General features: G+C 32.1%; 11 protein-coding genes and 3 long non-coding RNA genes across 31 annotated transcripts; 6 read left to right on the top strand and 8 right to left on the bottom strand.

The window, feature by feature from the left end:
* Window positions 1-11,422: 11,422 nt before the first annotated feature.
* On the bottom strand, window positions 11,423-20,860 carry LOC122519543 (collagen alpha-1(I) chain-like). The gene is made up of 4 exons (XM_043639057.1): window positions 20,600-20,860; window positions 19,923-19,979; window positions 16,847-16,875; window positions 11,423-16,301 (listed from the first exon to the last, which is right to left on the bottom strand). The coding sequence occupies exons 2-4, from the start codon at window positions 19,945-19,947 to the stop codon at window positions 12,387-12,389; spliced, it is 3,969 nt and encodes a 1,322-aa protein (XP_043494992.1). The 5' UTR covers window positions 19,948-19,979; window positions 20,600-20,860; the 3' UTR covers window positions 11,423-12,386.
* A 12,104-nt stretch (window positions 20,861-32,964) lies between these two features.
* On the bottom strand, window positions 32,965-33,228 carry LOC122519541. The gene is made up of 2 exons (XR_006304313.1): window positions 33,164-33,228; window positions 32,965-33,078 (listed from the first exon to the last, which is right to left on the bottom strand). It is a non-coding gene; the product is annotated as an uncharacterized LOC122519541 (long non-coding RNA).
* Window positions 33,229-36,241: 3,013 nt separating this feature from the next.
* LOC122519540 lies at window positions 36,242-46,099 on the bottom strand. The gene is made up of 4 exons (XR_006304312.1): window positions 45,976-46,099; window positions 42,060-42,211; window positions 41,469-41,793; window positions 36,242-36,490 (listed from the first exon to the last, which is right to left on the bottom strand). It is a non-coding gene; the product is annotated as an uncharacterized LOC122519540 (long non-coding RNA).
* A 631-nt stretch (window positions 46,100-46,730) lies between these two features.
* LOC122519539 (actin-interacting protein 1) lies at window positions 46,731-51,094 on the top strand. The gene is made up of 14 exons (XM_043639056.1): window positions 46,731-47,266; window positions 47,422-47,522; window positions 47,829-47,950; window positions 48,067-48,157; window positions 48,404-48,551; window positions 48,632-48,799; window positions 48,897-49,065; window positions 49,197-49,325; window positions 49,410-49,514; window positions 49,648-49,965; window positions 50,054-50,173; window positions 50,314-50,472; window positions 50,553-50,703; window positions 50,811-51,094. The coding sequence occupies exons 2-14, from the start codon at window positions 47,507-47,509 to the stop codon at window positions 50,918-50,920; spliced, it is 1,806 nt and encodes a 601-aa protein (XP_043494991.1). The 5' UTR covers window positions 46,731-47,266; window positions 47,422-47,506; the 3' UTR covers window positions 50,921-51,094.
* A 794-nt stretch (window positions 51,095-51,888) lies between these two features.
* Window positions 51,889-55,382, bottom strand: LOC122519538 (modifier of mdg4-like). Of its 3 annotated transcripts, none has more exons than XM_043639053.1 (4): window positions 55,282-55,382; window positions 54,560-55,146; window positions 54,274-54,450; window positions 51,889-52,694 (listed from the first exon to the last, which is right to left on the bottom strand). In XM_043639053.1, the coding sequence occupies exons 2-4, from the start codon at window positions 54,740-54,742 to the stop codon at window positions 52,023-52,025; spliced, it is 1,032 nt and encodes a 343-aa protein (XP_043494988.1). In that variant the 5' UTR covers window positions 54,743-55,146; window positions 55,282-55,382; the 3' UTR covers window positions 51,889-52,022. The 3 variants fall into 3 exon arrangements, with proteins under 3 accessions (XP_043494988.1, XP_043494989.1, XP_043494990.1); XM_043639054.1 differs by having other exon boundaries at window positions 54,560-54,751; window positions 55,282-55,377; XM_043639055.1 differs by lacking the exon at window positions 55,282-55,382 and having other exon boundaries at window positions 54,560-54,751; window positions 55,027-55,256.
* A 178-nt stretch (window positions 55,383-55,560) lies between these two features.
* LOC122519537 (putative Dol-P-Glc:Glc(2)Man(9)GlcNAc(2)-PP-Dol alpha-1,2-glucosyltransferase) lies at window positions 55,561-58,069 on the top strand. Its single transcript, XM_043639052.1, has 4 exons — window positions 55,561-56,261; window positions 56,353-56,683; window positions 56,788-56,927; window positions 57,024-58,069. The coding sequence occupies exons 1-4, from the start codon at window positions 56,073-56,075 to the stop codon at window positions 57,759-57,761; spliced, it is 1,398 nt and encodes a 465-aa protein (XP_043494987.1). The 5' UTR covers window positions 55,561-56,072; the 3' UTR covers window positions 57,762-58,069.
* A 3,050-nt stretch (window positions 58,070-61,119) lies between these two features.
* Window positions 61,120-74,402, bottom strand: LOC122519535 (galactosylgalactosylxylosylprotein 3-beta-glucuronosyltransferase P-like). 7 transcript variants are annotated; one of them, XM_043639046.1, is made up of 8 exons: window positions 74,174-74,402; window positions 72,038-72,187; window positions 71,391-71,489; window positions 63,291-63,372; window positions 63,010-63,200; window positions 62,480-62,906; window positions 61,957-62,114; window positions 61,120-61,679 (listed from the first exon to the last, which is right to left on the bottom strand). In XM_043639046.1, exons 5-8 carry the CDS (start codon window positions 63,187-63,189, stop codon window positions 61,281-61,283), a joined length of 1,164 nt encoding a protein of 387 aa, XP_043494981.1. In that variant the 5' UTR covers window positions 63,190-63,200; window positions 63,291-63,372; window positions 71,391-71,489; window positions 72,038-72,187; window positions 74,174-74,402; the 3' UTR covers window positions 61,120-61,280. The 7 variants fall into 7 exon arrangements, with proteins under 7 accessions (XP_043494981.1, XP_043494980.1, XP_043494979.1 ...); XM_043639045.1 differs by lacking the exon at window positions 71,391-71,489 and having other exon boundaries at window positions 72,038-72,190; XM_043639044.1 differs by lacking the exon at window positions 71,391-71,489.
* A 474-nt stretch (window positions 74,403-74,876) lies between these two features.
* LOC122519534 (methionine--tRNA ligase, mitochondrial) lies at window positions 74,877-77,155 on the top strand. 2 transcript variants are annotated; one of them, XM_043639042.1, is made up of 6 exons: window positions 74,877-75,194; window positions 75,266-75,540; window positions 75,653-75,884; window positions 75,958-76,193; window positions 76,262-76,496; window positions 76,580-77,155. In XM_043639042.1, exons 1-6 carry the CDS (start codon window positions 75,065-75,067, stop codon window positions 77,143-77,145), a joined length of 1,674 nt encoding a protein of 557 aa, XP_043494977.1. In that variant the 5' UTR covers window positions 74,877-75,064; the 3' UTR covers window positions 77,146-77,155. The 2 variants fall into 2 exon arrangements, with proteins under 2 accessions (XP_043494977.1, XP_043494978.1); XM_043639043.1 differs by lacking the exon at window positions 74,877-75,194 and having other exon boundaries at window positions 75,269-75,358; window positions 75,436-75,540.
* Window positions 77,156-77,753: 598 nt separating this feature from the next.
* On the top strand, window positions 77,754-88,465 carry LOC122520119 (titin homolog). 6 transcript variants are annotated; one of them, XM_043640107.1, is made up of 13 exons: window positions 77,754-77,896; window positions 78,245-78,290; window positions 78,467-78,603; window positions 78,934-79,200; window positions 79,291-79,517; window positions 79,575-79,692; window positions 79,923-80,219; window positions 80,381-80,965; window positions 81,112-81,558; window positions 81,694-81,768; window positions 82,584-82,708; window positions 82,778-86,608; window positions 87,033-88,465. In XM_043640107.1, exons 1-13 carry the CDS (start codon window positions 77,812-77,814, stop codon window positions 87,900-87,902), a joined length of 7,110 nt encoding a protein of 2,369 aa, XP_043496042.1. In that variant the 5' UTR covers window positions 77,754-77,811; the 3' UTR covers window positions 87,903-88,465. The 6 variants fall into 6 exon arrangements, with proteins under 6 accessions (XP_043496042.1, XP_043496041.1, XP_043496043.1 ...); XM_043640106.1 differs by having other exon boundaries at window positions 80,381-81,004; XM_043640109.1 differs by having other exon boundaries at window positions 77,804-77,961; window positions 80,381-81,004.
* A 1,645-nt stretch (window positions 88,466-90,110) lies between these two features.
* On the top strand, window positions 90,111-95,246 carry LOC122520117 (putative tyrosine-protein kinase Wsck). 2 transcript variants are annotated; one of them, XM_043640104.1, is made up of 5 exons: window positions 90,111-91,811; window positions 91,900-92,054; window positions 92,120-93,867; window positions 93,960-94,019; window positions 94,083-95,246. In XM_043640104.1, the coding sequence occupies exons 1-5, from the start codon at window positions 91,648-91,650 to the stop codon at window positions 94,086-94,088; spliced, it is 2,133 nt and encodes a 710-aa protein (XP_043496039.1). In that variant the 5' UTR covers window positions 90,111-91,647; the 3' UTR covers window positions 94,089-95,246. The 2 variants fall into 2 exon arrangements, with proteins under 2 accessions (XP_043496039.1, XP_043496038.1); XM_043640103.1 differs by having other exon boundaries at window positions 90,112-91,811; window positions 93,960-95,246.
* LOC122520118 (protein trapped in endoderm-1) lies at window positions 94,900-96,930 on the bottom strand. The gene is made up of 3 exons (XM_043640105.1): window positions 96,417-96,930; window positions 95,856-96,102; window positions 94,900-95,608 (listed from the first exon to the last, which is right to left on the bottom strand). Exons 1-3 carry the CDS (start codon window positions 96,547-96,549, stop codon window positions 94,957-94,959), a joined length of 1,032 nt encoding a protein of 343 aa, XP_043496040.1. The 5' UTR covers window positions 96,550-96,930; the 3' UTR covers window positions 94,900-94,956.
* A 4,653-nt stretch (window positions 96,931-101,583) lies between these two features.
* Window positions 101,584-111,439, bottom strand: LOC122520116 (laminin subunit beta-1). Of its 2 annotated transcripts, XM_043640101.1 has the most exons (15): window positions 110,850-111,439; window positions 110,117-110,264; window positions 109,373-109,423; window positions 109,051-109,137; window positions 108,551-108,776; window positions 108,140-108,448; window positions 107,486-108,048; window positions 107,214-107,393; window positions 106,783-107,108; window positions 106,119-106,529; window positions 105,856-106,045; window positions 105,317-105,763; window positions 104,707-105,214; window positions 103,540-104,623; window positions 101,584-103,448 (listed from the first exon to the last, which is right to left on the bottom strand). In XM_043640101.1, exons 2-15 carry the CDS (start codon window positions 110,214-110,216, stop codon window positions 102,477-102,479), a joined length of 5,454 nt encoding a protein of 1,817 aa, XP_043496036.1. In that variant the 5' UTR covers window positions 110,217-110,264; window positions 110,850-111,439; the 3' UTR covers window positions 101,584-102,476. The 2 variants fall into 2 exon arrangements, with proteins under 2 accessions (XP_043496036.1, XP_043496037.1); XM_043640102.1 differs by lacking the exon at window positions 109,051-109,137.
* A 2,668-nt stretch (window positions 111,440-114,107) lies between these two features.
* LOC122519632 (glycine receptor subunit alpha-3) lies at window positions 114,108-118,619 on the bottom strand. Of its 2 annotated transcripts, none has more exons than XM_043639219.1 (9): window positions 118,339-118,619; window positions 117,627-117,771; window positions 117,405-117,487; window positions 117,170-117,313; window positions 116,980-117,062; window positions 116,534-116,668; window positions 115,666-115,766; window positions 115,074-115,391; window positions 114,108-114,449 (listed from the first exon to the last, which is right to left on the bottom strand). In XM_043639219.1, exons 1-9 carry the CDS (start codon window positions 118,437-118,439, stop codon window positions 114,264-114,266), a joined length of 1,296 nt encoding a protein of 431 aa, XP_043495154.1. In that variant the 5' UTR covers window positions 118,440-118,619; the 3' UTR covers window positions 114,108-114,263. The 2 variants fall into 2 exon arrangements, with proteins under 2 accessions (XP_043495154.1, XP_043495155.1); XM_043639220.1 differs by having other exon boundaries at window positions 114,108-114,416.
* A 4,401-nt stretch (window positions 118,620-123,020) lies between these two features.
* Window positions 123,021-123,658, top strand: LOC122519332. Its single transcript, XR_006304284.1, has 2 exons — window positions 123,021-123,057; window positions 123,412-123,658. It is a non-coding gene; the product is annotated as an uncharacterized LOC122519332 (long non-coding RNA).
* Window positions 123,659-129,752: the final 6,094 nt, after the last annotated feature.

Below are 129,752 nucleotides of genomic sequence, written 5' to 3'. Positions count from 1 at the left end.
CGACTAATCCATGATACACGATGATACAAATAGTTGATGCAAACATACTAATTAAAAAGTTGAGAGGTAGGAAAAAGCTTGTTGACATTGTTATTAAATAATCTCGTTGCGATGCATCATCCTTCCTATCGTTCACGAGAAATGTTTGGCACACTTTCCATTAAAGTATAAAGGTACAATACACGCATGTATAGATATATGCATATATACTGTTATAATAATCATGAAGATGATGATGATGATGATGATGATGATAATGATGATGATCATTATCGTCATAATTTAACATCCCAGGCTGGGCAACATCATGAAAATCAGCTATCTATTTTACTGCCGTCGCGTCAAACCTAACAAGCGCGATTTATACAAGAATCCCAAAGAATCGTGGAGAAAGTCGAAGATTCTTCTTCTTGTTCTTCTTAGTCTTCATCTTCTTCTTCTTCTTCTTTGGCCATAATAGGCCAGAGCAAACATGCACTCGAATGCACATTGCTCGAGTATGCAACCTCGATCCGATCTTTATTTGTATTCTCCGTGGATCTTTGAATCTCGATCGAAACAGTTGATCTATGAATAGATCTACGAAAGAAATCGATTGGGAGACGAGTACATTATTAGTGAGGTCTCATCTTTCAATTATTCTCTAATGACTTGGTTTACGTGGTTAATTTTCATTCAAATATAATAGTAGTATGATAGATATAATGTAATATAATATTTTATATAATTTATTAATTATTATGATTTGATGTATTGGTGATTTTTTGATAAAAATATTAATAACAATTGACAAATTATGATATTTAATTTTAATTCTTCATTATTTCGATATTTAGATATCATTTATTTGTAATTACAAAATATTGCATGTAAATGCTATTCAATGTTTATCAAAATTAGGATATTATTTTCTAATCTCATTGTCAGTCTGCATCTATTCACAATTCGAGAATAATTAAATTAGTTTCTTTCTTAAAATAAAGTGATTATATCTTAAAGAATATTAAGAAAATGTCTTAAAGGAGGATACTTTTTGTTTAAATAAAAATTACACACACACACACACACACATACATAAAAATAATGCATACGCGTGATTCTTTATCACGTACTCTTGATTTTCTTTTTCGCGTTCTTTTTGTTCCTTCTTTGTTCTCTTAGGATTCTATGGAAAAACTTCGTAATTGCTATAGTTCTCCTTTCAACTTAACGACGGTAAAACATCAAATCACGTTTTATATTTAAAATAATATTCTTGAAATAATAGAGAGACAATTTACATGTGTTTTTTTTTTCTCTTTCAGTTTATTCGCACGCTCGATTACAAATAGAAGAATAAAAAGAGAGAGAAAGAGAGAGAGAGAGTAGTTGGATCTTGATAGCAAAGTGCAATCGGCTTTCCATCGTATTATGAATTAGTTATGAAGAAGAATAAGGAGATGAAGATGAGAGAGCTCAGATTTAGACGATGATATATAATAGATACTCTCGTGGCACTCCCCTTTTCCTTGATTCTTCCTTATACAACCGCAAAATTTGCTTTATCTTCTTATTTTTAAATCGAGACAAATAAATACAATAAAACAAAATAATCAATGAAAAACGATAAAAATATTTCAAGTATTCCTTTATAATATTTTTATACATAACGAAAAATATTATTTTTCATTGACATTTGAATTATAAGAAAAATACAAATCGAATGAAGAAAACTAATTGAAAAAAGGAAGAAACAAAATTTGGAATATTATTTTAGGATAAATATAATTTAATACTTACACTTTCACTTTTTATATATATTATATTATATTTTGAATAAAAGGAAAATAATTGAAGATAAATAAAATTAGTCAAACGGATGCAACATAACGAATCCTACCAGTGATTATTACGAATGATTCGATGCGTTTAATCTTCTAATAATTACACCTACGTGTCCTACGAAGGTAATGAACATGATTTTCTGCATAAAATCACGTACACACACACAGAGGACGAAACTAATTATCTTAGCCGAGAGTTCTTTCCCTCTTACACTTAATAATAGTCATTTATTATGCACGCCCAAGAATGCGTTTATAAATCGACGACTCTAATGGGCTCACCTTCTACTTGTTTATCGTGATAAATTGCGATGATCGCCAGATGTTAGGAAACAAAACTTTCAATAGTTTTATCATTTCTTCTTAAAAACGAACAAATATACCACGTATACCTGTGTACACATGGGTATGTGTTAATAATTTATTACACAAATCATTCTACAAATTTTTAAAGACAACAATATTATGTCATAATAATTATTTAATTAATATTACACATATTTTTGGGGGGAAAAATATTCAATGAAAAATAATTTGCAATTTAATAGAGAACTGTTTGAAATTATTGCACATAAAAATTACGTAAATTATATTAAATCGTATTAATATGTTGTAATTCAGTAAAAATTACCTTTTCTAATTTTGACATTTGCTCGAATATAGTCCACAGAGATCAAGAGATCAAGATAAAGTAAGAAGAAAAAAAAAGAAAAAAGAAATATAATCTTAAAAAGTCTCTTAAAATCTGTTCCTTTAAGTTCGCCATCTTTGCGCGATCTGCTATAAATATTTATGAAGTTATGATACCATGCAAACTTGATAGGTTTAAAAGCATCACGTAAGCAAAGTTCAATGATAAAGACTCGTGCTACCTCATTGCTATTTAAAACCTTTCCACGATAGATAATTCCTATGGGTTCTAATGGATAAAACTAATCTTCACTCATGTCCAATATCCACGAATTCTATCAGTCTGATTAGATTTACAATTAATAAATAAAAAATAGATGAATAAGAGATGAGAAAAAAAAATTGTAAAACCAATGTATTTATATTATAAATTAATTGAACAAATTGTTTTCTGTTAAACATTAGGACCTTATTTCTATATGAAAATGATCGTTAAAGGTTGTAAAAATTATTCAAAATCGAATAGTATATTATCCTGAAAGAATGCGATTTACTTAATCGATAACTATGAAGTATAACCTTTACATAGATGTAACATTTCTCTCAAAGTAGAATGAGCCGAACCAACTAAAACATATGCCACGATCTCGTTTAATCGAATCGACAACGACTAGTTCGCACGAAATTCGTGAGAGAGAAGAAATTCTCTCATTTTTATTAAACTGGATTGCACCTATTGCCAAAGGAATTTCTCGCGCGTAAGATTTCCTCGAGAATTTTATCCGATCTCCATTGTGCCATCGCGTTTTTCTCTAATTAATATCAAAAGAAGAAGAAATGAAACAAATAAAGAAATAAAGTGAAAAGGATAACGCGAAGATGAGTTTTATGTGTATCGTTTGAAAGAAACAGCAGCAATGCTTTCAGAGATCAATTCTCGCCTCTTCAAATTCTTTTCATTCTATAACATTACAAGAAATGCGAACAGAAAGAAAATGAGAGTTAAAAGAAAATGAATTCTATGGTATTTCATCGATTTGTTAACGCTCAAGCAAAGAAATAGAATTAAGTTTTATTGGAGTATAGATCAACCTGCTTTTATCAACTAATTCTACTACTTCTACTAACAAGCTAAAAAAAAACTCATTGTAAAAGATGCAATTGAATAAACTTAAATGCAAATGTCACTGCCACGATAAACCATTAATTTCTCCGATTCGTGTTATTATTTTTTAAAACATCTCTTTTTTCACATAGCTTTCGCAAAAATATGAATTGGTCGTAAAAAAATATTCTTTTACGTTCTTTCTTTAATATCAAAATTTTGTGAACACTTATACATTTTTTTTATATGTATATATTCCACGTACGCGATTCATACAAAATTTTATATACATTTTTAAAACATCCTTTTTTACGTCAATTTCACAGAAACTTATGAATTATTTAGGAGAAAACATTTTTTTAATGTTCTTTTATTAATAACAAATTTGTTTGAACACATATATTATTTATATATATATATATATATATATATATATATATATATATATATATATATTTCACATACATAATTCATAAAAAATTTTTTAATAATTTCTTAAAACATTCTTTTTTATATAAATATCACAGAAACTTATGAATTAATCATAGAAAAATATTTGTTAACATTTTATCGTTAATAGGACATTCTTTTAGGCACTTTCTACACGTCAGTCTCTTTTAAGTTGAAATGTATCAACATTATTTACGATAAAATAATCTTTCTTTGAACTTACTTGACATACTAATATAATTTATTGTTATTATCGTTGCGCATAAGATTTCGTAAGAAAAATTTATATAGATAATTAAAAAAAGTTTATCAATTAATTACAAACATTTCAGTCATTCGTATAAGTTTGACAATTTGTTTTAAAACAACGTCGTTATATTTATATATTAACACGATTGAAAATAAATTTATCATTACGATACTTATTATCGCAAAAACTTATGAATGATTCACAAGAAAACATTTTTTTAACGTTCTTTTATTAATAACAAATTTGTTTGAACACATATATTAATTTTATATATTCTTTTTGTATATATACGAAATATTTCTTTGTTCTTATGTGTGAAATTTCTCAAAAATATTTCCAAGGCTTGACAATTTCTTAATTAAAACGGACACCTAGTCGGCTATTAAAATATGTTCTCGTATCACGGAGAGTATGATCTCATTCATATTCATATCATTCACCGAGGCGACGTGCAAGTTTGAAATACTCAAGGTAGAATAAAACGGAAGGACCAAAAATTACTCGAATCAAGAGAGAGAAAGAGTAAAAATGTCAGAACAGAAAAATGGCTCGTTTTATAAAATTTTCTAAACTTATAAAGTTTAGTAAGACACAAATAGCGATAATTCGTATAACTGTATTAAAGTTTTCAAAGACATATCGACACTTCACCATCCTTTTGCTTCTTATCATCTTACTTTCACTCTTATATTCTCGGTCTAGATTCATAATACGTATATAAAGCAAGCCTCCTTCGAAAGGATTCGTGACTTCCTCGAGTAAATCGCTTCTTTCTTTCCTTTGAATGTTTTATTTTTACCCATTGACTTCGTCGTGGTTTTATAGACATTGAGTTTCCGGCGACGTTAATGCGCTCGCGGCTTTTAAAAATTCAAGAAAGAGATAGAAACAACGATATTTCTCTTGCTTCGCAACGTAAAACAAATGGAAAAGAAAAAAAAATTAAAATTAGATCATTTGTTTGTTCGATAGTTCTTTTCCTTCTAACATTAGATCAAATTATTTCGTAATCTAATTTAGATTCGTTTCTAATGTTAATTTTAATGTATGCCAATGTAAAACAAATGTCTTGTAATGATAAAGTGCAGCAATGCTTTCTGTGCTTTGTGTTGACAGTCTTTTAAATTTAACTTTGGAATGAGGAACGATGACAACTTGATGATCTTCTTGATTAACGTATTCTTTTTCTTTATCTCCTTTTCTTTTTTTCAATTCAAACGAAGACGTTGATTTTATATCTATTTGATTTTCTCTTACTTCACTCTTTTGTCTAATCTCATTTTCTTTCTAATTCGTAATTACAAATACTATAGTCTTTCCTCGATAGATTGCTCAATAGAGATTTTGATTTATTTTTCAAATAAATCTCGTCGATTATATGCATTGATGTAATCTATGATTATCACATTAATGAACTTCATCTTATCTTATTTTTTTTATATTTACATAAAAAGTTCATTAAGATCTATTAACGCTCGAGACCTGCTTTGAACCTGCTTTGAAAGGGATAATATGCACATTTAAAAATGAATAATTATTTTAATAATTTCAATTCTTTATCACATGATAGCGTAAAATTATTGAATACAAATATTATGTTATTTGTTAGAATTCATATTTATACGAAATTCACTATACACTATAAGAATAAGAAAAATATCCAACAATTTATGCGACTCTTTGATTGTTAATTTAAACATTTTTCTTTTTTTTCTATTGATCAAATCTGAAGTTTAAATGTGAGATAAGTATTATTAAAGACAATAAACGTTGCATAAAATAAAAGAAAGACAAAAAAATGGAAAAGAAGAAGGACACGAACAAAAGATAATAAGGACAATTAAATAAATGAAAGATGTAAGAATTTTTTCTATGATAAAAATAACCGTTAAAAATATTTTACAAGGAGCCTTTTTCTTTTTCCTCTTCTTCACGTTCGACTCTACGAAATAGTAAAGGTCGTATGAAGCTATCTATCTATCTATCCATCCATCCATCCCTCTAGCTAACCATCTCTCTCATTGCTATCGAACCGTTTACATCTGTAGCCCAGGTAAAAGATGTGATCACCTTAGTCGGCACGACCGAAGCACGCGCCTTCTTCGTTTTTCATTCTCTCTCTCTCTCTCTCTCTCGCTTTCGTTCTGTTATTTTCTTAGTCTCTATTATTCCCACTCTCACTTTATCTAGAAAATTTACGATCTTGATTAACGGTATCGCTGTGCTTGCGGACTGCAACAATCGCGAATGAGAAACAAGTCTTACGTTTTCATTAAGCTCAACGCGATTCTTCTTTACACGTATTTGTATGTTTACACGTATACGTGAAATATATATTTACGTGTAGAAAATTTCAATGAAGAGTAGAAGGTAAGTTGTTGGTTTTAAACCTCATTGGTAGATTTAAAATGGTAGTTCGAGTTGTGTGGAGTTTAGATGAAAATCGAAAGCAAGTCAATCGTAAATGAGATTCCAGTCGTATCCTTATCCAGTATTCGCAACTGACTCAAATATTACCTTATTTGTTAATATAGTAAATCGACTATATTACTACTTGCTGTGTATGTGTGTTTTTTTTTTAATAATAGTAGAAGTATCACAAATGTTTCAGATTTTTAGAGCGAGAAGATAAATATAATATAATATATCATTTATGTATTTATAATTATGGTATATATAATATTAACAATATTAATTATTTATATATATTATATTATTATATTACACATACTCATAAACATACATTTTATATGTGATAAATGTTTTTGCAGCGCGCGAATTCTTTGGATACTTAACTTGAATTTCTTAATTAAAAAAGAAACAAGATGTCAATATGGCGCGAGTAATCAGTCATAATTAGTTGAGATATCGATCTGAAATCTCTGCTAAGAATGACGTATATATTTATACGTTGTTATGTGTACTTGATTGACCTTGAGAATGGAGAGCGTTTGCGATAGACGCATGCAATATAGTGAGTTACGACGCAGCAAATAACCGGTTGGAGGGGTCACTAGCCGTCATTGTCAGGGACGTTAGGCTAGCAAGGACACAAGATCGTAGCACGGACGCGTCATTCGCCTTCTCCGATCGTCCCAGACAACTCGTCTACGTCCTGTCTTTTCTCGATCTTTCGATAACATCTTTTCTTTTTTTCTTCCTTCCTTTTTTTTTATCTTCTCGTACCAACAATTTATCCTTTAGCATAAACACTGGCGTTTCTTTACATTCATATTAGTTTTCGCTTTCCCGATAAAAAAATTCATGTATAAGAATTTTATTAATCGATATTAATAATAATTGATTACAAAAGGGAAGGGTCAAGTTGACAGGATCATACACTGGGCAAGCAGTAATAAACCCATTATTTAATTGTTTCGAAGAAACCAAAGGGAAAAGTTTCCACATTCATTCCTATATATGAATTCGCGTGTCAGATGAAAAAATCAATTTTTTAGTTTGAAATTTTATTTTTTAAAGCTTTTATAATTGCCCGCCCCGTGTTAGACTCAAAACTTTTCATCCTATCGTTATTTATTAAGCTGTGAACTTTACACCATGCCCATGTATATTTTTATAATAATTTCTATTTTTTTTATTTAAATTGTAAAAAATTTATTTTTCCATTTAACTCTGCTTTCCATGCAACACTGTGTCTGATCCTGATAGACCCTTACAACTGTGTAGAATTTGAAAGCAATCGATATCTTGATTCTTCCCTCATTAATATGATACCAATTACTGTACAATTTTCTTAGAGATTCTTCTCCTAATATTTTAATTATTATAATTTAAATAAATTTTGTCATTTTTAATTTCAGAATAGAAAAGAAAAAAAATAATAAATTATGAATAATATTACGGTTAATCAAATAGTCATTTATATAAATGATTGGAATTATTTTTTTGTAAAATAGAATGTATAGAATAATATTGACATGACATGGGTTTTTGAAATAGTCGTAAGAAAAGTTCAAAGGATTTTAAAGATAATCTGAATGCTGGTTGGTAAAGCATATTGCAACCTATTAAACGTATTATTTGCGAAATAGTACTTTCGTTCGAGTACTGCTAACGAAGAGGCATTAACGATCACTTACGCGTAATTTTCAAGCTCTCTAATTATGAAGACTGCCGTCCAATGTGAAATACATTTACGACCAGTTCTATCTTCTCTTACATTTGCTTGACGTCTTCCTTTCTTTAAGGTGCTGACCGATTAAGCAACGTGATTAAATTACGAATGTGTCTTTATCCTCCTCTATCTCACCATCTCAACAAATTGGCATACATAAATCTTTTTATATTACCGGATCGAAGTCCGATACAATATGTTTCCCTTTGTTTGTTAAATTATATTACGAAAACCAAACCTTTTCGATGAGATCACTGAAATTGTTACTTACTATAAACAAAAAATATTACAAAGATAGCTAAAAGTTATATACAAGATAATAAAATTAATGGTTACGATGGAAAAAGATAAGCAATAAAAATACATTCTTAAAAATTCGATCTATCTTATCTATCCATTTATCTATTTATCTTCGTTATTTGTTATTTCATCTCAGGGAAAAACGAAGTAGCAGTAGCAGCAGCAATCGAATAAAGCAACATTGATGTTTCTAATCACTTGAAATTCGCTTTTTAATAGATCTGTATTCTTTATTTATCTGATTTTTACTGTACCAATCGATTTAGTATTATCGCGATCCTTTTACACGGATGCTCAATGACAAAGTAACAAATTGAACAATATATCAAGTACACTGACAGTCGTGTCCTTCTTTTTAAACCATTAGGTGGCTCTTTTTACGCACCTGTTTCTTGATCTTTTTCATGATCTATAAGGACGATCTATATTTGGCGCAAAGTTTATTGGATTAGATCGTACATCAGGGATCTTAATTACATTGACATTTATAACTCGCAACACGTTCTAACGAAAGGATTCAATATCAAATTTTTATTGTCCAAGTTGAAATATGGAGTTTAAATTATTGTAATCAAAGAATAAATGTATCCAACGATAAGTGTAAGTAATGCAACATGATTGATTGAAAATTAATTATCTCTTCTGTTCTTCATTTTAAAATAGTTACAGTCAATGTTGCTACATTCTTAATTAAAATTAATTATTATTACATTAATATATCGAGGGTGAGGCTAGTAACCTACCCTCGGTGTAAAAACAATAAAGTGCTCCCGGAAATAGCAATAAAAAAGCTATTATAACAAGAGACAAGGTCCTCATAAAAAGAAGAAGAAAAAGAAGACATTAATATATATATATATATATTTATATTGAATTGATATTACGTTAATTAATGTTGCAAATAAATATCTCCATTTAAACAATTAAATTGATAGCAATAAGAATATAACTGCATTATTTAAATCAAAAAGCATTGCAATAATCTATGAATGAAACCTATTTCATTCGCGTAAGGGAAAAAGGAAAAAAACGAAATGGAGGAAAGAAAAATATTTGTTATTTCATAGCGCAGACAGTTGGATAAAAATAAAAATAAATAGAAAAAATAAAAAAAACTTTGCTCGAAGGATTCCCCAGTGGCCACGAAGATGCATCACGAACCAACCTTCTGCCTCGAGTTCTCTTTTCCGATATATCGACGATCCTTTCGTTATTCCACGCGTACAGCAAGCCCCAACCAAGTTCTTTCTCCCTCTTTCTCTCTCACTCTCGTATTTTTCTCGAAATCGTAAATTGTATGTACGTATCTATACGTGTATAGACGTATACAGATGCACACGCGTATAAATGTACTCGTATTGGTACCTAAGCATTCTCATCGAAGCGCATCGCTTTGGAACGAGCGAGCATTGAGCAATAAGTGCGAGAATGGTCACCGAGATAAATCGAGATTCGCAAGGATGCTACTGCTTCTGCTGCTTCTGCTGCTTCTGCTGCTGCTACTGCTGCTCCGTTTCACACGTTTCACCCCGATTGAAATCGAAGACAATTTCTGCATTTACGGAATTAACGTGACACTTTGTGAATACTCTGACCGCATTCTAATAGTTGACTCTTTAAACGAAACTTTATAGCTAGTCCTACTATTTACTTCGTTACAAAAATAGAACTTTAAATATTTCTTTCCTAATTAATCTTAAAAGGTCATTAATTTTCTCACAACTAATCGATTTTTACCTTGAAAGTGACTCATATACTTTGCGAATAAAAAACATCATCGATTGTTTGATATTAACAAATTTAGAAATTATCTTTAGGGTATCGTCGATGGTTAATGGCGTTCATATTTCATTTGTATTTTTTTATTAATATCGCAAGTCAATAAAATCACAATTAAATAAAAAGTCAAATAGAATTGTTTGTTGGCGTTTTTATGATTTGAAATGACGTTATTGATGATTTTAATGATTTATTTTGTATTTATTTGCTTTTTACTAAATTATCATTTGTTTCGTATAGGATTAACAATGAAACGTAGGTAGAAATATATTTTTAGGAGAGAACAAAAACTGGAAGAAGAGAAAAAGAAATAAAGAAAAACGTTGGAATAATACCAGAGTTTATGTACTGGGGTCTCCATGTGGTTCCCAAGAGAGACCGCGAAATTGTAGTAGCAGTGTTATACCGGACGATGAAGGGTCACAAGAGAATTCTCGTTTGTAAAATTTACGTGACCACGTATGGACGTGTCATCATGGCATTCGTAGGTGCTCGTACAGTATCCCTGAATTTATGTAACTCCCTCTCATTTGCATTAGCGACTTTCTGTTACTACGTATATTTATAATAGAATGAAAATGAGAAATATCAAATGTAGAAAATGGAAAAAGATAGATGCAAATGGACTTGCAAACAAAAATGTAATCTTTCAAATAATTTGATATAATATCTTCTTCTTCTTCTTTTTATTAGGACTTCGTCCTGTTATAGCTTTTATTGCTATTTCCAGAAGCGCTTTATTGTTTTCACCGAGGGTAGGTTGCTAGCTATTATAATATTATATTAACCCTTTTGTTCCTAATGAATATATATACTGATAGTCCATTTAAAAGGTCAGTAAGCGAACTACTGACCCATATAGGAGTCGTTAAAATTTATATTCTATCATATATTATATTATTTTCTATAAACCAAAATAATATTACAATTAAGGAAAAAGAAATAAATAATTCTTGCAAAGGCGTTTCCTTTATTTCACATATTAAACTATACATAATGGCATCCCACGTAGGAGTCTCGAACCATCTTTATAAAATTACGCATATGGATGTGTATAATATAAAAAGTATAAAATTATATATATACTATAATTATGTTAAATCTCATTCCTTGCAACAGATAAGGATGATACTGTTCGGAGAATATTATTCGGATCTTTGTTTAACGTGTATGTCCTTCATATTATCAAAAACATGAAAGAATTAGATATTAAAGATCCGAATAATTGTCTCTATTGATTTTGTTTCTTAATAATATGGTAGTCGATTTAATAATATATCGATATTACATGTTAATATCGAAATAAATAAATATATATCGTGTGATAATACCTTGCGAGATACGTTCCAACGATCTTTTCGTTACTGTTCTCTCTAATCGCACTTAATTTTGTCTAATTCTACGAGTTATTCTGCTACTAACTTTCTGTTACGAGTAGGTGAATTTAAAAATACCTATAATAAAACTATCATTGTTTTCTTTATACAAAATATTTTTTAAATATAAAATACGTCCATTTTTTAGTTGCTTTATATAACATAATAATCACTTTTAATCTAGTTCTTTGCATTATGAAACAAAACGAAAAATTAAATCTGCGATCTATTAAAACTAATTTGTAGAATAAAAGAACGAAGATGTAAAGTAATTCGAGAAAAAAATGTATAAAACTCGTAACAGAAAGAAAAAAAATAGACTTACTTAATGGTAACATTAAAAGTTACTTTAAAGAAACCTGCACGACGAAACAAATATCGTAAAAGAAATGATTAAATTATCCATCGGAATGAATAGCATATTACTTAACTTAGCTAAAAGGTAAGAAGGTTTGTATTTACAATATGGTTCAAGTATCACCAACGGCGATTGTTACGCGTGAAATTTTAAATTAACGCAGTTAAATAATTAATAAGATTAACCGACTCGGGGTGGCAAGTATTCGCGTTCTGGTTTCGAAGGCCCTTGAGGCGGAAATGGCGTTTCTCCTGGAGATGGTTTAACATCAGGAAAACCACCAGGTCTCGACGGACCTGACGGTCCACTGGGAAATGATGACCCACCTGGTCTATATCCTGGTCCTCCCGGACCTCCATGACCGCCTGGACCACCAGGACCACTCGGTCCTAGAGGTCCAGTAGGTGCTAAATATGCAGGTCCCCCTGGATATCCACTGGGTTTTCCATTTTGTCCCACAGGACCTCCTGGGCTACCCGGACCACTACCAGGATAACCTCCTGGTCCCCCTGGCCCTCCTGGTCCTCCTGGTCCACCTGGGCTACCAGAACCATGTTCTCCTCCACCGGGATATCCTCCATGACTTCCAGGTCCTCCAGGTCCACCGCCAGGGAAACCGCCCGGACCGCTCGGGCCTCCTGGTCCTCCTGGTTTACCACCTGGATAACCACCAGGACCGCTTGGGCCTCCTGGCCCTCCTGGTTTACCGCCTGGATAGCCTCCTGGACCACCTGAACCTCCTGGACCTCCTGGACCTCCAGGTCCACCGCCTGGGTATCCACCGGGACCGCTTGGGCCTCCTGGTCCTCCAGGTCCTCCAGGTCCACCGCCCGGGTATCCACCGGGACCGCTTGGGCCTCCTGGTCCTCCTGGTCCTCCTGGTTTACCGCCTGGATAGCCTCCTGGACCACCTGAACCTCCAGGTCCTCCAGGTCCTCCAGGTCCACCGCCCGGGTATCCACCAGGACCGCTTGGGCCTCCTGGTCCTCCTGGTCCTCCTGGTTTACCGCCTGGATAACCACCTGGACCTCCTGGACCTCCAGGTCCACCGCCTGGGTATCCACCGGGACCGCTTGGGCCTCCTGGTCCTCCAGGTCCTCCTGGTCCTCCTGGTTTACCGCCTGGATAACCACCTGGACCTCCTGGTCCTCCTGGTCCTCCAGGTCCACCGCCAGGGTAACCTCCCGGACCACTTGGGCCTCCTGGTCCTCCTGGTCCTCCTGGTTTACCACCTGGGTATCCACCGGGACCGCTTGGCCCTCCTGGTCCTCCTGGTTTACCGCCTGGATAACCACCTGGACCTCCTGGTCCTCCAGGTCCACCGCCAGGGTAGCCACCGGGACCGCTTGGGCCACCTGGTCCTCCTGGTCCTCCTGGTTTACCACCTGGATAACCTCCTGGACCTCCTGGACCCCCCGGTCCACCGCCAGGATATCCACCTGGTCCTCCTGGGCCCCCTGGTCCACCTGGTCCGCCTCCAGGAAAACCTCCAGGTCCTCCAGGTCCACCGCCGGGATATCCTCCAGGTCCACCAGGACCTCCTGGCCCTCCTGGTTTACCGCCAGGATAACCTCCTGGACCTCCTGGACCCCCCGGTCCACCGCCAGGATATCCACCTGGTCCTCCTGGGCCCCCTGGTCCACCTGGTCCGCCTCCAGGAAAACCTCCAGGTCCACCTGTCCCGCCGGGAAACCCTCCAGGGCCTCCTGGGCCTCCAGGGAACATTTCAGGCCCTCCCATTATAGTGTAGTCATAAATATTTTCATTCAAATAGTAGAAATTTGGAGCAGTGCTACAGTCGAATTGGTTCCACCACACACAGACAAAATATTGTTGATGAAAGATTGTTCCATTCGGGCAAAGGAAATCGTAAGTTTTATTATTGGCACAAATATGGAAGACTTGGCACTGAGCTTCAACATCTGCATAATATCCAGGAAATTGCTGATCTTCACAACGGAAACTTGTTTCTGGTATGTCAGAATATATGGGATAATCACGACCAGGCTCGCCAGGTATCGCAGAATAATCACCCTCGTCGTAAGGCTCTTCATTTCCATTTGAGCCTGGAAAACCGCCAGGGAAACCACCAGGTCCCCCAGGGCCACCAGGACCTCCTGGTCCTCCTGGGCTTTGTGGTCCTCCACCGGGAAAGCCTCCAGGACTTCCTGGACCGCCAGGTCTACCGCCTGGATACCCTCCAGGTCCTCCTGGGCCTCCTGGGCTTCCTGGTCCACCAGGGCCTTGCGGGCCCCCGCTAGGATAGCCTCCAGGACTTCCTGGTCCGCCAGGTCTTCCGCCCGGATACCCTCCCGGTCCTCCTGGGCCTCCTGGGCCTCCTGGTCCACCAGGGCCTTGTGGGCCCCCGCTAGGATAGCCTCCAGGACTTCCTGGTCCGCCAGGTCTTCCGCCCGGATACCCTCCCGGTCCTCCTGGGCCTCCTGGGCCTCCAGGTCCACCAGGGCCTTGTGGGCCCCCGGTAGGATAACCTCCAGGACTTCCTGGTCCGCCAGGTCTTCCGCCCGGATACCCTCCTGGGCCTCCTGGGCCTCCTGGTCCTCCTGGGCCTTGTGACCCTCCACTTGGATAACCTCCTGGACTTCCTGGTCCACCAGGTCTTCCACCCGGATATCCTCCCGGACCTCCTGGGCCTCCTGGTCCTCCTGGCCCACTCGGGCCTTGTGGTCCTCCACCGGGATAGCCTCCAGGACTTCCTGGACTTCCAGGTCTACCGCCAGGATATCCTCCTGGTCCTCCTGGGCCTCCTGGGCCTCCTGGTCCACCAGGGCCTTGTGGGCCCCCGCTAGGATAACCTCCTGGACTTCCTGGTCCACCAGGTCTTCCGCCTGGATATCCTCCCGGACCTCCTGGGCCTCCTGGTCCTCCTGGTCCTCCTGGGCCTTGTGGTCCTCCACTTGGATAGCCTCCTGGACTTCCTGGACTTCCAGGTCTACCGCCAGGATATCCTCCTGGTCCTCCTGGGCCTCCTGGGCCTCCTGGTCCACCAGGGCCTTGTGGGCCCCCGCTAGGATAACCTCCAGGACTTCCTGGTCCGCCAGGTCTTCCGCCAGGATATCCTCCCGGTCCTCCTGGGCCTCCTGGTCCTCCTGGCCCACTCGGGCCTTGTGGTCCTCCACCGGGATAGCCTCCAGGACTTCCTGGACTTCCAGGTCTGCCGCCAGGATATCCTCCCGGTCCTCCTGGGCCTCCTGGTCCTCCTGGGCCTTGTGGTCCTCCACTTGGATAACCTCCTGGACTTCCTGGTGCACCAGGTCTTCCGCCCGGATATCCTCCCGGTCCCCCTGGTCCTCCTGGGCCTTGTGGTCCTCCACTTGGATAGCCTCCAGGACTTCCTGGTCCACTAGGTCTTCCGCCCGGATATCCTCCCGGACCTCCTGGGCCCCCTGGTCCTCCTGGTCCACCTGGGCCTTGTGGTCCTCCACTTGGATAGCCTCCAGGACTTCCTGGTCCACCAGGTCTTCCGCCCGGATATCCTCCTGGACCTCCTGTACCTCCTGGTCCTCCTGGGCCTCCTGGTCGTCCACTAGGGTATCCTCCGGGTGTTCCTGGTCTTCCACTTGGATATCCTCCTGGCCCACTTGGTCCTCCCTGTCCTGGTCCTTGTTGTCCATCACCAGGATAACCTCCTGGACCTTCCGTAAAACCAGGTCCCCCTGGTCTTCCGCTAGGATAGCCTCCATGTCCTCCAGGTCCTTGTGGTCCGCCCCCAGGAAAACTACCAGGACCTCCTGATCCACCGGGTCCGTTGCTCGGAAAACCTGGTCCACTTGGTTTTCCGCCAGGATAACCTCCAGGTCCTCCCGAGCCTCCTGGTCCTCCCGGTCCTCCAGGTCCACCACCAGGATATCCACCAGGGCTTCCTGGACCACTTGGTTTCCCACTAGGATATCCTCCAGGTCCTCCGTTTCCACCTGATCCTCCAGGAGCACTTGGCGATGGATATCCTCCAGGAGCACCTGGCGATGGATATCCACCTGGAGTTCCAGGAAAACCTGGTCCTCCTGGCTTGCCACCGTGATCACCGCCTGGTGTTAGCGGATTGTTAGGCCTAGGATAACTATAACCCTGTTCTGCCTGAAATCCAAATAATTAAATATTCTAATATTTTTAAAAGGAGAATGTTTTTAAGGAAGATTTTATCGACGATGAAAACAATTCTGTTTGAATTCATCATTTACTTGACATTTAAAGGGAAATTGCTATAGCTCGATGAATCATTAAGGTCCTAACACTTTAGTTTTCCGACTCAACCCACAACCTACGTGAATCACTTAACCACTTTAGAATATTACGTACGTTGACATTAGGCACTTATATATTCTTCGCGCTTTATGCATTTCTGTCTCGTGACAAGTATAGCCAGGAGAGTTGGCTACAACACACGGTGGTTTCTATATTCTATACTTGGTGTAATCTATCGATATTACATCATCGTGAAAAGAGGAAGAAAACCGATCGAACTGTTGACGACTTTGTGTTACGAGAATGGCGCAATGGTTAATAAGAATTTCATGCTGGAAGATTAATTTTCATTTGGGTTACACGCTTGTCAAAAAGTAATAACAGCTTCATTTAGCAAATGCATTTATAACGATATATTAAAACGATCAAATACTCACCGTGCAAGCGTGGAAGATAGCTAGCGAAGCTGAAACATGTAAACACAGGTATCATTACAACACATATACAGACTGTAACTCGATTCATTAATATTAAAGGAAACACATCGTTCTTATTCACATGACAAATTATTTGTTGTTCCCGAAATTAATAAATCATTTTGTACATTCTATGTACATATAAGTAATTTAAATGCAAACAATCGTAAATTATTTTAGAACACTTTCTTCCTCGTTCGTCTAAAATAACAATTCTAGTGCTTCTTCAAAGACAAACGTTAAATAAAATTGATTACGAAAATAGGCGAAGAAAACTCGGTAAAACTTATGCGTATAGAGCCACGCGTACGCATTACACCGATTGAATGTAAATAAAAATGCATAAGTGTTTCTCTGTCTCTTTTCTCATCCTTTGTTTGGTTGATCCTCTCTAGAAATCATGCTACTAACATGCCTAACATCTTTTATCCTCTTCTTCCTAACTCGTAAAATATTTTCTCTCTCTCTCTCTCTCCTTCTTTTTCTTTACATTCAACGTTGAACGAATGCATGAGAAAGCACGGATTCCTTGTCACGTCTTACCTTCTCTTTCTCCCTATTTCTTTCCCTCTCTATCTTTCTCTTCTTTCTGTCGGTGATAGTCGACAATGCTTCTTAATTAATTAGGCGGGAAGTTATGTCAGAGAGATATTTCAGGCCATTTCTCTCATGTGAGATTCGCACGCAACCCGGGCACCGTCACCGCGACGAATTGCGTACGCTTGCTTTTATTACGCGACAATGATGAAAAATAAGATGTGATGGAAGAAAAAGAGAAGAAGAAAAAAAAAGAGAACTCACTAATATTTGTTTCGTCATATTGTTACGCTCGTCGACACTTTAAGGTTATTGTTCTAAATAATGAAAGAAATCTAGGGTCCTCCATCTTGACAGAAAATCGCACGATCGTCTTAATCATTTCTAATCGATTTTTTCAATACTTAATATCCTTTCTTATTAAAAAAAGAACAAAAAAACAAACAAACAGATCGTATATGATTAGATAATCTTAATGATCGAGATGATTTCATGTATAGATTACATAAGATAGATTTGATTTAATTAATTTAAACAGTTCGTTAAGATTAAAAAAGAAAAAAAAAGAAAAGGAAGGAATAAACGTAGTAGTTGTACAATATTAAGCGAATTGTTCGATAAGCCTCTTCGTGTATTTCTTGGTCAACGTAAAAAGAGTCAATCTTTAACGGGGAGGAGAAACAATGGACGATGGAGATCGAGAAACGGTCGAGCTTCGCGTGATCTAAGAAGATCATCTGAACGCGATACGCCGAGGAAGTCTCGCTTGTGTTTCACGTTCGAGAGAATCTTCGAACTATTCGTCGTTACACTTGTATTGCGCGACTAGGTGTTCCGAGCAATGGCGTAATCTGACAACTACAACACAACAAATAAAGAAATAGTTAACACTATTGTGGTACAACTTTCTCCAAAAATATATTTTCTTTTGTCTATTTTATCTAGCAAAATGTAGGACGTCGTAAAATTTGCTTTCAAGATTTGCAATCATTTTTATATTTTACTAATTTCGTTTAATTATATCATCAAAAAATTTATTTCTAACGTTTCGGCTAAAACGCGACAACGTCAGTTTTGCGTTGAATTTATTTCTTTATTTCTAATTTTCAATTTTTATAATTATATTAATTTTTGAATACTTTTGATGAACTTTTGATAATTATCTTTCTATACCATATTTTTCTAAATATAAATTAGAATTAATATAAATTAATATAAAAAGCACTATGACTTTCACGTTGGATAATATTTTTGTAGATGCGAAAAAAATTGGGGGCATAGAAAAACAAAAAGTAGAAAAAGAAATGTCTAAATCATTCGTAATATTTAAAAAGAAATTAGCTTTTTTTTCTATGAAAACGCTGTAAAGCTTAATGATCTTTCAGTATAGAAGAAATGTGGAGCATCCGTTTTCTATCCCACTTCATGTTCATTAGCATAAAGACGTGCATGTAGTTTGTACATAAAACTCAAGGATTAATATCATTCGTCCCTTTTCATTCTCTTTCTTTCATTCTCTTTTCCTTTTTAAAGTTGGCGAAAAAAAATGAAAAAAGGAAAAGAGAAGGATGTCTGAAATTGCACCAACAGGCCGCATACACTTGACCTTTATTTTAAGTACGGATGATCTTAAGCGTAAAGAATGGCCCCATAAAAATGTAAAAGTCTGCTGGTGGAACAATACCAGCTGTTAGGCACGAGGACCATCTTATCTTTAATGTATTATAATTAGAGGAAGTTACGAAAAAGTGGACCTTGTTGTTTGTTGTTAGAAGGTTCGAATGAAATTTCGAATTCTCTTTGATTAATTGCTCTCTCTTTTTCTCTTTCTTTCTATTTTTCTTTCTCTCTGTCTATCTTTTTAATCGTCCTTGAACATACACATGAATTTCTACGTATTGCAAAAAGTCTGACATTAAAATTATTTGTAAAAATTCTTGATTAATGTGTACACATGTGCATAAAAATTATTTGTCTATCCTTCACCGACTTTTCTTCGAATAAAGTGAATTAATAAAAAATTATGAAGATAAAAATGATAATAACAAAATAATTTATCTACGATATCATTGTCTGCATTCGCATATGTTTCTCCTTTCAAATAAAATGTACGTTTTAAGAAGTGCATGTAAAGATTCACCAAGGATGGATATGAATCAAGGACTACGACGCTACGACATTGTCGAAGAATGTTAATCTAATTGCAATTGAAGTACTAACGAGCGAGAAGATGGTAAGAAAATAAAAAAAAAAAAGAGAGAAAAATGGATAACAATAATGTTCTTCGTCGAAAGACATACATGATGTCCATAATCATTATAGAATTTCTTTGCTGTGCACATTACAATGATTATACGCTTAGGATTGTTTTATTCTATGCTTTCTCCGACGTCAAAAATAACTTATGAAATGTGGATAGAAATTAAAAGAACATGAATTTTTTGTCGAAATTAGCATGGAATAATTTGAGAAAAAAGAATTAAAATAATTTGGTAATTACCTATCAATAATAATCGCAGCCCCATGATTGGTGACGCTGCTCTTCTTAATTGTTAGCCTGTAAAAGAGAATAAATAAAAAAAAAACAAGGACAAAGTCCTTCGTTAGTTTGTTCTTCTTCATTTCACTTCCGCGAATAAGAGGAAATTCTACGAGTTTTCCAATTAATGGAAAAAAATAGATGAAAATGAAAATGCGAAAGATAGTCGGGATTCTTTGAGATCACTTTTCTTAGAAATAAATCATAAAGAAATGCGGTCAGGGTGATAATTAAGAAAAAAAGAAAGAAAAAAAAAAGAACGGACCACTGTATATCGAACTTAATCTTGTGGAGAACCTTGACGCGTTAACACTGAAGCTACTAGTTCCGTTCACATGGGCACTTGAAATTGGACAAATTTGGTGATGTCAGTGTCATTACAAAACAATAAGGGAGAACAAAGTTACAAGGAACTCTCGACTTAATGAGACAAATCTAACATTTATAGTTGTACTCGAGATTTATTTGAAACTTTTCAAGTATCCGCACTAAAACGCAATTTTATTATCGATCGATCAAAAAGCAAAGATGAGAAGAAAGAAAAGAAGATGAAGAAAAAAAACCAAAATAAATTGTATAGGAAGAAGACGCGAGGAACAGGTAAAAGAAGAAAATGGATGAGGAAGGTGAGGACTCACCTAACCGATCCGTCGAGTAAAAGACACCGGGATGTAAGTCAGTAAGAATGACTGATGGTGGAGGTGTTTGAGCGATCATATATACTCTTACCGAACGCAACCCCCAACCAAGTAGCTCTGGGTAAACTCCCCACCAACGATTATCCAGGGATGCTTCGTTTATCCTTCGTTGATGTACATACGTACCTACAACAGTCCATGTTAAGTTTACCTCCTTCTCTTCTTCTAGTTGTCCTTCTTTCTTTCTTTCTCTACTAACTAAGTAAATCCCTCTTCTGCTTTTTTTAGCAGCGCTTGGCCAACGAGGCTATAGGGACGCGATCTCGTTGGCGATGGAGGTGGAGGCGGTTGTTATAGTGGAAGGTGATGGTGGTAGTGGTAGTAGTGGTGGTGGTTGTGGTGGTGGAGGAGGTACCTGTGTTATCCGTAGAAACGAAGAGGAACGACAAGGAACGACCTCACGACGACAACGACAAAGTAAGTGACCCACCAACGGTGCCCCAAAGCAAAGCAAGCTAACTAAGGCCTTCTCTGTTGGTACTTCAACCATCCACACAACCTTCTATGTATATATCTTCTACTACTCTACTACTACAAATGCAATCTACTACCTATCTTTACTCATCTACCTCCTTCTTCCCCCTTCACCGCAATCCAGGGATCTAGCGGAGATGAGCAGCCTCGTGGGAGGCTGCGGGGTTAGTGAAAGTGAAATACTGCAATTGGAGTAACGTCTCATCCGATGCCTCCTCATCCTCCTGGTATTCCGTGTTCTTCCATCACGACGCGCGGATCGTTCCCTGCTACGGGGCTCGCGATACTTACAAACGATACGTTCCTTTTTTTTATTTTGTTTTTTTTTTTTAAAGATTCCATCGATTCGAATCATTTTGTATGATTTTCATCGCTTCTTCTTCTAGTCTTTTCTTTCCCTTTAAATATGAGTTTTGCATTCTTTTCATATTTATATATTATTCAATTCTAATAATTATATTTATTATTTAGTGCTGTTTATATATATGAATTTTTCCAAATTACCTACGTGCTCTTATCTCAATCATTTGCTTATTCCATAAATAGTTTTCTATTATTATTGCTGTATTTCTTATTTAGAATAATTTTTCCTTTTTTTAATAAGATCTACATACGAACACAATTGCACTCGTAGTTAATCTCCAGTTAATTTAATTCTAGTAAATTCATTGACTCATCCAAGGTCGTCCAGTAATCAACAAAGAAGATTAAATTATATATTTATATTCTAATCAGTCCATTTCTCTATTTGTTCGATCACTCTATCACGTAAATTATTTTAAATATTACAATATAATCGTCCAATTGTGTAAGAATGACGACTATGATCGTAATACGTTTAGTAATTAAAATGAACGAAGTAACAAAACAGTAGATGATCGAACAAAATCATGGAATGCAAGTACTTCGATCGAGAACGATCTCTCGATGACCCAATCGATGATCCCGGAACTCTCGTGCATGGAATAAAAACCGGATACGCGCGTTCCTTTTAACATTAGACGCAGAGAGAATCTTTAAAAGAAAATATTACCTTATTCTATGTTTATAAACAATAGAGATCTAATCGAAAGGACCATCGAACGACCTAAGAATCACGTGCACGAGTCACGGTTAAATTTACATCTATCTATTATACTTGCATTTACTCGTGTATTTACGTATGTTCCTTCGTATTTACATGCATGGATTTTATGAATCATTCTTCTTTCGGTTTCGATACAAGAAATAACGTTCGCTTCAAATCTTAACACAATTTTTCGTATTGATCGTATAATCGTAATAGCGTATCGTTAAAAATATATATCTTTGATATATCATAATTTTAATTGCAAAGGAAATTATTATAATTATTTGTTCTAATTTTTATAAGTGTTAAAAAAGATATTAGGTTTTATTATGAGTTTAATTAGAAAAATAAATTATTTCAATTATTTATTCTAATTGTAATAAATGTTAATAATAAAAATATATTAAGTGTTTCTATATTATATTTGATATATACAATAAATATGCATACATGGGATGAGTCAAGAGTTGTTAGATAATTTTGAAAATTAATAACTCTTTTCCAAGATTTTGTACGCTGCTAATTAGGCTCGTAGTTTGACTAAAGAGATTCGAAAATGAATAAATAATTATTAAATTAATATCTCGATACTTATATATGTTCCGTCATTTTCAATTTATATTTCCAACATAGATAAGACATTGATTGAAAATATAAATTTTTATTGTCACTTTGACAATAATAAGGATAATAATAATTCAATTAAAAATACATGTTCACCGTGTTTCGAAGTTATTTACAGCAGGAAATTATTAATAGATGAGATATTTCATACAGAAAATGCGTGATGCACATTAAAGAAGTATATTATTTATGTATACGCATTAAAACTTCTTTATTCCCATATTTTTTACTCTCTCGCACGCTATTTCGGATAATCAACATTCCACTACATTTTACACATAATCACCAACATTCCTCTTGTGTTGCTCCTCGATTCGATCTATCTAGGGATTTCGTTTCAACGAAATTAACCGATGGGAATGGAGAAAATAATCGAATCGTGGAAAATTGTTACGTGACATAAAATGGTAATATAAAGAAAAAGAGATGAAAAATATACTACTAGAACGCATAAGCACGTGTAGGAGAATCGTACGTCAGTAACGAAGTTTCCAGTCGATTGAAATAAAAAAAAAAGGAAAAGAAAGAATATTTGTAACGAGTCAGTCGTACATCATAATCGTTCCAATTCAAACACACACGCGCGCGCACACAATATAACAGTAATAACAGTGAATTTGTAACGGTTTGACGATCATTAGAAATATTCACTTATCTAGTATGTGACATACCCACACAAGCACACACACACACAGACATTCAGGCGCGCGCGCACACATATGTATGTATATGCAATCAAAAGTTAAACGTTTAGTTCAATGCGTGGGCGTAGTTGAGGTTAAAAGAAAAGCGAACGGCAAGGATTCTAATTCTTTCTTTAGGAAAAACGAGGGCCTACGGCAAAGTCGATTTAAGTTATTAGATTCCAGGAGAAGAAAGGCAAGAGATCTTTCGCCCGAAGCTATCTCCTAATGAAAAAAACCAAACGGGGATTCTTAAATGGGATGATGATGAATCGTTTTAAAACATGCCAAGAGAAGAAGAAGCCTGCAAATAGGTTTTTCTATTCAAAAAAAAAAAAGAAAAAGAAAAAGAAAAGAACGGCAAGGGAGAGAGAAAATGAATAAAGAAGAAATACAAAAATAAAAATAAATATCGAAGAATCCTCTACCATTCGTCTTTAACCGACGTTTTAGCAATGTGGAGATGACTGCTTGAAAAATTCTTAATTTTCTCTCTCTCTCTCTCTCTCTCTCTCTCTTTCTCTCTCTCTCTTTCTTTCTCTTCCTCTCTCATCTGTCTAGCTGTTTGCATCTTAATTACTACAGGAGTCTGATGCAAAGATCTCGTAAATTAATCGACGATCGTTAGAAGCTACCACGACTGCGAAATACCCTAATCGCTTTAGAGAACGCCTACGAATAAGGTACCGGTTAAGAAGATAATTAAACATAAACATTTAATCGATTATATCTATTAGAAATTATATCGATCAATGTTCTTAAAGGTTTATTGAATTAAACTTTTAAAATCATTTCATGAAAAAAGTTATATAATTGTATATGTGATTGATTTAATATCCCATATAATATCATAAATGTGTATATATTCCAATGTTTTATATACAACATGGAGCAATACAGCATGATTTTTCTATCGCCAACCAAAGAAAGGTAAACATAGATCACCCTTTGAATTATTTATAAGAAACTGAAGATACATGCTGTGTGTGTGTGTGTGTGGTTCAACTCGGTGAACTCGTATAATTATCAAAACTGCTATGGAAAATGACATAATGTCTGATCATGTTTTATTTTTAGAAATGAAAGAAGAATAAAAATTAAGATAAAAAAATGTCGGAGAGAAGAAGATTCGAGCAAACGCATCGCGATTACTCAAATGTTCCTTTCACTTATGGCGAAGAAAAAGAAAGAAAAAGAAAAAAAGTAAAAAATAAAGAAAAGAGAGAGAGAGAGAGAGAGAGAAAGAAAGAAAAAGAAAAAGCACGGCTACTGGAGTAAGGCCAAATCCTAAAAAGGCTTTAGTATTTCATTGCAGCAGCAGCTTTTAACGACGCGATAGACCTTAAGAACGACGACTGAACGCATTGTGAATGCCACTAATGTAAGACTCCCCGTGGATGACCTTGGCACTAGATTTGTCAGAAAGTTAAAGCTGATTCTCTCTGATGCGTGTCGCGCTTGATCCCGATTAAAACGGGAACAAGTACTTCATGTATGCAACCTATCATTGCTTGGGGAAAGAGAAGATGCACCTATGTTTCGTGATTCGTCGTCGTGAAAACGTGGGAAAAAAAGATTGGTACACGCGATAGTGAAAAGATGCACTTAACCGGGATTCGAATATTTCTATTTTTGAAATATTTTTTCTATTTATAATAATTATTTTTGTTTGTTGATAAATAGGTATCGTGACTGTTTTCATTATATAATATTTCAAATACTAATTTTATGTATTTTATTTGTTTTTATTTGTTAATTCTACGTTTGTATAATCTTATGTTAATACAAATTTTATTCTTTGGGGATACTTTTAATTTACACATGTGTAAAATTCAAAACCAAAAGAATTTCTTAATTTGATTTTATGCGCGATATTTGTTAACGTCCAGTATGAAATAATTGATTTTAAATGGGAGGAATAATCAAGCGTCACGTTCGTCATCAACATTGGAATGAAATTTGGAACGATAAAGGAACATCATTGAAGCATCTTTTCACCTTTTAATGATTATTTCTATAAACCGCTAGAAAGAACGTGAGCGATAGCAAAACCGTGGAGTTTCACCGTCGAAAGTTTTGTCAGGTCGGTACAATGTGCAATGCAATTCGGCTCTTCCCACGTTCTTCCTAATACTTCTTGCGCGATCGCGTAATCCTCTGCATAATTCTCCCTCGTAATTATTTCCTCCTCTTTAACCCTCCCCTCTTATGTATAATATATTCTATACACGCCCATGGTAGCGGGGGCACGGTTACAACCGAACACTAATAAAGGATCGGGCTTTTTGCCAGTTTTTTCAAACTTTCTGTTACATTCCAAGATATATGTTCGACAGTTTATAAAAACTTTATAAATTTTGTGATATCTAAAACTTTTTTTTCCATTATTTTTATATAAAATGCATATATGTATTATTGTGTGTGTGTGTGTGTGTGTGAGTGTATTTGCATAGAAGCATTTAATTTTATTAATATTTTTATTTAAAAATAATTTATTAGTATCGAAAATTAATAAAATTAAAAAAATTCTTCTCAATGAAAGAATATCTTATTAATTAGTTAATTAAATGAAATATGACAAAATATTTATGAACATAAATAAACAAATATGCTCTTGAACATCAATTTAATTAGTTACACAATAAATGTGTTTGTATGTTTTAAACATTTTTATATATTTTTTGTGAGGCCCACAATGAAATATGAATTTGATTATTGTCATATATAATGATAATTATTGATATATTATTATGTACCATTTAAAAGAAAGCACTGTATTTTCTTGAAAAACGATTATTAATTATCGATTTTAAAGATTTTCTTTTTAAACATTCATAGTTTAAAGGAATAAGAAAACTAGTGAAAAGAGAAAAAGAGAGAAAGAGAGAAAAATAGAGAAGTCAAACTTTGGTAGGTTGCTTTCAGTTTTCATGTTAAACAGGATATCGACTTAACGTTCAATTAGCGAGCATCTCGATTGGAAGCCCCGTTGATTAGTAATTCGATCATCTTCTCGGTAAAATTAAGTTTCGACTTCCAGGGAAGACCTTTTTTCTTTCTTTTTTCCAAACAATTAAATGACGATATTAAAGAGAATCAACTTATCGAAGCCCTTTCCTTTCTTATCGGTCTGCTTGCTACTCTCCATTACGAAATTTCCAGTTCAAGTTTCTTCGCTTCGGGAAAGTCAATTTGTATTTTCCGCGAGAAAAACTTTTCTCGCTCCATTTTCCTAAAGTTTTGTATACATACATACATACATATATACAGATAAAAGAACAGTTAACTTACTCCCTTCGCTTAACTTTTAAATTTTATTTCGAATGAACAATTATTGTGCATCTAATTGTAAGTTATATTGTGAAAAAAAAAAGGAAAGATTATTTTAAATCTCTTTCATTTATTTTAAAAATATTTTTTGAGATCTTTCTACTGATTTTCTTTTTTTTCTTTTTTTTGTAGAGTTCACAAGGTATTTCGATAATTTCAACATAAATCAATAAGATATAAATATCTTATATGATTTGTAAAAATCATAGAAAATTTATACAAAATGAACATGTTTTATATTTCATCCTATGCATATTACATACTCATCGATATTCTACTTTTACGAGCAATCTTTCCGCATAGCTTGGATGCAAGACTTGAGAAAAGAAAAGAAAAAAATATACATAAAAACGTTAAGATACGTTCTATACACATATAAACGTACATTCACACGTACATGCACGTACATACACAGCTATATTTACACACTGAGTTATGCCATATCGAAGAAAGTAGTACTTTAGATAATTCTATATTATATGCAGACTTCGGAACACCAATGGGCATCATCCATCGAAAGTATATTTCGAGAATCGTACTTTACACGGCAACCCATAAAATCGGCAGATTTATATCATCCAACGATACGTAACTAACATCCTTTATATTTCCTTAACCAATCAACGATGTCACCTCTACTTCTGACATCAACAAAATTCTAAACTTCTCGCTTTTTCGTTTCATTTGAGAAAGTTCTTTTGATCTCTGCGCCTACGATCACCTGTTTCCTCATAGCGCACTGAACGTCATCTCCGTTGTTTATTTTATGCAATAATTATTACAGTAATTAATATTAGAACTATCGACCTAATTATTAAGTTGCCCAATAAGGTAATGCAATTTTTTTCTAAAAAAAAATATAAACGGCAAAAACCCTAATGGACTTATTGATCAACTTAATATATCAAATGCGCTGATTAAAAATCGTCTAATAATTATGATTTCAAATTTTTCGCAAAGAATAAATCTAAAATCTGTTATTGGAATTAATTCGATAGTTGTAATATTACAAATGTTCAATATTTATAAAAACGTTTTTTTTTTCAAATATTTGATAATAATATTGCCGTATAAATTACTTTCGTAGTAAAAATGAAATAAAAACTTCGACAAGAAATTTGAATAATTGAAAAATAGAAGGAAAGAGAAAAAAGTAAAGAACATAACAAATATTATACTTCTTCCTTCTGGCATACTGTTTTCCTTTTAATAGCTCCTGTATATTATATTTTCATGTCGATAACCAAATGGATGAACATCGAATAAGCTCAGTCTGGCGATTGGACACTCGGAGACTGAAGCTCTCACAAATTTTGCAGAAACTAACGGAGAGAAAGAATGAAGAGATAGACAGCGGGAGAGACAGAAAGAGAAAGAGAGAGACGGGAGAAATTTAACAAAGGAGAATGGAGAGGCCAGCAATGCACTTCTGTAGGAGGATCGAATATCGACAGCAGTGCCTTCCTGTACCCTCGCGTGATCAATAAACGTTCATTTACTGCTCACTTTGAACAATGCGTTTAAGTGTCTACGGTATTTGCAAGCAATACAGTATTAAATGACATAATATATTTACTGCAGGAAACTTGCTTTTAAATCAAGCGATAATAAACAAAAAAATATTTTCCGAAATTTTTTATTTACTTGAAGAAATTAGACTGCTAACAAGAATTTTTTATTATACTTCATATCTTAACAAATGATCGATCGTAAAGTTTGATCGTACGTTCGTTACAATTTTATATTATCTATAAATCAATTTTATATCTTATACATCAATAATTTTATAAATAATAAAAAAAAAAAAATATATATATATATATAAAAAGAATACCATAGGGTAGGTTCAAATTGGAAAGTATATGTATAGTTATAAATTACAAATTATATATATTTTTCTTTTAATTATTAACCCTTCCATTACTAAAGATTCGTATACAGATCGTCTATGCAAAAGGACCCGTATGAACGACGTATATAAGGATCATACCATTTGATGATACGTAAAGGGTTGAATTAACCCACATATGTAGAATAAAATAGGTTTATTCAGCTTCACATCTAAGGATAGAACTTCTTAAAATTCAAACATGGGATTGCACAAGCGAAGACTATGTTTGGATGCAAAAGACTTAAGATGATCTCGCATAAGTTCGCAAGAATATGCACATATACACGTAAAGTTGTGCTAGAAGTTTACGTAATCGTCCTGACCGAGCGCGACGAACAAAGATAATCAATTTGAACGTCACGAAAAAAGCAAAGCATCTCGCGCACGTAGATTACAAGACGTACACACGATTTCCTCATTAGTAAGACTTAAAGGGGGTACGTATAAGTATTTACGTACTGTATTTTACCTTAGCGTATACTGTCGAGAGATGAGTCATGCGAGGAGAAGCGCATAACCGCAAAAACGGACTTGGCGTTTATTAATTAACATAACTCCTCTCTTCGTTCCATTTGTGAGAACGTAAATACGTAAAACCTGTGCATTCATACAAGTATACACGCACGAACGCGCGTGCAAGCGAGCAAAAAAACACAACAAACAAACAAAGCATGTAGAAATTAACACAGAAGAGAACCTTGACTTTCGCGACGCATTGTTCGCGATCAAACATATAGATGACAGTTTGAGAAAGGAATAGCTCGTAAAGTGGAGCGATGATTTATCGACTATTTCGTCACAACTATCTAAGATATCTATTTGTACGTGTATATATAAATATACATAGATATATATCGATGATGTCGCGCCTCGGTTCTTTCTCTATCCGATGAAACGTATCTGGAACGTTAAACAAAGAAAAGCTTCTACTTTCAGTGATGATTCAATCCTCGCATATAATACAAATGATAGTAAATTTGAGCTTATATTTCAATCAATAGTAATCAATAATTACTATTACTACTCTACGACGAGATATGTTATTTCAAATGATTAATATTTATTATTCATTCATGTGCATGTATTATTAGAAATAATGAGAGGGGTGCCAATAATAGACTTGATGAGAATCATTTTTAACCGTTCTATCAATTATGTTTGTACGTGATCGATAAGAATGATTTTATTATTTTTGTATATTAATAATAATCTTGGTAACTTTTATATTCTTGCGAATAGCAAAACGTCGTTGGAATAACAACAATCGTTTAATTAGCGAACACGCATGAAATACTTTAATTAGTATGGCTTTGTCAAAGTCTGAACAGACGTTATTACTTGTGAAAGAGTCAATAAACTCTCGTTGCTATTTTATCTCATTTATTTCTCCTTGTGTAATAGCTGTAAAGGTTTTGTAATAGCGTTTAGAAAATTAACATTTTTATTATTATTAATATTATTATTATTATTATTATTATTATTATTATTATTATTATTATTATTATTATTTGTATTATTTTTATGATTAATTTCTACGCGAAAAAAATTGCAAATATCAATCGTCTATTTTATAGATCTAAATTAGCAATCAACGGATGATTGTTTTTAAAGGACCTTTTCCTTTCCTTAAAGGAAGATTTGTGACAAGCGCATATATTAAAAAATTTATTCCATCACGATCGATTTAAAGTTCTCATGATTATGTCGTAATGACGATCATTCTCCTTCAGGGCTAACGCGATTGATTTCTTACAACCAAATCGTTCATAGATTTTGCAAGGTATAATACGATCTTGAATTATTATCCATAAAGAAATCATTAGATAATGGTCGTGAGATCAAATTTTGTTTTATTCGTTAGAAAAAAAAAAAAAAGAATAAACTAAATAAATTTGTTATCTCTCGTTTTACTAAACGAAAATTTTTGTTCTAAATTTTTCCAGAGAAAAAGTAATGAAATATTTCATGCGTATAAAACGTGTACGAGACGTGAATTCGTTCGTAGGAGACTGCTGGAGGAAACGCTCCAAAACTTTCTCACAAATGACAAGAGAAAAGTATTTAGCGGTACGAATTTAGTATAATTAGATTGTACAATGATGGTAATAAGTGTTACATAAACGGCACCTCTTTCTCCGTAAGCGAGTACTACCTACTCGATAAGAAGAAACTAGAAGGTATGAAGCAATGGAAATAAACGGAATGGAACTTCTTCGTGAGCCTTCACGAAGTATAGAATCGTACGACATGTCAATCACGATCAATGCGCCTTCGATTATTTCCTTTGTGAAACGCTTTTATATTCCCTTACGCTTTGATTGGAATCAAACTTAATTACTTTAGACTTTCGACAAAAAAAAAAATCTTCTACCTATTTCCCAAGTTCCCCACGCGTGTTTTATCTTATTTTTTCTTATTTATTAAATATTTCTGTCAGATGAAGGATTACTGAAAAATTATGATCAATTAAATGTAAGAAACTTTCTTTGATGTTTTATAGATACTCGTATATTTGTAATATTTGTATAAAATAAATAATATTGATTTATTTTTTTTTTAATTATATTTACATAGAATTATTAAGAATAACAAATCCGTCCAAACTTTTGCACATTTTTTTTCAGATTGTATCAAATTCTTTATGTTCGTAGTATAAAAAAAAATTAATTGTCCGAAAGTTGCTCGATTTTTATGTTGACGTAACAAGAAAGAGAGATTTTTAATTTATGCAAAAAAAAAATTAAAAAAGATAAAACATCAGAGAAATCTAGTAAACGAAAAATATAAATCTCGAGAAGAGAGAAAGATGATCAAGAGATGGTACATAATTTAACATCACATGCTACACCTGTCATGTCCTCTCTCTCTCTCTCTCTCTCTATCTGTTTCTTTATACTTATCTTTAAAAGCATAACTATGTATATATATACATAGTATAAATAAAGGTATGCAGTAGTATCCATTCGAAAGTTGCACAATTTCACGCGACTTGCTTTGTCTTCGGTTACGATATTAGCCCGTCGTCAAAAGCATACGATCTTATTCCTTGAGATGAACACCTCTATTGTGTATCTCAAGAAAAATGAATAAAAAAGAAGAAAAAAAAAAAAGAAGGAGATGAAATTTATATAATATACTTATTTATTTGAATTTTTCTCCAAAACGAATGGTAAGATATCCTTGCTACTTCAAGTATACGTTTCTTTATCTTTTAATTTTTTTGTTGATCAACCTTTTTTTGTCGCATCTTCACGCATTTTCAAGATAATGGACTGGTTCATCCTCTTAAGTGCCGCATTATTTACGTATACTGTTAAGTGATGAAATATCGTCGCTGAAGGAAGCGAAATTTCACGCTGCGATCTTGCGAAATAGATCGAAAGCGAGTCGCTTATAAAGCAATTAACGAGGACGATCGAAGATCTTTTTCTTTTTCTTTTTATTTCTTTATTTTTTTTTTAATATAAAAATACTTGGACAATCATTGTATTAGGAAAAAACAAGGAGGAAAAAACAAATCGGCGTTGCAACGATCGATGCAATATAATACTTTAATCAATTACTGAATGCATATATAAAATGTGACTGGATTTAATAATAAATGTCCTAGGTGAATCAACAAATCCTGGACTTGTAATTTTACAATTTGAAAAAAATTTAATTAGCCTCGAAATGGTCTGGAGAATCACCGTAATGGATTTTTAAAATCACTTAAACATTATTCGACTCGAGTTCTATAGAAATCAAAAGAATTACTTTATAAAAGAAAATTGCTAGGAAGTTATTTAGAATTTATTTTTTTGGGAGACTATTATAAACTATTAATTATTTTCTAATTAATCACATAAATTTTGTATTGTTCTTTGTTCGCGTTGTTTATTGTAGAAAAGATATTGTAAGTTCGATAAAGAGTAAGGCCTTTGAGCAAGAACTTTGTTCCTTCCTATTTGACGAATGCTGGTGTATCAATGTCAATCACTTTCCAATGTAGCTCTTAGAGATATTATTTCATTTGAAAATACTCAATCATGTTTTATCACACCGCATTAATTCTTAACCCTTAGTCGAATGCCAGGTCAGGCCAGTCAAAGTCTTTGAATTTTCGTCTTGTTCGCATGAATTCATCGAATCCTTGAGATCACGAGGCATCATCGAGGCCATATCACCCCTGTGACATATTGACAGGCAGCCCTTTCTTTCTTTCTCTCTTTCTTTCTTTATTTGTTTCTTTTTGTATATCTATCTTTCTTTCTTTTTTTCCTGTCTATTCGTTCATCAAAGAAATCATCGAGCCTTAACACGATACCAACTTCCAACTTAGGAAACACGGCGTCTTCGTTGTAATATTCTATTATACAATGACAAAGCGGCAACGTCAAAGGTCAGGAAGATGAATAAATTCAATGGGAAAAATAGGAGAAAACGAATCTTACGTTATTTCGACATTTTTCCCATTTCGGTGGGAGACACTTAGAGTTGACGTCAAGATTCGTACGATTATAAACGAATCTTTTTTGTTTTATTGTTCCAAAATCAATTCTACGAAAGAAAAATAAATTACAAATATTAACTACTTTCCTTCTTTTAATAAAAGTCGAGTTCAAAAAAAGACAAGAAATTTGTTATCTCTAAACGTATAGTTCAAAAATTAATTATGCCAATTATTTTCTATCATAAAAGATAAAAATAAGATTATCCGACACATGGCATTAGAAAGATTGTTAGCTCACAATCAGCAAACTAAAGGATAGTCGAGTGAAATGGGATCGGTCTGATTTTTCTACGATCGAGATCACCGTCGGAGAAAGATAAAAAGAAATCAATACAAAGAGAGAAACCAACGAGAAGGATGATAATAAAAGGTCCACAAAAGGCGTGCTATGAGGAGAGAGTAATTCGTCGTGTTTCAAAGGAGACAGGGGTACTGAGGAGGAGAGGAGAGAATGCAACTAATTACCTATCAGCCGCGAGAACATTGACGAACGAGAACACGAAGTAACGGAACGAGGACGTGCTGAGAATCGTCTAACTAATGTCAACCACAGCAATCTAAACGAATGAAAAGAAGAAGAAGAAGATTACTTAGAAAGGTAAAGGTCTCATTCTATTTCTCTCTCTCTCTCTCTCTCTCTCTCTTGTCGATCGTCTTTGTCGATCTCGAAAGAAATAAATTTTGAAATCGATCAAACTTGACATCCCCCTTCTTACACAAATGATTACAATTGCATTTGATATATTTTATGTACAGTAATATCTATCGATTAAATATTGCATGAAGAAACATAAAAAATGAGTCAAACATTTTTAAGAAGGACAATAAATAATTATTTTCTGTATTATTATTAAAATTATTAAAAATTAATCAATAATTTTATAAACTATTCATGCAGTTTTACTATCCACAGAAATATTGGCTTGAAAAAAAGAGTAATTAATTTTTAAAAATCATTGTATAAATTCATTTTATATTAATTAAATCGACAAAAGCATTATTAGATAATACTCCGTATAAATATTAATCGTATGGATTTCCATAGTTAAATTTAATCCCATCGAAATTCCTTTAATCACAACAAGGGATATCGATTTCCATAATAATTAAGATATTAAAGTTTCGATATTAATTTCGATAAAGTTAATCTGCTTTGTTTGTAGATAGATAATAGTAAACTAGTGGACGGCTTGTCGACTCCTCGTTACACTTAAACTACTTTTCTATTTGAAGACTTTTCCTTGGGACGTTAAAAGTAACCACCTGGAGTCGAGGAAGTAGCTGTTTTACGAGCTCGTAAAACGAGTAAGTGACTAAACAGATACGTTAGATTTATCGGCCTCTCTAATTTTTATATCATCAATTTGATTTGATTTCTTCTGATTATTGGAGTGCAAAAGAGGAAATAAAAATAAAATATAAATTTATTCGATATAATACAGTAGAACGTGCATCAGAAAAGAAACTTCTTTGTTTTTCAAAATGAAAATAGAAAAAAGAACAAAAGTTAGAATTACAGATTTTATTCTATTAATTAAAAGTATACCGTGAAAAAGGACAACATCTGCAGTAGTACATAATATTTTATATTATCAACTTCCATAATTTTGTTAAGGTAGTGAACTAAATTTGTACAATCGATACTCTCTAGAGATGTGGTTCATACGATGCAACGAGTGTCACACATCGACAAAATATTACGTAAATAAGAACATCGAACCATAAACATTAGTCCAGTTTTTTTTTCTCTCTCTCTCTCTTGTTCTTTCCCTATCGTGTTGCATCCTCCCACTCATTTTTCTCGTCGTGTCCTTGCATTGTCATCGTTCCTATATTTTTATATGTTTCATACGAATGACAAGAAAATAAATCTATACAGATACAAACACATAGAGAGACATATATTTGTGTATAAAATCTTTTTTTTTCTTGTCTGTGGTTCGCCAACTAATTGCGAAATGATAATGAAATTGCAATTTACAGGCGGCGAACATGAGACGAGGTGTACCGTGAGAATACGAGGTGCAGGATGCACCGGGCACTTTCTTGCAATATTCGACCTTCGATCGATTCAATCGATCGATTGGTTGGTTGGTCGATCGTGACGATGGAAACGTAAGTCCACTCGCTGTCGACTATGGGCCCGATATTTCAAAAAATCGGGACCGTTCTCTTCACCTTCTTCTTCTTCTACTTCTTTTTTCTCCTTCATCATCGTCATTCATCGTTTATATGCGGCGTTTATATTGATGATCATCATCACCGATCATCCTCCTCTTCGTCGTCGTTGTTGGTGTGATCGTGGTCGTGTTGAAAGATCAAGGAAATAAATATCACTCGAGCCAATGAAATTGAGGCGTAGTCGCATTGAAAATGTCAATCTTACTTTACATGCACTAATCTTGGCATAGATATCTATTAATAATAATTATTGTTACGACGAGATCTTTGTTATTCTCAGAATTTCTCATTTTTTTATCCGCTAAATTTACCTTGATTTTTCTTGATGAAAAAATGATCATCTTGATGAAAAAAAAAAAAACCATTTCATTTCATTTCATTCAATAACATCCATGCTAAGAAAAGCTATAGAAAGTTCGAGAATAGAATAGCTCGTATTACGAAGTTCACAACGTAACTGTGTAAAAGAAAAAAAGTAATTTATATTTTACATGATTGTTTAAATCCTCAAATAAATGTTTCCAAATTGAAACTTAAAAATACTTGTCTCTATTTCCAATATAAAATGAACAAACATATAAATGTTCAATAATTATTTAAATATTTTTGTTCAATATAATTAATAAACCTAACACACACATATATTTCATTTTCTAGATTAAACACTAAAATACTGATTAATTATAATGTCAATCAAAAAACAAAATTTCACTTGAAATAATTTAGGCGAACGATCATCGATGAGTTCAAATCATCTTCGAAAATCATTAAGTGAATATTTCGAAACTCGGATAAAGGACCATATATCCTTACAAAGATGCAAATATTTTTTTTCCTCTTTGTTTTTTTTTCTTTCTTATTTTTTTCTTTCAACCACTTAGAATTACGATTAGTATCGTAACACGTCAGTCAACATTATTGCTCAACTAAAATCCGTTCTCGATGATTTAGGAAGGAATCTAGTGGATTCGATCGTTCGGACTGAAGCTCCAACTAATGGGCATTTATTCGATCGATCAATTATACTTAGTCGCGGAGTTCAACATCGCAACTTCTTCTTCTTCTTCTTCTTCGTCGTGCACATCCCCTGGAATTAAATTCTCGTTAGAGAGATCGTAGAAGATGCGTCAAAGGTGAGATAAACGTATATACTTATATACCAATACTTAGACTTACGTTAATATGAGGATGTGTATGTGTGTGTGTGCATTTAGTATATTCGTAGATATGTATGTATGTATATGTGTGTATTTCTATCCATGAAACATATAAGAAGGACGAAGTAAATGTTCGTTAAGATTCATATTATTTTTTGACGTTCAAGGAAAGATCATAACGATCTATTGACTGGATCATTAATTATCCTCCTCCTCCCCCTATAAAGATCAACTATGAAACCGTCATGGTCATTCGATCCTACACATTCATTTTCTTTTCTATCTTCCTATCTCTTAACATTGATCCAATTACCAAGACCCTTATTATCGATCCTATAAAAGGGTGCCATTGCCAATTACTTAATGATCCTTATTTTATATAGAAATTAAAAAATAATCAAATTCTGAATTCATTTAAATTTATAAATAATAATTATTGCAAAGTAATAGAACTATATATATATTTTTTTTAATAATTTAATTCATTATAATCATTTGCGTCTCAACAATTATAAAAGAAACCTCGATGAAAATGTTGTTCCTTTGATCTACATTTTTTAAATTAACCAACATAAAAATAATATTACATTTAGCAACAAAAAATTGTATTCGGTTCACTTTCATAATTATTTTTCTTTTTAAAAAAGAAAAAAGAACCTCGAAAAAATTTCGTAAGTATCGATAAAACGAAGTATGTAATTTTTTTGTCGAAGGAATACCAATGATCGAGAACTCGTTGAACGTTCGTAAGAATCTTTAATTCGTGTAAAACTATCTAATCGTTGTCATCTAAATCGGTAGCTATTTAGAAAGCACAATGTATTAACCTGCAAGAATGATTCACCTTGAGGTATGCGATTCAACCGATCGAACGATCCATCGATAGTCGATCGATGGATCCTCAACGTGCGTTGTATGCAGTTAAACTTTCACGCCTTATGACCAATTTCTAAGTTTATCGTTTACCCATTCCATTTCTACATCTCTCTCTCTCTCTCTTTCTCTTAAAACACCTACACTTTCTCAGAACTTCGAACGTCTGATTGCCAAATTCCAAAGATAGATAAATGTATGGAAGGATATAATTCGAGAATGGAATCATTCAAGATCGACGATATGCAAATTAGATTGAATTAGGTTAATGTTAAAGTCACGATCTTTCTTATAGATCCTCTTCTTATTTTATTTTGTATTTTTTTTTTTTATTTTGAACATTGTCTATCTTCTTTCGATCGTATAAAAATATTTGTTAAAACGTTCAATGCCACGTGTACCACGATGAATTGAATTTTGGAAACGAATCCTTAATATTCGATCAAATTATTAAACCCCAAAATACGTCCAATCGTATTCACTAGCAAATTAAATAAAAAAAATCCGATTACAAGCCCAAAAAAAGAAGAAGAAATAAATGATAATACGTTCGTAGAAGTTTTATTAAATAAAAATACGAAAATAAAAATAATGATAGTGAATAATGATAGTAAATAGTAAAAGATCTTCTTTATTTGCTTTTCTCTCGATTGAAACATTACTCTTTCCTCGTTTCATTATTTAATTCGCTCTTAAAATAAAAAAAAAAATTAAGAAGAAAATAAAAGAAAAGAGAAAACCCTATAAAAAGGGCGTTAATGGTGAAATGATCTAGATTGCAAAAAGAACTGGTAAATAACGAACTTTACTTCGTTTCTATTTTCACTCGCTCACTCTTTCTCTCTCTCTCTGCTTTATTGCATTATCTGTCTCTTTATTTTCTTTGTATTTTCTTATTTACGAACTAGAATATGAGAAAGTAGTAGATATGCGAGAGAAAATAAGTACTTGTATATTTATAACAAAAGGATAAAAAGGTAAGACGGAAGATCGTCCTGCATAAACGTTAAAAAGCACGTGCGAGCACTCGACTATGCTCGAGGATGATGCGAGAACGATATACCAGAAGAAATACAAAGAGATGGATGGAGGATCATGGTGTTTAAAAAGAAAAAGAAAGGAATGATTTCAATGAGAAAAAGAAAAAGAAGAAGAAGAAACAATTCTGAAAGAGGAGTAATCGATACTAACGTTGATATAATCGGTTCGATGACTCAGTCAGTCAGAGATGAGCATTAGCGGTTAGTATGTTCGATGTTGCATAAAAAGCTATGCACATATGTATATTTGTATTTGTGTGTGGTGTGTGGTGTGTGTGTATTACGTAGTTATGCAAGAAGAAATAAAACACGAATGGGGGCTTTTGTTACCTCTACGCGTTTTAATTCTTTATCCAGGATCGTATAAAAGATGATAGCATAAAATAGAAATCCTCGAAATTATATGAAAAATGATTAACAATAAATAGAAGTTTTAAGTAGCAAATCGAATTCAAAATAATTATATTGAAAATGGGATACGCTTGTAGCGTGCGTTTCGATTTTTAAATCGAAGATTAATTTATCACTCGTTTGTTTTCTTTTTTTACTTCCATATTTCAATTAAGCTAATTTTAAATTACATTTTGAACTAATGCGGAGAGAAAGGATACGTCACTTCGATTTCGAAATCGAAGATTAATCGACGCGTTTGTTTATTTTTTATTTTTTTTTTTTTTATTACGATGAAAAATAACGCGATGCGTTTCGATGTTGAAATCGAAGATTGATACGTATTCGTTTGTTTTTTGATTTTCAATTAATATCATTTTAAATGAAAATTTTAATCGTCATTTTTACAAAAACATATGTCTCCCTCTCTCTCTCTTTCTCTATTTATCAAAACTGTGAATCAATTAACAAAATTTCAAACAACACATTAATTGTAAACGATGCAATCTAATATTACAAGAGGAAGGTCGAATTTATTATCTAAATATAGATCTAATAAAATGTGGAAATCGACGAAAAGCTACTTGGCCATTAAGTAAAGAACATAAGTACAATAAACATAGAAGGTAGAGAAGAAAAGAAAATAAAAGAGGAAAGAAAATAGAAGAGAAACATATAATTAATCCGATAGGATAAAAGCGAATCGCGACGGTGGCAATTAAATAAAAGCAGATTACAATCGTTACAGAGCATCTTCTGATCCATGCTCGTGCTTCTCTTGATCGTTAAGAAAGCGACGGAACCGTTAGATTGCCATTAGATTATCGCGATCTTTTCTTAGACGGAGTCTTTCAAGATGGCTCGATCGCATCAGGGCGATCCAACCAACTAACCAACCAAGTAAGCAAGCAAGTAACAAACCATCCAACCACCACTACCACCATCATCAACACACAATTATAAAAACGATGTATGTACCTATACACATGCATACTCGCGCACACATGTGCTCATAGATCTCTCATTCGCTGTTGCGTGCATGATTATTCTCTCATAACTATTAGCAACTGCTATTATTACGGTTGCGCATCCCCCGACTCTTCTTCTTCTTCTTCTTCTCTTCTTCTTCTTCATCTTCATCTTCTTCTTCCTAGGAGCCTCATTACAATGACGCAATATTGCGTTTACGCAAACTCGCAGATGCGTCCATGTCCGTTCGTAAAATAAAGAGAGAGAGAGAGAGAAAAGTTTGAGCGTGTGTCAACGTGACCGACACTATCGTTTTCATGGGAAATGCTTCGTCAGAGTTACATCCCTCTCTCTTACTCTTTCACCGAAAGCTAGAACATTAGGACATGGATTCATTGTTTCCTTTTTCTAATTCTTTTTCTCTTTCTTTCTTCTTTTTTTCTTTCTCTGATACGACAGAGAGGAAAAGAGAGAAAGTAAGGGAAAACGTAATCAAGTACTACTTACACAAACTTACGAAAATCTTTTTCCCAGTTTCGGGTAAACCCGAAAGCTAAAAGTTTTTCTCTGCCTCGTGGGAGATACTTCAGTCGAACTTCCTAAACTTACGAAAAGGAGCATGTTCCGATTTTGTCGAGAATTTTGTGGCTATTTATTAAATGCTTCAAGACGTGTCTCGAATCTGATGAGTTAAAACAATTTTGACAAGGATTCTATCAAAGTATGAGAAATATTTGAAAAAGTAACAAGTAAGAGAGAGAGAGAGAATGTCATATAAAATTAATTAATTACTTAATTTATTTTTGTTTAATAAATTCGTATAATTGTAAGAAATTTTCATCAAATTATCTGAAATATTTCAATAAAAATAAATTCGTATATTAACAAATCGTAATTTTTTGTTTAATAAATTATCAAATTTATTTTCTTACAACAAACTCGCATTAATTGATAAAAGTTTGCGTCGACGTATCCGAATATTACTGTAAAGTTTAATTCGCGGATTAACGAATTATAATCACGATAAAATAGAAATTATGTCAATTTTGTAAATCAAATTAAGTAGCTTATATGAATATAAATTTTAAAGAAGATTTGCCACGAGGTATTAGAAATTGCGTTAGTTGAGAAATGTCAAAAAAAGAAAATAAAAAATGATTAGAATCGTTCCATCACATAAGGTCGTGTTTCATCGACGAACGATAACCCCAATCGCCTAGGAATAGAAAAATCGATATTGCACTAAGCAAAAGTAAGAAAGAAAGAAAGAGAAGGAAGAATATTTCTTCTCGATATACCATCAAGTTTATTTACCAACTAGGATCGGCTTAACGCGCGTAATTTTCCCTCAACGACATTTCACCCTCTCTCATTCGCAGGATAGTTTTCATTTTCCATTCTTTTGTTGTTAGGTTAGGCGAATTTGCGACTGACGAAATGATTTTATTCGCGTTAGCTTTCACGAAAATCGATTTGCCGCCAAACTGGGCGATAAAAATCGTCGAACGTTGAGTAGAAATTTCGTCATTCCTATATCGATAATAATGAAAATTTGTCGATGAGGACACGTCGATCGATCAATCGATCAATCTATGATGACACCATCTCATCATATACTACCAATCTATTTACTTACCAGGAAAATCGTCTTTGAAAAGAACGTAATCCTCTTCTCCTCCTACTACCTCTCCTTCACTCTCTCTCTTTCTCTCTCTTCAATTATCTCTTCTTCTTTCTTCCTTTTCTCCTCTTCGACACTTCCCTTATATTTTTGTCGAAGACACGATACTTTCTCGCGTAGCAACACGAGAGAAAAAATTGGAAGACGGAATTATCTTTAGAATTGTTTACCATTACGTTGTCTTCGCACTAGGAGCAGCATACTTAGGGTTTCGAATAAAATCTTCGGAAATTACCGATCTATACGCGATACGTCGGCGTTTAGCTTCGTACGAGGTGATCTAAAAGTAACAAATATTTTTCATTTATAATAACTTACTAGTTTAAAAAAAAAGATATAACGATTACATATATTTCTTAAAATATTTAATTTGCGTAAAAATGATCAAGTTGAATTTTGCCTGTAATATTTATTTATTAATTATGAATAATCGTAGAATATTATCGATAAAATAATTGTACGTCATAATTCATCTTAATTTTGATAATATTATTGACTTAAATATTTCAATTCTTTGACTATATTTATCGAATACTCTGTATGTACCTTTTAACTGTTGTGTACTACGGTGACACGGAGCAACGATTAAGAACTTTCTTCGTCGATCGCCAGACGGTCCGTCGTAATTTCAACTTCGTATGCAACGAACGTCCACATTACAAATACAAGAAACTTGTATTTGCTTGTATCTTAAATAACTGGAAAAATAACGAAATTATTTATATATCTAATATTTTCCTTAATGAAGTAATCATTTTGTAGAAAATTAAAAACTACGAGAGAAAGTTAATTCAAGGTAATTCTCTTCTTCATTCTAAAATATAATTTAAATATTAAATTCATTTTCATTAGTGTAAATTTAATTCATCAAATTTTAATGAACAGACGTCCTTTAAAATTCATTAAGAGAAAAATAGAGGAAATAATTTAAACGTATGAAATAAATGAAATAATTTAAGTACCATAAAATAAATTAGAGTACACGAATATATGAAATAAACGTATTCCAACATGAGGAAGTTTCGAAAATTTTAAAAATAATAGAACCTAACAGTCGTAAGAGATCGTAAAGTTTAAAGAGAATTCAAATTCCGCGTAGTACAAAATAACGAGATATACTTAGAAAAAAACTCTCCTTAATTAAATAAGCGAATGAAGAGAAGATTGGATTAGTTACATAACTCTCCGTGGTAATGTTTGGTGCATTATGACATTGGCTCGCGAATTTTCAACGACCTTTTTCGCCCGGTAACGATCACTTTCCTTTCCTGATAATGCAAACTTTTCCTGTACCGAGCGAAATCATTATAATCCGTGTAATTACGCGACGCGTTCTCGAGAATCCAAGTAGACAGATAAGTGCATACATACGTTCGGTTTATATACAGGGTGAACAAAAATTTCAAGGTAAACCAAAAATTAACAAACAATTTTTCAAAAATCGATTAATTCTTTTTCAACAAATTTTACCTTCCAAATGTAAACAGGTTCTTAAACGTAAGGTCTTGCAATACGACAAATACAAAATTAGCTTACAAATAAATCTGAACAATTAACTGGAAAAAAGAGTCATTGATTTATGTAATCATCTGAAAATTTGTAACCCACCCTGTATATATCTCTACTTATATACATACTTGGACTAGGAACATGGTAAAGAAAGAGAGAAAGAGAGAAAAGATTGTCTTTTCTCGTATCGTGTGGGCGTAAGTGATGCGCATAAAGGAAGAAACCACGTACTCGTTGGACCATCTGTTACCAACAACGTACATAGTCTTCGTCTATCATCTACACGATCGAAACTCGAAAGAGCGTGGATGAACGCGTAGCGAAACGAACGTGTTCTCTTCCTCCCCTCATTCGAACCCCCTTTCCAGCCACCTTTGCAACCTCCCCCCTTCGAGTTTTTAGAGAATTCTTCTGATATTACGAGAGAATACTTTCGAACAAAGGATGCTAGACGCGTTTCTCGATAAATCGTAACTTTCAAGATCGCTTTTTTATCGTCATTCATCGAAAGACGTTCCAGGAAGAGCATTGATCACGTTTTTCTATCTTTTTCTTTCTCTTTTTTCTCATTTTCTTTCTCGTTCAAGTATCTTCTCTAATGAGTCGTTGCGAATTATTCCTTTTTCTCTTAGAATATATTTGTCGGAAGATTAACTTCGCAAGTATTAACGTTTCTATTTACATCGAAATTAATTAAAGGAAAGAGAGAGAGAGAAAAATAAATCAACTGCGTAACTCTTTGAAATATCTATCTTACATTAATTATATTATAATTAATATTATTATCGCGACAAAAATAATAATCGAGAAATACGAGGACGGTTCGAAAAGTTTTGAGTCTACTTTGAAAAATAAATATTTGTCCGAGAAAGAAAGAGACACCAAAAATTGTTTCTTTTAGGCTGAAGTCTTTTCAATATCATCAACCCATGTCCATGATTGAGAATAAAATGAAGAAAGTAATACAATAAACGTTAATTATATATGGCAAAGTTATAAATTCAACACGACGATGCAATAATCCCAAGTTTTATGGGGAAAAAAAAATATTCTATATAGAATAAAAAAGGGAAGAGACCAAAATTTACATCGGTTACTTTCACTGGTACCATTATGCCAGATCGCGTAGAAGACATCGCGAGAAGGTTGATGCACGATCCTTCTTCTTCTACTTCCTTTGCGCCATTGCTCCGAGGCTTTCTTCTGCACTATAGTCTCAAGCGAATGCTTTTTTTCAATCAATTTTATGAGATCGAAAGGAGACGCTTGGATTCAGCTGCATCACCGTTCTGTGCGCGCCCAGCTTTATCTTCATCGTTCGAACGAGCTCGGTCACGAGTAATTCGAGTATACGACTGCCACACAAATTTCTTACCCCAATATATCAACTACCGCTTTCTCTCGAAGCTTTTCAAAGAGAAGGAGAGAGAGAGAGAGAGTGAGAGAACGAGAAATACGATTTCATCCTTATCTTATTGTTTATATTTATTTATGTAAGGCAGGATTTATAGAATCATAAAAAAGAAGAATTGATTTTTGAAATCTTCCTACCATTTTATTCTAACTTCCAGATGATATAAGCAACCCTATTGTTTGATGTAATATAATATATAGTTTTCCTATTATCGTTTACTTTTTATTTAGATTCATTTTAGACATATTCTAACAATATTCTTTATAAACAAATTTTCTGTACCACGATTTAACAAACATTCACAATCTTTAAATACTATCTGATTCGTATTAGAGAGAAATTTTATTTTCGATAATAAAACACGGTACAAATGAACCGTGTTATAAGATAGAGAAACTATATAATGTTAAGAAATCATTTTGTTAGCAGGGATCGAGAATAGATAGAATATTGAACAGTTCAAGTGGAAATACGTGAAAGATGAAATTTGTTTTTTCTGTTTCTTTTCTTTTTTTTTCTTTTTTTGTATCAACGGTTTAAAGTGCGCAGGTTGGCCTTAAAACGTGCCAGCGGCAACTCGACATCCATACACATATACACTTATGCATGCACTTATGCATAGACACATATTTAGTAGAACCTTTTTGAAAGGATCTTTATCAGCGAGCGAATCTTTGTGGGATTTCGCGAAAGGATCTAAAACGTTTAGGCGATCCTTTTCGCTGGCGCTGAATGACCCTGCTATTATTTCACCGCCTCTCTTTCTCTTTTGCCCTATTGTGCAAACACACTGAGAGAGAGAGAGAGAGAGAGAAGAGGCAAAGAGACGAGCCGCCACTGCTCCGTTAAAACAGCCACGTGGAGAAGGAACGGGTCACGTAATAATGTGGCTCGCAACTTAGCAATGAAAACTATAAATTGATTTATTTTCAACGACCTGTCAACCGTCCTAGAAAACTAAGCTTGCTCGTTTCTTCGTGCCTACGAGGCTCTTTGTCGGTTCGTTTGTTATCCTTTCCAACGTAATTGTACGCTCGATGGTAACATCTCTCTTTCTCTCACCTTTTTACCCTTTTTTCTTCTCTACGAACTATTATAATTTTATTACTCCAATCTTAGAGCATAATTATAGGGATTTAAGAATTGTAGCCTGTAAACCAGAAAAAAATTTGCGTTCGGTTAAATTTATTTTTTAATCGAAATAATGTGGTTTGGATGAAGATGAGATACTTTGGATTAATTAATGAATCGTAAAACGTAGAAATAAATTTTTATGTAAAATAAAATGGTTTTGAAAGAAGGCAAGAAACTTTGGATAATTTAAATGAATCGTAAAATAAAAAAAAAACTAGGACATATAATATTGACTTTAATTACAGTGAGAAACGTATGATTTATTTATTCTTTTGTCAGGTGAGAAATGAAATCTTCGTGAGAATTTAACTCGTCTTCCCCGGTTAACAGGTTAAGTGCGTAATAATAGAAAATAATCTTTCATTATCGTTATCAGATAAACGTCAGATTAATATGATACATTACCATGATTCATCAATGATTATATCACCAGTCGTGTCAATAATCGAACAGAAATATTATACTAACTGCTTAGAACTTCCACCATTTAATTTTTAAAAAGAAAACTGTCGGATTTTTACTTGCAAATCTCTGGTTAATCCTATAAAAAATGTAATCGTTGGTTAGGTATAGCGTTTCTTCAAATACTATCTTCTTCTTTTTCTTATGGATCAAATAATAAATTAAAGATAATATTAAATATATACCTTAGAGTTGATTAAAAGTATAATCAATAAATATATTTTATAGATCTTGATCTATAAATAAAAATGCGTAAATAATGTGCATTTCTGTTTAAATTTTTGAAATTGCATAGGTCTAAACACGAGGCGCCATCTGTACAATTTTCCCTGGAATATAACAAATAGAAATAGAGCATTGCACAATGGATAAAGTAGGGGTAAAATAAAAAACTATTAATAAAATAAACTTTTTTATAATTCCTCAAAAAAAATATTTACCAAAATAAACTTATATATTTTTCTGTTATCATATCAAAATTACTGAACGATACAAAATAAAATCAAATAAATGACGCAAATATCGATAACATATTCTTATCAAGAATAAATTTCCAGTGAAGATAAATCACCATTGGTCAAAACCGGTATTTCGGATTATTGATAAAGCCGATGTAGGAGTTTGATAATTGGCGTAAATGAATAAGATTGAAGTTGCATGAAAATGTGGCTTTAAGCGAATGATGAGGAGAACCGGTAGCGTTGACGCTTCGTCCAAATAAGGCGAAGGGCGGGAACAATTGTATATGTGAGAGGGAGTTATGGGTATGTGTTAGTGTTGATGCGATGGAAAGCTGGTTGGGAGTTGGAGGTGGTCGACGAGTTCGCTGGAATCTGTCGCCAAGTGTGGTGCCGAGTGCACGTGCTCGTTTGTTCTCGAGATATATATGCGTTTGGTTTGTCATATTCGAGGAACTCTAGCAGCCACTGTGCTATTTAAATAAAACTTTCTCACTGACTTAATACAAGCAGAGAATTTAATATACACCGGGTGAATATTACATCGAAGAAAGGCTTGGTATTTAATTTAGTTTGAAAAAAATATACATATATATATCTCTAGCAAAAGTACCATTACCCAAGGTACATACACGTACACACATATTTGTGCGGTGTTGTGAGAGACATCTGCGTGGAAAAGATATCTTTGTATACCACCATATCTTTTGATACACCAAAAGCTTTCAAGTACCGAAACGAAAAGAATAAGTGTTTGTGGAAAACACGCACAACAGGTACTACTACTCTGTTACCAATAACACTTTTCTATCTTTAGAATGTAGCCTTTTTTTTTCTTTTAAATCCGTGTACGTGCGAATGTACACGTAGTGTAGAAATATAAAAATACAACAAGTGGTAAGAGTCATTGAACATGATTCGTTATTAATAGGAAACGACAGATCCGAATTTAGTCGATGTCTAAGACTATTTAAAGGTCAAAACACCAGGAAGGAAAAGATTGAAGTGATATAGAAATGTCATATGAAACAAGTAAGATTCATTCATTTTTTTTAACTATGCATACACATATGTATTATTAATAATAAAATTAAATAAAATTTCTTTTTAAATATTAAATATTTATATGTATGTGTGTGTATGTGTGTGTGTATGCACTTTCAGTTGAATTAAATTTTTAAAAAAATATCATACGAATGTAGTGTTATGTTACCCAAATCATTTTGATAAGATAAATATTAAATCATACTTCCTTTTATTCCATTTACTTTACACTATTCTTTTACGTTTAATTAGATTTTTTAAATATTTAATTAATATTTTGTATTTAAATTATAGAATATATATTGGCCGCATTGCCTAAGACACAAAGAGGACATCCTCTTGTATTAGGTGGAGATCCAAAAGGAAAAAATTTCTTATATACTAATGGTAATAGCGTCATTATTAGAAATATTGATGTAAGTTAAATTTATTCTATTAATTTTTCTACCGTCCTTTTCTATGTTTAAAAAATATTAATATATTTTTTATTTTTTTCATGATCCTGCGCATGTGTGTTTATCTGTATTATTAGAATCCAGCAATCGCTGATATTTATACAGAACATTCTTGTCCCGTTAACCTTGCCAAATATTCTCCAAGTGGTTTTTATATAGCATCGGGTGGTAAATATTTATTTAAGACTTATATATTCTTGACATTAAAAAAAAAGATTATTAACTGTTTAAGTCCTTGGGTCTTTAGAAAAATCATGCTAACAAATGCCAAGATGAGAATATGTCAATTTCACAATTTCTATAACATGATACTTTTCAACAAGAAATCTGAACAATACAATCATACTGCTTGGGTCTTAAATGGTTAATGTTTAACAAATATTAATGAAAATATTACACAATTAATATTTATAGATCAATCTGGGAAAGTACGTATTTGGGACACAGTGAATAAAGAACATATTTTAAAAAATGAATTTCATCCAATCGGCGGACCAATCAAAGATATCGCTTGGTCACCTGATAGTCAACGCATGGTTGTGGTCGGTGAAGGAAGAGAGAGGCAAGTACACGGACTCTATATCTTAATATATTATTAAATTAGTATAATAATTTTAAATCTGTGTATACAACGTTACACAGATTTGGACACGTATTTATGGCAGACACTGGTACATCCGTGGGCGAAATATCCGGTCAAAGTAAATCAATAAACTCGTGTGACTTCAGACCAACGAGACCATTTAGATTGATTACAGGTAGCGAAGATAATACCATTGCTATTTTTGAAGGCCCACCATTTAAATTCAAGTATGTGAAATTTATACAAATTATTTATAAATATATTTTATATATGAAAGATATGTAGCACTTCCTTATTTATATTAATATTTTTTTATTTATTTAGAATGACAAAACAAGATCACTCTAGTTTTGTGCAAGCCGTACGTTATTCCCCAAATGGAAATTTATTTGCATCCGCTGGCTTTAATGGAAAAGTATTTATTTATGATGGAACGACATCTAATCTTGTTGGTGAAGTTGGCTCTCCTGCACATCAAGGTGGTGTTTACGGGGTACAGAACATATATATATATATATATATATACATACATATATTATTTTCTTTCTCATTCATTCATACAAATATATGAATACAACACAATAAATTAAATTAGCAATAATTAATACAGTTACATATTTTCAGGTCGGCTGGAAACCAGATGGTACTCAATTACTAACTGCGTCGGGAGATAAAACGTGTAGATTGTGGGATGTAGAAACTCGATCATTAATTAGTGAATTCAATATGGGAACTACGGTCGATGATCAACAAGTTTGTACATGCTAATAACGATGTCGAGACGAAAAATTAATAAAAAATAAGATGAAGATTTTTTTATAAAATCTGTTTTTACAGGTTAGTTGTTTATGGCAAGGCGATTACTTATTAACTGTTTCTCTCAGTGGATTTATCAATTACTTGGACGTCAATAATCCTTCGAAGCCTATAAGAATAATAAAGGTATTTATACACTACTTCATTAAATTAATACTATGTACATATTACACATACACATCTTCTATCTTTTTATAAATTATTTTCAAGTTATATATACATATACGTGTATATATAGCGAATTAATGTTTTCTTTTAGGGTCACAACAAGCCAATTACCGTTTTAACGCTAAGTCCTGACAGATCGAACATTTACACGGGGTCTCACGATGGTTATATAACTAGTTGGAACGCAGAAACCGGAGAAAATGATCGTGTACGAGGAAATGGTCATGGAAATCAAATAAATGGAATGAAAGCTACGAAAAATATTTTATACACTGCTGGCATCGATGATACTTTAAGGTCTGTAGACATAGAAAACTGTGCGTATTCGGATAACTCTATCAAATTAGATTCTCAACCACGAGGCTTGGACGTTTTCGAAGATAAAGTTATTGTCGCTTCTGTAAAACAGGTAATTAAAACAAATATTATGTAATATTTATTTTTAATTATATTTCTAATCCTTAAATATTTGAAAAATATGAATATTTTATTTTAAGATAATAGTTACGCAAGAAGGCCGAAAAGTATCAAGCATACCAACCGAATATGAACCATCGTGTGTGTCAATTAATCAAGATAATGCGAATGTAGCTGTAGGATCGGCAACAGACAATAAAGTTAGTTCTAAACATACATACATATATACATATGTATGTATTTAAATATAAAAATAGTTACTTAACAATGCATGACCAAATCTTTGATAATATAGATATACGCGGATAAGTTATATAATTTATTATGAATCGATTTACAGGTTTATATTTATGAATTAGTAGGAACAACGTTAACACAAAAGACTGAAGTAGTACATTTAGGCCCAGTTACCGATGTTGCATACAGTCCTGACAATAAGTATTTAGTAGCCTGTGACGCTAATCGAAAAGTTGTTCTTTATGCTGTTCCAGAATATAAGGTGCATTATACACACATTTCGTTAGAGATATATTTATGTCACGAAATATTTGTTTATTTGCCATCGTATTATTTTTATAGCCCGCTCACAACAGAGAATGGGGTTTTCACAATGCAAGAGTTAATTGTGTTGCTTGGTCGCGCGATTCGGAAATGGTTGCTAGTGGAAGTTTAGATACTACGATTATTATTTGGAGCGTATCCAATCCAGCCAAGCATACAATTATTAAAAGTAAATCTTTTTTTATATAATTAAGATCGTCCAACGATTGTATGCCATTTAGATGCCATCTGCTTTTAAATTGAAGAAAAGTAATTAACAAACTTATTACGTTTCAGATGCTCATCCGCAAAGTCAAATAACGCGTTTAGTTTGGTTAGACGAAGAGACCTTGGTATCAGTCGGTCAAGACTGTAATACTAAAATATGGCGTATAGAGAAAATTTAAATATCTTTTAAAGAGGAAAAAACAAAATAAAACAAAAAAATATTATACAACTCTTTTTTGAGAAAGTTGAGCTTTGGATGTATTTTATTTATTTAATTTAGTCGCTTTGAACATATTGTATATTATTTTTAAATACGATTCTTGGTATACAATACAACGCGGGAAATGAATATATATTATACGATTTATTTTTATTTAGCGAAATAATTAATCTTCATTTATATATTCTTGAAAAAATCCTTATACAAGTATTATATTATGAAAAAAATTTTCTTCTTTTCTTACAACTATCATTGATAATATATACCTAAAAATATTATATATTATTATCTCTCAATGATTTTCTATTATGTGCCTGAATGTAAACGTTTTGTTATAATAAGCTTTGTACAATTTCTATACAAGTTTGAATTTCATAAAGAAGAAAAAGAAGCATTGAAATGAATTCGATAATTTTCTCCTTTATTAAAATGGTAATGGTAACAAGGCAACAATAACAATTTAAAAACGGGAGATAAATCTGTATAAACCTATACACGTTTAAACTTTTATCTGTAGAATTATACAGATATATAACGAGAGGAAAACTAGATTATTTATATATATTTATACATTTAATGTCTTTCATTAACTCAAAGCAGTGATTAACTACGAAATGATAACAATGGATCATTTTATTTCCAAAATATTACTAATAAAATGTTCTCAAATTGGCCTATACTTACAAATACATCCGTCGTCCCTCCATTTACACGATCCGAATTTACGTGGCAAGAAAATATATTTTTCTTGAATTTTTTAAAAGTAATAATAAAATAAAAAAAAAAAAAATTAGTATTTTTCAATAAACGAGAATAATGAGTTAGTGGTCTAATTAAGAAGAAAAGATTAATTATTATTTTTTTTTGTTAACTTACGTAAAAAATAAATATGTATTTCTAATACCAACTTTTCTTTCTAATATTTTCTTTTCTTATGTACACCAACAAAGTCGTTTTCTTTTCCAAGTATAACGGAAAAACTCCGCATAAATGGAAGGACGAATTGTAATTCATACATGACAATGTATGTTGTTTGGTGTCTCTAATTAATAGATAACGATCTATTGTTTAGAAGTATTATACCGTGGACGTTTTTGGGGTGTAGCCACTGGATGTCTATACGAAATGTGTTTCCTTAAAGCATCCCGTGACCGTGATACATGTGAACATGCTGTGCAACTATACGAGCTGTTACTGTGAGTTTCCATATGCACTCGTAAATTGTATTGATTACTTAATTGTTTACCACAAACGTGACATGTAACACTAGACTTATTGTAAATGTGTGAAGTTTTATTAGATACGGATGAGCCAAGGTACTTAAAGTTAGAATCCCAAATAGGAGGTTTTACATCTGTTTGCGTAGTATTCGCATCTTCCGAAACTGAAGCAGTTTCATCCATCGTATTTTCTGGATATACTTTCTCGATATACTTGTTGGATGACGTATTAATAAGACTAGGTACCTTTTCTCTTTGATTTAATTTTGCATTTATCGAATAATATGGTGTAGTCTTAACATAATATGGTATACTTTCTTGTTCATTGTAAGATTCTTCTTCTAAATTAGGTGCGACTTCGGGTATCGATAACGTTTCTATTGATTCTGTTCCTCCAATGCTGCACTCTTTAGTTTCTTTCTTTAATGTTTCTTCTGCCACAGCGTTTACTTGAGATTGAGGAGTCGTTATAGGAGATTGAACGCGTAAGCCGTTATCGTGTCTTGAATTTTTCTGCAATAAAATTAACATTTTCTAATTATGAAGATCCAACAATAATTATATCTAATATTAATGGCAATGAAAGCTTTGCAAATTATGGGTTCATTAAATGCTGTTTATACCTATCATTTAATTTGATTATTTTATTTTACAATCGTTAATAGTTCTTATTTTGTTTATTTTTGTACCCAACAACCAAGAATTCCCAATATTACTAACAATAAGTTAAAATCATCCATGCAATATATCTCTCAATATCACACAATAAGAAAGGATACTTTTTTAGATAATAAATGTTATGGACATCACAAATATAAAAGCATTATTCTGCAAAATGAGCAAACATATAATATAGACCACAGCTATAAATTTTCCATAAAAATTTTTTTTAGTAACATCATGATTTTATGGAGAAAGCTATTTTAGATATACCTGTAAATTCATTCTATGGGGTAAGGTTCCATGGGATGCATCCACTTGCATTTAGTTGCAACACACACAACGATCTTGATCTCGTGGATATCGTTTGTATTCATTATCGTTCCTTTGAGGCACGTATGAATATTATATGCAGCAGATAATTCCACCGTGAGTGGTACTTCTTGAGGAACGACATTGAATGTTTAAGTGACCTGAACAAAACAACACGATCCTAGGGTAATATAAAGAGATTAAAAGGAAAAAGCGACAATGCTATTTTTTTTAAATTATCATACAATTATAGTATTTGATAAAAATAAATGTTCGAAAGTTGATTCCTCCATTAAAAAGTTTATTTAATATTAATATTTATTTTCTTTTTTCTTTTTTTTTGTAAAATACATCTCTATTGGATAATATATCTACGCATATATTATCTTTTTCTTCTGTTTCCACTAATAATCTACTTTATGTATAACTAATAACAAAAATGGATGAGAAAGACATAAAAGATAATGAAACACACAGAGACAGGGGTTTAAACATTAACCCAGGTTCAACTAAAAGAGTTAGCCAATTGGTTGTCACAAATTGAAATTTAGGCTTTTTAAGTCAAGATGGAGGAAGCAATCTTGCAGGACAAATAAAGGGCAATTTTTTGATTATTAGGACTCTTGCAAGAACATATAAAATATTCTTTCTGTAACTATTAATTTCACAATAATAATAATACAAATATTCTAACATTCTGACATGCAACCTACAGAGACACAGGACTTGTATAATTCATTTTATCATTTATAACTTTTAGCAATTTTTATAATATAAGAAATATACCATAAAATCAATGTATAAAAATCATTTAATCGTTTATCAATTAAAAAAATTCGTCAAAATAATTTTCAATCAAATAATTAGAAATAAGACTTAATTCTTTTTCTTTTTTCTCTTTATATATGCAAATATAAAAATATAATCTATCACAAATTACCCTACATAAAAAAGCTTCAAGGTATCACACAAATTTGTCATATAACTGTAGATATATTATATAACAAAATATCAAATGAAGCAGCAATAATTTGCACACCTTGTCGTATGTGTTTTGAAAGAAAAGAAAGAAAAAAAAAATAAAAGAAAAAGAAAAAAAAATGAAGGAATATTGTCTTACCCCACCAATATCAGCTAAGCCGCGAATATGTAAGGTATTAGCCATAGCTAAAAGTGCAGGTAATTGTTCTTGATAAATATTAACTTCTCCACTGTACATAAATGTAACTAACGCACACAAATTTCCATATTCCATGCCTGGTAATACGATGACTGGATGCTGTAAAGAGCTTAAATCCTACAAACAATTAATTTGCAAATAAAAGAAAAGTTGTATAACATGCATCTTCTTATATGATATAATCTAATAATAGTTTAAACGTTCCATTTAGATTTCTTCTACGTACCTTAAACAATTCTTTAAAATAATAACTACATGCTGAAAGTATTATTTTGTGAGCATGAATGTGTCTTCCTCCTGCGCTTAAAGTAACATCTGTTAAGTATCCGCCATCCAACAATTTTGGTAAAGAACTTAACAGGGTATTTTGAAAATTATGCCACCGTAAACAGAATTGTTGGCCTTCCATGCTTCTTCGCTAGGTAAAAAATATATAATTCGTGCAATGACAGATAAAAAAATATATACATGTGCTCATGTATACTTATACATAGATATTTTTTTATTGCAACAAGTTCTTTCAATTAATCACATTCTTGGAATATTATTACAATTATCATAATTTCTATCACGTAATAATTATTTACATAAACGTGATAATAATGTAAATAATAAGGTTAGGAGTCTTGGATAGGGTTGATCATTAAAATTAAAAAAAAAAATAAGTATCACTTGTAATAACAAAGGCGATACCTTGGGACGAATTAAGATATAATTGGCTGCCACTTAGACGGTGCACTCAGAGATAGACAATACTATTTATTTAATCAGGTTGTAGGTTCCAGCCAAATCTATTATTGTACTCAGGTATGGCTGGAGGAAACGGCGAATATTGGCACAATATTTTTTTTTCATTATTGATTTCTCAATCGAATATACACGAATATTATTGAACGATAAATAATATACTAATAAATATTAAATTAATAATTCATTTCTCTAGCTTACCTTTAAAAAAAGATCTATCTTTTTCCAAGATTAACTCATCCACACTCAGATGCACAACACTTGCTTGAACTTCGCTTTCATATGGCAATCGGCATTAGGCCGAACTCATACCAACTCAAAAAATTAACTAAATAGGATTTTAATAGTTATGTTCTCATAACCAATAGATTAGCTAGAAACGATACTATTTGTTCTCCCTTGTTAATAAACAGCTGCACGAAATTTAAAAATCATTCGAACGTTTCGATTATTACTTTCTTGTAATGTCCACAATTTTTAAGTTAGATAACGAGTTTCGAAAAGAAATAGACAAACTATAACACTATAAAATACACAAGATATATTTATAAATAAAATATTTGTCAACAAAACAATGTAATATGATAAAAATACTTGTACTCCCTTTATAAAATTTACCGCTCAAACGAAAATGACAAACACAACGAAAGCGAAAAGTCGACCAATCAGAAATTACTATTAACGGGACTAGTTAAAATTTTTGCACAATTTTGTCTAGCGCGAAATTTTAATTAAGAAAATTCAAAGTGATATTAACCTTTACGATCGTAGTAGGATAAACTCGTGTATACATTTATGCAGTTAATAATATTTTGATACTTATATAACCACTTTATTTTTTACATAATATAACATACCATTATTTAGACGTGTCTATAACTTGTTGACGAATATTATAGGTTAGTTGCTCTTATACGCGTTTGATTTCCTGAAGTTAGATAATATTTATCTGTTAACAATAATCAAATTGTTTAATTATATAAGCAATAATAATGATATTGTTAAAATTCAAGTCTGAATCAACATATTACTCAATGTACAAATATGCTTTATTTATCATATTTATTACAAGTACTTCATCACTTTTTATTTATTTAAATAAAATCCAACCGCATTATTATATCGATGAAATGTTTCACATACCACAAACTTTACATTATTGCGATGGAAATTTTACTGTGGTAAATAGAGAGTTTATTTTATTTTTTACTAATATTATAAACATCAAATATTTAATATAATGTATTTTATATTGCATTGCTTTTGTTTCAGTGGGACTCAAAAATTACAACTTTACCTGGCTTGTATTTTCTCACAGCTGCAATATTATCTCCATTAAATCTTTGTAGTATATTTTATATAAGATGTATAAATTTATTTGGTACATTTGCTAACTTTTATCTTACGTATTCTTTAATGAAACAAATACATGCGAATAATTGGGAAGATTGGATGCAGTTAGAAATAGCATACGATATTACAATGTTTCCTCCATTATTTTTTTGGTTTTTCCTATATTATACAGATGTTGTATCTGTTAATATTGTATTATTGATGTTATTACTACACTTTCAATCGTATTATAAAATTTCAGCTTTCGCTGGTACGTACAATAACTTATAATACTTACTTTTATTTAACAAATGCATATATTCTTTGAAAGCATAAAAATATATATTGTTACATTGTACTTATTATGTTGTATAGGATTATTAAGCATTTTGATCAGACAAACCAATGTTATTTGGGTTATATTTCTCACCTTGGAACGTCTTGTGGATTTAATACATCAACATACACAGAAACCTACAACGTCTATGGCCATTAATACACCGATTCATTTAAAGGTAAGACAATATATTGTATTAAAATTAAGAGAAATATATGACATAATTTTATATACTCGTTGTGAGCAGAATATGACAAGATTATGTACTTTTTAGTTATTATGGAAGAGTATAGTGGATGAAGCAAATAATGGTAAAATCTCATTTATTAAATTTCTTATTAAAATAAGTATTAATCTTTTTCCCTACATAATGGTAGGCATAATATTTTTAATTTTTCTTATTTGGAACGGTGGTATTGTTGTTGGTGATCGTACTGCGCATGTACCAATTATTCATATACCACAATTATTTTATTTCTCTGTTTTTCTATTTTCTTTCTTATGGCCTTACATGATACCACATTGTTCCAAATTTTTTCAAAGTATTCAGGATCATTGGATCTTGTCGAGTTTCATTTTTGCATTTATAACAATTATAGTTCATTGCAATACCCTTGTTCATCCATATGTATTAGCCGATAATAGACATTACACATTTTACATATGGAATAAATTTATGGGGAAATATTTTCTATTCAGATATATGTTAGTACCTGTATATTGTTTTACCATTTATAGCGCGCTGTATGGAATAAGTCATATAAGATTCGCAACACAAATTAATTTTATTTTCTGCACAGCTATAGCTCTTGTACTACAGTTATTATTAGAACCACGATATTTTATTATCCCCTATATTTTTTATCGTTTGAGTATGAGAAAACCGCAAAATTGGCAAATTGTTATGGAATCGTTCACGAATTTAATAGTCAATCTTTTACAATTTTTTATATTTATTAACAAAGTATTTTATTGGGAAGATCAAGTTCATCCCCAGAGAATATCTTGGTAAGATAATTCCGATCAATTGTTAATAAAATGCAGAAGCTAGGAATCTATTCTAACTAGATTCACTTATAGAAAAGCATACATCATTGATAAAATTATAAAATAAAATAATTTATAATTTTGTTCTAGACAGTAAAAAGTTATCTGAGACGACAATACTTTGTCTAAAAGATATAATTAGATTTACATTTCATTTCTGGATGATTTCGTTTCAGTATCTTAAAATAGAATAGTACAGACTTCAGTATAAACGCATAGTCAAGCTTGGCTATTTTCTTCCCATTGTACTAATTTTAAATTAGGATTTGTTCATTCTGGTTATTTTATTATCCCCACAATAACATATAATATATTTATAAGATATCAAAAATCGATTGAAAATGATTGAAATGAAATAAAAATTTTATTTGCAAATAAGAATCAATAACAACTTATTTTTTAATTTTTTTATTTAGTATTTGTTCATTATATACAGTCTCTGTAGTTCCAATATTAGCAGTCGCACGAAAATTAAAATATTGATTAAATGAATAGATTTCAGTATTCTTCTTACGTCTATGAAAACAAATGTTTTATTTTTAATTTACATGATATTTGTGATCAGTCCTCGCATGTAATAATTTTATAATTTTGTATTCGTCGCTAATGTTTCACGCGTACATACGCGTTAGTAAAATCCAGATTACACATATATAATGGAAATTTGACGATTCGTATAATAAAAATCATTCCGACGCTTAACATTTATTTTATTTTGTCAGTAATATATTTTTAATAATTATCGTCAAAATATTTATCATATACAATTTGAAAAGCATATGTACATTTGATTGTTGGAATCCTATATGAGAAAAATGATTCCAAATTTATAAATAGAAGTTGAATTTCATTTTATAATATTTATCGAGAGAGTGATACTCTTGTTTTATTGTTGATCTCTCATTATATTTTAATATAATATAATATAATATAATAGAACATATTCTTTGAATTTCATTATTGTATTTATCATATTATTGCTCGATACTCTTTACATCAATATAATGCATCTACAATATACTATACAACGCATTATAAATAATAATAATAATAATAACAACTGATCTTCGTATTAAGCCTAAAGCCTAAACAAACTTAATTTATTATATAGGAAATGACAGGCATTTAATAATAATAAACTTAATTATGTCTATTACTTTTTTGTTTCTCGTTTCTATCTTAAAAAGGGAATTGTATTTAAGTAGATACTTTGATACAAAAATCATAACAAAGAATATGGATATACTCGAAAAAATAAAAACTATATAAAGACTTTTCTTTTTCTTTTGTACATTGCAAAATGATTTGCAGCAAAAATATATATATATATATATATATGTATACGTAAATACATATTTGTGTCTTTTACTGACTTCTGTGTCAACACGATTAATGGAATAATCTGTTCATTGCATTTCTTTCACATTTTATCTCTCATTTTTACAACGTCATTTGTATATATTATATAATATATATATATACCTAAAAAGAAATAAAAAATAAAATCGAAACGCTATCATAAGTTTAAAAACTCATTGTAATATCCGTTACTTTGTATATAAACCTTTGAGAAAAAATGCCCTATTTTTAAATATGTAATAATTTTCCTCTAGACTATATATATTTATTTGTGTGTGAGTGTAGTACATTTATTTTTATTATAGAATTTTTATTTATAAGTGATTCGATTACTAATTCGTGATTGTATTCTTTTTAATAGGAAAGAGATATCTTCTTTTTTTTATATTTTTTCTTTTTTTTTCGTTTTTTGTTATCGGAAAGGCTACATTCTTCGACTTTACACAAATCAGTGCAGAATATAACTAACGCTTTTACAATTTTAAAATTATTCAAAACGTTGACAGCCATAATACGATATGCAAAACTTTTTTGATACAACTCTCTCTCTCTCTCTTTTTCTCTAGTTTATTTCTTTATCAAAATAATTATTAATATTATGCTAAATATTAAAAATAAAACAGTAATTATCGACAAATTAATTATGCGAAAAAAAATAAAATCGATGTGTACGTCGCTTAAAAATTTATACACTTTAACAAGCTACCTAGTAATTTAATTAATCAAATCAACACTGACTATCGAACCGAAAATAAAAATAAAGAAAATCTTGACCTTTTTTCCCTCGGTATTTTATATGCGATATTTATAACTTTCTGCCTAGGAAGCACAGCATGCTCTCTATGTACAAATAAGTCAATTTACAATAGTGCAATATCAAGACCACATTATCGAATTCATAGAATTTACTTGACCACAATACATTTCTTTTCTTAAATGGAAATGATCTTTCACGTTAAAATTAAAGAACAATCATGATAAGAAGAGGACCACATATCAACGAAGAGTGATGATCCGTGAAAATGTATGTATATTTAATAAAAATTATTAATAAACGAACTAGTAATTATAAAAGTGATCTAAATCACTTAAGATCTTAAACGCGACACATTTTTATTATTTTTATTAATCTAAATGTCAAAATATCTTCAAACAAAAATTAATCTAATTACAATTAGATCACTTTTATAATAATCAGTTCTAATAAACTCATATTTGATATTTTTTCTACAGTAAAAGGTCTTTTTCAAGATATTGATTAAATGGTAGATCATTTTTTCAGAAACAGTTCTTCCGACTTAATGACATACTATATTGGCAATATTTTTTATGGTACAAAGCTTTAGCATGCAACGATGTCCAATGTCCGATCAAAAATCGTAAGTTGAAATTATTATTTCAAATATGACTGCATAGACTGTCCCAAATACGATAGAAAAAAAATCTCTGATTATTAATAATATTTTATTTTAATACAATGAAGTGCATATTTGGTGGCTTAGGCTGATTCAATTCGTGTACCGAGCTGTCAAACTCGCGCTATATTTTTACTGGTCCAGAGATAGTTACTCGCTTTTTCTTGTTTCTTTTTTTTGTTTTCTTTTTACATTGCTCCCCTCACCCTTCTTTCTCACAAAAAATCTTTCACTATCACTATGCTCACTAGAATCGATTAAACTCCCCCCGATTGGTCATTGGTCTGTACTGTTCGCAGGAGAGTGTTCATGTATTTATATATTTATATATTTATATTTCATAATTAAAAATGCACTATATCGAGACACTATGCTACAGTAAACAATACTACTGCAATGTAGGAGATTTATTTTCGATCCCACGGCTATGAGGTAAACGTTTGCCTTTAAATTCAAAGTTTAATCAAAGGCTTCGCCGTCATTTTGATGGTTCAGCTTAAGAACATCTTATTATTCTTCTTTCTTTCCCTCTTCAACTTCTTCCTTTTCTTTTTGTTTAGATTACAAATAGGAGAAATACTTTAGGCACTAAATCACATAGCTTTTTTTTCTTGCACCTATCATCGTAGAAACAGGTCCGAGAAATAAAACGGACGAGTACTTGGGACTCTTTCTTAACTTCGGTAAATGATGTTAAATTTTACCAGACATCATACTATTTGTTCCTTCAATTTGACGAGATTTGTCGAGCCATAAAGTTTCATATTTAATGGTGCACTCGGTTCATTTTTTTTTGTTTGCGTATGCCACGCAAGTATTTTCGTACAATTGTCTGCTAATAATTGGACGTCTCGTGGTTCCAATGGTGCAAGACTTTTCAAGAAACCATCTTCCTCGTAACCAGCTCTAAACGGCATCGTCGCGTTTGGCCTTTGAAGTAAAAATTTAACGTTCACAGCAAAACCTGCCATGTCGACAGGAAATTTACGACCTGCGACCCATCCATCGTAAAAACCAGCAAACGTTCCATTCTTTATGATCGGCGAGCTTAAACCAAATTTGGTGCAAAGACCAACCGGAAACATTGACACCGTTTTTGTTTTGCGGATCTGAAATGTTCGTATGTTTGACAATTCTCGAATATAGTGTTTTAATAATAAACTTGTTATTATAATATTATCACGTTATTATAATATCAACTCGTTTATTATCTATTACATATAGAGATAAATTGTGTATGAAAAATATTGATCATACATTAATTGATATTAGTAAATTTAAATTTTGCTAAATATTAACAATCGAAGATCAATATCTTTGTAATTTGAAAAATAAAATATTCTGTTAGAAACAAGCAAATTTGACTACGGAAAATGAGCGTGTTACCTCATCGAACAAAGCTATGTCGTAGGTGTTATCGTCATCAGCGAAATAAAGTACCCCTTTCGTTGCGTTCGCTCTTATCCATTGCAAGCCGCGATTTCTGTTGGAAACACCACGTGGTTTTGCACCATTTTTAAATTTATATTTCTCTGGCATCGGCGCTGAAACGAATAACGATCGTTACTTTATTAGGAATTATTTTTTATCATTATTAATAAGTATTTTCATCAAATTGAAATTATACGTAATAATATTTAAAAATAAAAATAAATAAAAAAATGTGAATATACTGATCAATAAAGTACACTCTTTCGGTATTAATATTTTACTTTTAAAATGATCTTCAACGGATGTACTTAACTTAATTAATTTTCAACGACTTCTCTTTTTAATCAGAGAGCAAAATATCCGTATATTTTCTTACGGAGGAGAGTCGTTAAAAGTAGATAGTTTTTAGCATAATAGAAGAGAAAAAGCTTTCAGACGATAACGAAGTATTGAAAAACAAAACAGAAGACATACTCACCTGTCAAATGATCGAATTTTAATTTAGTACGTTCAAGTAATCTAGTAACTTGTTTCGTGGCAACGTATGCATCTTCTATTACGAGCCAGTGAACATTTTTGACTAGCATAAGCGTGTGAGACATCCTAGTGAGCTCTGGAATTTGTTCTGGTCTACGATAAGTCGGGGTGATGATGTAGAGAGGATCTAAAGACGATATTTCATTCTTCATAGACGACGATGATGATAAAGTGGAAGGCGGCGGCGGCGTACATGCGACGTTCGAGCTGACAATTTTTGGACAGGGTTGTAAAATTCGCGACTCGTTTTCCGTTGTTTCAAGAACATTTTTGTTGTTCAATTGTAACCAAATTTCTTTGAATAACAGTGTACCAACTTCCGGACTGAGACCGTTCAAGTCTTGTACTCGACGTACCGCATTCATTATCTGTGAATTCATTTTTATTTTGAAGAAAAATTATGCAATTACAAATGACATATGTAGATATTTTTATGTTCTTTTTTAATTTTAATCACAAAAAAATTATTACCATTTCCGAGGTAAACCTTGGGAATCTAATATGACGTGATTCAACCTCGTCATCGATAGATCCACCGGCACTAAAATCAATCGCCTGATCGAATCTAACCCCGGTGGATAAATGGTATTGATAAAATACCACGCAAACACCTACTAAGGCTATCATTCCCATTTTCATGGACGGTTTCATCTTACAAATGCCTGCAATCCAAATATTTTCAAGTATTTATTTGTGCTTAAACAATTATTTAAAAAATAAAAATTAGGATTTTTAATAAACTCTTTTGATACCTGACTGATAATGTTGTACACATTGAATACCTTGCCTATGTCGTCGTTGTTACTTCTTCTTACGACTCTAAAGTTTTCTAACCTGTCAAAAATCAATAGGTTTACCGATATTTCATACATTTTTGATAAGAAAAAACATTATCATCTTTGATTAAGATAAGATCTAACCAATGTACTAAAATTATTAGTTTGATACGTCTCATTAAATACAACTGATAATTAAGTTAATATCTAAATGATAGCAAAGAAAACTTTAATAAATATCATGAATAAAAAACTTAAAATAAATAGATAAGCTACGATAAACGTTATAAATTATTATCTTCTATCATTTTAATATAGAAATAATTTGTGATTAAATATTAACGAAGAGATGATTTTTCATTTTTAAACGATCAATTTAATTAATAATTAAACACAAATTTGAATATCATTTTTGAATGAATTTTATTTGAACGATATTTCGTTACAAATATATCAAAGAAATAATCGTAATAAATAATACACTATTTATATATTGAAATAAAAGGATAGATAATTAACTTTTATTATTGTAATTGCGACAAAAATATATAATTTTTAATACGAATTCAACCTTGAATCATTTATCTTTATTACTAAAATACTTTAAACAAAAGATAAAGTTCAATACAATTGGACGTATTAAGAAAATGTTTTTCTAATCTATCCATTTTTTTTTTATTTACAAAGACACGAGAAATTAATTGATGCGAAAGAAAAATACTGATAACCTTTAAATCTCATAAAAAGATGGCCTCGAGGAAAAAATTCTTTCGACCGTTAAATGTGCCCCTTTAGAATTATTTAACACGTTGGTCCTGAATATTCAACCGTAAAATCAAAAATAAGAAATATTTGAGGTACCAATAATTATTGAATCATCTGTTAAATAATACAATACAATCTATTTAATAATCTACAAGTTCATCGCGATTATTAATTTTCTAGATTCGATCGTTGACAAATAAAAATCAAAGTTATGTAGGATACACTTGAAAAATAAAAAAAGGATATTTTGTATGAGAAATAAAATTTAATTTAGTCTTACAGATACCGATTTTTGATAAGAACCATTCCAACTCAAATCTACCATCTCATACAGAATACTTATCAACAAACTCGCGATAACTCACTCTCTATGACTCTTCGTTTCTTACTCACTCTTTTTCCTTACCGTTTCTAGCCCCTATATCTTACCTCCCTTATTTCCTCATCGTCGTTAATAAGAGAAAGTTCCTATATCGCGAGTAGCCTCTTCGTTTCTCGAACTTCCAAGAATAGTATAAACGATAGGGGAAGGAACGATGTTTCTTTAATATCCTATATACCAATCTCTATTTCCATACACACACACATACATTCTGTTCACACATCCTACAGTTACGATATACTGAATGAAATAAGAATTGCTTTCCTCACAAGATTTGGATGAATTATAAGAGTTTATAAAACAGTCGCTCGATAACTTACAATTAGACACCATTCATTGGATGTGTTCCGTCATATGCAAATCGGTAATTAAACGATGCGAGTTAGGCATTAAATATAATAAACAACAATTTGAATAATTTATCCGAATAAATGTTGAAAAATGAATATATACAAATGCACAAATAAATATTTAGAATTATTTTGGGGAAAGCGAGTTTGATCTTAAACTGTATTCATGTGTCACGAAGAAGCTCGAGAAATAAGCGTTGGATAAACTTTGTTCGAGATGCAAAGCGAAGGCGTAATGCGATAAAACTAACAGGAAGAACATCCGTTTTCAGTTGAAATTCTATCGATAAACCGCTATTAATGTTTTCGAGAGGCGAACGATAATACAATATCAAATCGAATTATCGACGAATTTCTCAGAAGACAAAGAGATGGAAAATTGTGATCTGCGAGAGAAAGTAACAGAATGAAAGAGAGAGAAAGAGAGAGAGAGAGAGAGAGAGAGAGAAAGAACCATGTGATTTGTTCGTCGATACGAGTACTCTATTATCTCTCTCTTCCTACGCCGAACAAAGCGACCAATTAAGCCATCATCAACGAGGATCGTGAATATAACATAAAAACGTTTTTTCGTTTATAATTGTGCGTGCGCCTCTACCTCTCGACATTTCTAAAAATTACACGTTTACATACACACGATAACAAATTAAATAATCCCGAGATTTTTCTTTTTCTTCTTTTTTTTCTTTGGTTTTTTTTCTTTTATGCATAAATTTCATTCTCAAAGCGAAGATAAAAAGACTGCTAACTTTTTTCAAAGCACGATTAATATAAAAAAATATTATTCGATCTCAAAATATATCAAACGTGAACCGAACCAATTCGTTTCTGCACATTTTCACTCCCTCTTGAACGATATGAATAAAAATAACACGTTTAATTATACTTTCATTCGTTAATTTAAAATTTCTTTTTTTTGGACCGTGACATTTCGAGAGTTAGATTTAAACGATAATTAAATAATTAGTATCAATCGATTCAATAATAAGTTGATCGAAAAATAATAATAATAATAATAATAATAATAAAAAAGAGAGTAATTTTAGACCCCATACAAGTATCGTTTCACGGCGTCCAATAGTCTAGAATTCTTTTGCTCTCTAACATCTGTACGCTAAGCTACAATTTACATAAAATAATCTATCGTGTTTTATACTAGCTAGATAATACAAGGACGTCACTAATACACCCGTATCATTTTAATCGATGTGCGTGCGATCGCACTGTATAACGGATACCTTCTCTCCACATAATATACTACGTATAAAAGTACTTCGCACGCAATCAAGTTCGTATATAAAAAAAAGAAAAAAGCACAATTCTTACAGGATTACAAAAAAAGAACGAGATAAATATTGAAAGTACGTAAACTAACAGTCAATAATAACACACCGCGATCAATTACACATCGTACACAACTATTCATTTTTCATTTACCTTACATTAGATTATTCTACTTACGTTAAAAAAAGGAAATATAACGGTATACGTTAGTTGTTGTTTTCTATTTAATATTAATGTAGGCGTGTTCAGCGATTATTTTTTTATTTTTTGGGAAATATTAATATTTGTTGTAAATTGAGAACAATTTAAAAATCATTGTCTTGTCGCCTATTTCGAAATTCTACACTTAAAGCATATAAATTTTTAGTATTACTACATGTCGAATATATGTGAACATTTCTAATACATAATTATAATTTATTTTATATAATAAATGGATAAGAAGACTGATGATTGCTATGTAAATATTTACATAGGCGTATTATGTACATATGTATGCGTTTCTTAAGTTTCTTATAATTTGCATATTCAAATATTATAACAGAATTTAATAATATCTTCTTTTCATTCTACCCTAACATGTGTATTTCGCGTTTTATTAACGCGCGATTTACTTTCAAAATTATTTGTTTAACGTTCGAATGAACAATCGAGAATAAAAAAAACCAGAAAGATAATTTGACCGTTTGTTATTTTCGTCAGCACGTTGCAAGTATGTTCCACTTACGTATGTTGTTCTTAAATTAGAGAAGAATAAAAAATTAGTTTATTGCGTAGTTGATGTATTTAGATTGTTGCTAATAGGAATTGTATAGTAAACTAATTTCTTTTCATTCTGAATTCAATTATGCAAATACACGAATAAAACGATGCGTTCGAAGAAATTATTCTTAACGCATAAAATGAAATAACATCTGGGCAAACTCAATAAACCCTTTCAATTAAAATTACAAATTTTTGATATTTTTCTATTTTTAAGCCGATAAAGCTCTTTTTAATTTACAATTTTTTAAATAAAGTTATAAACCAGAAAAATTTAATATTAAACGTATAAATAAACGAACGAATGAACACAGTAGATCTTTTGTTCATTCTTCAATCAAACAAGACGACGGTTGACATACTTCCATAATACTTTTTTCATCGAGCAAAATCAACGAGCGAAGCGAGACGAGATTGCGGTATTAAGAAAATCGATGTGTGTGTGTGTTGTAATGTGTGATTCTAACTATGTACATACAATAGATATCGATTCATTTATCAAGACTACTATTACACCTTGTATAAATTATTCTAATTCATCTAGATTCGAAAGATTCAATGAAGCATGCATTCTTGATTGCGTGTACGACAGGTTATCTGCCTACAGGCGAATTTCGTAAAATTGATTATCAATAATTATCAATAATTGATACACGAAAAAGGAAACATTGTTTTAATAATTAAATTTTCTATATTTAAAATACTCAAATTAACAAAATTGATAATTAAATTGAAGAAAACGAAAATAGAAATGTATGATAACGTAAATTAAATAACCACAGAAAAAAGAAGAAAAAAAGATATTTTAATTAAAAAACTCAATCAATAAATTACATTGATAAAAATATCAAACTACCGATACAAATCGAACTGGGTTTCTTAATACCATAAAAAATGGAAAATTACGAAAGATCGATAACGCAAAAAGTATTATTAGTTAATCGAGTGTTTACTCCGATGATAATTTCATATAAAGATCTAACTTCAATGAGATTAAGAAATCACTATTCCGGTATAAACCGAAAGAGAATCGTGGAGATACACGTGCAACGGTAAATACGCGGCGCGTGAGGTACTAGTGGCTATAAAACCTAAACGACTCATAACCGTTGAACACGTGCTGCAGCAAATTCGACGGAAAGTATCCCGCCCTCGTATCGCAACTTAACCGCATGCATGAAGGCAAATGAAGTTTATGCTTTTTCGTGGTACGCTAAACGAGAACAATCGACCCTAAAATGTATGTATTATATGTATTTATATATTAAATATGTATGTAGATATGTATTTATATATTAAATATTTAAACATAATCTACGTACACGTTTAAAATACGATAGATAGATATACAATACATATGTAACATTGTCCTCAATAAAAACTTTTCTCCTTGATACTTAAAATAATACAAAATTAGTATATCTAGATCTAAACTACAAATATAATTAATTAACGTGGCACATGAAAATAAATGGATACGTCTTGTCGCAAGAAACAAGGAAATAAGAACCACAAAATAAAGATAAACGGTTACTTCCGTAAGATTAAATAATATTGTTATATTTTTATTTACTTTTTGATTTGCGATACGTTTTGAATATTCGTCTTTCAATTTCGAAAAGGTCTTGCGAAAGTAGTAAATAAATAATATAATCGCATAGATATCGGTCTCGCGTGGACACGCCAAATCCACCCACAACGGAAAGATAGAGAGGAAATCGCGTGACTGAAAGTTTGAAAGTCCGATTTAATTACATCTTGCGGCGATAAGAATACGTATATACCCACATATACATAAATACATGCATATATATACGATTACGCGTTTTAGATTGGAACACGAGAGACGTGCGTCGAGATTTAATGCGTGATCGAGTTTACTGTAAAATAAAAATAAAAAAAAAATAATAACAACTGTAATAAATAATCTTAAAATAAAACGAAGAAGAAAAAGGACAATAATAGATAAGAAAGAGAAAGAAAAAGAGAGAGAGAGAGAGAGAGAGAGAGAGAGAAAGAGAAAGGGAAGGAAAGAAATAAAATAAAAATATAAAAATAAAACTGAAATATATATATAAAAAGCATATATTGCCTCCTTCTTCTCCTCCTCTTCCTCCTCCTTTTTCCTCTTTCCTTCTCCTTATCGTCGGCTCTAAAATTATTTTTAGATATACCATTTTGCGCTTACTCGTAAGAGCGTACTGACCGCATGTCGGCCGGCTTTGTACGTCTTCTCCTTTCATCGGTTATTCTCTTTCGCATGATTCATCGCACTCTGTGTATGTGTGTGTGTGTGTGCGTGCGTGCGTGCATCAATGTACTTCCCCATAAACTTCAAATTTTATGTCGTGATTTATCGCGTGTTTATACGAGATACGAAAAGTCGAAAAAGGAAAATAAAAAAAAGAAAAAAACAGAAAAAGAAATTTAGTCGATAGTTGTTATCGAATGAGAGAAGGAACACGCGGATAAATACGTGTACGCTCGTCGCCGAGCCGCGACTGACGAACTCGCAAATCGTCTGCGGGTGCACTAGCAGCTTGCGCTAAACTCTCTTCACTATGACGACCTCGGCAACTCATTCGGGTTAGATCGAAATGGCGCAGCGCACTCGGTGTGTGTTCATATATTGTATCTCGTGCGCATACTGCCCGCATTCGCTCGAATTTTACGCGCCTCGTACGATCTCTATCTATGAATGTGTGTTATGTATAATATGTGGTATCTACATCTCGAGACACCGTAAAATTTTCTTTTACGAGACAGCCCTCGCTCTCCTATCGGAATAATAAAGAATTCTTGAGAAACGAGAATTCACCTTAGCGATTCGCTTTTATGTATTCTTATATACTCTTATGTATTAATATAAATAAATATATATCTGTGTACGTGGTTCATTCGTTTCCAATCTCGTTTATTGTTTGATATCAATCATTGGATTTGCGAATATACTTATCATTTAATTTCCCAAGAGACATTATAAATTATAATAGATATTTAGATATATAGATCGTTTATTCGTATATATTAGATATATACAATACATGAGGAGCGACAAGTAGGTCAACGAATAATAAAGAAAGTCGATTGAAAGGTGTTTTTATCTCGTGGATTTAAATTAGAAAAAAATAATATAGAATGGAAAATAACGGACAATTCAATTTTGAAATTAATTTGTTAAAGCATATGTAATTCCTATCGAGTATAAAAATGATGTGTTTAAGTACTTTGAAACAAATTTATTTACGAAACGGTACGGACGTATATCTTCCGTTTACATTTGCGAAATAATTTATAATCCCGTTTTTATTTATTCAATGATTAAGGGGTAAAACATACAGACAGATACGTTTTTATTAACGTAAAAATGATAAAAACGACGAAATTAATATTACAAATTACATTTGAAAATAACGTCGAGAAAAAAAATTGATAAAAGAATAGTTCATATCATTAAAATTAAATCGTTGATCTTATACGAAAAATTAGGAAACGATCATTAAACTTTCAAAACTTACACGATTGTTTTTTTTTACTATATGCACTGACATCAAGGAAACATCATCGTATCATATAACCACTAAACATGACGATTCAGCATTTAAACGACTAGAGAAGAACATTGAGAAAGAGATGAGTTATGTGTGTATATCTACCATAAGATGTATCGTTTCTTATGCGTTTCCCTTGCAACTACAAGTATGCCCAAGAGACGTGGTTACCTTATAACCAACTCATAAGGAAACGGATAATTCGATAATTCACGTGACCTAGTCACGTGCCATATCCGCGCTTTTATTTGACTCTATTGATTTATATGTTTCTTTCTCTTCGAAAACCAATACACGTATATACGTGTATAAATATAAATACAGGGTGCCCTAGGCCTGAAAGAGGCCACTTAAATATTTTCTTTTTTGTTAATGTTATGAAAAATGTTTAAAACATACTTTGATTGGTTTTGAAAGAAGTATATAATAGAAATCAATCTAAGTACGTCTTATTAAACATTTTTCATATCATTAAAAACAATGAAAATATCTAGGTAATCTTCTCTAGCTGAGACACCCTATATATTTGTGTATAGTAGCTTGCCCAGTTAAAGTTTGTGTATTCGTTAAAATAAATATTAGGAGCAGAACAAATCCTACTAGACTGGTAACTATAATACGATTCGATCTATGAACGAATTATTGATACGATTCTCTTTGTACAGGTGAATCTATTAAATGTAAACATTCTACGTTAATGTATGATTCATAATACATACGATAATAAAAAAAATAATAGTCGTACGGGTCAATCTATCGTAATACAGATAAATTAGATTGAATATCAAAAGAAGCTTTTATTTAGTTTCGTTTCGTTTCATCCGAAAGGATCCGAAAGGAAAGTTCTGTGAATTGATTTGTGTACATGAGCTGTTATGATAAGACCAATGGTAATCGGAAATCTCTTTGAATTTGAAAACTCTTTTTTTGGAAGGGGGTTGTAAGAGAGGATGATAAGGAAGGAGGGGGTCAACAACAGTACCTTCCGTGGCTGGTGGTCGATAACCACAGTCAGCAGATACCATGTGATGTCTCTCGCTAGCTCTCTTTTCCGTTCCTCTCCTTCATTCTCTCGCTACACCTTCAATGTATGTATGCATGTATGTAATGTATATGTATACGTATAGTACTTACTGGCATATTGATCCAAACTTGCAAGACATATGTGTAACATATAATAGAATCTAGGAAGCTTAATTACGGATTTCTTGATATTGCAATAATTAATGCAACTGCTAGTGTTGCGAACTCAACGGCAGATGTTTGTCGTATCTACTGGAAGGAACTTGAGGAAGTTTTCTTAATAGTAATTAGAGGGAATCGAAATGTGATATCATGTATGACGTTTCATTTTAATATGAATTTTGACAAAATAATAATAATAATAATAATGAAAGAGTTACAATTCATGTTTGAAAAATATTTCTGGCAGATAATTGTACGTTTAAAATGCAATATAACGAGAAAATGGAAGTAACGCGATAATGCGCGAATAACATAGATGACAGGCTGACGAAGCGTAATATGAAATTTCATGGTTGGAAAGACTTGAATTAAATGAAAATGATCGTAAAAAATGTTGATATATTATAAAAAAAATGTATATCCTCGATATGGCATAGTACTCACCTAGTAAGCTAAAACTTGATCGTCCAAGCACAATTGCGAAATGTTCCGGAAATTACGATTGCGGAATCGAAAACATGTTCTTCTCCTTCCAATAAACTTCGCTTCCTCAAGCAAGATCTTCTCTTGGTGAGATGACGGAAGCGGTAACTCCTACTCAAAAGGAAAAAAAATGAAAGATAAAAATAATAATCGATCGATTCATTGGGTATTTATCAAAAATTGAATATTACTATTGTTTATTAGTTTTCTCTTTTCTTTTATTTTCTATTTTTCTTTTCCTTTTAAAAGAAAAAATGATTAAATACAATAGCGAATGTTATATTCAAAGTATTAATATCGAAAAGAAGATACCTTTAGTACTCTCATAACGACGGCGATTATTAAATTATCTTCTCGACTGTGAAAAGCAAGCGTGTCACGGTCGTAGTCATTATTACGATTTATACGCAAAAATATTAACTTTATCTATGATATCTTTCAACGCACATTTTGTATGCATTAAGATTATAAATGAATAATTATATTTCATTTGTTTGAAAATCCAAATTTTTGTATACCAAGTTCGAATCTTTTTTTATACACGAAAAATATTCTAAACTATAGTTTCAAATCTGATTAATAAATTTAAATGCAAAGATTTTGATTACTCGCAAATCTCGCATCGTATTATTTTATGAAAAAATATTAGAGGTGTAAAATTGAGATTTCATTCGAATATTCGATAATATTCATAAGTTTAACTATTCGATTCGATATTCGATACTATGCAAATGTTTTACTATGCCATTCGATATTCGATAATTAAACGAATATACCTAGTATTCAAATACTCTTAAAAAAGTAGAAAATTACACTACATTAATGGAATAATTTTGAACAATTTAGATGATATAAAAATAAACGAAATACTTGTTAAATTGTACGATGAATTTAAAAACATTTAAACGTAAAGTTGCTTAATAAAATGTATTCTTTTGTTTTTCAAACAGAGAATAAATAAATTCGAAAATTATTTGATGTATCATAGGTACACTTATCATATTTACGACATAGATGTTTATTTGTTTTCATCTCCATCTTTATTTATATCAAAAATAACAGTAATTCTTAGTTCGAATAACGATCTCTTACGTTGGAAACAATCAGAGTCTTAATCTACGCTGAAAGCTTATTAGCAAATATCGCGCAAAAGAGAACTTAAACATCATCATTAAGCTGCGTCAAATAGGTTTTCACTTTCCTTATTGACCTTCCGGTATAAGTGTTAGCCCCATATACATAGTGACCTGATCTATGCAGAGATAGCGCCACTTTCTTCATTGAACTGCATTTGGAATATTACCATACAAAAAAATACTTTTATCTGCTCTATTTTCATTAACAAAAATTCTTTTCTTCTGTCATTTGCCTTCCACGAATACATAATTCAGTATTTCGACAATATTTAAAATATCTGATCATTTTCAAATACACAATTAATTTACACATACATTGCAAGTTTGAATATAAATGGTGATTTTGTTTAGAAAAAGAAAAGTCCATAATTTTATCACAGTCAGAAAGAATTTGCGTTAACGATTTTTCTAAGAATATTATTTTTATATTTTGGTATATATAATTGACGTATAAAAAAAGAATAATTTTAAAAAAGTTTCGCCTGTAACAACTTACCATATTTTCACACCATCTCAAAACAACGACATTCACGTAATAAAAAACGTATTCTCTCGATTAATTATTATGTCCTAGACATATATCAATAAATACGATTTCACCAACAAATGTATACTTTAAATAAACTAATAATACATGAAAAATTATGATTAAAATAAGGAATGCACGATTGAAAGCTCGGTTGAGAACTCTAAACGAAAAGTAATGTAAATGAAAAAGGCTTAAACAAAATAAACAAAAAATTAGTTCTCTTTTCGAAAGTCGTGATAACTGATACGATAACAGAGGGACGAAAAGAAACGCATTATTAAATAATACACGAAAAGAAGAAGTCACCTGAATACATTGACGTAGGCGTGTGAGCTTGTAAAATCTTGAAATAAGTAAATAAATTTATCGTATAAGATTTGAGTGGAAGTATAGAGTGAAAATTAAATAGAACGTAAAATATTTAAAACTTACCATGATATTTAAAAATGATGAAGAATCCGTTCGGCGAAAGAAAACTAATCCGCGTTATTTGCGCGGCTGTTAAAAATGAAGATCGTTCGAACGCACACTAGTACAATAAACCCTAAAAAGAAATCAACGTCTACCACCCCTTCTGGTGAAGGGGTGCTACTGGCATGAGATAGGAGGCCCGTGTCCGGTTCTAACACGCACCGACGACTTTCCTCCTCTTCTGCCATAGGACTCGAAAACTCGCGCATGTTTCTTGTGAACAATTGTTGCCTGGCAGCACCAGCCACACCAACTTTACCATCCGACGTATATACGTTTATGAAACATTGATGTTTTCCTAAGCTTTTTTACATTTTTTTGAAAACTTTCCTAATTTAGACATTGTATAGCAACAAAATTTAAATAAAAATTAACGGACATTACTTTTCTCTCTGATCGTTCATCAAGATAGATCCTTGTTAGAACGATTCATTATTTTTTTATCTTTTATATATGTTCTATGATTTTTTTTCTAATTACGTAATAATGTTAAATAAGCTAACTTTTAACGACATATGACAAATTCCGATGGAATTTTTTTTTATATCAAGAGATACAAACCATTTTTTTTAGATAGCTGTTGGGATCTGTTTTGTTTCTTACTCTTTTCTTTTTGTTTTTAATTTTTATACAACCTCAACTAAAATTCTTCATTCCATACTTTGACTCTGCGTGCGCATGTGTACGACTACGTTAGAGAAGAAGTTTACATTTGATTTTTTTAGAGGTTATCTGGTGTGAGATTAAGAGATATATATTCGTTGTTATATATACTTGATATACCAAAGCATTTAATATTATTTATAAAACATTTTATGTATAAATAATTATGAAATCATAAGGGCGTTAAAAATGACTCGATTTCTATCAAGAAGGTTAAAAATATTACAAATCAGAATTTTACAGAGGCATTATGCATATGAGGCAAATAATGCACTTAAAAATGTATATATTAGTACGCCGATATTTTATGTTAATGCAGGTAGATTAAATATTATTTTATTTAATAATTTTGTATAATGGTTTTACTTATATCTTTCATATTTATGCCAGCACCACACATTGGACATTTGTACAGTGCAGCATTAGCCGATTGCATTGCAAGGTACAGATCCATGCTTGGTTATACTACATTTTTAAGCACTGGTACGGATGAACATGGTAATAAAGTAAGAACAGCTGCAAATTTGGCTAAGATACCAATACCAGACTATTGCATACAGGTTTCCAAACAATTCAAGGAAATGTGTGACAAGTTTTCTATTAATTATTCTGCATTTATTCGTACCACTGAGCAACGTCATTTGGATGCAGTTCATCATTTCTGGGTTGTTATATTTCTTTGATCATTGGCATGTGTTTTATAAAGAAAGATAAGTTATTACATATCAATTATCAACGTCAATAGAAATAGTAACGCATACGTACATACATTTTTAGAATGTTTTGGACACGAACGGATATATTTATTTAGGAAAATATTCCGGATGGTACTGTACATCAGATGAAGCATTTCTTTCTAATATAGAATTAAATGAAATAACAGATGCGTCTGGTAAACAGATTAGAGTCTCTAAAGAATCGGGTCATTCTGTTGAATGGATGGAAGAAGATAATTATAAATTTAGATTGAGCAATCTTAAAGATGAATTGAAATATTGGATTAAAAAGGGTATAATATTATATACAATAAATTAAATACTAAATACTTATTTTATATTGAAAAGTATTTTTTTATTATATAGACACTACAGTACAACCTGAAAAATATCACAAGATTTTATATAAGTGGATAGAAGAGGATATAAGTCTGGATGATTTAAGTATATCAAGACCTGTAAGTAGAGTTCCTTGGAGTATCCCAACACCTCAAAACAAAAATCAATCAATATATGTTTGGTTGGAAGCATTAGTAAATTATTTAACAGTATTGGGTTATCCAGATGATACGTACAAGCAATTTTGGCCACCGAGTTTGCAGGTACATTATATGTTTGACATGCTTTGTGAAACTTAATAAAAAATATATTTTTTTTTTATAAAATATAGGTTATTGGTAAAGATATATTAAAATTTCATGGGATATACTGGCCAGCATTTTTAATAGCTGCAGGACTGGAACCTCCACGAACATTATTGTGCCATGGACATTGGATAGTTGATAATAAAAAAATGTCTAAATCGATAGGTAATGTTATTTCACCTTTTGAAGCAGCTGCTAACTTCACAGAAGAGGGTTTGAGGTATTTCATTTTAAGAGAAGCCGTTCCTCATAGCAATGCAAGTAAGTTTACAATTTCAATCGATATGTCATTCCATTCTATTATGAAGCATAAAGAAAAATAATCTTTGCTTTGGTTTTAATAGATTACAGCAACAATAAAATTCTAAGGACAATAAATGCAGAGCTTGCAGATACATTAGGTAATTTGATTTGTCGGTGCACTGGTAATGTTATTAATCCATGGAGTGAAGTTCCTAATCCGATGGAATTTGTTGATGTTTTAAAATCAGACATAGCTATTAAAACCATAGAGAGCATCAATTATTTAAGTAAAAATGCTCAATCCCATTACAAAAATTATAATTTACATAACGTAGTTGATGTGACTATGAACGTATTACAAATGGCAAATAAAATGGTAGAATATCACAAGCCATGGGTATTAAGCAAAAATTTAGATAATCGAAATTCTTTTATGGAATTGAAGGCTGTCATTTCTATCGCATTAGAGAGTATAAGAATATCTGCTTTGGTATTGTATCCGATTATTCCAAGATTGGCTAATAATATTCTTGATTTTTTGTCGATACCAAAAGAAAATCGCACCTGGTATGATACGATCTCTCAATATGAAAAGAAAAGTTTACTGGACAAAAGATATTTTGATCGGAATGGTATGATATTATTTAAGCGAATAAAAGCTTCATAAAATTGATACATACGGTGATGTATATTTACTGTGGCAATATCCCATTGACCTTAATTTATAACCATTTAATTAATAATCATTGAACGTTAATTGAAGAAAATCGTTGCGTCTTCTACATGAAATAGTAATTTGCTTAGATATTATGGCAATAAATTAAAAGACAAATTTGTATATCAATAGGATCTAATTATAAAGATATACGAAATATAAAATGCGTGTGGAACATAAAATGCTTGGCATTTTGTAAAAGATAGTATAATAGATGGCGCATAAGTATGAAAGCCAGAACGCAATATCACATACATATATCTCCTTTTCTTTCTAATAAAGGAAAAGGAACGGAGTAGGTGGCGTCGTGAATTTTTTATCTCTCTCTAGCCGCTTAAAGCCGTTCGTTCATTTGGTTGAACTCGTTGCCGCAACGCGAAGCGCGCAGCGTCCTGTGCGCCATAGTTATGGTAGATAGACGAACAGATGGCGCATAAGTATGAAAGCGCAGATCGCAATATCTCCTTTCATACATAATTCCTTTTCTTTCTAAAGGAAAAGGAACGGAGTAGGTGGCGTCGTGAATTTTTTATCTCTCTCTAGCCGCTTAAAGCCGTTCGTTCATTTGGTTGAACTCGTTGCGCAACGCGAAGCGCGCAGCGTCCTGTGCGCATAGTTATGGTAGATAGACGAACAGAATGTCTTACTAAAAAAAAGCGCGGTTTATCGACAAAGTGGAGTGCTTTCGTGAAAAATTCCTCAGGTAGCAAGCCTTCAAAGAAAGACTTAAGTTTTGTAAATAATTCCGTTAATGGAAGTACGCGGATGGTAAGTGAGCTGTAACGCGCAACCGACACTTTCCTACGGCGCTGTGTATGGATTAAACAAAATGGCTGCCCGTTTGTCGTTGGCGGTATTATTTATTTGGTTTGCGAAAAAACGGACATTAGATTGTAATTAGGTTATCGCGATAAATTTAACTTACGCGTGGAAAACTATCCTCGATTTAGTGTTAACGAACTATTTTAACATTTATTTTATCACACTTTATGACTTTATCTATCCGCTTACGTTACTATTTCACTATTTACTTTCTTTTTTACATATTAAGATGAAACTGCGATAGAAGTGACAGAATTTACACTTACGGAAGCTAGGTATGTCATATCGTTGTGTATATTATCTTTTTTAATCAATTTTGTATATATATATATATAGATTCTAAAACATAACCTTATTGTCGTAATGATAAACGGGTGGGGAGTTGAGTTAATGTTTTCATTACTTGACTTTGTAATACTGTCAATAATTCTATTCTCATTTCGTTTTACAGATCTGAAAACATGTCTAGCTCTTATATCGTTGAGCCGCAAGAAAAAGAGACTCAGAAACAGGATGACACATTGATTATTGTAGTTAGTGATGATGGTACAATATCAGTAGATCAAGAAACATTACACAATTTAATAAGTAAGTAATTATTATTCTCATATATGTAAGAGCAGAGTTTATATATTATTTTTCTTTAGCCTTGTTTTTTTTGTTATCGATTAATGGATCTTATTTTTGTTTTCAACAATATTTGATATATTTTAATATTAATATACTAACAAATAATGAATTTTTATTAACTTTGTCTAGATTTTCATTGACACTTTGCATTTGTATTAATATATAGATTGAACTATATAATCTTCTTACAATTTGGTAATATGAAGTTCCTTGAAAATCAAGTATCAATTATCGGGTTAAACGAATGTTATTTGTTTATTGGTAAAGACTATATAAATATGTTTTCAGTGAATCAATCGAATGCTAATGTTAGTGTAGTAAGATTGGGACAAAGTGAACCAGGGGCTAACAATGGAGATATAACATTGACAGTAGATCCTCCAACTTTTGCATCTTCGAACATTACACCTATAGGTAATGCAACAACTACTGATGCAAGCGGACTCGTTGATCCTTTTATGGAAATGGATCCTGAACAATTAGAAAGATTGGAAACTGCCCTTCAGAGTGAGGAAGCAAAACAAATATTAGGCGAAAATGTTACAGCGATGCTTGGTTCGTTTATGTTACAATTTAAAGAAAAACGTAGATTAATAATATGATTATCTTATTAATAAATCTTTTTACATTTATTTTTTTTTTTAGATATGTTGTCCGTAGAAGAACAACAAAAGTCAATAAGATATAGTGTTGAACTGGATCACTGTTATACAAATAAACTACCTGATTCTGAACCAAAAGATTCATTACCATTGTCAAATTATGCATCTTCTAGCGATATACAATATACACATTCTCCGTCTCCGTCAACAGTTTCAACAATGTCATTGCCATCTAATGAAGTTGATAAACAGAAAACAAATACTAAAACAGTAAGTGACTGTTTTTCGAAATGTTTTTATTTTTATTTTTATGATATATTATTTTAGGGTAAACCGATTGGTCGCCCTCGGAAAAATCCTCTTGCTTCTAATCAATCTACTTCTCCTCGATCAGCTGGGAATTCTCTCGGAGTATCAAAGTCAACAGGAAATTCGATATCTAAAGGTGAAATTAATTTACAAAAGGGAATTTGTACAAATATAAGCATGCTATTTATTACTGTCAATAAATTTACGTATTGGAGGTTATATTGTCATATCGATTTAATCATATTCCTAATAAATACATTTTGATTATTGATATTCTTATAAAATATTTTATTTATTGTACACTATAATATAATATTGTATCTATATAAGTATAATAAAGTACACAATTAAATGTTTCTTATATAGCACATAGGCTATCCAATGATGAAGAAGAAGAGGAAGAAGGTACTCCTTCACCTTCTGAGTCTTCTGAATCAGAACCTTCATCGGACAATGATTTAGATTTTGGTCCACGAGGTCCAAGGAGAGGAGGACTTAGAGCCAGAGGTGGGCGGAAAGGTCTGACTACTAGGGGTGGACACATAACAGGACGAAGAAGAAATTCTAATAAACATTTGGATATAGAACAAGTGCGTCGATTAGATATGGAAATGGCTGCTGCTGTCACTGCAATGAAAACTTCTGAGAAAGAGGAAAAGATAGGTATGCATTAAAATATTAAGCATTTGTTTAGATCTATCTATAATAATCCATTTGCCATTGGCAATTGAACATTTATTTGTCTATGGTACTACTTTGGTACCATCTGATGAGAAAGTGTTAATAATTATTTAAAAAGATTACTAAATATTTAATTTTATCAGGACTCACTTCTGCTAGAGGTAGAAGACAGTTCAAGACGTTTGGAGTAAGAAAAAAGGATGAAACACAACATATGCAAGCATCACCTGCATCAAATGAAGCAACTATTAATACTGAAAAACACTTACAGACGACAAATCAAGTAAAAGCTAATTTAATTAGCAGCAATATGATCAAAGGTGATATGATTCTAACTAAGCCTGGCCAAGGAAGAAATAATCAAAAATTAACTCTAGTACAAAAGCAAGTTGTAATGAAAGCCAGTGAACTCAAAAACATGGATGTAAAAAAATCAATGATCCTTCCAAAAGGAAAATTTTTGAATCAAGTACAGACGAAATTGATATCTACAAAAGATGGAAAATTAATGCATGTACCAATAGCATCAAAATCAACTGTGTCAAGTGCACCAATAGGTCATGAAAAGGGAACAATAATACAAACTACCCCCATACAACAATATCAAGGATTACAACAACAAGGCAAACCTATTTCATCTATCATGTCAGTTAAAGTTAAACCATCTGAAATAAAGAAAGAAAGAAAAAAATCTGAAAAATTAACGGATCTTATTTCTAAGACAGAAGGTGATAATAGCAAATCTGTAGAAATTAAAAACGTAGATAGTTAGTATTCTTTTAGTAACTGTATATTTTATTTATTATTTATTTATTATTTATTATATATATTGTTGATTCTTTAAAATAAATTTCATATATTTTCTTCATTTTAGACATGAAAAAACATTCACGTAAAGAACATAAGAAGTCTCCAGGATTTGTAGCAGATACTTTGGGTCCAGCACTTTTTTCAGCGCCCGATATTATTCGTCGTGTTGGTTCTAACAATGATCCGAAAAATGTGGACAATCCAGCGACTACTTTAATTGCTAATATACCAAGCTCACCTATTTCCTGTGGAATTGCTAAATCATCCGCTCAAGGAACACAAATAATAAGTTCAACAAATGTTATTACTACAACTGGAAACATAACACAAAGTTCAGATTCCGAATATACAACGAAAACTTTGATAACAAATACCCTAGAAGAAGACGTATCTCATGTCGAACGTCATTCAGGTACAGAAAATGATACAGACAATGTATTGAAGGACGAAGGTGAAACCCAAGAGACAGATTCGAAGGCAAACGCGACTGAGGAATTGCAAACTTCATTAAGTATGTATAACATTGATGAAAATTCTTATTCTTTATTTTTAAAAAATACAACCTTTTTTTTCATTTGGTTTTGTACTTTTTTAATTTTATCCAAAATATTATTTGTATTTATTTAAAAATATTATGTTTTCTTAGTTACTACTTCATCACAAATGATTGATCAAGCCATGGCATTGCCTACCGTGTCAAATAATATTAACACTAAACCTAGTAAGTTTTATTAACATGTCACAATTGCAATCAGTGAATAGCTTTTTATATTGTATATATACAGGATGTATATATAACAGAAAAAGTAGGAAATGTAGGGATGGCTTCAGCACATCAAAACAAGTAAAAAAGTTCTATTTGATCTTGTTTCGGAGTTATAGCGAATTATACGTATAGTGTTTCCACTTTGATGATTATTTCGATAAATGGAAATAAGATGTTCTACTGGATATCAGACATCGCATGTAGTTCATGTATGATTGAGCACCGTTGCATTTCTACCGACTAGCTAGACAATTTTTAAACGAATAATTTCCAAATAAGTGGATAGGTCGCGTTGTGGTTTTATTGTCTGGCCTTTTTTACTTGGGGGGTTATTTAAAATAGATTGTCTATAAAAAGCCCATAAATAATGTGGAAATACTTCGTGAAAGGATTGAGTAAAGCTTAGAGTATATCCAAGCAATGGCTAGAAATATGAAGAGAGCGAGATAATCGCTTGTAAAACGACTTCAAACTTGTGTTCGGGTATAAGAAGATTATTTTAAATACTTATGAATGTAAATGCATTTAGTTGATCAAAACTTCAATTTGCTATAATTCCGAAGCAAAGTTAAATAGGACATATTTTTATATGAACTTTTTTCTTCTTTTGATAAGCCATCCCTATAGCATTTCCCATTTATTCTGTTACATCCTGTATGTATAATAACATTTAAAATATTTGACAAAAAACACAAGTTTTAATATTGTCAAGAATTTTTTCATCTGCCTATATATTATAAAATTATTAATAATATATTTCATTATTAAAGGTGGTATTGAAGGAGAAGAACATCTTTTAGCCACATTGGAAATGGAAGCCAACAAACATGATGAGGAGTTATTAGCAGAGGCATTATTATTACAAGAAGAACTTGGAGTTGATTTAGAAGATCATGTATGCTTATTTCCATATTTATTATCTTAACATTAATAACATAATATTCAATTAATGGTTTTTTTTTAGACTGCTCTGGTAGAGCAACCTGTACCATCTACGTCATTAACATCAACTCCTGCTCAAGTTACTACACTAGAAACAACAACTAATCAAGAATTGACAAGAAAATCATTAGATACAACAACTACAGCACAAATATCACCAAATATAACACCTGAAGTAATAAAAAAGAATATTAAAGACGATAAAGAACCGATACAAATCGTTCGTGGTGGACGCGTAATAACTTTACCACCCATAGAAGCTCCAGCAACGAGAAGCAAACGATTGCAAGCGAAAACAGAAGTTGTACAGAAGACACCAGAGCCTATCAAGAAAGTAGAACATTATGAATCACCAGCAATTCAGAGTCACATAGAACGTAAAGAAGGACTGAATATAAATGAGCAAAATGATGATGACGACGAAGATGATGATGACGAAGAAGAAGAAAATTCAGATTCGGAAGATGATCCTGATAGATTATGGTGCATTTGTAAACGTCCTCACAATAATCGTTTCATGATATGTTGCGATGTTTGCGAAGATTGGTTCCACGGGAAGTGTGTACACGTCAGTAAAGCAATGGGACAACAAATGGAAGAAAAGGGAATTGAATGGGTTTGTCCAAATTGTTTGAAGAAAAAAGCAGATGACAATAAAGTAAAAACAAATGCACAGGTAATGCCAGGAAGAGAAAAGCAACAGCAAGATTCATTTATGGAGGACTCTTCATCACTAATGGAAGAAGAAACATTGCAGCCTGCTCTTTCGCAAACAAAAGATGGACAGTTATCTGCAGCATCTACCCTCGATCACAATATTGTTCGAATTTCAGGTACTACTCAATGCGTAGTATGCAAAAAAGAAGCTAGAAATTCTAGTATTTATTGTTCGGACGCATGCATTCTTGCACATGCCCAAGAAACTTTAACCAAGGACAAACCTATAGCGACTGGTTCTAATTCCAAGATGTTAAAGCAAACACCTTTGGGAATAGCTAAAGCAAAGGCGGACGCTAGAGTGATTGTTTTTGAAAGAAGAAGTGGACGACTTCTTACAGGTACAGATGCACCTAAAAGATCTAATTTGAAAACATGGTTGAAAGAAAATCCAACCTTCGAGGCTGTACGAGCTGATAGTCTTAGTCAAGTAGAAATAGGAGGAAAAACTCTTACGGTATTACCGGCACAACGAATAACCAAACCTGGAAAATCTCCACAATTAATAGCTGCTAAAGCACAAGCAATGCCAAAAATGGTATATACTAATATACCAGGTTCGAAGCAAACAATTTTAATAGCCAGTAAAAAAATTACAACCATTCCTGTTGGAAATCAGCAACAAACAAGTACAATGCACAATAAACCGCATCAATTGAAACAAACATTTCTCGACACAAGTAAAGGCAATTTGATTTTAAAACAAACAACTATTAGACCTGCATCATCACCTCAAAATAGAACACAAGGAACGATTGCACAGAAACAAATACCGAACAAGAAACAAGAAGTAAAGGTATTAACGCCTCAACCGAAACAACAAGCTAAAATACCTCTCGTAAGGAAGCCAGAAACTGAACCTATAAGATTGAACATACGAAAAACATTAACGGAACTTCTGTCAAGTCGTATTAAAGAAACGGACGATTTAAAACTAACAGACGAGGAAATAGCTGATTTAGCGTTTAATATAGAAATGGAAATGTATAAGTATTTCAAAGATACTGGTGCAAAGTATAAAGCTAAATACAGAAGTCTTGTATTTAATATAAAAGATACTAAAAATTTAACATTATTTAGAAAAATAGCCAACAAATCTTTAGCACCAGACGCTGTAGTAAGATTAAGTCCAGACGAAATGGCTAGTCAGGAATTAGCCGAATGGCGAGAGAAGGAAACTAAACATCAATTGGAGATGATTAAGAAAAATGAGTTGGATTTAATGGCACAAGCAAAATCCATAGTAGTAAAAACACACAAAGGTGAACAGATTATTGAAAATGACGGTAGTATTGGTATGGTAGATCCGAAAACACCGGTTCAAGATATAGTAACCGCTTTGAATAGCGGAGATAGCGTTAGTTCCATCGATACGACTAAGGAAAGAGAAGACGGAGATAGAATAAAAATGACAGCTGAAATGAAAAGATCGAAGAATGGGGAGGAGGGTAGGAAAAAAGATAAAGAGCGAGAAGGTTCTAGGGATAGTGGAAGATTAAGGAGTAAGGAAGGACGAGAAAGAAGTACGAGTAGAAACAGACATCGTCACAAACGTGATAGAGATTACAGTAAGACGAGAGAACGTAGTAAGGATAGAAAAATCAAGAGTAAAGAGAGTAGACGAGAGAAAGACAAGGAACGTGAGAAGGACAAGGATAAACAAAGAAATAAGGATCGAGAAAAGATCAAAGATAGGGAAAAGGAAAAGGAAAGAGAAAGGGAAAGGGAAAGGGAAAGGGATAGAGAAAGGGATAGGGATAGGGATAGGGATAGGGATAGAGAAAAGGAAAAGGAAAAATATCTCCTGAATGATAAAGAAAAGCATAAGACCATCGACGTTTGGGCCAAAGCACGAATTCGTAATGAATCGTCGAAGGAAATCAAAAATACTGGAGAGAAAAAAGAACAAGGACGTAAGAAGGATATGGAAAAGAAGAAAGAATCAACCCCACCTATATCCGACAAACCGATAGAAGATCGTCTATGGCGGCATATAGAGGATGAAGCTACGACTAATACCATTGATGGAAATGATTCAGACGTATCTGACAGAGAGCCGAGTTCTACCGTTACGATCAAAACACCAGACATTAACGAAGAACCCGAAAGATATACGGATCCTGAGATAGAAAAGGATATTGCTAAAACATCATGGCAAACAGTTTGGCGAGGATTCGTTAACATGGTAGATGTTGCTAAGTTCTTTATCACTGCTCAAGAAGTAAGTGGTCATGCCAGAGATCTAATGAACGATTTACCAGATACGGTCGACGTTGTCGGTAGAATAAGTCATGAAACTGTATGGGATTACATTTCGAAGATGAAGAAAACCGGATCTAAAGAAATCCTTGTTATAAGGCTAACGGCAGCGAACGACGAGGAAAAAATTCCTTATATAACTTTATACAGTTATTTAAATAGTAGAAGTCGATTAGGTGTTGTTGGTAATGTTTCAAAAAATATTAAAGATTTTTATATAATGCCCTTTTCAAACCAAAGCACAATACCACGAGTTTTATTACCTCTCACCGGTCCTGGTTTTGAAGAAAACAGGCCGCACTTGCTTCTTGGTATTATAGTACGCAATAGAAAGAAACGCTTGACCGCCATACCTCCAATAGTTTCTACAAAAATCCAGAAAAAAGATCCTGATCGTAGTTATACGCCACCATTAGTTGGTACTTCCAAAGATAAAAATTCTTCCACTACACCACCAGCCTCTCCTATGGGATATAAAGCAACCGCTACTGATACTATTAAAGATAAACAAACGGTTACTCAAATGACCCTAGAAAATTTAAACAAGGCACACATTGGGATGTCCAAATCTGTAATGGACAGTGCTGCGATATGTAAAATTGTACCAGAATTATCTACGAAGATTGACCTAATACCGTCACCACTTAAAACATTAGATGATGATGGCGATGAACCTTATAGTCCAGGAGAAATGGACGAAGATGCTACGAATATACAAACAGCAATGCACGATAATACGGATGTATTATCATCCGCTAAAAATTCTACCGAATTGCAGAGGAAAATGGACGAATTAAATAGACAAATAGAAGAACAAAAACAACAAATACAAAACATTAGCTCTTCGTTTCTAAATGACGCGACACCTACTCTGCCGGTGAGAGCACTGATAATTCAATTATTTTTTAAATGCGATTGTTACTGTTTTTCCTATAATCCCATTGTAAATAAACTGTTTGCATTTACTTATGACATCCTATTCCTATCCTCAAGCTGCGTAGATTTTTTTTCAAGTATTCCACTCCATTATAATGTATTAAATAAAATATGTAATGCAATCATTATCATATATCACTGTGTATTTTTACAAAAAATGATTGATACAAAAATGTTTGTTTTATTTTGATATTGCAATCACGCGATTCTATTTATACATGGAATTCTATATCCCTTATTTTTAATGTGAAAGAGTTAATTTTTATTTCGTTAAATATGAGGTACTTTCGCTTTTTGTATATACGTTATAAATTTGTAAATATTAATAATATTAACGAGTTATAATAATTTTGCTTTCTTTTCAGGGATTGGGGTTAGATCCTCCTAATTCAAAGGATTCTGAAGAAGCTTACAGTCCTTCCGATACACGTTCGTTTACACCGCCACCACCGGGACTTTCTAAATTTGCCCAACCGATTTTGGATAAAGTTTCCGATATAACGATACCACCGAATCTACAAGAGATACTTGCGAACGTTAAACGACAAGAATCCTCAAAAGTGGATCCTTATCTTCCATCTAAGCCTAGTGCTACATTTTTGACTACTGTTAATTCAACAGTTTATCACAGTTCGGAAAAATACTCTTCACCTTCCCAAAATAAAGGACCAAATCTAGGCAGAACAAATTCTGAAAAGGCAGCTTTCATGGATGCATCGCAAACTGTTCTTTCGAAAGAAAGTAAGAGTACTTTGAGTAAACTCAGTGATTTAGATCTTATAAGAAAAGCAGAAGAGGAATTAGCTGCTGTTGCAGCTGCATCGGCAGTACCGAATGTACCTACTGTGCCTATATCACCTGTTACGCCTTCCGGAACAAATCTTCTAACGCAAACACCTGCCGTAACACCTACACAATGTGGGAACTTGACGGCATCACCTACGATTCATCAACCTATATTGTCACCTCCCATTGCTCACATAGAAACCTCATTCAAGAAGACCTTTGCGCCGGAACAACCGAAACCTCCTGGTCTCGAAGATGAAGATTTTCCTGCATTTCCCTCAACACCACCGACAATGGACACCATGTCTAAAATGATACCGCGATCGAAGTACGCTAATAAAAGTGGTATTGTGTTAAGTGTTAAACGAAAAATAAGCGAAGATGATTCTTCTCCTGCAGTCAAGACTTCGAGGACAAAATCTAGATGGGGTCAAGGGCCATCGGAATAAAATTTCTAAGAAGAATTATTTACTTTGTACTATGGAAGGTACTATGGGAGAAAGCATTGCATCATATAAAACATAGTTATGTCATAGGTTATAGCGATAAAACGAACTTAACAGTTGAAATACTGTTATCAGAAAATGTCGAAGGGATGAGAAGAGAATTTTCAGTATGAATGAAAATAATGGGTTACAAGGAAAAAAATTCTCTCTTAGTATGGTTAAACAATTCTTTAATTGCTAGATAATGATTGTATTTAATGCATTGAAAATGGTTTTAACTTTTTATCTTATAGAAGAATATTTGCAAAATTGAGAACAAAGTGCAATGTATTATTCAATTTGCTTTTAATTATCATTTTCGAATTGAAGGATGATGATTTTATAAGATAGGATTCATATTGACATGTTCTATCATTATAAAACCATACTATAGTAGAAAATTTTTTTCTACGAGATTGAAAGTAGTTGTAGTAAGAAAGCAGGAATTGGATGATTATATTGCTGGTTCCTTGTTAAAAAATAGCGTACATTAAAAGTATATGATAAATAAATTTTTTTGATGTAAATGTAAAAGATCTCTTAATTTTCGAGAAAAATGACTTTAAAAAGAATTTTAAACATACATGGGTCAATTCAATTGTAAAATTAAAGAATTGTAGTATCCTCTTATATTTTGTTATATAATTATTTAAGGTCAAAAAATCGGAAATATTGTTACTGTATCATCTGTACATGATATTAGGTTGAATTGAAGTGTATGCATAATTTAAGGATACACAAAGTCATTTCTCTCCAAAATAAAGATTTATATTAAGAAAATTCTTATTTGCATAGTAATTTGTTATTTTTATTTTATTTTTTTACAAGGAACCATTTTCCCTTTCCTAGATGTTTCATCATTTCTATCACATCTTATATTTTGCAAATCAATGTTTTTACAATAATATTTTTAAAAAAAAACATTGTGCGAGTCACAGAACAGGAATGTGATTCGCGAGTTTTGCCTTTTTTAATTTTTAATTATATATTGCTTTGAAAATATTACCGTTTCCTAGGTATTTAAAACGACAATTGAATTTATGATTAGGCACATATTTGTAGAAAAATCGAATTTTTTTATTATTAAAATTATCAAATCTATGCAAACGTTATAATCGTAAATACTTATTTTCTTTTATTATTTTATCTTAAAAGATATGTGCGTATATTAAATATCAATTAAATTTCTATATATATTAATTTCGTTTCTTTTTTGGATAATATCCAAGCATAAACGATGTAAATACCAAAGTGAAAAAGAAATGAATAAACATATAAGCAAACTTAATGATTATTATACCGCTTGAAAATGATGCTTATCAATGTATATAGCTGAATTGAAAGTTGTGTAAAATATATTTTGTTAAAAATTGCCTGGGGTAGGAATAAATAATTCCAGGCTTATCTAAATCACGTTAAATGATATCAATGTATATAAGTTAGACGATGTTTCATTTTATTGAAATTCATTTTAATTGGTTGTACATTGTAAATGATAATTGATCTATGTACCGATAATTATAAAAGTGGATTGAGTAAATAATTGAAAAATTTTGTATTTTATGATTATTTTAGATTAAAATAATATATTATATCTAAAATAAATCATAAAAGAGAATTTTTCAATTTAATTCAATTTCATAATTCTCGCCACCTATATAAGGTATACATTATATATTATTTCAATGTTTGATTTTATTGAAATATCTTGTAAATGTAAAATAGTTTCATACGTGATATTTCTTTTCTAAGAAATCAATAACAACAAGAAACGAATTATTTTCTTTATAATTACATAAAAGATTTGACACTTTGAAAGGCTTTAAACTATATGTTTGATCTTCCTAGCCGCCACACGAGTTATTGGTGATATATCAAACTTCCACATGTGTTATGTTATATCCCACATAAACAAGCAGTTCCATTAAATAAATGTTTATAACGTTTAAACCGATATCAAGAAAGTTAGTGCAATTGTTCTATTCAATACTATGAAAAATAGTTTCAATTTAAATATTTTGTTTTCTACAAAATATAAACATAAACGGTGCACATAATTCATATGCATTGAAAATATTCATTTTATTTTATTTTTTCTTATTATTATTCATTTATCATAATAGCAATTATATATTAAAGCAATTATCATAATAACAATTATCTATATATATATATATATATATATATATATATTAAATAATTTCTTTATAAATCTTTCTGATGCCGATCAATAATGTAGTTATATTTTAACTAACGTTCTGTTAATTTGTTTAAATGTGGCATCAAATACTTGTTCGCATATATCATAGCATATAGTTTTCGGGTTCTAGCATATTATCATTATACACAATATATCATATTATACTATTAAGCTATTTAGCAAATAATTACATATGTGAAAGTACCCATGCATCTAGTGCATTATAATCGAGTTAATTTGCATACATTCTCAGAAATATGCCTTTCAATATGCAATATGTTCAGTGTATACTTTTTAGAAAGTAGTCATTTTAATATCTACTTTTGTATATCCTTGGATGATACAGCAAAATAAAAATCATAATGTATTATCACAAGTAATATCACAGATGAGATGGCATGAACCAATTAATTGTACCCATTATTATTATTATTATTATTATTATTATTATTATTATTATTATTATTGTAAATATAAGACGATTTCGCTGCCTAGAACGTGAACGTATTAGTTATTTAATATATATATAATAAGTATATGTGATATATACATATATCCATAATTAAGAAAATAATTGGAATAATTTAGCTAGCTTATAGAGTAGGACGCCAAAAATATAGAAAGAAATAATCTGCTTGACCGACTGCTGGTTTTTATGATATTATTTTTTCTTATGTTAGATCTTTTACTTCTTAACAAATTATTGAAATAAACAAATAGTTATTCGTATATTCCATCAATATGATTACGATAATGATGATGATGTAAAATCAAACCACATTTATGTAGAATATGTCCAATTGTTCGGTAATATAAAAAATAAATTTCATTCTAATATATAGTCACTTTCAAATATGATGTATTAGAGTTGGTGCCACTGTAATTATAGAAGAATTATTTGTAAAAGCAGGAAGGGACATCAAATAATAATCGATAAAAACCTTAGATAAATTACTGCATCCGAAATGAATATAATTTATTTACAAAGATAAAGTTTTAAAATAACACGATACAATAATTATAAAACAAGAAATGTGTGTGAGTTAGTATAAATTAAAAAATCAGTTCAATGAAATACATTTCTTTAAATGGCAATTTCAAATTTGGAGCCATTTTAAGAGTAAGACTAGAGTGCGCTGACATCAGTTTAACTATACACACACATCTGCATGTGTCATGTTAGTAAGTGATTTTGTTTACGCTCAAAGATTAGTTTATTTAATTAATTCACAAATATTTTTTTTCTATTATATTTATAGAATATAGAGATTATCGATTATAATTAAAAAACAATTTATAAGTGTTAAATAAGATCCAATTAAATTTACCAAAATATTAAAACATGATCAAGATCTAACCTTACTTCTACTCATTGTCAATATGACATCATGTCATAAACTCGCGATGTGAAATTAATGAATCATAAAATCTAGAAAATGAAATACGTATCTTTGTTTTATTACAAGATCAGCAATCGGAATAATCGATGAAAAAAAGAAACAAGTAAATATGGCTGCTATAATATTACTGTTTTGTATAAATGTAGTATTAGGACAGGAATACAAAGGTTGTTTTAAGAGTCCTGCCGAGGATCCTGATTTATCATCCTTAATTTCAAGTCGTATTACTACACCCACTGAATGCATCGAACAATGTCATTTTCATGATCACATGTATGTATATACATACATGCATTTAAATTGAACGATCAGTTAGAAGCGAGCATAAATATAATATATGTTATTATTATAATAATTGCAGGTTTGCCGGATTACAAAATGGACAAAGATGTTATTGTGGTAGCAAGTTTGGAAAGAATGGTTTGTCTGACGCTTGCAATATTTTATGTACTGCAGATACATCTAAATATTGTGGAGGTCAGGAAGCTATGAGCATATATTCGACTGGACAAAAAGGTATGTTTTGCATATATATTTAATATTATGTTGTATTGATTTACTAAACAATTGTTTGATTGTAGGTCCTAGTAGGCCAAGAGCTATTCAAATAATTCCTCAGAAAGATAATAACTTCTTAATAACATGGCAGCCGCCAGATATATCTAATGGAAATATTACATCTTATACGCTGACAGCTGTTGCTATTAAAACTTACGCTTATAACATTTTACCACCAATAGAAAGTCAAGTACAAGGTGGTACATCTAATAATACTATTTTAAGAGGTCTTCAACCTGGTACTAAATACAACATATCCATTTCTGCAAGTAACTCGCAAGGAATTAGTAAACCGGCTTATGTTACCGAATGGACATCCATAGGTCCACCAGATAAACCAATAACACCAAAAATATTAAATATAGATAAAACTACTATAACGGTTATGCTTTCCGAAGGAAGTAGCGAAAATGGACCAGTGAGTGCTTATCAAGTCGTAGTAGTTCAACCTGGTATAATATCTCCTGTGGGTTCGGATGTTATGTATTTCAATTATGAAAAATCGTTTCAAGAAGGTTTAGGGTATTATATAACAGCAGAATTTGATGCATCAGACTTTCATAATTATAAAAAATTTGTGGTAGGGGATGGGAGAAAAATAGGCGGATATTACAATGCTCCTCTTAAAACTGATCCCATGATGCCTCAAATAGGATTAGTTGTTATATCGAAAGCACAAAGAGAAGTGCAGTATTCCTATTCTAATTTTACCAACAGTATTAAAGAATCTCAAAAGGATGAATTTTATCAAATGGATCCTGACGCGATTGTCTTTTTTTTACGTATGGGAATTATTTTCTTGGGATCGTTACTTATTATATCTATACTAATATTTTATTTAGTAAGACGCCATCATGAAAAGGCACATATAATCAAACTCCCGGAACAGCAAGAATTGACTTTACAAGGACCGTTGCACGAAGTAGATAACATGGGATATATTCCAGAAGATGTACCAGAAAGGGTTAATCATTATCAAGAATTAAAGAATAAAGTGTGGAGTATACCACAAAGTTGTTTATCGATCAATAATGCGGTCTTGTGTAGAGGACGATTTGGTACAGTTCATTCTGGCACAGTACAAAAAGATGATCAAACTTGTTCCGTGGTAATTCATACTATAGCTGATCGTTCTTTAAAACCGTCAGAAAAGCAAGCTATGTTAAGAGAGTTAGATGTATGTATCAAAGCATCAACGATGATGTATCTTGCAGGTTTAGTTGGGACCTGTGAAACCTCGGATACGTTATACGTCGTTTTAGAAATGCCTCCGCAATTATTGAAACATTTATTATTATCTGCTAGATCTGGAACAATATTTCCAGTTGATAAAATATTACCTATAGGATCTTCAATCGCATCCGCGTTAAAGCATCTTGAAAATTATAAGATCGTTCATACTCATTTATGTGCTAGAAGTATAGGCATTACCAATGATTGGATACCTAAAGTCATGGGTCATGGTATTGCAAAGTATATCTTGGAAGATATAAACTATGCTCGATGGAGGGCAATAGAATGTTTTACTAGTAAAAAGAAACATCAGCCTGGTGTTGTCTGGGCGTTTGGAGTACTTTTATGGGAAATGCTTAGCATGGGTGGAACTCCATATTCAAATCTTTCATTTGATAGCGAAGTAGAGGAAGCGGTTGAACAAGGTATCAGATTACCACAATTACCAGATACGCCTGATCCATTGTACGAAGTGATGTTGTCATGCTGGCAAGTGGATCCAGAAGAAAGGCCAACTTTTGACGAGCTTGAGAGATTGGTATGTTTTGAATTACTTGTATTATTTATAATTTATTAACTTACTCTAATAGTAAAAAATGTTAATTAAATATGACAATGCTTTTTTTTCAGAATACTTTGAGTATATGTCCCATCACTGCATTTACGGAACCCTACATTCCTGAGTTGGAGGTGAATTAATCTCGATAAGTATATAATAATTAGAGTTACATATGAATTATTCAATATTTGTAGATATAATGTGAGGTGGTTAGTACTTAAAATCATTATATCTACCTCAACCAACTTGCTCGACACGTATGTTTGAAAGACTGATAAACCAATTTTTTTTTATTTTTACATTTAAAACAAAATAATTTGGAATTAAAAACAATACTTATATAATATGTATGTGAATGAAAGAATTATGTTACATTAAAGTGAAATTCGTCTAAGTCGTAAGTAAAATAAGTAAGTGATTTACTGTTACATTTGTAAACGGTAAATCGTGCTGATATCTATTGCACCATATCTAATATTTATATTTATAAGGTGTTCGTAAATTAAGCTTTTTGTACGCCATATGCAGTTACCATTTATATACTCTAGACTAGATGATATTTAATTTCACTCAATATTTCAAATGTATATTATATTTGTATTTTTTTTTATGAATATTTTTTTTATACAAATTTATAACTACAATTTCCGTCCATATTTCACTAGGTAAATAATAATATTACTATATATATATATATATATATAAATACATTTATATATAGAACTCTCTACTCGAACATTCCAAATGTATTGTAAAAATAAAAAACGAAGTATTTTTGTTTGATAGTATTATATATAAGGTACATATTTGTATATGCAAAGCAAAATTACTTGATACTCTAACAAATAAATCTGTATGGTACAAATGAAGATAATGCAAGTATCAAAATTATTTTGATTTAAATATAAAAGATGTTTACAAGATCGCGCTGATATATCCAATTATTAAGAACACAATATCTTCTTAATAACTTAAATTATTATAATTTCAAAAAATTATAAAAATAATATATGACATAATGAATGATTGTGAATTTAATTCAAATGTACAGATTCGAATTTACGTTAGTCACGTTAACGGGGGTGATGAGATTTTACTCGAATGCGAGTGTGTTGGTTTCGGGCTAGTCGTTGGTACTTTGTTTGAGCCAGGCCATAAGATTTGTTTGTAAGCTTCTCTATACAATTTGTTGGTACCAGCGTAAATAAAAGGATTTATAACAGATGATGCCCAAGCTAATATGGAAGCAATCACGTGCAACGTTGGAATGCTAATTTTTTCGTCGATTACATTGACTAACATAAGCGGCATGAAACAAGTTAAAAAACACAAAAATATAATCAACATAAGCCTGGTAACTCTGGAGTCTTCTCTTCTTTGAAATCCATCACCAGCTTTTCTTCTTCCTCCCGGAGCATGAGCTTCCAAATTCTTTCGACTCTTTCTTACGCGCCAGTAAATACAAAAATAAGAAACACTGATCACTACACAGGGTACGATAAAGCCTATGACAAAGAGCACCTTTTTTGGACTAGAATCGTTTTTCTTCAAAATCGTACAAGAGAAGGTCGTTGGATCTAATCCGAGTTTACCCCAGATGCCTACCAAAGGGGGTATCAAAAGGGAGAAACTAAGGGTCCATATGGCGATCAACATCAATACAATACCCTTAGTAGTGTATATTGCGGCATAGATATCCGATCTTGATATGAGTACGTATCTAAAGAAAATAATAGAAATATTAGTTTTCAATGTTGACTGATTAAATTTTTAGAAAAAAGCAAGTTAAAATTTTTCTTTTTAAAATTTCGAAAATATTTTAAACGAATTCAAAGAAATTTTGTTAAAAATTACCTTCAATAAAATATCACTTTACAAGTCGGAATAAATTAAACATTGACTCATTGATGATTCAACGCGCATCAAATCATAGTCGTTAGTATACTTATGAGTTAGAGATTACTGACCTGTTGATTGTAATCGCTACCATACTCAGCAACGAGACAGCAACATTTCCATAAAAGAAAAGTGGAAAGATCTGGCAAAGAGCATCGCCAAGGATCCAAGCTTCGTTTAAATATCTGCTAGCCGTCAATGGTAAATTAACAGCTGAGAAAATTAGATCAGAGACGCTAAGACTTATCACGAATGCCGTTGTAGCGTGTCGTCTTAGTCTGGTGTACTTTAGTAGCGCGATTACTGTCACCAAATTACCTTCAATTAAGAAGAAACTTAGTAATTACTCTTAATATTTTCATCAATTAACTACAAGTTGTCTTAGTGATATTTTTTAAGTCAAAATTAAATGAAACAAATATTTACGATTAATATAATTCATAGTTGAATAAAATTTATTATTAAAATATTAAGAAAAATATTATGTTATATTTAATCTCTAATTTATTAGATAAAATATATTTTACTCAATTTCGTTAAATTATTTATAATTTTGACTTTTAGAAATTTTTTTATGCAATTCAGCACAGCAATAATTATATAAAAAATAATTAACATATAAATATTAGTACCTATTATACCAATAATACTGAAGATTATCGCGCAAATGGCAGCAAATATGGTAGTCGATCGAGAGAAATGTTTAAAAGCTCCGATTCCTTCAGCGTCATCGAAGCTGGTGTTTATCGACGAAGAGTTAGCCATATTCTTCTTTTTCTTTCTCTTATTTTTCGAAAAATGTCGTTTTCTTCACATTCTTTCGAATGATCAAATTTGAATAGAACGATCCTATCGCACGAATAAATCTGAAAATATTTATTAAAAACTAGACTTTCTTTTTCAAGACATTTTCAAGGCTGAAGGATAAACACACAAACACAAACGCACACAACACTTTAACGTAAATTCTTTTAACAAGTCCATTAATCTTAAAGTACGCTTATTTATTTGCAAGCAGTCGCCTATAGATCATAGAATAACGACCCCTCTTTAATGAGTTCGACGATTAGATACACATATACACGCTTAGGGTTACACGTTGTAAACACTACCATCACATGAAAAACATGTATTATTTATTTAAACGAAAGGACGATTGTTTTTTCTTAATTTTTATTATTATATTTTATTAAATTAAAAAATAATAATATTTAAATACTTTGCTATTTCTATTTGATTAAATCGATTTCTTTACAATAAAATATCGAGCTTATTAAAGTTAACTTTGTTATGTCTAAAAAAAAAACTTATTAATTTATAAATAATATTCAAATACTTCGTCATTTCTATTTTATTTTATTTTATTTTATTTTATTTTATTTTATTTTTTTCGACTTGAGTGCTCAATTTATTTTTATTTTTTAATTCCTTGTTGAGATCATAAAACGTAAGTAGGCTCTCGAGACAAGAAAATAATAGGATAAACAACGCGTAACCTTCTTTTACTCGAAGACCGATCGAGACTGACGAACTCTGACCACGTATGCGCCCTTTACCAGTGTACACATGCTCTACCGTCTTTATCTAATGCTATTTCTCTCCCTCTTTCTTTCTCTTTCTTTCTCGACTAACTTTCCCACCTCCTTTCGCGCCTTCTCCTTCTGTATTTTGTGATCGCAGCTTCCGAAGCGATACATTTTATTTTTTCTAATCTTATTTTATACAATTTAAGCTTACATTTAATTTTTATGCATAGAAATTTGTTGATTTCATTGAAAACATATTTAATTTGATATTAAAGTTTCTAAATCATTACGATGAATTATTACATTGCACATGCACAGATTAGATAATATACAAATTTGTAAATAATTAAACGATTGTATTTTATAGACTAGATTAAATAGAATCAATTCATTGGAATGAATTATTGTCATCTACTTAAGTATATACGTTAGATAGTATAATGATTTTCAAAATATATGACCGTGTTAAGATGATTATTTTTTTTAATGTAATTATAATTTCATGAGTTTGATTAGACAAAGTGTACTTCACAAGTATTCTCGTAATATTCATTTTTTTAAAATTGTGTACTCTTCACGATCGAACATTTATTAATATAATTCACGACACACCTCACTTTACTTTTATCATAGACCGGCTTAAACGCGCATCTTTTTGAACGATCGTATGTTTCTTTTAAGATCTTCATCTTCAAATTGATTATTTTCAATTATCGAGTTGTTAACAAAGACGATAATTAAAACTATTATTTTACTTATATATATTAATTTAATTTAAAATAAAAAGATCAGAGTAAAACAGGATCTTACCTTTAGATTTATTAAACAGATCAATGATCGTTTTCAAGAGTTTAACGACAAAATAAAACAAAAAAATATAAAACTAAGGATAAACAAGTCTAGAAATTAGTTTCCCGTAGAGCTGAAAATTTCTTTCGATTGTCTTTAATAAAAAAAAAGGTCAACGTTCCAAGTTTAATCGACTATATTTGATAATTACACAATTCTCTTCTCAATCAATGATCTTCCTTAATTTTAGATCACTCCGATGTTTCAATTTTCATCGAACATTTCTTTTTTTACACTAGTAAATAATTTCATATTCTCAAATAATTAATTAATATCATATTTACTATTCTCTCACCGTGTCCGATTCTTTTACACAATTCTAATTAAAATAAACAATTAGGACATGATGGATATCGATCAAAAGTATTTCAACTGTAACACGCGACTGGATCGAAGTTAGACAAGTTTAGTGGCTCGTGCTATCGTTTTTGAATTTCGTATTGGAAATGTGAGAATCCCATGGGAGAAAAGAGACGATTGGTCTCGTCCCCACTTACCCCTCTCCCCACTTACTTTTATACCTGTAAACTGCTACTGCTGGTTTGACCTCCCACCCCACTTCCTATTTCCCACCTTAGTCCATCTCAGTCTACCACGGCAAGAACCAGCTGTCAAACCGACTACTACCTACAAAAGACGCCAAACAATTGACGAGAACCGTTTCCTTGCCCTTTCTACAAGAGCATACTGCGTGCATGAAAGCTTTCCCTTTCTTTTCATTCTCTTACCTGTCTTACATCTTTCAACCCCTCGCGAAATGATCCCCGATGTGGAATTCGAGTTATGACTCTGACTTGCTATGACTTCCGACTTGCTGCAATTCTAAAGGATCGTTTGAATTATTCTATTTTTGTTTGCTTATTTATTTTATTATAAGTTATATAATTGACTGTTAAATCAGTAGTTTATAATATTTATATATATAGTTTCTATTTTTTAATTGAACAATTTTTTTCTTCTTTCGAAATCGATTTGTATTATTTCAAACACGTTGGAGTTGTTGGACATTGAGTTTTTTAAACAACAAGGATAAAGATCTTTGTATTTTAAAAAATTTTTACACAATGAAAAATCTTTGTTATATTTTTTAAAAAAGAAAAAGCTAGATTGACGGAAAGTAATCGAAAGTTCTCCCTAAAGCGTATCCTTCAGATAATCACACTATGTAAACTTTGTAACCGAATTTCGGCTTATCGTTTACCTAAACATTTCTATCGTGGAAAAAAGATTTATATTTAGAGAATTGATGAACAAGTTATCTCGTATAAATTCGATATGTGTGTATCTCTCGATAAGAGAAAAATTATGTTTTATATTTCTTTTTTCTTTATAATATCATTTTTCTCTTTCCCAATACGATTAACCTTTTGTCCTATAAACTGATTATAATATCCAAGAATTCTGTCTGTAACATTTAATATATGCTTTCTGATAATTTTAATCTTTGTCCAATGAAAAGATTGGTTGTTAATATTAATTCGTTATTACGAATAATATTTTATCGTTAGTATTAATTCATCGAATAACAGAATCGAAAAATATACAGTATGAAACAATAATTATTCATGTTGAATATATCGTATGAATGACCTTGTATAGAATGTTTCAAGTTCTAAATCATTTAAAAAAAATTAATTAAACAATTATTTTATGATGGCAATACTTATTGATTCTTCCTATACAGGAAATTTGGAATGTTTCAATAATCGTGCGATTTTACGTACTTCAAGAATAGAATAGCCTATCGAATAAAACCAAAATATGTCAACGTAATGCATGTACATTACTATGCCAACGTATGGATATTCGTTTGGTAGGTTAATTCATTATACAGCTGTGTGATGTATGTAGAGAAATCTTAACGATAATGACCATAAGATCGTTCGTTGGAATCCAGTGCCTCTCAATAATTTTTCCTATGTCAAATATCAACTCTTATTAGATAAGATGTACTCTCATAATAATCATTTTCTTAATAACGTTATATGTTCCAATTGATGATATAAAATTTTTGTTTTCCTTCTTTATTAATTTTTATTGTGACATTGAAACACATTCGATATAAAAATAAATATAAAAGAAATAAAAAGAATATAATATGATATTTTTTGTTAAATTGTAAAATTAAACGTGTAAATTAAATTCTATAACGAAATGTTTTAATTTAATTATTTATCGTTAAACATTTGATATTCGTTTTTTAACGCGATCGCGTACAATAGCGAAGGAGTTAAGAAAAAAAAGGATTAATCCTCTGACGTAGATAGATCTAATGCCGTTTGAGAACCACCGAGGCTCATATTGAATGAACTCATTGTAAGCAACCCCGTGAGCCCTCATACATACACCATTTGAATTCAACAAAGCTTCTTTATTCACGAAATATTCTCTAGCGTCTGGGGCCATGTTTCAAAAGGGAAAGACGATTTCGTCCGAGTAGGTGCAACCGAAAAGAAAATAGAAAAAAAAAGAAAAAAGAAAAAAAATGCAGATGGGTTCCTGTAAAAGCTGCTGTCGCCGGCAGCATCGTTCCAAGTCGATTATCAAAAACAGGGGAGGGAGAGTTTAGTAGGGGAATTTTCTATTTACGCACGTGCGTCCCTCGACATTCGGGTACTACCACAATAAACAGTAAGGATTGCTTTTACAGAGAAATTTTATACTCCAGGATGTGATCCTATAAGTCAATTTAACTTTCTTCCCATAAAGAGTAAAAATAAAAAAAATATAAAAATAAATTAACATACGTAATTTCTTATATAACAAAATTTGTTATCTATAATTGATTAGATTTTGCTGGAATTAATAATCGTAGGATCTGAGTCATAATGATCTACAGTATGGAAAGAAACAATTTTTCATTTGAAGTGAAAGAAATTTTTGTAAGGAAAAGAAAAATAAATTATAAATTGAAATTAAAAATAATAAATTAATTAAATTAAAAAAAATATATATATACATAATATTAATAAAAAAAGTTAATAAAAATTAAAAATGAATAATGAATTGGAATACATAAATTAAAAAAAAAAATTGAATTTCTTTTTCATAATGCTTAGAATTTAGTAATTATCACAATAAACTTCTTATCTTTTCTCTTATCGTATTTCCGGCAGAATGTTCCTTCCTTCTATTTAACAAAGTTTCCTCGTACATAAGGAATTAAAATTACGTTAGAAGCGATGGAAGTTTATAATTCTTATTTTTTTCTCTTCTATTTTACGGATATCCACGATAAATATTATTCATAATATTGAATATGCAATTCTAATAGTTTTTTGTATGAAAAATAATTTTGGTGTCTCAGTAGAGAGAGAGAGAGAGAGATCAATCCCCTTTTTTCATTTGATAAATTTCTTAATTTTATTTATTTATTATAATATGTATTCTATTGCACGTATATATATATATTTATAATAAATTATTCATTTATTATATTCTACCTATATATTTACTAAAGCATTTGGTTTGATCGTAACATTACAGAATTTGTTTTTTTTTTCCATTTTCTTAATATTACGTAAAATAAATCATTTTCTCCTTCCCGTATTTCGACGTTACGTAGATTTGTTAGAATTCTTTCTATTACCACCGTTCGCGTTACATCTAACGTTGCCTTTCATTACAATATTAAATGATAATTATAGAAATATAATTGATAGCGAATGTTGTGCGATACAAATTTACTTAGATATGTATGTATGCATATATATATAAACTACATATGTACACAGATAATATTATAAAAATATAAGTAAAGGTATATTTGATTTTATTTCACAGTAAAAAACATGACACTTTTGTTAGATATTATGGTAGTAAAAAAAAAAATAACTGATCCTCGTCGGTATCTAGGTTCGAGCATTATGAAAGTATGAATTAGAATATATGAGAATCTAATATTAATTGCATCGTAATAGAAACTATTTTGAATATTAATATGATATGCGTAGGTTCATTATTATTTAGAAAATGATATTATCTCTTTATTAAGAGTTAGTGTTGTTAAAAATTTTGAATCGAATAATGTACTCCTATGAACAATGGCAGGTTCATGCACAATTCGTGACGACTTCGTAAAATAACGATATAAATTTATATCGAAAATTATAATCGTATTTGGACATTGTGTTTCCTATTTTCTCATTTGCATGAACGATTGAAATGAAAGAATGTAAATTGTGCATAATTTATTTATTTTAATGAAGACCCCAAGAAGGTGTAACCCTACGACCTCTTTGAAGAATAAAACCGCCATTGTTTGTGAGGTTTCCTTATACGATTCTAATGGTCCAAAACATTATAAATAAATGATCATTACGAAGTGCATTGTCTGTAAGTTTGGGACTTTTGTTCGATCTCCCCGAGATGCTTCGCCATTTCTATGGTTAGAGAGTCTATCTCAATCATGAGATTAGCGAGTATTTTCTCATTTTCTTTGTAATCGCGTTCCATACCATCTAAATCCTTGAATTTGGTCGACGTGTCAGCTGTTAATTCAGAAGCTCTTTGAAGTAATTTCTTCGCTCTTTGTATGTCACCTTTACTCTTATTGACACGATAGTTCAAAGACTCATCAGCCTTTTTATACTCCTCTTCTAATTGTTTTGTTTTACCATCGACGATATGCGCCTCTTGGGCAACTTTGCGTGTTTCAACTTCGATTTCTTGTTTCAAGATAAAGACATTTTTTGCCGATTGCGTTTGTAATTGTCGTAGTCTTGCATCCAAAGCTTTTACGGAATCGGTAGTATCGTTAGCTTTCGCTTGAGTTTCCTTAATGATCACAGCTATATAATCTAAATCTTGTTGCGCTTTGGCCACGTCACTTTGTGCTTTGTCTATCGCAGTATGGGCCAATTCTTGTGCCTCTTTCGCTTCTGTCAAAGACAATACGATCTCGTTCGTTTCGTTTTGTTTCTTTAATGCTGCCTCCTTAGCTTCGTTAGCACGTTCCACTAATCTATAAGCTAGTTCGCGATCGGCTTTTGTATCTTCAAGAATTTTGTCCGAATCCGTGAGAGAACCGACGATTGTTTTTATACGATTGGCTAATTGGGTAATCTCATCTGGTTTCAATTGTATATTCTTGATCAATATTTTGTTAGCTAAATCTCTCACCATCGTTGGCGTTGGTTGGTCCTCGTTCAACATACTCCAAATTCGCTTGTTAGTATCGGACAAACTTTTCGTTATCGCATCGGTACGATTTCTTGCTTCCAAAGCATTGTTAAACGCGTCTTGTGCATTCGATCTTGCTGCCATGGCGTCTTGTTTGACTTTGTTCAACTGTAAAAATGTTAGATTTTGTGAGAAATGATAAAAAAATTTTACAGGGAAATGGAAAGAAGCAGAATGGAAGATCAGCAGATTAACTTACATTACGTAATAGTTGTTCCGCTTCATCCCTTCGGCCTTTAATTTTGGCAGCCTGTTGTTTGGCCATATCCAAGGCTTGATTAGCGATTGTTATCGCACCAAAGTCACATGAAAGTCCTCCACAAAAGCCACATCCAGCACCGCCACAAACGTCGCTACAATCTGTGACATTTGCGCCGCACATTCGAGTATTCAATTCACGCATACCTCCGTTTAATGCATTTAATTTATTGCCTAATTTTTCTAAAGATTCATTATTCCTTTCTTGAGCTTCATTAACCGATGCACTATTTTTGGCTAAAAGATTTTCCGTATGTTTACGATATCTTTCCGCATCGGCCAGAACGTTGTTCGTATCGTTCGCCATTTTTTCGGCTTGTAAAGATTGCTCGGCCATTTGTTGAGTTACGTTAAGCGCACCTTGAACATTTTCCTCTTGCAATATCGTAGCGTTCTCTTTCAATTCCGTAGCACCTTGATGCAAACTGTTCGTTCTATTTTTCAATTTTTTTAACGCTACATCGCCAAGATTAACTCGTTGACTAACGTTTTCTAACAAATTATCGACTTCTTCTAATCGTTTAGCCGAGTCCGATACGTTCTTACTTAATTGCTCGGCTAAACTAGTCAATTCGTCTAAATCTTGACTCTTGATAGAAGTGTTACTGATCAAATCGCGTACTTGGTTTAATGAATTGACCATGTCGTCGAATTCCTGACTATAAACCCCAGTAGTACCGACTTTTTGTATTCTGGAAGCCTCATCGATGACAAGGTTTGTCTTGTTTTTCAATTCGTTCAATGTTAAATCCCAATTATCGAAACACTCACCGCATGGACTACATTGGGGTGCTTCGCCATGATAACCACGGTCACACTGATCACATTTTTCACCTCCTATTCCTTTGTGACAAACACAGACACCAGTTTCTCTATCACACTGTTGACTTGCCGAACCGATTTGATTACAGTCGCATTTGGTACATTCGATATTTGGATTTCCCCAGTAATTCGTTTGACATTCATTGCATCTTCGTCCACCGAAACCAGCTCTGCACTTGCAATTTCCATCGTAAGGATTACATCTGTTTTTAAAAACAAGAATTAACAATGATCGAATAAAAGGTTTGAATGATTACGTAAATATTATGTTAATTACTGTACATACTTGTCAGATACACTTCCGATAGCGTCACATTCACAAGGATCACAACCTTGGCCACTAGCGATCCTCCAATGATTTTCGTCGCAAGTATCGCAACGTAGACCAACTACATGAGGCAAACAAGGACACTGCCCAGTACGATGATTGCAAGATTCAGCGGATCTGTCGGTTCCAAGGAAATCGCATTTACATTCTTGACAATTTTGCTTAAGTGCATCACCATAGAATCCGGGTTTACAAATTTGACAGTTTGGTCCATCGGTATTGTAAAGACATTGTAGGCAACGTCCACTGTGTGGATCACAGTTACCAGGTACACTCAGATCGGTATTATTACTACAATTGCAAGGTTCGCAACTTCCACCTGATACTTCAGGATTGCCGAAATAATTCTCAGCACACTTTTCACAACGTGGACCGCTGTAACCCTCGTAACACTCACAAATTACATCCTGTGTTACAGAATCGAGGGAACAACTATCGGCATACGAATGATCAGAATCTAATGTTCCTATATGTATAAATAAAAACAAAAATTGAATTGTTTATTACTTCAAATAATTACGAAAGAATATATTTGTTCTTATTTCGTTCTTTGACAAAAGATTCTTACCTGGACAAGGACAAGCTCTGCATGGAATGTCAACCCCTATCCTTGGATCCCCATAAAATGTTTCGATACAACGATCGCAATTGTGGCCAGTAGTAGAGTCACGACAATTGATACAAGCTCCGGTTTTAGAGTCACAGTTATCCGCATGACCATGGCACTGACATCGTTGGCAATGTGGGAAATCCCAAAAACCTGGTTCGCATTGACCACACGTTCTACCATAAGTATTCGGTCGACATTTGCATCGTCCAGTTTCGACGTCACAAAAGTTGTCCAAAGCACCAACACCATCGCAGTCACAAGGTATGCATCCTCCTGGGCCAAATCCATAGGTTCCTGGAGCACAGCGATCGCATCGTCTACCGACTACATTAATTTTACAAGGACATGCGCCACCATAATTTTGACAAAGAAGACTATGCGATCCTGTAGGATTACACTCGCAAGCTGAAACAAAGTAAATACTATGTTACAGGTATATTCTCATTTTTCTAGTCTTTAGGTAGTATAGTCATTTGAGTAAAGCTCATTTCACTTACGATGTGCACCCTCGAAAACATAATAACCGATACTGTCCTGATACTTTTTACACATGTTAGGTAAATTATTCTGAATATAATTGAAATCGTTAAACGCTTGATTACACAATTCATATTCCTTATAACGTAATTCACCAATATCAGGTTTGTTGAAGAAAGGTATGGCATCTATTTTAGGCTTTACGACAATCTTGAAGAAAACATTGTTAAAGATAAAATTAGAGTACACAAATACACTCACTGACTTATGTATAAATACTTACGGAATCAATTAATATAGATGCTGTTGGTGTATCTACATGACTATTAAATTTACGGAATTGCAATATGACATTATACTGTTTGTCTTTTTCCAAGCAAACGGAAGGTTGAGCAGCAGCATTTCTTGTATGATATGGTAACTGTACCCATAATCGATCATATTCTGGTTTCGATTGGGCACAAGGACCATTAGGGTCCACAGGTCCATCTCTTTCAATAATTATTTGAACGTCTTCCCATGTACCTGGTAGTAGTGGTTCATAACGTACAATTATATCGTACCACATAGATCTACGGATATCATCGATGGTAAAGTTGAGCGTTGAGTCTTGCAAAGCTTTCATGAATCCTATACCCGTCCAAGTACTATTTCTTCCGTCGCGATAAGGTTCTCTTATCACAACTTGACAATTCTGAAGAAAAGATTGATTTAAAGTAAAATGAATGAATTAAGGGGGTATTCTAGTGTGAGCACCCGTTTTCGAGGTAATTTTTGGGAATGTAAGTAAAGAAAACATTTTAATGAATTTTACTTTGAAATTTTCAGGATCAATTTTTAAGATCCTAATCTATAAAAATATGCAAAAAGAAATTAGTTTTTTTGATCAGACACACTAGAATACTTCCTTAAATAAAATTAAATATTCGTATATATATTTAAATTACTTCAGTTGCTTTGGATAGTTCTCCTTCGTAAATTAAAAAGTCTAAAGAGCCAGTATAATAGCTTTGTTCCGGTTGATTACAAGTTCTACCAATGATGTGAGGTCTGCATCGACATTGGCCGGTAATAACGTCACAAGAATTTTCGTATGAACCACCAGGATCGCAATCGCAAGGCTTACATCCTTCGGGATCCTCAGAAAGTCCCCAATATCCTGGCAAACACTGATTGCAGTCGCGAGCAGTGACGTAACGTTTACAAGTACATTTTCCAGTTTTCATGTCACAACCCTGGTTGTCGATGGTACCAAGAATATTACAGGTACATGCTGTAAAGTAAACCAATATTTATTTATTAATATTGATCCAAATATTTCTTTGAAAATTGTTTATAACTGTTAAATATTTAAATGATAATTTTTAATATAGCGTACTTTGACATCCTTGAGGATTTTCTGGATTGAAATTCCAAAAACCATTCTTGCAACGATCACAACGACGACCCTCTACGTTCGCTTTGCAGTGACAACGACCAGACTCATCGCCGCTAAGAATATCGGTTCTGGAATCGCATATGCCGTCGTCCAAAGAACCACTCAGGTCACAATTACAAGCTGTACAATTATAAGAATTAAAAAAAGTAAAATTAGCTGATCATTTATTACACAATAAGATTGATTTTTAAGAGAACATTGAAATAACTTACGTTGACAAGCTTCGGGATGCGAAATATCTTTACTAACATCGTGATAATAAAATGGTTTGCATTGTTCGCAGTTTTGACCACTCGTATTATGCTGACAATCATCGCATACACCACCGGAAACTCTACCAGATTTTTCGTAGACCGTCTCGTCAAAGTGACAGGAAGTTGTATGATTGTTACAATTGCATGGTCTACACGCGTTAGTTTGTTTACCAACCGCAGGTTTCCAAGGTAAATCGTTATAGAAATCTTCACATTTCTCACAGTTTAATCCTGTGGTGTTGTGAGTACACTCGCATCTTCCATGTACCATGTTTTCTTCGTGTGTTACTCCAGCTAAAGGAAGACATCTTGATGCGTGTCCATAGCAAGAACAAGACCCTCGAATTACCATATCTTTGATAGCATAATAATATTTCTCCCCTATCTCGGGACGATCGTCCAACAAGTCGTCTCCCAAAGTGTGCAATTTCGTCATGTTGATTCTCAGGTTGGTGATTTTCAACAAATTTTGCACTTCTATCGAATACGGGTTTTCGATTTCCAAATTTCGTGGTAATACTCTGTAACGTAATAGTAATAGTAGTATCTTTATGGATCATGAAGACACATAGGAATGTTATATTAATAAGCAATTAACAAAAGTTCATTCACCTGAAAATGACTTCACCATCAGTTGACGGGGCAACCCCAGAATAACGCGTTTCGCATATTACTTCGGTCAAACTTCGTGGTTGATGCATAGGTACGCCTGGAAATGATTGTTCGCAATTATGAGCAAAGTATCTGTAAACTTTCCAAGTTTTTCCAAAATCAAACGACCGTTCTATTAGCATAGCCGCTGGACGGAATGTTTGGAAACGGATGATGATATGAGTGAAATGAAATTCAGCTTCGAAATCAACTCTTATGGTTACATATTCTTTTCCATTTTCGGCTTGCCACCAGTGACGTGAATTTGTTCTGTAAAGTGAGTATAGAAAGAAATTAATCATAGTTTGTCCATTTATAAATCAATTCTTGTGGTTTAGAGTATTTAATCTATTTGCAAAAATGTTGACATACCCGTCAACGATATTCTCAATATTGTGTTGTTGTTTCGGCAAAGATGCATCGCAAAAGAAGCATTTTTTTCGTTCCTTGAGATGCGAAACGATGCAGTATCTTTCTGGAAACTTGAGACCGCACGTGGAAGAAGCAAACAGACGATTTTTTCGGCCAATCAAAAGATTTCCTGTTGCAGGATAACATGAACTTTGTTCGCAGGGATGTAGCCTTTTAAGATGTGGACCTGTCGACGCAAAAATATTTTATCATACCTTTTTAAATGCAAATAATATTTAATCACGAATTTTGTTATTTCTGTTTCCATTGATAAATGTTGTTAGGCGAGTCAACATGTGGGTATCTCTTGAACATGATATTTGTTTTTAATAATGTTAAAGAAAGGAAAAACATTCGATTTTTATTAATAACAAGATGATCAGGGAAGATATTGCATCCCATAACCAGTTAGTTTATGCAGGATAGAACCAGAATATCGACACATTACGTCATCGAGCTACCTCTTCGTTGTGGGATGGTCATCCCTAGCCCATTATGACGTCTTGTTATTATTTCCATTGGCAAAACGCTTCCTCCTGGTACTATTCCTATAACATTCTCATTTTTACCTTTTTTTTTATTCCAATTTTATTTTCCATCAGACTCCTATCATAATTGATTAAGTTTCATTTATAAACTAGTATTTAAAATTATTTGTATATTGCAATAAATTATATATCATAGTTCCTTCACACATACACACACACATAAAGTATTTGTTAATTTTGAAGATTTGCCGAATAGTTTTAGACAAAATGAATAATTTGATTAAAGATAACTCACCTCTGTTTGGTTGTAATCTTAAATCTCTTGTTTGTTGGGCCTTTGCTGAACCTAAAAAGATAAAATTCTATCAGTTTCGATATAATAAGGAAATATTTCAATGATTCTTGGAATTCGAAGTTATCATTATGGAGCATTTTACTACCGGTAGTTGTTATCGCGAGTTGGACAACGGGATATTTATGATGAAGCAGCTTGTAAAACGAATCGTACTGTGTTACTTTGTGCTATAATAAATTATTCATTTTTTCTACATTTTATCATTTCATTTTTTAAAATATCATAGATAACGGTACATTTAAGTGCAGTTTATTTTTCACTTCGCTGATTAATACTTGAAATTATATAATTTCTATAAAAATAATTATTTCTTTTGTGTTTACCATAATAACAAAAAAAGATTCACAATTTCATTTTTAGTCGATTATTGATCCAATATGATAATCGATCGTATATCTAGGATACTTAAATTTGGGAACTTGTACATATTCTTAGAATTTTAAAGTAATGTCGGGGTCGTAAGGTCTTTTCGTTATCTAATCATTTCGGATAAAAAGTTCTCGTAATAAAAGACACGAATAAAAAGAGTGATTATTATTCGTGATCACTGAACTTTCGGTTAAGATTCTTTCTTTTCGAATTTTTGATATTAATCAAAAAACGTGTATTAGAATATCGTTGAGATTTGAATAGTATTTAGAAAAGAATTTAATCGATTAGAAATGATTGAATATAATTCCATACCTGATAAAAGAAATATCGCCAAAATAAAAATCGTAGGGAGGATTCGTCGATAAAAAAAATGTCCGGCCATCTTAGAGTATTTCCCGCTCGAGTCGAGCATCTGGTACGCACGATTCGTCAGAAAACTAACTCATGGACTCCATTTACCCTGTAAAGTAAAGCAAAAAAAAAGTGTTTCTTTTTTAAACGCGTTTATCGAATACGTGTACGCGGTTAAAAGAATCAAACGAATCATTCATTCATAAAAAGAGTTCAAGAGACACTCGATGATACTTAAACGATACACGATAATTTATTTCAATAACACTTTTTACAATCCTTTTATCAATATATTATAATCGACTGGAAACTAACGATTATAAATAGAAAGAGCCATTTTTTTTTTCAATCATCTTTTACCGAATGATCGTAAAACGTATGAGTAGGGTGTAACAAGAGAAAGAGAAAAGGATAGAAAAAAAAAGTTCAAATCAAAAAAAGATCACTTGTTCCTTATCACTTTGATGCATCTATTTCCTTCTCACCCCCTCTCTCTTTAGCACATCATCAAAAATAAAAAAAAAAAACAGATAAATCTCGTCAACAATTGATCTTTCGATCGATCGATTTAAAAAGTACACTCGCGGACGCCATCGCGCGTGCGCATAGGCACCTTTCAAAAGAAAAACACATCGATGCATCCCCCGTCATAAGTAACTATCGTAAATTCTTCCACTTTTCTTTTAGTCCCTACCGTGTATTATATTTCTTTTAGGACACCCTTTCTCTTTTTCTTTCTTTCTTTCGTATTTTCCTTCTCAAAACTATATTAGACTCCAACACGGATGAAAATTTTTCTCCTCGTCTTTCTTCTTATTCCGTTGATGAGGAGACACTGTTCAAAAACCTCCACCGAGATTTGATGCGTTGTTGTGCGCTTACACAGCCTACACGAGTATTATTACGTCCCTTTTCTTTTTCTATCCCTTTCTCTCTTTAGCTAACCCCCCCCACTCTAAAACTCCCACTATTTCTCTCTCTCTCTTTCTCTTTTTCTCTCCCACTTCAGTCTCACAACTTGCTGCTTCGTCAGCGATGTTTTTGGGACCCTGTTTTTCTCCTTAATTCCTTTTTCCAAAGCTCATTTTACTGATCCCATCGATTTACGTTTTTTTCTCAATTTATTCGATCCAACATCGACACTTTATTCACCATAATTCTTACTTTGAAATCTATGAAAGGTGAACATTTAATAGGAAAATACTCGACTAGAATACTCTCAACAAGGCCGACGCGTCGCGAGAGACGCGTCTCGAAACGAGAGAGCTGCTTCGTTCGTTTGGCTCAAGACACGACGACAGGACCGTACCCTCGAATAAAATTCTTCAGAACCCTGCACTATATTCTTACTTTCTTATCTTTTCAATTTAATTTACCTTAAAATTTTAATAATACCGAAAAATATTATCAAGCGAAATAGCAATATCATGTTAATCATTTTTACGTAATTTTATACTTTAATTGTTACATTAATTCTATGTGAAATGCATTAAGCAAACAAAATATTTGTTTTTATATTTACGAATATTAGAATAGTTTTCTTTTCTTATATATAATTTCTAAACTAAGATTTAGGTAATATAGGTTCCCATTTATTACCGTGAAATTGACTCTTCCTTTAAAAATGTATAATGGGGAGCGTCATGTGCCAGATGTTCAAAAATCATTTCGAAGTAGACCCTTGGTTTCTTTTTTAGTCAGAAATTTAAAAAATTCTTTAGAGAGAGAAAAAACAATTCTTTGAAATATTTCGAGAATAATTTTATCAAGCTCCACGTTTTATCAATAATATTATATATATATATATATAGAAACAATATGATCACATTACTTTAATGATTTAAATATTTTTTAAAACGATTAATGTATAAATAAATTACGCAAATTTGCGAATATTTTCAAATTGCAACCAGATATAAAAGATTTAATTATTACACGCTTCATTAATACATACAAAAATATAAACCAGAGTGGAACGTCATCCTCTTGCAAGTTAAGAAAAAATAAGAAGAAAAAAAGAAAATATTCGATCGTGATGAATTAGTTTGATGTTTATACTGCGTTAAATGATTGTAAAGGAAGGAAGAGAAGCGCGTGGGCAGTTGCTTTATCTCTAGGATGTATCCCAGTTATGATAGCCTGGTGCCAATGCCTTCTCTTCCTCTTCTCTCTTCTTTACTCTTATCAATCTTTCTTTCTTCGTTCAACGTTTACAAGCGTTCTCCTCTTTAGCGTATGCGTGCCTGCTGTATCTGTTTCTGACTCTTTAAATCTTTCTCTCTCTCACTGACTCACGTTATTTCTCTTTCTCTAGTTTTCTAATCTCATATATTTCTCTTTCTCTTTTTATTCTACACGATTTGTCTCATATTAGAAATAGTCAATGAATCTAAAATGAATCTAACTATGAATGAGAATTCATAAATCATTTCTAAATATAAATTATTTAAATAATAGTAACAAATGTAATATTTTTCACAAATTATTCAGAACGAACGATACAATTATCGTTTATCTAATTAAAAAATTTTATTAATTTTTAATTTAGAAATAGAATCATTAAAACTGAATTATTATTGGCTCCTCGATGAATTAATTGTATATCTTTTATGTAGGATGCAAAAAAAAATATTTAACATAAAAAGTATATTATATGTTTATTAATTTATTTTATTATATTTTTTTAACACTATATATAACTTCAATTGATTTTGGGAAAGGGATATCACAGAGTAGTAAATTTAAAATCAATAAGACAGCATTTTCATGCTTTATTTTTATACACACTCTTATTATACATAATTTTAAACACGAGGCCCTGCGTATCGATTTAAATGGGCGTTCTTTTCTTTCGTAAATGGACGAATATTTGACTGCGATAATTAGTTCGATTAATATCCCTACGCGAAGAACAAATCGAGTTTTTTTTAATTATTTTTTTTTTATTTACGTATGTGTATGTGTGTATGTATGTATATACATGCAGAGACGCATCAATCGGTATGAATTTACGCGAATGAAATATAACTTTTCTTCTTTCTGTTTCTTTTTTTATTTTTTCTATGCGATCGAAATAATTTTCGGAATTTTCGGAATTTTAAATTTCGAAAATTCTTATTTTAATTACTTTTTTTTAAATATAACGATTATTATTTTAATTCCTAATATGTACAGCGGGTGTCCTAAACGAATTTAAATGCTCTATCACAGTTTATAGACGAAAGGCATAAAAGAATAATTTTATATTAGTACCAAAATGATATTAGCTTACTGAGATGAGAAATTGTCAGGGCTCGTAAGTTGGGTGAAACATTTTTACAAAATTTACGAAATCCACGTTACTTATTAATCGAAACAAAAGTCAAACGTAAATAATTCTTTTCTATATTAAACTTGGAAATTTTAGATAATAGAAATTCAATAACTTTGTTCTGCTTCTTGTTTAAAACCAAAAAAAAGAACATAAATGAAAAAGAAATTAAATTAATTGAACAGTTGTTTATCACGTTGGTCAAAGTTTTTCGTGGACAATTTAATTTTCGCGATTGCAAACTCTTTGCACGAATAATTTAAAGGAATAATAGCGGCAGGTGCAATAATTTCTACTATAATCGAGATCGATAAATTTTTCTAGGCAAAACTTTTTCTCTCTTAATTTTTTTTTTTGTAAAGCGAAGGCTCCTTAATAATAATTAATTAAAGATTCGATTTCACTTAGCTCTCTTTACTCTCTCTCTTTTTTCATTTTTATTTTTTATTATTTTATCGCGATACCTTCGATCGTTCGTATTTGGCGCCCTTGGAGAAAAAAGGGCGCGAGATATGTCTATGTAATACGTTTTTATGTATCGTTTATGAATCTTATTCGACTCGACGCTATTTTTTCTTTTTCAATAACAAATGTGTATCTCTCCTTCTCTCCCCCCTCTCTCTACCTCTACCTCTTTCTTTCTTTAACATACATCCAAATATAAATTTTTCATCTTTCTCAATCTTTTTCGTATTACAATTAAACGCGCGTTTTTCATTCTAATATATTTCTATCTCTTTCTCTCTTAAATCGCAAATAGTCGACATTTCTTCGGATAAAAGAAAGAAAAAAAAATGTTTAAATATATTCAGCGAACATTATCCAATAAGTGACATTTAATACAGCAAAAAGAAAAGGAAAGAAGACTCGTGAGACCCGATCGATGTTCAAGGCCCTCATTCTTGCCTTTTGAGCCGGCGTTGGTCCAGGTGGTGGACCTGAAGTCGAATTCTGCGATCGGCCGGACAACAACATGGCGTTTTCCTGCGTGACAACGATCACAACTTGAACCGCCGCCAAGAAGACGTCTCTCCTGTGCCTCGGAGCTCTTTCGCAAAGAACATTGCGTTCCAATGTAAAAGAAACTTAAAAAACGTACAAACAATTTATGAAGAAAAATAAAAGCAAATATAATTTGCCATATATTTGGACTTTTACAAACACTGTTAATCACCATTTTATTGAAAAATAACGCATTCGTTTAATTGATACACAAAAGTAAAGTATGGTTTTAAAAAATAGGATTCTTTCCTTAAAAATATTGATACGAAAATTTGTGGAATGTGTATTAAGTTAATTAACAATCAACGTGTTAACCCTTTGCGGCCCTACTATTCACAACACTTACAAAAATTAATTATTCGACGTCTTTATCCAATTAGAACAATTTCTAATATTTGCTTGCGAATAAGAATCATCACAAAAGTAAGACTTATGTTAATGTAATTAATTATCTGTAATTATCTGTAAATTCTAAAAATTAAAAAAAAAATAAGTTAAGAATATAATACTAAAAATAATGATTATACCGCAAAGAGTTAATAAATAATCTCTCCGAGGCACAGAAGTCGTCGTCTTTGGATAAAACAATCTTCACCAAGGCGTTACCTTAGTCGCAATGTCGAAAATTTTATCGAGTTTAGCGGCCTCTGTGGTGCTAGAAGATGGCGGTGCCGGTGGTGGTGGTGGTTTCGCTGCCGGCGCATCGGAATCACCGAGAACGATGTTCACTAGGCAATATTCCATCAATGCCATGAACACAAATATCGTGCAGACCGACATAAAGGCATCGACGGCTTTCAAATAAGAGACCGGTGGTAAAGATGCTTGACTTTTCGCGTGTTGAGTCGATAATGTCAGCAGGGATGTCACTCCTAAGGTCACTCTGGCTGGTGCAGCTTCTGGTTTTATCCAAAATGAGACCCACTGTGAAATAAATTAATACGTTCTCTGTCTCTCCTCTCTCTCTCTCTCTCTTTATTTCATCCTACTTTTTGTAATTATGTTATCATTTTTAATTCTTAATACCTTATATGCGGATTATTTTGCCTCATTGTCAGATTTAGCAAAGTACACTTGACAAATAAAAATCATATAAAATTTGAAGTTGCTTTTTTTTCTTCAATATCAGAAAATGCACAGCGATGTCGTCCACATATAAAATATTAATATTTTGTTTTTTTACATGATCGTGGCTTACCGACATAATTACGATCAAACACGTGGGAACATATGTATGAAAAAGATAATAACCGAGTCGCCGTTTTAATACGAATACCACTTCCAAGCAGGTGAAGTTACCTGAAAACAAAAGGTACCTTTATTTATATCTTGTAATTATTCGTATGTAAAGATATATGCTTGTATGTCCTATGTATATAATGTATATTTATTATATATGCATAGATGTATATGTAAAATATATGATATAGGATTGGGTATGCTGGCAATATATCTAGAAAATCAATGATAATTGAGTTGCCATCTAAAGGATGGAGCTATCTTTCCAAATATAGTTTCAAAAAGGTCGAGGTTAGTTGGAGTGTCACTATTACTAGATCCTACTTTTCGAATTTATGAAATTCGTCATTTGTATTTGAATTGTTCCAAGAATAGTTAACCATTCGAATCTTCGATATATTAATATAATAATAATAATCAGATGATAAAATAAATTAGACCAACATAACTCTAGAGAAAAACAAATAGGTATAAATAAAAAATATATTTTCCAAATTTCTTGTAAAATTAGATCACCTCGTGTGATGATGATGATGAAAAAAGTCTAACTCGTGACACTTTTAGATTTTGTATCTTACAATTTAGTAACAAATGTCAACTCGTATTACTTTCATTCTCGCTAACTCACGTTTTGCGTTGGAAACAGTGGCATAATTCCGTTCCAATTTTTATGCATGAATTCTTATCAATTCTTCGTATAAAATGATTCCATTGAATAGAATCTAATTTATCCTCGATGTTTAATTGTGTGTACAAAAACGAATACGCACAACACGATACTTGGCTTTGAAAAATGCGAATCAAAAAGGCTTATTCAAATCACTTACCAGTGGAATAGACTTGCGTGCAGTCAGCCGTGTAGTTCTTCACAAGCTGTAATTGGGGCAATTCTATGTTCTCATCGACGACAAGTGGTACGTCGGGATCCCATTGGAAGATCATTTCATCCGTCGTGTGAGACACTGTTGACCGAGTTGTTTTGTCCTTGTCAAAACGTAAGTATTCACCCTATCGGCTAAATATGACGCGGACGATCTCTTTTTATCATTTTTTTTTTATGTATCGTTTTTCCGTGAGACTTGTTTTTTTATTCGAGCAGCGTAGATGTTTCTTTCGCGAACTATTCATGCAAAATTTCTCTCTCTCTCTCTCTCTCTCTCTTCTCTCTCCCTCTCTCTCTCTCTCTCTCATTTCTCTCTATGTGAATTTATTTGAACGAATATTAGATGAAATTTCGTAGATTAAACTGCTACATATATCGATTATTACTCACGGCTCTCCATTTGCAGTTTACACTCCTGCGTGTCGTGCGGATAAATCAAGAAGTTCATAGCGCAAGAGAGTTTTAATGTCAATCTGCAAGTATCGTAGCATGATCGTTGAACTTAACGAGTTTTATAGTTCTTATAAATGATCTAGTTAAAACTATGTGTCAAAAATATTAAAACTTTTGGCATACGTACTTCACCATATATAGGATCGTTTTATCTTTGTACAGCCAGAGATAATGATTTGGTATCGTCATCGTCTGAAAGGTTACCGATTTGGCATTCTTGAAAAAGGAATCGGGTCGCCACATGTTCTTCAACCAATCGACCTCTAATAATCTTCAATTTCGTTTAAAAGGGAAATAATGTTCACGATTATCTACTCCCTTATATAAATTTCTGAACAATTATTTTCTAATTGATCGTATACCTATATTCCGAAGTCATATTTTCTGGTAGTCTCAGTCTGTTGTCCTTCCACGTTTGAGCAAAAAATATATCGGCAGCGTAAGTCTGTAAATTGTTTTATATCTTTCTCTCGTACTCTCTAGGTATTAGCGTATTTTCAATGGACATTGCCGCAATTATGTTTAAAAGAAGACACTAATTTTTCTGACAAATAATAGAGAACGCAGATAAAGATTTGACTTACCATAGAATTTTCATCGATCGAATCGAGACCCATTACGGTGACGTGAAAATAGACAACAGTTGCTTGTCCATCTTTTTTCGGGGGTCTCATTTTATCGTAAAGTTTTGGATCCTCCGGAAGAAGATCGAAGAATTCTAAGCTTCTCCTGAAATTAATATCGTTTCCTTTGTTTCGACACGATTTTCTTACAAGTAATATTAGTCCTTTGAGAAATAATAAAACGTTACAATTTTCAATGGATTTGGTAGAAGGAAAAAAAGAGAAAAAACAGATGCGTGATAACGATCGAATTTTCCAAAGTTATATCTCAAAAGAAAATAGAAGAAAAACAACAAACAACACTGCTGAAACTTTCGTCTTGGAGATGAGCATTGGAACGCGAAGTGGTTGGTCGTTAAAGTCTCCCGTAAGCACTCCATCTTGACAATATTTAGCACACCACACAGCTGATCGATCGAACTGATTCTATATCGCGAAAGCAATACTAAACAAATTAGTCGTTTGCAACAAAATAAAACCTTTTTTAAATATTTATCCCGTTAGTCACTGTAAACTATAGAAGAAAATTCTAATCGATCTTTCCGATCGATAGAATCGTAGATGATACACCACAGTTTCATGTGCTATTATATTTATTTATTCGATCGGTAATGCATCCCGTGTTAAAGTTTCATGATCGATGATGAAAAAGTCCCAAAAACGGCGATCTTACTGTGCATCTGCGGTGCGATCCAGTAGCAAAATAATAAGAAGAAGAATTGTTGAGAAGATCGCGGATGTCATGCCTTTTCCCTGTGCTTCTTCTGTCGACATTATTTTTCAGTATCCTTCAATGCATCCTTTCTAACGATTTTTCAAAACGCTCTTTTTTGCGTGTGTAGGATTCGTCAAAAAGGATGGAATGGATATTTGGAATGAAGACAAAAAAAAGTAAAAGTAAAAGTAAAGAAAGAAAGAAAGAAAAAGTTCGGAAAATAGGAAGAAGAAAAGATGACCAAGAAGATAAAAACAAAGATTAGAGACAAAGAACAATGAGAAGGAGAGAGAGAGAGAGAGAAGAGATGTGAATTTGCGCCAGTCCGGAACTAGGTCCGGTTAGTGGCAGCAACCACTTTTCGATGGCTATTCTCTGATTCGCGAGAACGTGCAACCGACGACTGACTTCTTCGAACGACTTTGCGGAGCCTGCAAAATCTTCCATTTTCGTGATCTAGCGAGATGTGGAGGTGGTAGGAAGAAAGCTTTAGTGTTGGTGTTGGTAGTGGAGATAGTGGTGGTTGTGGTGGTGGTGTTGGACCAGTTGCACCCCTCTGCATCGTTTCTCACTCCTTCTTCTACGTTGCAAAGTGAGGACCAGTTGAGAAAAGGTGGGGGTAACTCTCGCTCGTGACGTACACGGAAACACGTTTGGAAAGGGTCGAGGAGAGTACCACGGAGGATTGCGAGACGAAAGAAGTGGTGGTAATCCCTCAGAGTACCTGTGCCCATGGCCCATGACAACCTCAACAATCTCAACAACAACCACGACGACGACGACGACGACGACGACGACGACGACAACGATGATGACGACGTCGATGACACGATTCTGTCCCAATGCAGTAGTATCCTTGCTTTATGTCGCAATCGTGTACACCCTCCTCAACAAATCGTCCTGATATAATCGTTACAATCATTTTCCCCTTTCTCTTTACCCCCTTTTCCTTCCATCTTTTATTTTATTTTCTTTCTTCCGATCTCTTTCATAAGGAGATGAAATCCTATTTTCAACATTTTATCCTTTGATTATTGACTATTTCATTTTCGGCATATCCAAGTCTCTAATTTCATTAGAGAATTTTTTTTTATTATACTTATATCTTATTAAGAGAACCTTCTTCAATTTTATATTTATATTAAGTAGGCAATTATTATTATTATTATTTTATTTTCATACAGGTATTAATTTAAGACGCAATATTTCTTTTACCAAATTACTTTCAAGTTTTTATACTAATTAATAATTTTCTATTTATTTCCACAAATATTAAGTTATCAGGATAAGTAATATAAATATGAACGAAATATAAAAATACATAATTAGAAAATTTACCGAACCAATTGTCTCTTAATCATAGTAATTACTATTCGTTTAATGAGACACATAAAGCTGAAAATAATAATATCTTCGATATCTATATTTTATTTTACGTAGAAAAGGAAGTATGCATTTGATGCCAGTCTAATATACTACAACATTACAAATTAACGATCGTCAAATTAATGAGGACAGATCTACCTAATTGCATCACCTTTGGCATTAAATCCTATGATAAGTATTTCACATACATACATATATTTGTATAAATCAGTTTCCTTGAATTGTGCATGTATATGCTATCTAAATAAAACCATTTCTTGACCTTTCTTAAAATTAACGAAGATTAATCTAATGATCGATTGAAATCGATTGAAATTTAACAAAATTCAAAATATCACAACTTATAAGAATAATTAAACATATACGGTATTTATTAAACATAAAAAAGTATCGTAAATCTTATAAGTTAATATGATTACTTTGAAAAATATCCAACGCAATATTGCTTACGTTTATAACAAATTAAACTACGGAATAAAAATACTTAGTTTCACGGAATAAAAAATTGTTCGCAGTGCGCCAATAGTTCATTTTCCCGTGGCGAGGTGAACATATCGTGTTCCTCAAGGGTGATATGTTTAAAATCGTTCAGCGGTTAAACAGCATCGATTAGAGAGTAGTCAGTGAATACGAAGAGATTCGGAGGAAAACGTGCTAGAAGCAGGAGTATGGAAGGGACGTAGAAGAAGAGAAGTATAGAAAAGAGGGAGGATGAGGAGAATAAGGAGGTGGTTGGAAAAGGAAAGGTAGTAGTCTATCAGAAAGAGATAGAAGGGAAAAGCATAGTCGATGAGGAAGAGGGAGAGGAAGAAGACGGTCTTCCTCTTTCTCCTCTTATCCAACCCTTTTTTCGCAAACCCTTCTTCAGGGAGGCGCTAACTACCGCGCTATTTGAAGACAACGTCGTCTCTCTCTTTCTCTCTTACTCCTAAACTCTCTTTTTCTCTTTTTCTCAGCGTTCGATATATCGACCCTCGAAAATTGTGCCGCGAACAGGAAAAGCTATGCGCCGTTCGTATCGTGGAGTGGCCACCGTTCGAGAAGCTATGTTTATATGCATATACACAATATATACAAAAAATGTATATATATATATACACATGTTCAGGACTATAGTTGCAAATGTCTCTTTTCTTTTGTATACTTGTACGTACGTACGTATTTACGTATGGAAAACATTTTGAACATTTCTTCCAATGTTGAAATATTTCAATTAAAACGAACGAATAATAGTATATACACTTTTTTCTCTTATTACATTTATTTTCTTATTATTAATTAAAGTGTATATTAATCCTTTCGTTTTCAATGACCACATATAAGGGTTATATATCATGTAATCATACCTACGTAAGAGAGAATTTTTATGGAATGATACGCGCGCTAAAGCATCCCCTTACAAAAAGGATTAAATTAATAATTACGACGCGTTAGAAAAATATTAAGATAGGAAAGAGAGAAAAAAGTAATTCTTCCGTTAAATTCTCTTTCGTAAGAAAATGACAATTTGATACTCGAATGTTTTGAGAGTGAGATACGTGTATCTTTAATCATAAAGACCGTCTGAAGGATTTTTATTTTATTTTATTCGTTTAATGCATCTTTCGGCGAAAACAAGAGAGGGAGAGAGAGAGAGAGATCTTTCCGTTTCTAGGCAAGTAGGTACTTTATTAGTAGCACGTACTTTATTATTTCTGGAAGCGTAGCGAACGTCATCATCGTAACATCGATTTCGTGGTAACGAACCATCGAGAGCACCTTCTTCTTCTGCTGCTTCTTCTTTTGAGCTCGACAATCAGGTCATTGGGCCTGCAAAACCACTGGGGGAATTCGCGAGAATGCCGGAAGCGTACTCAAGTTGCTCCTTCAAGAATCTGTTTCTCCTCACATTCCGTTACTGCCAACAAGCGATGGTTAACTACGTCATCGTTAGAAAGAAACGGGGAGAAAAGAAATAACAGGAAAATATAAATAAAATAAAAAGATTACACACTTTACACGCGTGTTTCCACATTCTACGGATATTCATTATTCCACATGTATTTTAATTTTTTTTTTTCATATTATCAGACCTTGTGTTCATTTTCCTTGACAAAATTTGGCAATTCTTTCGCAACCGTTGTCAAATTTTATTTCAATTTTGTTCATCTTAAGCCTTCGACTCGATCTTTGCGTGTCAAGACGTTCTAAACCCTGCCAAATTTCTTATGCTATATATGTATATAATATAATATATAGTATATTATATATATAATATATATCAATTTCAAACGAACTCTTCTAGAAAAACTATGCAAATATATAATAATAATAATACACAGTTATACGAACAATATTCGATATATAATCCTATCGTCGAGTTAAACGAATCGATACGATTGATAACAAAATAAAAAATTCGAAAAATATGAATTTTTTTCGTGAAACTTTGTCGAAATCGTAGAGCGAATTGTTCGGACATTGTGCTGCATCAAACCCCCTCGATTCAATAAAGATTATCTTCGTTAGATTATCGCGTTATCGAATCGAAATATCCTGTCTTCGTTTCTATCTCTCCTGGCCCCTCTTTTCCCTCGTTAGGCCTGACAAATTCTAGGAAGAACAAGATAGGAAAATTGAAAAAAATCAAACTTACCTCGACTAACCACCAGCAGCCAGAGTATGCAGGATCTCTCTTCTCTCTCTCTTTCTCTTTTCAAGCAATCACTTACAAGCCTAGGTGGCATTTACGTCAAATACTTGATGACGTCACTCTAAAAAGGCAGAAGCCAGGAAAGCGAGCAGATAGAATCGCATCGGCAAGGATCTTTGAACTAAATAATCAATAGGAATATCTCTGAATGGCATGATGACGATTCGACGTACGATAATTTATCTTACAACGATTTTTCTTCAACACATTTGTCAAATCCGAGCTTGAGGTAACCGATCTGTAAATCTTCGGGTCTTCGAGCAATGCTTGATTGGGTTAGATGATTGATTGTTTTTTAGACAAATAGAAATGTTCAAGAGAATTTGAACCTATTTTCTTGGGATTCGCATTGGGTTCATTTACAAGAATTTACGAAAGACAACGCGTATGCTGTTTCATTCTCTATCTCTTTCTTTTTTATTTTTTAAAAAAGAATCTTAAGGTAGTAGTCTGGTAACTTGAGTTCAAAAAATCGACAATTTTTTTTTTGCTTAATTTGAAAGTGCAATGTCTTGAGAATATACTGTGAAAATTTCAGACAGAAATTCGAAATATTTCGGAAGTTATAACGAGTTTCCTAGAGCGCCTCGACGATTGACGTAAGTATAAGTTTACTTAGGAAAATTTGTTGTTGAACTTTAAACGCGTTTTTCTCAAAACATTGTTTTTCTGGTCGGCCCGGGTCCTAACTTTTTTTCTACTGAACCGATTGCTTTCAAATTTTAACAGGCTGTTCTACACACGTATAGTTCTCGTCAGTACTAAAGAGAATTTTTTCCACCCCTAACTTTTTATTTTACAACCCTTTCTTTGCTAAAATAAAAGGACTTTTTTTTTCAAAGTCCGCCATTTTGTGATTTACGCTTGAAATTTAACTTCGGTAGATCCGACCAGAATGAGATGTATATTCTATATTCTATAGATTAAGAATAATCAAGAATATTTGATTTCAGATGACATCAAGAGCCAAAATCACCCGGGCCACCCATGTGCATTTTTTTTGAGGTTCCAACTTCGAGTGACAATAATAATAGTTATAAACTATTAAATTTTTTCAAATAAATTTTTTTTTATATTTTCAATATGTAAATAAAAACACTCTAAATATTCAAGATAATTCATTTTCATTTTCCTATAAAAAACCACCCTCCAAAAAAGTCATGAAAATAGGCATAAGTTACCAGACTACTACCTTAAAAATCTTCTTCCTTTTTAGAAGAAAATAAAAAGAAAAAGGAAAAAGTGAGACGGCAGGATTCGACCTTTCGTTGCACAGCTTCCTTCAAAGGATGATCGATTTCCTGTTTTGTGTCATCGGCCAAATTGGATTGGCAAAATCGCCGACTGACAGAATCCAGCGAACGCGATAGAGAGAAAGAGAGAGAGTAGTTGTGTGCATACACAGTGACACGTGCCGTCGTACTTTTTTTTTGCTGACGTTGGCCTGCTCCTCCGGTACTTGTGGTGGCTGAGGGATGTAGAGAGATGGGGAGTACCAGATGAAAGAGAGGGTAAGTGGAGAAAAGAGGGAGATGGAAAGAAGTGAGGTGTTGGTACCCCTAGGAAGAACCGCACACCACTATTCGAGTTAGATGAGGAGGAGAGTTCTTCGAGGTGGATCGAGACGATGCACGATAAGCACGCTCGTCCCTCTTTCCTCTGACCTCATGGCCGTCATCATCGTCGTCGGTACTCTTCTTTTACTTTTACTCCCCCTCTTCTTTTCTTTTTCTCTCTTTCAAACTCCCTAGCTCGAATCAATTCATATTATATTGTATCTTTCTTTTCATTACCATCGTCGCATCTATTATTTTTCATCGATTGCCATACAAATACCAAAGTTAAAAAACTCGTATTTATAGCAATGGCGCTTGTATTATTCAAAGATTCAGATCTCTTGATAATATATTATTGAATTTGTAAATTAGGGAATTAAATAGGTCGATTGTAAGCATTTTTATATATTCAAAAGGTGTTCTTAATATGTATTATTAAATATGTAGCACTGAAATGTATTGCAAAATATATCGTTTGAAATGTAATTTTGTTCTAAATAATATTATATCGAATAAAATAATTATACTTACCGTGCGAAAGATCAATAATCCTTTTTTGTAATTTCATTAAATTCTTTTCCGAACGGTCGATGAAATCACGACGTCGTCGTACGTTGTGGAAATGTGAAATGTTGTGAATACATTAAATTCGTTGATTGATAGGGTATATGACATTTATTTAATTGTTTCATCATTATTGTTTACGCTATTGAATGCTATACTTCGTATAGATACCTACAATTATGTTCGATAATTAATATGCGAATCTTGTAAAGAATTAATGAGATTTACTCGCGAAATTTACAGCCCATTTTTTTTTTCGGAGTTTACAATAATAATCATCATAAGTGTTTATTTATTCATTTATTTATTTATTTATTTATTAATTAATTAATTAATTACTTACTTACAGAGAGAATTCGCGAGTATTCGCGCATAACCGACTTTCTAACGAGATCGACATTATTTTAAATCATTATTGGTGATCAATCGCGACCTTATCTATATCGAAATAATTGTGTTTCGATCCGTGAAATTCGGCGTACGATTTCGATCCGACATATTTTTCCCAGACGTGTACGCAACGTCAACGGAAGCGGGAAACTCGATTTTTCTTGTTTATCGATCACAATTTGCGCTAAACTTTACCGAGGACTCATCATTATATCAATATATATATATATATATTGATATACGTTCTTTACATGCTCATACGGAAGAGCAGAATCGTTTTGATCTATAAACGCGTATATATATCATCTCATCGTGTATTATTTAGGAAAAGTACGTAGAAAAAAAAAATCGAATTTATATACTGTATGAAGATATTTCAAAGAAAATTCAACGATTCTTTGATCAATTATTCTAACATATTATTTATGCGCAGATTTGATTAATCGGCAATATTCGATTTTTTTAATTCAATGTACTTTTTCTCCCATACACGTTTTCGTTTATTAATGAAATATTTCATTCGCTCTCTGTATATATTGCCGAATGTACTTACGCTGAATAAAGAAATAATACTAATAATTAATTAATTAATTAATTAATTAATCAATAATAATAATAATAATAATAATAATAATAATATATAATAATTATAATTATTTAAAAAAATAAAAACAAAATAAAATAAACAGGTATTGCACGCTCTTCGATGGCACGAATTTATTTAAGAAATTGTCCATCTTCGTATGTTTTTCTTTTTTTTTCTTGAACTGTTTGTCGTCAAGATTCATTAGATTCGTCGATATCTACAGATCGGATTTTCGAGAATGTAATAATCTAATCGACATTTTCTCTCTTTCTTTGACACACATTCTTTCTCGCACACATAAACGTTTGTTCATCGAAGATCTCGTTGATTTTTATTTGTTGTGTATTTTTCTCTGTGATCGTACAAATATCTTCCATTTAAAATACGTATGAATCAATGGAGAGACCCGTTTGAATCTATTTACGAAGAACTAGAAGATAATTAAAAACGATATATCGAATGCGTCTACCATTACCTGTACATAATAAAAAAATATTTAAAAAAAACAGCAATGAAACTACGAGAGGGAGGACAATAATATATTTACTTTAATTTTTTCCTTTCACGTAATCTTTGCGCGTCGTAATCTTGGCTCCAAGTGCATACGACAAACTACGCGCGTTTATAGTTTGTTCACATTTTTTGTATTAATCTTTAGAAAAAATATTTGACAGCAGGTACTTACATACATATACGTTTCACTAAACTTCGAAGAACGCAATTACGTATAATTAAAATATTCCGATGGGAACGCAAGTGATGACGCTTTTTCTTCATCATAAATATTCGAATAAATATTTAGAGATTACGAATACTGTTATTTTTTAAATTTACATCTTACATTCCTATGCGTGTATTTGTGTGTGTATTTTTTTTTCTTTTTCATATATACATATGCGGGGTGTCTAAAAAGAAACGCTTGAAAATATTTTGTTACGAGAAACGAAACAAAAATTATAAGACGTTTCGTTGTAGACATCCTATATATTTGTCATACATCTATATATATATACACATGCACACGCGGACGGATGCGTTAATGCATATGCATATATATATAAATATACATGTATACACAAGTTGTTTACACGAGTGTAAAATTATGCCTACCCTGAATCTCTACGTAGATCTCTAAGATCTTCTCGATAAATCATAAAAAAGTACAAAGTTTATTTTTAAAAGGACGAGTCTCCTCGCATAAATTTTTTTCATTTTTTTATTTTTTTTTTAAATTATTTTTCTTCTTTTTCTTGCTTCAAATTATTGTTGTTATTGTGCGCATCTAACGCGTTCTTGGATCGGGCGAGTCGATACGAGAAGGAGAAGGATTTCGAAAAAAGGCTTTGAAATGTTATCTATATATACGAGTATATATATATATATATATATATATATATATATATATATATGTGTGTGTGCTGACGTTTACATATATATTTCACGTCTTATCTTTCTCATTCTTGAAAAGACAATCTCGCGTAGGAAGATGGAACACGTTATTGTACGTCGACGATTGATACTCTTACTTTCTTTTTTCTTTTTTTTTTTTTTTAATATATACATATGTACAGAGTAAATCAAAAACGATTATCGTTCGTGAAAATAAAGTGTATTCGTTGCGAAATAAATTTAACGAACAAACGATGTTTTCTTTATAAAAAGAAAAAAAAAAAAACTATATTAAAAAAAAATAAAAAAGAAAAAAGCACTTTATTTAATCGTTATAATTTTGATCGTTTTCTTTTAATTGTCAGCGAACAAAAAATTACTTCATTTAACGATAATTACTTTTCTCGCTTTGTACGATACAGGGTTTAACAAATATAAACGAGAAGAGAATCATGAAGATCGTACAAATACAAGCGATGTTATTTTAACTATATATATATTCCAATTAAATGCATCACCTGCATATACAGGATGAATTGTGATTCAATAAAATCAAAAATAAAAACATACGCCTCTAACAAACGGTTTAATTCGTCTTTAGAATTATTTTTAAAAATATATTTAAAAAGAGAATAATAATGACAATAAAGTTAAAAATAAGATATTCGTCATTAATAAATATGTCTCGATAAAATATATTTATAAATATATATATATATATATATTTAATATATATATATATAATAATTATATATGATATATATATATTTATATAATATATAAATGAATTGGAGTTACACACGATTCATTCTGTATATAAACGTGAAATACACGTATGAGATTATTTCATGCTCGTGCCAATCACGACGACGACGATTTAAAGAAAAAGAAATTATGTCAACAAAAAAATAGTAATAATCAATAATAATAATAATAATAATAACAATAGTATCAATAATAATAATAATTATTATTATTTTGGATTTGGCTCGTAGAGACGAGCGGAGGAATCTTCCTTAATTAATCAACGATGAAAGAGAAAGACTCGTCCACTCTTTAGAATAAAAGATTCCTGTTTCGAAATTCTCCCTCTCGTCCCAAATTAAAAAAAAAAATAAAAAGAGAGATAAGAAAGCGATAAACAAAAATAAAAAATAAAAAATTTACTCTTGCATGCCCGGCTATTTAATTCCTTTCTTTCTTTCTTTCTTTCTCTCTCTCACACACACACACTTATACTAACTGATATTATCTACACCTCGATACGATTCAACGAGAAATATTTTTCCTTTCGATTTATTACATACGCGTACACATGTATATGCACGCGCACGCATATACATGTTTATATATATTTATAAGTGTATGTGTATATGTGCTACGTGCCATCGAAGAAGGCTTGAAACGCGCGAAAATGTTCACTCTTTGTTCTTATTTATTTATTTATTATTTATTTTTTAAAAAGAATTTGAGAGAAAGAGATGAGACGGAATAGGAATAAGAAGAAGTTTTCATCACTTGGCCAATTTATTTGTTATTTTTGTTTCTGTGCTAGATAATTCTTTATGAAAACGATTACATTTGTTATTTTAAGATGCCACTTTCTTATTTCAAAATAATCATATTATTTTATAGTATTTCCTAATGTATAATTTAAAAAAAAGAAATATTTTTCTTAAAAATAGTATCAATTAAAAGTAAACATTAAAATGATGCAACGTAAATAATAATACTAAAATTGAAATTTTTATCCTAAAATACCTAGAAAATATTTAAATATTGTTGCTATTAAAGAACTATAAAATTAACCTAATAATATTAAATTAAAATAGTTACATCGATATTAAAATGACAACGATCGTTAAGATAAATTGATAAATTTTCCATACGCAAGTATCCAGAAAAAAAAAAAACCAAATGGTTTAATCGTTAACGCGTAGGAATGATCTAGAGCTGAATCAAAAAACAAATAAATTTCTCTCTTTCTCTCTCTCTTTCTCTCTTATATCGAAATAATTCATTCCTTTAAACGCAAATATTGTCGTAAAAAGTCTAAAAACAAAGACGTTTTTTTAAAGGATGAATAAAAATCGTCATATCTCGCGTCATCATTTTGATACGAGTTATTCATTTTTTTGTTTCTCCAAGTTATCAATTTTTGTTCCTTTTAAAATCCGTCATCGACGAAGAAGACGAAGGGGAGAGGTAGACGAGTAATTGGTTTATGCAGCTTCCCAGGTTGTAGACCAATCATCATCCCTTTTTAGTAGAGCCCTGCCAGCGGTGCTCAACCAATCTTCTTCTCGATAGATCGCCGTCGTCTCACGTGGTTCATTATCATTTCCTTGCCCGTTTATTTAGTATTTCCTTTAAAATGATTTCTTCTGTATCCAAGAAACATCCTGTCGGTCCGTTAAAGGAATTGCCAAAAGATACGACCTTTCTTTTGTTTAATATACTTCTAAGGATAGTCGAATTAGAGACATTCGGCTTGTTCATCTTTATATAGACCTAACAAAACATTTCTTTAAACGATACCAACACGACGATAAAGTCTTTTTCGCTAGGCTAGGCGCGTTTATCTAATCACGCTATTAGAAATACATACGCTCGCCATTTATCATTTATCATTTACTCTCTCTCATTCATTCTCTCTTTCTCTCTCGCGCATTTGATCGATCGAACGTTTTAATTATTGCCGTTCGTCGAAAATTACAACAATGCGTACAGTATTTTTTCACACTCTCATTTTTATCTGTATTTTGGTCTGACGTTAACGTTTATTTCTAGCACTCTCGCGGTTTTTTGT

Source organism: Polistes fuscatus, unplaced genomic scaffold, assembly GCF_010416935.1.
Source record: "Polistes fuscatus isolate 324 unplaced genomic scaffold, CU_Pfus_HIC Scaffold3, whole genome shotgun sequence".
NCBI classification, from domain to species: domain Eukaryota; kingdom Metazoa; phylum Arthropoda; class Insecta; order Hymenoptera; family Vespidae; genus Polistes; species Polistes fuscatus.
This window is presented reverse-complemented; position numbering and strand designations above follow the sequence as displayed.

Excerpts from the sequence above, each read along its gene's own strand:
- LOC122519543 (XM_043639057.1), bottom strand. The coding sequence starts at position 19,947 with ATGGGGCTGCGATTATTATTGATAG. Across the intron at positions 16,876-19,922 it reads GCTGCGATTATTATTGATAG|CTTCGCTAGCTATCTTCCAC; the intron begins GTAATTACCAAA and ends TACATGTTTCAG. Across the intron at positions 16,302-16,846 it reads CTATCTTCCACGCTTGCACG|GCAGAACAGGGTTATAGTTA; the intron begins GTGAGTATTTGA and ends TTTGGATTTCAG.
- LOC122519539 (XM_043639056.1), top strand. Across the intron at positions 49,966-50,053 it reads TTGTCGCTTCTGTAAAACAG|ATAATAGTTACGCAAGAAGG; the intron begins GTAATTAAAACA and ends TTTTATTTTAAG. Across the intron at positions 50,174-50,313 it reads GATCGGCAACAGACAATAAA|GTTTATATTTATGAATTAGT; the intron begins GTTAGTTCTAAA and ends ATCGATTTACAG.
- LOC122519538 (XM_043639053.1), bottom strand. The coding sequence starts at position 54,742 with ATGGAAGGCCAACAATTCTGTTTACGGTGGCATAATTTTCAAAATACC. Across the intron at positions 54,451-54,559 it reads ATTTTAAAGAATTGTTTAAG|GATTTAAGCTCTTTACAGCA; the intron begins GTACGTAGAAGA and ends AATTGTTTGTAG. Across the intron at positions 52,695-54,273 it reads GCTTAGCTGATATTGGTGGG|AAAAATTCAAGACACGATAA; the intron begins GTAAGACAATAT and ends ATTTTATTGCAG.
- LOC122519537 (XM_043639052.1), top strand. The coding sequence starts at position 56,073 with ATGATATTGTTAAAATTCAAGTCTGAATCAACATATTACTCAATGTAC. Across the intron at positions 56,262-56,352 it reads GCGATGGAAATTTTACTGTG|TGGGACTCAAAAATTACAAC; the intron begins GTAAATAGAGAG and ends CTTTTGTTTCAG. Across the intron at positions 56,684-56,787 it reads TAAAATTTCAGCTTTCGCTG|GATTATTAAGCATTTTGATC; the intron begins GTACGTACAATA and ends TATGTTGTATAG.
- LOC122519535 (XM_043639045.1), bottom strand. The coding sequence starts at position 63,189 with ATGAAACCGTCCATGAAAATGGGAATGATAGCCTTAGTAGGTGTTTGC. Across the intron at positions 62,115-62,479 it reads AAAATTCGATCATTTGACAG|CGCCGATGCCAGAGAAATAT; the intron begins GTGAGTATGTCT and ends TATTCGTTTCAG. Across the intron at positions 61,680-61,956 it reads ACATAGCTTTGTTCGATGAG|ATCCGCAAAACAAAAACGGT; the intron begins GTAACACGCTCA and ends CGAACATTTCAG.
- LOC122519534 (XM_043639042.1), top strand. The coding sequence starts at position 75,065 with ATGACTCGATTTCTATCAAGAAGGTTAAAAATATTACAAATCAGAATT. Across the intron at positions 76,194-76,261 it reads TTTGGCCACCGAGTTTGCAG|GTTATTGGTAAAGATATATT; the intron begins GTACATTATATG and ends TATAAAATATAG. Across the intron at positions 76,497-76,579 it reads CGTTCCTCATAGCAATGCAA|ATTACAGCAACAATAAAATT; the intron begins GTAAGTTTACAA and ends TGGTTTTAATAG.
- LOC122520119 (XM_043640106.1), top strand. The coding sequence starts at position 77,812 with ATGGTAGATAGACGAACAGAATGTCTTACTAAAAAAAAGCGCGGTTTA. Across the intron at positions 80,220-80,380 it reads TGAGAAAGAGGAAAAGATAG|GACTCACTTCTGCTAGAGGT; the intron begins GTATGCATTAAA and ends TAATTTTATCAG. Across the intron at positions 82,709-82,777 it reads GAGTTGATTTAGAAGATCAT|ACTGCTCTGGTAGAGCAACC; the intron begins GTATGCTTATTT and ends GTTTTTTTTTAG.
- LOC122520117 (XM_043640103.1), top strand. The coding sequence starts at position 91,648 with ATGGCTGCTATAATATTACTGTTTTGTATAAATGTAGTATTAGGACAG. Across the intron at positions 91,812-91,899 it reads TGTCATTTTCATGATCACAT|GTTTGCCGGATTACAAAATG; the intron begins GTATGTATATAC and ends TAATAATTGCAG. Across the intron at positions 93,868-93,959 it reads TTGACGAGCTTGAGAGATTG|AATACTTTGAGTATATGTCC; the intron begins GTATGTTTTGAA and ends CTTTTTTTTCAG.
- LOC122520118 (XM_043640105.1), bottom strand. The coding sequence starts at position 96,549 with ATGGCTAACTCTTCGTCGATAAACACCAGCTTCGATGACGCTGAAGGA. Across the intron at positions 96,103-96,416 it reads CAGTATTATTGGTATAATAG|GTAATTTGGTGACAGTAATC; the intron begins GTACTAATATTT and ends TCTTAATTGAAG. Across the intron at positions 95,609-95,855 it reads GTAGCGATTACAATCAACAG|ATACGTACTCATATCAAGAT; the intron begins GTCAGTAATCTC and ends TATTTTCTTTAG.
- LOC122520116 (XM_043640101.1), bottom strand. The coding sequence starts at position 110,216 with ATGCTCGACTCGAGCGGGAAATACTCTAAGATGGCCGGACATTTTTTT. Across the intron at positions 108,449-108,550 it reads ATTGAGAATATCGTTGACGG|AACAAATTCACGTCACTGGT; the intron begins GTATGTCAACAT and ends CTCACTTTACAG. Across the intron at positions 104,624-104,706 it reads ATCGGAAGTGTATCTGACAA|ATGTAATCCTTACGATGGAA; the intron begins GTATGTACAGTA and ends TTTTAAAAACAG.
- LOC122519632 (XM_043639219.1), bottom strand. The coding sequence starts at position 118,439 with ATGTCGACAGAAGAAGCACAGGGAAAAGGCATGACATCCGCGATCTTC. Across the intron at positions 117,488-117,626 it reads CGATCGATGAAAATTCTATG|ACTTACGCTGCCGATATATT; the intron begins GTAAGTCAAATC and ends AACAATTTACAG. Across the intron at positions 114,450-115,073 it reads TTTTCGACATTGCGACTAAG|GAAAACGCCATGTTGTTGTC; the intron begins GTAACGCCTTGG and ends GTTGTCACGCAG.